The sequence below is a fragment of the Pan troglodytes genome, chromosome 2, assembly GCF_028858775.2.
Source record: "Pan troglodytes isolate AG18354 chromosome 2, NHGRI_mPanTro3-v2.0_pri, whole genome shotgun sequence".
Lineage (NCBI taxonomy): Eukaryota > Metazoa > Chordata > Mammalia > Primates > Hominidae > Pan > Pan troglodytes.
In genome coordinates, this window is record NC_086015.1 from 186,877,583 (window position 1) to 186,995,857 (window position 118,275).

Below are 118,275 nucleotides of genomic sequence, written 5' to 3' on the forward strand. Positions count from 1 at the left end.
GCCAAGATCACACCACTGCACTCCAGCCTCGGCAACAGAGCGAGACTCTGTCTCAAAAAAAAAAAAAAAAAAAAAGTCTTCGAGTGGATGCCTCAAACTTAAAATGTCCTAAAGGGAATTCTTGATTCTCCCACCCCCAACATTCAAATCTGTTCTTCCTTCAGTCTCCCTCCTTTCAGGAAATGACACCATCAGCCACTGCTGGAAACGTATGAGCCAACCCCAGTTCTCCCTCCAGGCCCACCTCCAGTGGCTGTGCAGGTGAGTGCTGCCTAAGGGAGCCTGGCTAGCCAGGAGCCTAAAACCAGCCTCTAAACACTTGCCAAGCTCCAGAGCAGAGCTGAGTCTGCCTGGAGGAAGGGGCAGTTTATCTAAGAGGCCATTTTGACTTAGCAGAGGCCAGTCCCCTTCCCTTCTCTCCCCAGTCTCCTCCCAGTTCATCGTCATCAAGTCTTCTGGTATTTTCTCCATAGTTCTTGTATCTATCTCCTTCCCACCATCTCCACTGCCAGGGTAAGCCATCCTCATTTTTTTTTTTTTGAGATGGAGTTTCCCTTTTATTGCCCAGACTGGAGTGCAATGGCATGATCTTGGCTCACTGCAACCTCTGCCTCCTGGGCTCAAGCGATTCTCCTGTCTCAGCCTCCCGAGTAACTGGGATTACAAGCCACCACGACCAGCTAATTTTTTTGTATTTTTAGTAGAAACGGGATTTCACCATATTGGTCAAGCTGGTCTTGAATTCTTGACCTCAGGTGATCTGCCCATCTCCGTCTCCCAAAGTGCTGGGATTACAGGTGTGAGCCACCATGACCAGTGCCACCCTCAATTTTTGCTTGGATGACTGAAATTGCTTTCCAACTGTCTCACTGCTTCTATGTTCACACACCTCTTCAGTCATTCCCCACCTACTCATTGGGGCAAATGATTTTTTTTTTTTTTTTTTTTGAGACAGAGTCTCACTCTGTCACCTAGGCTGGAGAGCAGTGGCATGATCTTGGCTCACTGCAACCTCCACCTGCCAGGTTCAAGCCTCCGGAGTAGCTGGGATTACAGACATGTGTCACCACGCCCAGCTAATTTTTGTATTTTTTTTTTAGTACAGATGGGGTTTCACCATGTTGGCCAGGCTGGTTTCGAACTCCCGACCTCAGGTGATCCACCCGCCTCGGCCTCCCAAAATGCTGGGATTACAGGCGTGAGCCACCGCGCCCGGCTACAAGTGATGTTTTTAAAAGGGCAAATAGGCCGGGTGCGGTGTCTCACGCCTGTAATCCCAGCACTTTGGGAGGCTGAGGTGCGCAGATTACAAGATGAGGAGATCGAGACCATTCTGGCTAACGCGGTGAAACCCCGTCTCTACTAAAAATACAGAAAATTAGCCGGGCATGGTGGCACGCGCCTGTAGTCCCAGCTACTCGGGAGGGCGAGGCAGGAGAATCACTTAAACCCAGGAGGCGGAGGTTGCAGTGAGCCAAGATCATACCACTGCACTCCAGCCTGGGCGATAGAGCGAGACTCAGTCTCAAAAGAAAAAAAAAGTTTCATTTTGGTGAATATTTGGGTAAACAGTTCAAAGTTGCAGTCTTATCAGAACTTTACCCTTCTCCCCCTTGACTTCCCAAGGTGGCCTACAGGATACAGGGGAAGCCCCAAGGCAGTGGTGGGAGGGGAGATCTGTGTGCAGGATTGCGAGCTATAGCCTGGGTTCTCACTGGCCTCTGCTGCTATGTCTCTGGTGACTTCTGGTCTCCACTGCCTTGCAGGCATCAGCTGCTGAGGTGGTTGGCTGGCAAGCTCATGACCTGTTGCTTTAGCAACTTCAGAGTTTGATATCTCATCTTTCATCCCCACTGCTCCATCCCCGCTCCTCTCACCAGCTGACTTAGGGGTGCTTCAGCTCCACTGGTATCTTCAGTACTGCCTATCCTTGGGGTCTTAGCTACATTCTGTAGCCATTCCCTGGCCATCAGCCCACCACAAGGCCTCTGCTTTAGGAAACCTGCCCCCTGGCACAGTGCCTATTGGTCTGTCCATGGCTCTTAACCATGCTACTTTCTGCACGCCAGGCAGGGAGCAACAAGAGAAGTCTGGAATTCTGACATACCTAAATGTGCAAGCTGCAGCGCTCCAGCAGCACTATTGCAGACTCCTCCCAACGCCATGGCCTGCTCCCAAGCCCTACTGTGTGAGCCTTCTCACAGACTTGGACAGCCTTCCAAGCTACACCAAGGGAAGTCAACTTCTAGCTTTCTTGGCACTTATCTGGGTATTTCTATGCTTTCCACCTCACTGTTAAACCCTAAGAGTAGGGGAACACCAACACACTCATCCTGACCTCTGACCTCACCCCTTCTCCATGAAATTTATGTTTATCTCCCCAGTTCTTATTATCTCTTGAGTCTTAGCTTAAGATTCAACGAAGCCTTTCTTAGTTTTTTTTTTTTTTTTGAGATGGAGTCTCACTTTTGTTGCCCATGCTGGAGTGCAATGGCTCACTGCAACCTCCATCTCCCAAGTTCAAGCGATTCTCCTGCCTCAGCTTCCCATGTAGTTAGGATTACAGGCATGCCCAACTACACCTGGCTAATTTTTGTATTTTTAGTGGAGATGGGGTTTCACCATGTTGGCCAGGTTGGTCTTGAACTCCTGACCTCAGGTGATCCGCCCGCCTCAGCCTCCCAAAGTGCTGGGATTACAGGCGTGAGCCACCGTGCCCAGCCAGGAGGATCTCTCGAGCCCGGAAGTGTGAGACTAGCTGTGGTGACAGTGAGACCTGTCTAAAAAAACTAAAATTAGGCTGGGGGTGGTGGTTCACGCCTGTAATCCCAGCACTTTGGGAGGCTGAGGCGGGCGGATCACCTGAGGTCAGGAGTTTGAGAGCAGCCTGGCCAACATGGTGAAACCCTGTCTCTACTAAAAATACAAAAATGAGTCAGGCGTGGTGGTGCACGCCTTGTAATCCCAGCTACTTGGGAGGCTGAGGCAGGAGAATCGCTTGAACCCGGGAGGCGGAGGCTGCAGTGAGCCAAGATCATGCCACTGCACTCCAGCCTGGCAACAGAGGGAGACTCTGTCTCAAAAAAAAAACACAAAAAACAAAACACCATTTACATTTATTATGCGTTGATAAAAACATTAAATACATTAAAAATTTGGTAACATGTATGTAAAGTATAAAAAAAAAAAGTGAACTTCCTAAACCCACCACTCAGCTCCAGTAGTAAATCGTTATACAGTGAGAAGGGATTGAAGGGGAACAGAAGATCCCCGAAGACCAGTTGGGAGGCTATTCATAGTCTTGGGCAGAGAGATTACAGGGTCTTGGGTAGGGTGGTAGAGTTACAACGGAAGAGAATGTTGGCCTCAAGAGATATTTAGATGGAAAACTGGACTTGGATTGTCACTAGCTAGTGTGACTGAGATAAGTCTCAAGCCTTCCCTGCCTCAGTTTCTTCATCTGTAAAATGGGCTAGCAATAACTATTGTTATTTTGTATACCCAGCACTTAGCACATGGGTTGGCACAAAGATGGCACACACAAACATCATAGTTACTATTGTGATTAATAGGGAAGCTCATACATGCCGGCAGAATGAATATTCTGTCAAACTTGGGGTTGAAATTCGCCATCTTCTGGGGCAGGAAAGTGATGGACGACTGTGCCTTTGCAAGAATCGACGCCCACACTGCCCAGGAAGTGCCCTCGCGGGCCGGGGTCGCCGCCCGGACCAGCCCCGCCCCGCCCCGCCCCGCCCCGCCCTCATCCCTGGGAGCTCCGCCCCGAGGCCGCGCGCGCCACCGCGCGCGCCCCGACGCGCCCAGCTGCTGACGTGCGGGGCGGAACGGGCCGGGCGGGCTCCACCGCCCCGTGTGCTTCCGCGGGTTGCGGGGGTTGCTGGGGCCTCGTGGCGGGGCAGCTCCGCGGGGCTTCGCCCGCTCTCTCACCTCGCCGTGCTCTCTCGCGGCGGCCGGCGGGGCCTGCGCTGCAGCCGGAGACCCGGAGAAAGGGTGAGTGTTGGCGGGCGCAGGAAGGGACCGGCCGGGAGCGCGCCCCGCTCTCCGGGGCATTGTTTGGGCGGGGGCGGCGCGGGCACGTGCGCGCCCCTCCCCCATCGGCAGGGAGCGCGGCAGCGGGACCCGGTGAGGCCCCGGGGCCGAGGGGAGGGCAGGGAGGATCCCAGGTGCGGGCCGGGGAGCCGCAGAAGCGGGAGCCTGGAATTGGAACGTGAGTTGGGGGCTTCCTCTTCAGCGGGGCGCTGCGCTGAGGGGATACGGGACCCCGAGCCACAGCGGCCGGAGCTTTTAGGATGTTAAGCTCTTGGCCTTGGAGGCAAGATTTGGCCCCAGCACCAGAAAGTCGTGGGTTTACCGAAAGGATCCTGGAATGCCCCTCCAACCTGTCGACATCCCCACCGGGCCTCCCTGGGATGGAGGGGAGGTGTCAGAGAGGCTTTGGGGGTCCAGGGATGGGGCCGGGGCCAACGCGCCGGAGCTGCGGGCAGTGCGGGGCGGAGTGGAAGCCTCGGAAAGTGAGGACTCCTGCAGGAAAGGCTGGCTTGAAGGGCTGTGGCCAGACTGCAGAAGACAATGAGGTTTTCTCCATCATGAATGTGATTATGTTAAGAAATAGAAACCAGAGGAAGAGAAATGCCATCAGCAATCTTACAGGCCTGACACATCATTTTTTTTTAGTTTGATGTTGGCTAGTATTTTTATCTAAGCATTCAGCAGTTACAGAGTTGACCCACGTTTTCCATTCCCTTTTCTCGCTCACATGTAAAAAATGCGGTATAATATTATATAGAATTCAGCAATATCATTTCCCCTTTCTTAATGATTAGAGGGTATTCAGCGTAGAAAAATTTAAAAATACAAGCAAAGCCAGAGAAAAATGCCCGCAGTTTTACGATCTAGAGATACTACCCTTGGATGTATATTCCTGTTTGTGTATACTCTTTAAAAGATAGGGCAGATGATGCCCTGATAAGGAGTTTAGTTTTTCCCGGGAAGCCTTTGAAGGTTTTGAGAAGGCGAGTAGCATGATCCGACTGCTGTGTAGAGGAAGAGGGCTGGGGAGGAACCTACGAGGTCAGTTACTGTGCTCTTTGCAGTAGCTTGGACTAGGCCCGTGGCAGGGAGATGGGGAATTATAAACAGATTTTTAAATGTTTTAAGGTAGAATGAACAAGACTTGGATTGGTGAGGGAATGGTGGGAATCTTTGCTGTTTTGATTTTTGTTTTGAGCAACTGAGTAGGTGGTGGTGCTGTTTACTGAGATGAAGAATGGAAGAGAGAAATTTGAGGTGGGAAAAACGAATTCTATTTTAGATGTATTAAATTTTAGATGCATGTTAGTTATGAAGTCGGTGTGTTGAGGCAGTTGGATGTAGAGGGCTGGAACTCAAGGAGGAGAGAGGCTAGAGCTAGAGATAAAAATCTGGGAGTGGCTGGGCGCGGTGCTCACACCTGAAATCCCAGCACTTTGGGAGACCGAGGCGAGTCGCTTGAGCCCAGATATTCTAGACCAGCCTTGGCTACAAGGCAGGAAGGACCCCGTCTCTTAAAAAAAAAAAAAAAATTGGGAGTGATCTGTACGTAGATGATATTCAAAGGTATGGTGCTGTGTGAGATCACTGAGGGGAAAGAGTGTAGAGAAGTGAAAAGGGCTCAGACACTCAAATACCTCTAGGTCTGGTAGAGGAAGAAGGTTGAGGAAAGGACGCAGGAAACAGCAAGTGAGGTAGGAGAAAAAGCTCCTACCAAAATGGCATGTATCATGGCAGCCAAAAGAGGTGTTTCTGGAAGATGTTGAATTGGTCCTTTTATCAGGGCTTCTGAGATGTTCATTAAGATTGTCAATTGGATTTGGCAACACGGTGGTTATTGGTTTTGGTCATTGGTCTTCCTGTCCATAGTTCTGGAAGTGGGAGGTGGGAACCAGATTAGAATAGTTTAATGGGGTGTGAGGAAATGAAACTAATGAGTGCAAATTAGAAAAAAAGTGCCCCATTTCCATCTGCCCCAAAACTAAACTTAATCGATGAAAAATGGTGTCTTGTGTTTTTTTCATTTATTGATTACTAGTATGTTTGAACATTTTTTTCCCATTTATTGGCTGTTTGTGAATTTCTTTTCCTGTTCTCTGTCATCTTTTGTTATTTCCTAATTGATTGTCAAAAGTTCTTTAGATATTAAAAATAGGTAGCTTGACATACAGCATGCAGAGTTCTCCCCACATGTTTCTCAGTTTCAAATGCTTCATGTTCATTCAGCGGATGCATGATAGTTTACTGTGGGTTTTTTTTATTATAAAATCCATAGGAAGAGGAGAATTAACATTTAGGTTGTAAATCTCTGAGTGTAGCCCACATACGATGTACATTACCCTGTATTTTCTTAGGATAGATTCTCAGAAATAGTTGGTCCTGTCCTCTTCTCATCAACTACGGATTTTTATTTGAATGTTCATTGCCACGTTCTTGGATTGTTCCCTATCTCCCTGCCTTTGGTCCTGCTCTGCTTTCAGTCTGTTTTCTGTCGTGATACCCAGTAGATGGTGGGAGTTGATGCAGTTTTCTCACAGAAAGCAAGACTTGTGAAGCAGATTTTTTCTTTTTCTTTTCTTTTCTTTTTCTTTTTCTTTTTTTTTTTTGAGACAGAATCACAGTCTGTTGCCCAGGCCTGTAATCCCAGCTACTCGGGAGGCTGAGGCAGGGGAATTGCTTGAACCCGGGAGGTGGAGGTTGCAGTGAGCGGAGATCGCGCCACTGCACTCCAGCCTGGGCGACAGAGGGAGACTTCGTCTCAAAAAAAAAAAAAAAAAAAAAAGGGCAGATACAAAAAGCCACGTGCTGTATGATTCTATTTATACGAAATGTCCAGAAACAGGCAAGTTTATCCACAGAAAAAGTAGTTGCCAGGGGGATGAAGGGAGAGGAGAATTGAGAGTGACAATTAAGAGGTAAGTGGTTGCTTTTTGGAGTGATGAAAACATTATGGAATTAGATAGTGGTGATTGTTGTGCAGCTTTGTGAATATACTGAAATCCACTGAATTGCACTCTTTTAACTGGTGTGTGTATATATATACGTGTGTGTGTGTGTATATATATATATATATATATATAAATTTTTTTTTTTTTTTTTTTTTTTTTTTTGAGAAGGAGTCTCGCTCTGTCGCCCAGGCTGGAGTGCAGTGGCGCGATCTCAGCTCTCTGCAAGCTCTGCCTCCCGGGTTCACGCCTTTTCCTGCCTCGGCCTCCTGGGTAGCTGGGACTACAGGCACCCACCACCACGCCTGGCTAATTTTTTTTGCTTTGTATTTTTATTAGAGACGGGGTTTCACCATGTTAGCCAGGATGATCTCGATCTCCTGACGTCGTGATCTGCCTGCCTTGGCCTCCCAGTGCTGGGATTACAGGCTTGAGCCACCGCGCCCGGCCGGTCAATATATATATTTTTTGAGACAGGGTCTGTCTCTGTCGCCCAGGCTGGAGTGCGGTGATGCAGCCGTAGGTCATTGCAGCCTTGAACTCCTGGGCTCAAGCGAGCCTCCCACCTCAGCCTACCAAATAGCTGGGACTGCAGGTACACACCACCATGCCCAGCTAATTTTTTTCTTTTTCTTTTTCAGTAGAGACAAGGTCTCCCTATGTTGTCCAGGCCAGTCTTAAACTCCTGGGTTCAAGCAATCTTCCTGCTTTGGCCTCCCAAAGTGCTGGGATTACAGGCACATGAGCCACCGTGCCTGGCCTAAAACAGTACCTTTTAAGTTAAGTGAATTATATTTCAATTAAAAAAGTATATCCACACTCTCAAATAAATTAAAACTTAAAAACAAAATACATAACAATCGCCAGTAGAAGCACTGCAGGTAAAGTTCAAGCCCCTCCCCACTGCATTCTCCTCACCCTCAGCTTTCATTACAGCCACTTAACAGGTTCCCCCACAGCTCACTCCTCAGACAAGCAGGATAAACAGCCCTTGCCTAGAACTAGTTCTACCTCTCCATGTCTGCAGTCATCAAAGTTCACATGCCTGAACATCTCACAGTTACTTTCCAATGGGCTCATATTTCACCTCTACCTTCTCCGCTTACCGAAATGCTCTTCATCCTTCAAGAATCAAATTCCGACTCATCCATGAAGTGAACTCCAGCCTTCGAAAGCTTTTTTTCCCCCTAACTACTACAGAACAGATGATATGGAAACAATCTGCATCAGGCCAGCCGCGGTGGCTCATACCTGTAGTCCCAGCACTTTGGGAGGCCAAGGCGGGTGGATCATTTGAGGTCAAGCATTCGAGACCAGCCTGGCCAACATGGAGAAACCCCGTCTCTACTAAAAATACAAAAATGAGCCGGGTGTGGTGGTGCGTGCCTGTAACTCCAGCTACTTGGGAGGCTGAGGCTGGAGAATCACTTGAACACGGGAGGCAGAGGTTGCAGTGAGCCAAGTTCGTGCCATTGCACTCCAGCCTGGGCGACATAGTGAGACACTGTCTCAAAAAATTAAAAAAATTACCTTAAAAATCTCAAACCCCTTAAACATCCCACATGCCTCATTCTTCCAGAAAAAGTAAGTTGAACCGGTGGGGTAAAGGAATGGTAAAAGTGGCCGGTCGCTGTGGCTCACGCCTATAATCTCAGCACTTTGGGAGGCTGAGGCGGGTGGATCACCTGAGGTCAGGAGTTCGAGACCAGACTGACCAATATGGTGAAACCCCGTCTCTACTAAAAATACAAAAAAATTAGTCAGACGTGGTGGCGTGCGCCTGTAGTCCCAGCTACTCGGAAGCTGAGACAGGAGAATTTCTTGAACCCGGGAGGCGGAGGTTGCAGTGAGCCAAGATTGCGCCACTGCACTCCATCCTGGGCGACAGCAAGACTCTCTCTCTCAAAAAAAAAAAAAAAAAAGGGGGAATGGTAAAAGTTACCTAAAGTCAGCTCTCCAGGTGCATTAATGGAGCAAAGCAGTGGCATGGATAATTTAGAGGAGCCGTTTTATCCTACAGTCTTCTGTGTGCTAGTTTGCAAGGTTGTAGACAGCGTACTGGCCAGAATGGATTCTGGGGGCTGACCATATTAGCAAATTGTGTAGTCTTAAAGCCGTTTTATTTATACGAGAGTTGGTGTTTTTGACCTGGAAATATATAAGACTGAAATAATGAGACAGTGTTTTTGAGCTCAGCTGTCTTTTGCTCAGCTCTTTACATGTTATTAGAAATGTCCCACATCACGTCAGTCCTAATGACCAGATCTCTCAGCTTCTCGCCATTCAGGTCCAGTATAAAATTTTGATTATTTTTACTTTAAAGACCTGTTTTTGTTTTGGATGCCAGATGAGTTAAAGAAAAAGTGATACGTTAGCCAGCAAATGGGAACATATTCAAAAGGTTTTGTGTGTCAGACCTGACTTAGAATAATTGGGATAGCATTTTTTTGTCGGTACTAACTCTGGTGAAAATCATAACAGAATCTTCTGTCTCCTAGAGTTCCCTTGGTCTGAGTCTGTCCTTTAATAGAGGTTGGTGCAAAAGTAGTTGTGGTTTTTACTTTTGCACCAACCTAATAGATAACTTCTCGTTCCTTCTGTTACAAAATGAGCATAATTTTGGAAAGACGATCAGGTGTATTTTATTTTTTCAGTTCTTTGTATCAAAGGGAGGTGACAGTGTTATGAGTAATGTTTAAATAGGTGGAGAAATTTTAATTGACATTGAAATATAGATTTTGATTTTTTTGGTAGGGCTTCTGCATGCCTAATGATTTTCTCAGTATAATATTAAAATGGATATATATCCTTAGAGTGTACATTGAACAGTCTTTGGGAAGAGTGGATGGTGTTGGGGTGAAGCTGCTGCCGTATTTAGTTTTCAAAATAGAATTCAGGAAATGGATCATATGTATTTGGATTACTGAAAGTCAGTTTCATTAAAATGTTCCTAAAGGGGCCAGGCGTAGTGGCTCACGCTTGTAATCCCAGCACTTTGGGAGGCTGAGGCAGGCGGATCACCTGAGGTCAGGAGTTCAAGACCAGCCTGGCCAACATGGCAAAACCCTCTCTCTACTAAAAAAATAAAATAAAATAAAATAAAATAAAATAAAAAATAGCCAGATGTGGTGGTGGGTGCCTGCAGTCCCAGCTACTTAGGAGGCTGAGGCAGGAGAATCACTCCAACCTGGGAGGCAGAGGTTGCAGTGAGCCGATATTGCGCCACTGCAATCCAGCTTGGGCAACAGAGTGAGACTCCATCTCAAAAAAAAAAAAAAACTTCCTAAAGCTTCAACAGTAGACTTGTGTAGTACAAATCCCCTTCATTCTAGATCGCCCCACTTTGGTTTTAGGATTTAGCCTTTGTTCGTTCTGCTTGTTTCTTTTTCTGTTGCTGGCAATAAAACTTTCCAGTTATGATGCATTATGCTTTTAATACCCTGCTGGATTGGATTTGTATGTGTATTTGCAGTGAAAGCTTGTTTGCCATTTTCCTCTGATGGTGACTCTTGACCACATTTCCGTAGGTTTGGAGATACTGTGTTCTCGTTGTTAGTTTTTAAATAGTCTGTTACTTTAGTTTTAATTTCTTCTTTGAGTCATGAGTTATTAGAAGAGTGTCTTATTTTCCATATCATGATGAGCTAATATTAATTTTTATTAAGATCAGAATGTGGCTGTAATATTTCTACATTTTGCAGTAATTGAGACTTTCTTCATATCTTATTGTATGATTTACATTTTATGAACTTTTTTTTTTTGAGACAGAGTCTCACTCTGTTGCCCAGGCTGGAGTGCAGTGGCGTGATTTCGGCTCACTGCAACCTCCACTTCCTGGGTTCAGCAGTTCTCCTGCCTCAGCCTCCCAAGTAGCTGGGAGTACAGGTATCCACAACTATGCCCAGCTAATTTTTGTATTTTTTAGTAGAGACGGGGTTTTACCACGTTGGCCAGGCTAGTTTCAAACTCCTGTCCTCAAGTGATCCACCCACCTTGGACTCCCAAAATGCTGGGATTACAGGCATGAGCCACTGCGTCCGACCTTAATGAACTTTTATAGATATTTTTAAGAGATTTTTTTCTGTTGGGTTCAGAGTTGTGTGTATTTGTTAAAACTGGCTTGTTAATTACCAGATATATATCTATATCATCTTTTTTGTTTGTTGTGTTTGTTTTGTTTGAGACGGGGTCTGGCTCTGTCACCCAGGCTGGAGGTGCAACGGCGCGATCTCAGCTTAACTGCAGGCTCCATCTCCTGGGCTCAAGCAATCCTCCTACCTCAGCTGCCCAAGTAGCTGGGAGTACAGGTGCTCGCCGCTACTCCTAACTAATTTTTGTATTGTTTGTAGAGACAGGGTTTCACTGTGTTGCCCAGGCTGGTCTTGAACTCCTGAGCTCAAGCGAGTCACCTGCCTCAACTTCCCAAACTGCTGGGATTACAAGCTTGAGCCACCACGCCCGGCCTATCATCTGTATTTTTATAAATTGTCTTAATCTTTTAAATTTTATATAGAGATGTGTGATTTCTTAAACTTTCCTTTTTCTGTTTGTGTGTATGTATTTTGATACTATATTGTTGGATGTATAGTTTAAGATGTATTTTTGTGATTGTGCCTTTAATAACATCATCTTTATCATGTTATTTTTTTGCCTTGAATTCTGTAATTAATATTGCCTTGCTTACTGTCTTTTTGTTTGCATGTGTCTGTGTATAATAACTTTGTACATTCTTTTAAACATTTAGCTAAAGAGCCTTTAAAGATGTAGCAATATCAACAAATAGATTAATGATGAAAACTAATGTAAGGTAGTAGTTATGTTCCCTGTGGTCATTTATATTTTGGCAGATATTTTAGTTAATCCTTCATTTACGGCTGGGCGCAGTGGCTCACCCCTGTAATCCCAGCACTTTGGGAGGCCGGGGCAGGCAGATCACGAGTTGAGGAGATCGAGACCATCCTGGCTAACATGGTGGAACTCCATCTTTACTAAAAATACAAAAAAATTAGCCGGGCATGGTGGCGGGCGCCTGTAGTCCCAGCTACTCGGGAGGCTGAGGCAGGAGAATGGCCTGACCCGGGAGGCGGAGCTTGTAGTGAGCCAAGATCGCACCACTGCACTCCATCCTGGGTGACAGAGCAAGACTGTTTCAAAAAAAAAAAAAAAAAAAAAAATCCTTCATTTATTTTTCCAGATAGTAATATTGAGCACTTCCAGGAACTTTGGAGGGAGAAGGTAGGGAGAGCTGTGTTGGATGGGGCACGGTCAAGGAAGGCCCCTGATAAGGGGGAGATTTCAGCTGGAATCTGATTAAGCTAACCTAAGAAAAGAGCATTCCAGGTAGAAGGAACCATGATTCCAAAAGCTCAAAGGAAAATTGGGAGTATATTTGAGGGATAGAAAACCAACCTGTCTGGATCTTAAAGATTAAGGATGGAGAGGGAGACAGGGTGCAGTTCACATCTCTTAGGTCATGTTAAGGAATGGAAATTTGTTCTAAATGTTATGAAAAGCTATTTGAAGGATTCAAGCAGGGGATGACATGATCAGAAAAATATTCTTATTGTCCTTTTCTAAAGTGAGGTATAGTTTACAGACAGTGAAATACAGATTTTGCGTGTACAGTTGGGTGTTTTTGCAATTGGATATACATACCCATCTAACCTACCCTCTTATTAAGATTAGTGGAGCACTGTGGGAGGCCAAGACGGGCAGATCACCTGAGATTGGGAGTTCGAGACCAGCATGACCAACATGGAGAAACCCCGTCTCTACTAAAAATACAAAATTAGCCTGGCGCGGTGGCGCATACTTGTAATCCCAGCTACCCAGGAGGCTGAGGCAGGAGAATCACTTGAACCCGGGAGGCGGAGGTTGCCGCGAGCTGAGATTGTGCCATTGCACTCCAGCCTGGACAACAAGAGCGAAACTCTGTCTCAAAAAAAAAAAAGTTAGGTGGAGCATTGGTAATCCAAAAATCTGAATCTTAAACGCTCCAAAATCTGAAACTTCTTAAGCACCAACATGATGCCACAGTGGAAAATTTCACACCTGACCTTGTGACTGGTCAGTTAAAACGTAGTCAAAACTTTGTGTTATGTTTTGAATTATTTAAAATGTTGTATAAAATTACCTTCAGGCTCTGTGTGTAAGATATTTATGAAGCGTAAATGAATTTCATGTTTAGATTTGGGTTCCTTCCCAAAGATATCTTACTATGTATATGCAAATATTCCAAAATCCAAAACAGTATGAAATCTGAAACAGTTCTGGTCCCAGGCATCTTGGGTAAGGAATACTCAACCTGAATAAAATATTTCTAAGAAAAAGCCTTCATTCCTCTTCCCAGTCAGTCCCTAACACCAGCACCTCCAACTATGATTCTCATTTCTTTCACTATAGATTAATTTGTCTCTTCTAGAACTTAAGTGGGATAATTTAGCTTGTACTCTTGTGTTTGCCTTCTTTGGCTTGCCATAATGATTTTGAGGTTCATTTCTGTTGTTGCCTGCATCAAGAGTTCATTGAGTATACCACGATTTGTTCGTCCATTCTTCTGGTTTGGACTTTTGAGACATTTTTGAAATATCATTGGCTAATGGAAAATGGATTGTAGAGTCTTATTCAGATATTTAATAAAGGAACACTGGTGGTCTTGTTTACAAAAGAGAATATATTTTCTTTTAAGACTGTAGAAAGGACAGGGCCGGGAACTATAAAATCATTATCAGCATCTTAGGAATGCCTGTCTGTATGGAAGCAGATAGAAAATGATTGTACTATTCCCCTTCCCCACCTATTTTTTTTTTTTTTTTTTTTTTTTTTTTTGAGACGAAGTCTCTGTCACCCAGGCTGGAGTGCAGTGGCGCAATCTCGGATCACTGCACCTTCTGCCTCCCGGGTTCAAGCAATTCTCCTGCCCTGAGTAGCTGGGATTACAGCGCATGCCACCATGCCCAGCTAATTTTTTGTATTTTTGGTAGAGACGGGGTTTCACTGTGTTGATCAGGCCGGTCTGGAACTCCTGACCTCGTGATCCACCCGCCTCGGCCTCCCAAAGTGCTGAGATTATAGGCGTGAGCAGCCAGCATGCCCGGCGTCCCCCTCCCCAACTTTAAACCAGATGGGAAGTCTTGAGTGAGAGCCCCAAGTTCAGTGGTTCTGATATTCAAATGATGTGAGGCGCATAGAATTATTGAGATGATACCTCATATGATATATGGCAAATCTTTCAAGTGTCTAATTTATCAGATTTTACTCCTTTCTCCTCAAGAATTGGCCACTTTTTTTTTTTTTTTTTTTGATACTGAGTCTTGCTCTGTCACCAGGCTGGAGTGCAGTGGCACGATCTCGGCTCGCTGCAACCTCTGCCTCCTGGGTTCAAGAAGTTCTCCTGACTCAGCCTCCCGAGCAGCTGGGACTACAGGCACTCGCCACCACATCCAGCTAATTTTTGTATTTTTAGTAGAGATGGGGTTTCACCATGTTGTTGGCCACATCTTATATGACGTGTTTGCAAAACACAATGGTAGAGTTCTAGGACTGGCTTCTGGGGTTCTACATCTTCCCTGACTCGAGAGCTAAGACCTCGAATTTCCCGTGACTGTACATTACATCATCTTTATGGTTTTTATTATACAATTTTCTTTTCAAAATTATTTTTCTCTTGGGTTTTATTTTAAAGTATAGAACATTAAATGTTTTGTTTGGGGCCAGGGGTGGTGGCTTACAAATCTCAGCACTTTGGAAGGCCAAGGCCAGAGGATCTCTTGAGGCCAGGAGTTCAAGACCACTCTGGGCAACATAGTGAGACCCCCGTCTCTTCAAAAAATAAAAAGATTAGCAGGTATGGGCACACACCTGTAGTCCCAGCTACTCGGGAGGCTGAGGCAGGAGGATCACTTGAGCCCAGGATTCCAAGGTTGCAGTGAGCTATGCTTGTGCCACTGTACTCCAGTCTGGATGGCAGAGTAAGACTCTGTCTCTAAAAAAATTTTTTTTGGCCAGGCGCGGTGGCTCACACTTGTAATCCCAGCACTTTGGGAGGCCAAGGTGGGCGGATCACAAGGTCAGAGATTCGAGACCAGCCTGGCCAACATAGTGAAATCCCGTCTCTTCTAAAAATAAAAAAATGAGCTGAGAGTGGTGGCACACACCAGTAATCCCAGCTACTCAGACAGTTGAGGCAGGAGAATAGCTTGAACCCAGGAGGCAGAGGTTGCAGTGAGCCAAGATCGTGCCATTGCAGTCCAGCCTGGGCGACAAAAGTGAGACTCTGTCTCAAAAAAAAAAGTTTGATTTTCTTTTTGGTTTCTAACCTTTGTCAAAAACTCAGACTTGGTTATGTTATTTGAATGGATATGGTATGTTTTAATTGATGGCATTTACTTCTATAAAGCTTTGTTTTCTTGTGTTACTTATGGAAAAAATCATTTATTTTCTATATTTAAATTGAAAGCATTTATTCTTTTTTTGAGATAAAGTTTCTGTCACCCAGGCTGGTGTGCAGTGGCGTGATCTCGGCTCACTGCAACCTCTGCCTCCTCACAGGTTCAGGAGATTCTCGTGCCTCAGCCTCCCGAGTAGCTGGGACTATAGGCATGCACTACCATGGCCGGCTAATTTTTGTGTTTTTAGTAGAGATGGGGTTTCACCATGTTGGCCAGGTGGGTTTCAAGCTCCTAACCTCAAGTGATCCACCTGCCTTGGCCTCCCAAAGTGCTGAGATTACAGGCCTGAGCCTCTGCATCTTGCCCACATTTACTTTTTATAATGAGGCTGTTTTAATGAGATAATTTTTTTTTTTTTTTTTTTTGAGACAGAGTCTTGCTCTGTCGCCCAGGCTGGAGTGCAGTGGCGTGATCTCGGCTCACTGCAAGCTCCACCTTCCGGGTTCATACCATTCTCCTGCCTTAGCCTCCGGAGTAGCTAGGACTACAGGTGCCCGCCACCACACCCGGCTAATTTTTTGTATTTTTTTTAGTAGAGACGGGGTTTCCCCATGTTAGCCAGGATGGTCTTCATCTCCTGACCTTGTGATCCGCCCACCTCGGCCTCCCACAGTGCTGGGATTACAGGCGTGAGCCACCACGCCCGGCCCGAGATAAAAAGTTTAAATTGGAGAAATGGATGACAGTAGTCTTATTTTAGTTGCAGCATTACATTTATTTCCGTATTCAGTTTTTGTCTCAGAGTATAGAGAAAATTCTTTCTCACAGTCAAATTGTATATGGTAACAGATTTTTTTCCTAACAGTTCCTAGTACCATCTCAGTATTTTCAATTTCAACTGATTCAGAAGCTATAGAGGATTAGCTGGACATTTTGTTGCAAAGTTGAATTGACCATATCTAACAACTGCTCATGTTTCCTTTTCATAAAATCTACAAGTCAGACAAGAAGAGTCCAGAAGGTAATATTATCATTGGTCATTTGTTACACATTCTGTTCACTTATTTATTATATCATCATGAGAGCATGCCTCAGCAGATGTGCCTAGTCTTAGCTAGCTAGCAGTTACTTGCATGTGACATGTGCACATTACACATTATTATTCTTGTGAGACAGAAGCAGACCTGGATTATTTTTAAATGCCCAGTATAGAGCTTAATCCTCTTAAATGTGTTTATAAGAAGCTCAAATATATGCCCACATGCAACAAGAAAAGCTTTATTCTAAAGGCTGCGTAAAAAATGAATTATCTTGGCAGCACAAATGAACTCATTGTTGGTTTCTTCCTTTCTGCCCACCCCCTCCCCAAATTCCTCTCTTTTCTCTTCCTAGTCTTCCAGTTTTACACCAAAAGTCAAAGAGAGGGTTTTTTTTTTAAGTCCCTTAAGTGAGGATAAAATAAAAATAACTTTTCTTCAAGGATCCCCAGCCATTTTAGTGGGAGCCACCGTTATTCTTGAGATTACTTGGGAGGTAGGATAAGAATATACAGATTATGAAGTCTGTAGAATGGATAAGTGAGGATGATGCTGGAGAGGGACTCATCTTTGTAGATAATCTCCTATGACTCTTGGCAAACTGTGGAAGACAGGTGCCTGATGAGGAAGTAGTATGGTACAAGGACAAGTTTAGGTATCTGCTGGGCTATATCCACCTCTGATTCTAGGTTTATGTATAATTAGGTGTTTTTAGATTCCTATCTGCATTAAGGAAGAATAAGTTTATTTTTTTTAAGGTTGTCTTTTTTATGTAACAGCCCAAGATTTTCTGAGGCTGTCTAAAATTAATTGCAGACCAAATGGAGAAGGCTGAAGAAACAAGACCTTACTTTTACTTTTTAAAAGCTTTAAACAGCCGGGCGCAGTGGCTCATGCCTGTAATCCCAGCACTTTGGGAGGCCAAGGTGGGCGGATCACGAGGTCAGGAGATTGAGACCATCCTGGCTAACACGGTAAAACCCCGTCTCCACAAAAATACAAAAAAAAAAATCAGCCGGTCGTGGTGGAGGGTACCTGTAGTCCCAGCTACTCGGGAGGCTGAGGCAGGAGAATGGCGTGAACCCAGGAGGTGGAGCTTGTAGTGAGCTGAGATCGCGCCACTGCACTCCAGCCTGGGAGACAGCGAGACTCTGTCTCAAAAAAAAAAAAAAAGCTTTAAACATAAAACATAATAGTTGGGTTCTGGGCCTGTCCAAAAATAGTCATTTATATTCTGAATTGTAGCAGGTAACGGATGAATATGAACAAACATTAAATGGCTTGATTCATGATGTTTATAAATTCTGGGGGTTTTAGAATATTTTTAAGATTAGTGATATAACAGCAGATAACAGCTGTAGGAAAAGTGTTCTCTCAGATGTGGGACTTCCATATGTAACATTACATAATGAGCCACTCTCCTAGCTGAGTCAAGTGAGTCTGTTTCTGAGATGGGTGAAAGAACTGGACTAAGAGTTGAGGGACTTTTAAATAGTGTGGTTTTTTTTTTCTTTGTTTTTTGAGATGGAGTCTTGCTTTGTCACCCAGGCTGGAGTGCAATGGCATGATCTCGGCTCACTGCAGCCTCCACTTCCCGGGTTCAAGCGATTCTCCTGCCTCATCCTCCTGAGTAGCTGGGATTACAGGCTCACGTGACCACGTCTGGCTAATTTTTGTATTTTTAGTAGAGATGGATTTTCACCATGTTGGCTAGGCTGGTCTCAAACTCCTGACCTCATGATCCGCCTTCCTTGCCCTCCCAAAGTGCTGGGATTACAGGCATGAGCCACTGCACCCGGCCTAAATTGTTATTTTTGTTTTAACTTTGAGTGAATACAAAATGAGTATTTTTAGTTAGCATTTTATGTTATTTTATTTTATTTTATTTTATTTTATTTTATTTTATTTTTTGAGACAGAGTCTCACCCTGTCTCCCAGGCTGGAGTGCAGTGGTACAATCTCGGCTCACTGCAACCTGCCTTCTGGGTTCAAGCGATTCTCATGCCTCAGCGTCCCGAGTAGCTGGGATTACTGGCATGAGCCACCATGCCCAGCTAATTTTTTTGTATTTTTAGTAGAGACGAGGTTTCACCATGTTGGCCAGCCTGGTCTTGAACTCCTGACCTCAGGTGATCCACCTGCCTGAGCCTCCTAGAGTGCTGGGATTACAGGCGTGAGTTACCGCAGCCAGCCTAATTTTATTTTAAAACATGTTGTTACCTCAGTAATTCTGCCTCTGGCTAGGGAATCTTCCTTAGTGGTAGAACAGAGATTTGGAAATCAGAGAGCTATTCTGGTCTCTTTCATAGATTAACACTGTAAGGGATAATCTAACCACCCTGGACCTGTTTCCTTATCTTAATCAATAGATCCAGGCTGTGAAGAAAGGGAGCCACTAGCCCCAAGTAGTTATTGAGCCTTAGGATTGTGGCTAATACTAATACAAATTTTTTTTTTTTTCGAGAGAGAGTTTCGCTCTTGTTGCCCAGGCCGGAGTGCAGTGGTGTGATCTTGGCTCGCTGCAACCTCTGCCTCCTGGGTTCAAGTGATTCTCCTGCCTTAGCCTCACAAGTAGCTGGGATTACAGGAGCCCGCCACCATGCCCAGCTAATTTTTGTATTTTTAGTGGAGACGGGGTTTCACCATGTTGGCCAGGGTGGTCTGGAACCCCTGACCTCTAATGATCGGCCTGCCTCAGCCTCCTAATGTGCTGGGATTACAGGCGTGAGCCACCTTGCCTGTACATGGCCTGTACAGGCCGCTAATACAAATTAAGATGTCCTGTAAGTGTAAAATACACACCAGATTTTAAAAACTTGGTAAAAATATAACGTAAAATCTAATTGCTGATTTATTTATATCAATTACATTGTTGGGGTGATAATATTTTAGATATATTGGTTAGGTAAAATATATTGTTAAAATTGGTTTCACCCATTTCACTTCCCTTTTTCAAACGTGGCTGTGGCTGGGCATGGTGGCTCACACCTGTAAACCCAGAACTTTGGGAGGCCAAGGCAGGTGGATCATGAGGTCAGGAGTTTGAGACTAGCCTGGCCAACAAGGTGAAACCTTGTCTATACAGAAATTACAGAAATGAGCTGGGTGTGGTGGTGCATGCCTGTAATCTTAGCTACTCAGGAGGCTGAGGCAGGAGAATTGCTTGAACCTGGGAGGCGGAGGCTGCAGTGAGCCGAGATTGCACCACTGCACTCCAGCCTGGGCAATAGAGTGAGACTCCGTCTCAATCAATCAATCAATCAATCAATCAATAAGAAACCTGGCAGCTAGAAAATTTAAATTCTGTATGTGGCTCATGTTATGTTTTTATTGGACAACACTGGTCTGGATGATATTTCTGAAACTGACTCATGAAATATGTATCATTGCTTAATGAAGCACTTTGGAAGAGGAGCACTGTCCAATAAACTCGTGCAGTGATGTGAATGTTTCGTATCTACACTGAACAATGTAGTTGCTACTAGCCACGGTGACTCTCGAGCACTAATTTTTTTGAGACGGAGTATTGCTCTGTCGCCCACACTGGCGTGCGGTGGCATGATCTCGGCTCACTGCAACCGCTGCCTCCCGGGTTCAAGCAATTCTTCTGCCTCAGCTCCTGAGTAGCTGGGACTGCAGGTGCCCACCATTATGCCCGGCTAATTTTTGTAGTTTTAGTAGAGATGGGGTTTCACCATACTGGCCAGGCTGGTCTCGAACTCCTGACCTCGTGATCCATCCACCTTTTATTCCCAAAGTGCTGGGATTACAGGCATGAGCGACCACACCTGGCCCATAATTTTAAATTTTTTTAAATTTTAATTTAAACAGCCACATAAGGCTAGTGGTTAATGTACTGGGACAGTGAAGGTCTAGAGGATTTATGGGATTTTTTTTTTTTTTTTTTTGAGATGGAGTCTCGCTCTGTTTCCCAGGCTGGAGTGCAGTGGCGCGATCTCAGCTCACTGCAAGCTCTGCCTCCCGGGTTCACGCCATTTTCCTGCCTCAGCCTCCCGAGTAGCTGGGACTACAGGTGCCTGCCACCACGCCCGTCTTTTTTTTTGTATTTTTAGTAGAGACGGGTTTTCACCGTGTTATCCAGGATGGTCTCGATCTCCTGACCTCGTGATCCGCCCACCTCGGCCTCCCAAAGTGCTGGGATTACAGGCGTGAGCCACCGTGCCCGGCCGGGATTTTTTTTTTAATGGGATTGTTTTATTCAAAGACTTGTGTATGCGGGACTTGTTTACCGTATTGCAGACTTGTTAATTAGTTTAATATAAGTCTATAGATTTGTGTTTATTGTAATAATGATCAGTAATAGTGATACCTGCTAAGTACCAGAGAAAGGATCTGTATAATCAATTATTTATTGAGCCTTTAACTATGTTGCTTATATTTTCTAATATGCTGAATGCTTAGTGAATTCTAAGACACTGTGTGGGCTAACCATGTTTTCATCAAAGTCTGGTTCCTTTTCTTTCCTTATGAGGGCTCTTCCGTGAAAGCCAGGCTCCTTTTGAAAAGTCTGAACAATGTGCTACTTTGTTCAAGGATTTTTCTCTTGAAAGGGAAACCCATGCTTGTTAACAGATGATTATGATTTTTTTTTTTTTTTGGTGGAAACTTTTAAACTTAGGCTTTTGGCCTTAAAAGAAATATGTATATGTGTGTATATACACATACCCACAGACTTGCAAGTACCAGTATTATGTAATATTTATTTATTTATTTTGTTTGTACACATACATTTGTAAGTACTGGTATGCAGTGTTACTACAACCCAACTATTTAACTTAATAATTAAAAATTATTAATTTATCATTGCTTCACAGTGAAGAACTGAATGTCATCATGTCTGGAATCAAGCGAACCATCAAAGAAACCGACCCTGATTACGAGGATGTATCTGTGGCCCTTCCAAATAAGCGGCATAAAGCAATTGAGAATTCAGGTAGAAATCCTGCCTTAGGAAATTATTTCTTTATTGACATATGCCTCCGCTAGAAAACTTACAGAAACTAGAATGAAATGAATTTCCATTGTTATGTATAATTTGAAGGGGTTCGTGAGAGAGATTAGCTAAGGGATCTGTTTAATAGTAATACACCATGTGTGCTGTAAAAAGTGGAAGAAGATCTGGCAGGAACATGATCAAGCAGACAGTGAAAGCGAGACAAACTGTGAGTTTTAGCGATCACTGTATGTTAGGTGTAATCATAAAGTCTATGATATGTATAAAGGTGTGCTATAATCGTGAGATGGTCATAGGTGGTACATGGATTAAGGTTTTTAATTTTAATAGGTAACATTTTAATGTATATAGAAAAAAGAATGATCTCATCAAACTTGTAGTTTCATAGCTACAAGGATAAAGCTAAAATTATTTTTAAATGCTTGTGTTAATTAAATGTGTCATATGGTTCTCAGATGTGGTAGGTATCTTGAAGGCATATGAATGGTAGAAGATTAGGAAACATCGATCTAGTTCAACCCCTGTACTTAGCTAATAGTAGATAAATTAAGGTTCAGAGACATCAGGTTACTTACCTAACATCATATAAGTAGTTGAAGAGCAAATCATCAACTGGGTGTCTGTTGTTCCTCAGAATGTCTTAAGCAAGCTTAAAAAAATTGCTAACTTTACTTTTTTTTTTATTTATTTATTTTTTGAGACAGAGTCTTGCTCTGTCCCCCAGGCTGGAGTGCAGTGGCGTGATCTCGGCTCACTGCAAGCTCTGCTTCCCCGGTTCGCGCCATTCTCCTGCCTCAGCCTCCCGAGTAGCTGGGACTACAGGCACCCGCCACCACGCCTGGTTAATGTTTTGTATTTTTAGTAGAGACGGGGTTTCACCGTGTTAGCCAGGATGGTCTCCATCTCCTGACCTCCTGATCCACCCGCCTCGGCCTCCCAAAGTGCTGGGATTACAGGCGTGAGCCACCGCGCCCGGCAACACTAAATTTACATTATTAAAACAAATTATTACTGAACTTCATTAATGTTTATTTAAATAATCTACCTAAGTTAATACTTTTAACAGGGTAAAGAAGGCGTCAGTCATAGCTTAGATGTTGCAGTTCCACATAGGATCCGTAGAGTGGAAGTGGTGAAGAAAATTCCTATTTCTGTAAGAGCAGTGAAGTCCTACATATCCCCAGAAGATCTGTATAGAAGGAAAATTGTTAAATCCAATCCCAAATAGTGAAAACATTTTGCTGCAACTTTCCCTCCTCATTCAGCTGTAATTTTAGAGGAAATACCGTTTCCTTTCAATAACAAGCCAAATAAATGTTAGAGTGTTATGTAACTTAATTCATTGCCCAAGAGCTTCACATGGCATAACTTTTTAAAATAAAAACAAGAACAGGGAAAAGTGATTGTTTTAATAACACTGTAACTCAGTTTAAATTGAATGTAAGTTCCAAAATACCCCCATTCAAGCAGGGGCAGTTTTTTGTCTGTTACTGAGTGACAATCTGCTATTCTTTTTCTTTGTGTCCATGCTCTACCTAATGCTAACCTTTCTCCCCCCACCAGAATTTTTCTCAAAGTAGATTTGGTGGGATGCTTCTCTTTGCATATGTTATTTTGTTTTGTTTGTGTCTTTTTTTTTTTCGCTCTGTCACCCAGGCTGGAGTGCGGTGGCACGATCTCGGCTCACTGCCACCTCTGCCTCCCAAGTTCAAGCGATTCTCCTGCCTCAGCCTCCCAAGTAGCTGGGATTACAGGTGCCCCCCACTATGCCCAGCTAATTTTTGTATTTTTGGTAGAGACGGGGTTTCACCATGTTGTCCAGGCTGGTCTCAAACTCCTGACCTCAGGTAATCCACCTGTCTGGGCCTCCTAGAGTGCTGGGATTACGGGTGCGAGCCACCATGCCTGGCCCCCAGTGTTGTATTTTATAGCTATTTCCCTCCCCGCAGGATCCAGTCCAGGACATACAGGGCATTTAGCTGTCATATCTCTTTAGTCTCTCTCAGTCTCCTCAACCCTTTCCTTGTCTTTCTTTCTTGTCTTTAATATTTAAATAGAATAGGCCAATAATTTTATAGAATGTCTTTCAGTTTGAGTTTGTCTAATCTTTCCTTGTGAGTAGATTCAGCATTTTTGACAAGAATACCATAGAATGGTGTCTTTAGGGCATGATACTAGAAAGTACACGAGATCACTTTACGCCAATATTAGTGATTTCAGTTTTTCATCACTTGGTTAAGGTGATGTCCACTAGGTTTCTCCACTTTAGAGTTACTATTTCTTGGATTTCTTTTGTTGCTTGCTGACTTAAATAAAGACAGTCACTGATTAATTAGGCCTTGGATGTATTTTATGTTCTTTGTACAGCTCGAGATGCTGCTGTGCAGAAGATTGAGACTATTATCAAAGAACAGTTTGCTCTTGAAATGAAGAATAAGGAACATGAAATTGAAGTCATTGACCAGGTATAATGATGATAAATTGAAATAAACACCAAAGCTATTGAAAAAAATGTATACATGATTGAAAAATAATCTATTGAGATGGAGTCACAGTTTGCTTTATCCTCCTTTTTTTTTTTTAAATAGCTTTCTTGTTTTGGGGAGAGAAAAATGCTATTTTTTAAATAATGCAATTGCAGAAAGGATTGAAGAAATATTACCTGGAATTCCATTCAAAAAGATAATCTTCTGATAGCACAGCAGGGTGACTTCAGTCAACAATAACTTATTGTACATTTAAAAATAATTAAAAGAGTAAAATTGGATTGTTTGTAACATAGAGAAAGGATAAATGCTTGAGGTAATGAGTATCCCATTTACCCGGATGTGATTATTATGCATTGTATGCCTCTATCAGAATATCTTACGTGTCCCATAAACGTGTGCACTGTGTACCCACAACAGTTAAAAAGTGTTTTTAAAAAAGATAATCCCTCTTTGCTCTTGTGTTCAGTGTCTTTGTGGATTTTTCTCAGTGAATATACACATAAATGTACATATTCATTGCAACACTTTTGTCTTTCTCTTAAATCTTTGCGAATCTGATGGGTGGAAAAGGTCACTTTTATTTGTTTTTCTTTTGATTGTTAGAGAAGTTGAGCTTTTTTTTCACTCATTCATGTTTCTTATTTTGTGAATTGTTTGTACATCTCTTTTATAATTGCCATTTTTTAAAGTAATGAGTTAACATTTGTTTTTAGCGACTGATTGAAGCAAGGAGGATGATGGATAAACTGCGTGCCTGCATTGTAGCAAACTACTATGCTTCTGCAGGTCTTCTAAAAGTTTCTGAGGTAAGCATTCCTCATACCCAGTCATTTTCCAGCCACTCATATTTGTTGTCTGAGGGGAAGTTATGTCAATATGGAATCCCTGCATCTGAAACATTTCTTTCTGTTTGTTTTTTGTTTTTTTTTTTGAGACGGAGTCTCGCTGTGTCACCCAGGCTGGAGTGCAGTGGCACTTGCTCACTGCAACCTCTGCCTCCCAAGTTCAGGCGATTCTCCTGCCTCAGCCTCCTGAGTAGCTGGGATTACAGGCGTGTGCCACCATGCCCAGCTCATTTTTGTATTTTTAGTAGAGACAAGGTTTCACCATTTTGACCAGTCTGTTCTTGAACTCCTGACCTCAGGTGATCCACCCACCTTGGCCTCCCCAAGTGCTGGGATTACAAGCATGAGCCACCGTGCCTGGCCTGAAATACTTCTTACATTGACCTTCAGAATCCAAGAAGCCTAGCCTACTTCCTGGGAATATACATAGACTATACATAGACTTATCAGTCATTGTGTTCAACCATAGTCCTTCAGTTGTGACTTTCCGCATTGTCAATAATCCTAAGTAATATTTTTTCCTTTTTTTTTTTGTTTGTTTTTTTGAGACAGAGTTTCGCTCTTGTTGCCCAGGCTAGAGTGCAGTGGCCTCCCGGGTTCAAGTGATTCTTCTGCCTCAGCCTCCCAAGTAGCTGGGATTACAGGCATGCGCCAACATGCCTGGCTAATTTTTTTGTACTTTACTAGAGATGGGGTTTCTCCATGTTGGTCAGGCCGGTCTTGAACTCCCAACTTCATGTGATCTGCCTGCCTTGGCCTCCCAAAGTGCTGGGATTACAGGCGTGAGCCACCGGGCCCAGCCTTTCATTTTTACGTAACTCTTTTCCTCCTAATTGTTAGCATTATGCTAGGCTTTGCAGATACAAAGATGATTGAGACCTCATTGAACTGGCCCTAGTGCCTCACTTGATTGTGGCCTACTTTGGAGTAATTTATAAATTGATTGAGTTTTCTTTGACCTTTTAGTCTAGTGAATGGCAATTTTTAGTTTCAGATTTACCCTGTTTAATGAGCCCTGAGTTCTACTTTTTGTTTTCTTTCTTTTTTTTTTTAAAAGAGACATGGTATGTGGCCAGGCTGGAGTGCAGTGGCTATTCACAAGCACGATCATAGCTTCACTTATAGCCTCCAACTCCACATAGCCTCCACCTTCACATAGCCTCCAACTCCTGGGCTCAAGCAGTCTTCCTGCCTCAGCCTCCTGAGTAGCTAGGACTGCAGCTTTGTTTCTCTAGTTTTTTAAGATTTAAAATGGTCCTCCTACCTTTTTCCCTCCATGATCCTGACTTTTCGGAGAAACCAGGCCATTTATGAATATCTCAGATTTTGGATTTATGTTTTCCTTGGATTACTTTTTCATCCTATTTTCTTGTAAACTGGAAGTTAAGTCTAAAGGCTTGGTTATTATATATATTATATATAGATTTGGGTTAAATATTTCTGGCAAGAATACTTCGTAGTGATGCTGTGTACTTGATATTCTAGCATATCAGCAGGCACCTAGTTCCAGGTTGTCCTGCTGGTGATACTAAGTTTGACCACTTGGTTAATGTGATCACCACTAGATTATTCCAATTATAAAGGAATGTTTTTTCCCAATTTAGTTTTTGACATGTAAATGAAAAATATCTGCTCTTTTATCCTAGTAATCTGTCTAAATTCAGGCATAGGGGTTAGGATTGACCTGAAATAGGAGTATTTCTTCCTATTTGATATTTTGATAATTTCAGCATAACTTTCGTTTTTTTCTCTTTTTACTTTCTTTTTCCTAAGTGTTTTCAGCTGGAGTTAGTCTCAGCTGAATCACCTCTGGAGGAGTGCTGGCTCACTGGGAACCAGGGAAGGGCTGGAGGGTAACAGTAAATGGTGCTTGTCATGTTTAGGCCTTCATGTTACCCTTGGTGCTCTAGGGACACCTGGTATTGGTGCTGCTCCTGATGCTGTCTTATAGAAACTAGAGCATTATTTGAGTTGAATTTTAAACGGTAGACAGGTGCTTCTTTTAGTGTGGCACAGTTTCCCAGATGCATGTTAGAATCGTATTCATTTTCCTAGGGCTACCATAACAAATTACCTACCATAAGCTTCGTGATGTAAAAGGACGGGTTTATTATCTCACTATTATGAAGTCTAGAAGTCCAAAATCAAGGTGTCAACAGGGCAGCGCTCCCTCCTAAGGCTCCGGGGAAGAATCTTTCCTTGCCTCTTCCTAGCTTCTTGAGGTTGCTGCCAATCCTTAGTATTTCCCGGCTGTAATTTCTGCCTGTGATGATGTGGCTGTTTTCCCTCTGTGTGTGTCTTCTCTGTGTGTCTGTGTCCAAGTTTCCCTCTTCTTATAAGTGAGGAGGACTTCATTGACTTCACCTTAACTTGATTACATGAGCAATGATTCTGTCTTTGAATTGTTAGCAGTTCTGATCTGTGCTATTTGATAGTCTGGAAATATGCTGATTTTATCCTCTTATGTTTTGATTAGGATTTATTCAGGGATATTTAGGTATGCTTTTGTCTCGTGATCAACCATTTAATTATTTTTAGTTTTCAGTGGCAAAACATTTATAGCTCTGAAAAACCTTTATTTTTGAAATTCAAGAACTTTGTTGCTTTGAAACACTAGCTTCTACCTCCTTTTTTCTCTCTAGAACCATTAGTTTAATAACACAGTTTTTAAAAGCTAGGCTTCCTAGGAACATAACTACAGTGTTATCACATAATAACAGAATACACTGTATTTTGTATGCAAGTAACTAAGACACAGAAAAATTCCATAGATGTCTATACTGAACTGAAGGCAAACTTCATACAATCAGTATTAGTCATTCAAAAATATTCTCTATTACATTTTACTCTTATGTGCGGACCATTTTATATATACAGCTTTTTATTTGTATTTTTATATTTCTTTCAGGGATATTTTATTTAGAGCAGTTGATATGTTTGTGTAAAGCAATATGAGACTTTTAAAGTCATTTTATTTTCTGTGTTAACATATATTATTTCTCATTTACCTCCGGAAGACCCTACATCTCTAGCTGTTAGTGTTAGAAACTTTACATAATTATTCATCATTCTAGTTTTTGTTTGGTTGGTTCAGGCTGTGCTAAGGGGTTGGGATATCATTTTATGGATGTGGGGAGATTTTGAAAGATTTTAAGCATGATCCTGTAATAGATAAGGTTTTGGAGAGATCAGATTTTTGCCTGCTTTTGATGGATTTGATTAAAAATTTATTTGCTTGCTTTCATTTTTTGTAGGGATCAAAGACATGTGATACAATGGTTTTTAATCATCCTGCTATCAAGAAATTTTTGGAATCACCATCTAGGTCATCATCTCCTGCCAATCAGAGAGCAGAAACACCATCAGCCAATCATTCAGAAAGTGATTCTTTATCTCAGCACAATGACTTCTTATCTGACAAAGATAATAACAGCAATATGGATATAGAGGAAAGACTCTCAAACAACATGGAGCAGAAACCAAGCCGAAATACTGGAAGGGTATGTAGATGGGTGGATGTGGGAGGGAGCCACAGGAGAAGGGAACTAGTATTTACTAAAGTATGCGCTTGTTATCTCACTGAACTGTCACAGGAATCTTAGGAAATAGGTTTGTTTTCCTTTTATAATGGGGAAACCAAATCTTTTTTTTTTTTTTTTTTTTTTTTTTTTTTTGAGACAGAGTTTTGCTCTGTTGCCCAGGCTGGAGTGCAGTGGCAGGATCATGGCTCACTGCAACCTCCGCCTCCCGGGTTCACGCCATTCTCCTGCTTCAGCCTCCTGAGTAGCTGAGACCACAGGCGTGTGCCACCACGCCCGGCTAATTTTTTTGTATTTTTAGTAGAGACGAGATTTCACCGTGTTAGCCAGGATGGTCTCGATCTCCTGACCTCGTGATCTTCCCGCCTCGGCCTCCCAAAGTGCTGGGATTATAGGCGTGAGCCACTGCGCCCAGCGGGAAACCAAATCTTGATGTGGTTTTACTTGCCCAAAAGTGTCAGAACTGCGAATTAAACCTAAGTGTTTCTTTTTTTTTTCTGAGACGGAGTCTCGCTTTATCACCCAGGCTGGAGTGCAGTGGCGCAATCTCGGCTAATTGCCACCTCTGCCTCCCAGGTTCAAGCTATTTTCCTGTCTCAGTCTCCCAAGTAGCTGGGATTAGAGGCATGTGCTACCACGCCTGGCTAATTTTTTGTATTTTTAGTAGAGACGAGGTTTCACCATGTTGGCCAGACTGGTCTCGAACTCCTGACTTCATGATCCGCCTGCCTCGGCCTCCCAAAGTGCTGGGATTATAGGTGTGAGCCACCGCGCCCAACTTAAACCTGAGTGTTTCTAATTTTACAGCCTGGAGATTCTGTGCACAGCACAGCTCCTGGATGCTGTTTACGTAGGTGTGAAAGAAATCTTCCAGCTCGGCAATTCTGTGATCTTGCTCAAGGTCTTTCCACTCTGTCATGTTTATTCTCTCGAGAGCAGCCGTTCTTCAACGGTTTCCTCTGTGAGACTTTATATTCTAAGATGCTTTAGTACTTTAGTAGATGGAGGAAATTTGACAAATAAACAGAATTGAAAAACATTGCTCTTTGATCCTGCCAGTTTGTAATTTGAGCTCCCATCTCAAGCTACTCTGAACTTCTTGAAAAATATTTGGCTATAGAGTCATTATTGGATTAGAGCAGCGATTTTTCTCAGCCAGGTGTTCTGTGATACAGAAAATTTCCAAGTTACTTTCCACATACTTAGACGTCAAGGGTTTGATTTATTTTTGATAAAAATAAGTTTGTATTTATTTTTCAGATTATAAATTCATATGTGTTCATTTTTTGAAAATTGTTAAATACAGAAAAGTAAAAAAGAATAGAAAAGTTCATTCGTGAGGCTGCCACCCCCAAAATCAGAACTCTTCACTGTTTGGATTTACCTTACCTTTCCAGTATTATTCCTGAGCAAATATTACATGTGTTTTTCTTTTTTTTAGTTAAAAAGAATTTAGGAGGCTGGGCGCGGTGGCTCACGCCTGTAATCCCAGCACTTTGGGAGCCCAAGTGGGGGATCACCAGAGGTCAGGAGTTCGAGACCAGCCTGACTAACATGGTGAAACTCCATTTCTACTAAAAATACAAAAATTACCCGGGCTTAATGGCCGGTACCTGTAATCCCATCTACTCGAGAGGCTGAGGCAGGAGAATCGCTTGAACCCAGGAGGCAGAGGTTGCAATGAGCCAAGATCATGCCATTGCATTCCAGCCTGGTTGACAGAGCGAGATTCTGTCTCAAAAAATAGAATTTAGGGCATAATGGTCATAGAAACTTAACATGTTTTATACAATATGTGGTCATTTCTATATGTAATTATATAGCAAACATTTAGCATTTACTATGTACCAGGCACTTATTTCTCATTGAACAGTTTTGAATATTACAAAAGGTTAAAAAGAGGGTAAATTCCATTGACCCCTTTCTCTCTTTCTATTCCTGTTTCCCAGAAGTAACCACTGTAATAGTTTTCTGTGTATCCTTCCAAATCCTATTTGCATATTCAAAGCAGATGTATATGACTATTAAAAACACACCGGGAGTTACAGTATATAAACTTTGTATAAATTAAGGCAGCATTTATAGTAACTTTTTTAATGCTTTGAGAGGTGCTATGAAGCCAGAAAATTTTGTAATTTTTAAAAAAAACTTAGTTATTCCATTTATACTTTTTACAATTCTGTGGTTTCTGTCCTATTGAAAGTTGTTCAAAATGAGAATGGATGTTGATTATGATTTTTTTCAGGATACTTCTAGTGTTACTGGCTCCCATAAAACAGAACAGCGGAATGCTGATCTCACAGATGAGACTTCACGACTTTTTGTAAAGAAAACAATAGTAGTGGGCAATGTGTCCAAGTGAGTATCCAGTTGAATTTATTTTTATTTGTCCATTTGTGTTAATATTTTGGCATTAATACTCTTATAATGTTACAGTAGGAAGCAGCCTCAGGGATTCTTTTTCCCAAGCCCTTAGTTGTTTAAAAAGTAAACCACAGTCTAGAGACTTTATTAGGGTAATTTTTCTCCTTAGTGAGCAAAGTCAGAATTTGAATCTAGGTCTCCTATTTTTCTTTTCCTTTTTTTGAGACAGAGTTTCGCTCTTGTTGTCCAGACCAGAGTGCAATGGCATGATCTTGGTTCACCGCAACCTCCCCCCTTCCCGAGTTCAAGCGATTCTCCTGCCTTAGCCTACCGAGTAGCTGGGATTGCAGGCATATGCCACCACGCCTGGCTAATTTTGTATTTTTAGTAGAGACGGGGTTTCTCCATGTTGGTCAGGCTGGTCTTGAACTCCCGACCTCAGGTGATCCATCCGCCTTGGCCTCGCAAAGTGCTGGAATTACAGGTGTGAGCCACCGTGCCGGCCTTTTTTTTTTTTTTTTTATCGTTTTATTAGTCTTTTTATACAAATAGCCAGGGGACCTAGGTATCCTATTTTTCATTTGGATATTATTTTCTCTGTACTGCCTCTATACTGTGACATTTTGCCTTGCCTTGCACAATATCCACAAAGGATAAATAAGGGGAAGATGTTTGTTCCAGAATATTGCTAGAGAAGAGGCAGTATAATAACCCCTACCCTTGCTTGTGTAGTTTGTAGAATATGCTAATTGTTAGGTATTTGAAAGCCAGTAGAGAATGGTAAATCCTCAGATACTGCCCTCAGCTCGAATGTTCAAATCTTCATTTTGTCTCTCCATTTACATTCCTGCATTTGCCATTGTATTAGTCTGTTTTCACACTGCTAATAAAGACATACTTGAGACTGGGTAATTTATAAAGGAAAGAGGTTTGATTGACTCACAGTGCCACATGGCTAGGGAGGCCTCACAATCCTGGCGGAAGGCAAGGGAGAAGCAAAGCCATGTCTTAAGTGGAGGCAGGCAAGAGAGCTTGTGTAGGAGAACTACCCCTTATAAAACCGTCAGATCTTGTGAGACTGATTTATTATCACGAGAACAGCATGGGAAAGACTCACCCCCATGATTCAGTTACCTCCCACTGGGTCCCTTCCAGGACGTGTGGGAATTCTGCAAGCTACAATTGAAGATGAGATTTGGGTGGGGACACAGCCAAACCATATCGGCCATTTACTTGTGATTGGCACGTCCAAAGCTGAAACCAGATTCTTCTCCCTGGAAAACCTATTTCCTGTTCTTTTGTTTTGTTTTGAAATGGGAGGATGTAAGTGTGATGGGTTCCTTTGACTTTTTGTTCTTCTTCAAAATCTTACTTCAGGTCTTTTTCTGGGACTCTTAAGGCAAACCAGAGAGGTTTGTATCTAACAAGTCATTGGGACATGAGAATAAAGTAGATAAGTCTTTTCGGTCACCCATTTATGTTAATACTTGGGCGTAATACTCTTATTATCCTGGTGTTACAGTAGGAGGAGGCCTCAGGGAGTGTTTTTTCAAGCTCTTTGTTGCTTCAAAAGTGAACCAAGGTCCAGAGATTGGAGTCTCTGCATTAGTGTGTCTGTCAGTCTTTCCCTGAGAATAAAATAGGGCTTGGTAAAAATTTCTAAGACATGAGCTCTTACACAAATATATTTCACCAATTGTGTCAATGTGTGTAAGTTTGGAAGAACTTTTGACTACTCTGAACCAGTTCTGTCTTTAGGGGCCTTAGCGAATTCCTAAAACTGTTGATTTGCTTGCCCAAACTGAGATGTTTTTAGTTCATAACAAAAGGTTGCTGAGCAGATCTTAAAGGCAGAATTCCTCCAAGCTCCAGAGCCATGTACTTGAACAGTATGATCTCAGGCTGTCTTGGAGCAGCTTCATCATTTTTGCCAAGTGTCTAGGGGTAGATTAGGGCGTTATAAATCCTCTAAAAACATAAAAATGTTAAGTAAATATTTGGCCCAGATGTAAATAGATGGAAGGGATTAAATTAATTTGATGGAGGAAAATCGATTGGCTAGGATTCTAACTGGTAACGTTTTAAACTAATTTTCTCATGAAGTTTTATTTGCTGATCCCCTCCCTCATTAGGCATATTCCCTCTATGCTCTCTCTGTGATTTTTATCATATTATATGGCCATTTTCTATTTTCGTATATTTTTCTCAAATCAGACTGGAATCTCTTTAGGGTAGAAACTATGTCTTGTCTGGTTTTGTTTTGTTTTGTTTTTCCAAGACGGAGTTTTACTCTTGTTGCCCGGGTTGGAGTGCAATGGCGCGATCTCAGCTCACTGTACCCTCCACCTCCAGGGTTCAAGTGATTCTCCTGCCTCAGCCTCCCAAGTAGTTGGGATTACAGGCATGCACTGCCACACCTGGATAATTTTGTATTCTTAGTAGAGATGGGGTTTCACTGTGTTGATCAGGCTAGTCTTGAACTCATGAATTTGGGTGATCTACCTGCCTTGGCCTCCAAAAGTGCTGAGATTACAGGCATGAGCCACCACGCCTGGCCTTGTCTGGCTTTGTACCTTAACAGTATATATTTAGTAAGTATTTGATTGATGAATACATTGATATACGTATGAAAGGAAAAAATAAACATAACATACACAAACCTGGCGAAATTAATTTTAAAAATTACTCAAAAAAAGAGAAGGCACAAATAATATTAGAAATACAAAAGAAGACGTAACTACAGATGCTGTACTATTAAAGAGATAAGAAACTATTAACTTCTTTATGCCAATACATTTAAAAATTTAGATGAAATGATTGTTTAGCCCCAATTTTCTTGTGGCCTAGTGGGTCTGCCTGAACTTCCAGGCCTGGTTTTTTCTGGGCTGACCTGTCTTGTAAAGTTGTCATCTCTCCCCAAATCGATCTGTAGGTATTCCTGTTAAAATCCCAACAGGGTTCATGACTTTCATAGGCTGGAAGAGTAAAGGGCCAAGATTGGTCAAGAACACTCCTCAAGAGCTAGGCTGGGCAACTTGGCCCCCCCATATCACTAAGGATTAGCACTAGGCATAGATGAGCATATAGAAGGCCTGACTATATTTTCTACATGAATCTAAGAAGGGGGCCTCATACTGAAATAAAGACAGGGCCCATAAAGGGGAGCGCTAAAGATGCTAATTTTACCATGATCAGGGTTTAAGGGAAATGGCACGTTTTGGCTTTCAGAGGGCAGGAAACTAGGTGCAGTCTTCTTGGCAACCATGAAAGTCACCAGAAAGGCGCAGAGCTCTAGCACCCTGAAACCTGAATGAAATCAACCCGAAGGCTAGAGGTTCCCTAACCTAAGAATAAAAATATGCCAGTTTATTTCCACCTTATGTCTTTATCTGACAGGAAAAACAAGTTTGCCTTTTTTTTTTTTAATTGCACACCGAATAAGTAGAACAACACAAACTTTTAACAGAATGTCCCTTAAACCAAATTCATGTTTTATTTATTTTATTATTTTATTTTAGTTCATTAATTTTATTTTAATTTTTTGAGATAGGGTCTTGCTTTGTCACCTAGACTGAAGTACAGTGATGTGATTGTAGCTCACTTCAGCTTCGAACTCCTGGGCTCAGGCAGTCCTCCCACCTCATCAGCCTCCCAGCAAGCTGGGACTACAGGTGTGGGCCACCATGTCCAGCTGAGTTTAAAATTTTAGGTGGGATGATTGTAGTTGTAGTTTACTCTTTGAGATTACTGTCTCACTAAGCAGGCATTGTCTTCTTCTATCCAATTGTTAACACACTATATTAGCTGATTTTGCTCCCCTCTGGAAATAGCTAAACATGGTGATGGGGTCTTGCTATGTTGCCCAGGCTGATCTCTAACTCCTGACCTCAAGCAGTCCTCCCGTTTCAGCCTCCTGAAGTGCTGGCATTACAGTGTGAGCCAGCCACTGCATCCAGCCCCAACTATGTTTTAGAAAGAAAGAAAAACAAAATGATTAACTTACAAAGACTCATTTTGCTTGTTTAGGTGATGTAGTTGTTAAATATTGCAGGAATTTTAACCTTGTTTTTAAATTTAAGTAGGACTTAATTATTTAGTTAGGTTTTTGAAGGACGAAAAGAATTCAGGTTTCTTTTTTCTTCTTCCCTAGGTATATACCTCCGGATAAGAGGGAAGAAAATGACCAGTCAACTCATAAGTGGATGGTATATGTCCGAGGGTCCCGTAGAGAACCCAGCATTAATCATTTTGTCAAGAAGGTTTGGTTCTTCCTTCATCCCAGCTATAAACCAAATGACCTTGTGGAAGTTAGGTAAGCACGCTTGAGGTATTTAACCTAAATTGAAATGCAGACTTATTTTTGAAGTGGAAGAAAAGTGATTTAACTTCAAAACATTTCCTGGAAATGCAATAGTAATTGAGAATTGGTTCTTAGTCAAAATGTAGTTGGAGGCCGGGTGGGGTGGCTCACGCCTATAATCCAAGCACTTTGGTAGGCCAAGGCAGGCGGATCATGAGGTCAGGAGATTGAGACCATCCTGGCTAACACGGTGAAACCCGGTCTCCACTAAAAATACAAAAAATTAGCTGGGCGTGGTGGCGGGCGCCTGTAGTCCCAGCCACTAGGGAGGCTGAGGCAGGAGAATGGCGTGAACCCGGGAGGCGGAGCTTGCAGTGAGCTGAGATTGCGCCACTGCACTCCAGCCTGGGCGACAGAGCGAGACTCTGTCTCAAAAAAAAAAAAAAGGTAGTTGTAGTTCACTCTCTCAGATTACTGTCTCGCTGAGCAGGCATTGTCTTCTATCCAATTGTTACCACACTAATTATATTAACTGGTTTTGCTCCCCTCTGGAAACAGCTAAACTTGTTTATATAGATACAGATGCATATGAAAATGTTACTACTTTTTATGAATATCAGAATGTAACAGAATTAAATATAGTATTCTAACATGGTAGACTAATTAATGTTGAAAGTTTCCCATGATCTCACTCTCTTAGAAGTAACTCCCAATCATATTTCTTCTGTGCATATTTGAATATAGTTGTTTCTTGTGATTATTTCACCAAGATGGAATGATTATATATATTGTTGTGAAATTTGCTTGTACCATTTAGGTGTGTTCTTTACATTTTTTTTTTTTGAGACGGAGTTTCACTCTTGTCACACAGGCTAGAGTGCAGTGGTGCGCTCTTGGCTCACTGCAACCTCTGCTTCAGGTTCAACCTCTGCTTCAGGTTCAAGCGATTCTTCTGCCTCAGCCTCCCGAGTAGCTGGGATTACAGGTGCCCGCCACCACACCCAGCTAATTTTTTTGTGTTTTTAGTAGAGACGGGCTTTCACCATGTTGGCCAGGCTGGTCTCGAACTCCTGACCTCAGGTGATCTGCCCGCCTTGGCCACCCAAAGTGCTGGGATTACAGGTGTGAGTCACCATGCCCGGCCTTATTCTTTACATCTTTATATGATGTTACACACATATATATTAATTGTGTGGTTTTTTGTTTGTTTATTTTATTTTATTTTTTTTTTTGGAGACACAACCTGTCGTCCATGCTGGAGTGCAGTGGCACGATCTTGGCTCACTGCAACCTCCACCCCCCGGGTTCAAGCAGTTCTCATGCTTCAGCCTCCCAAGTAGCTGTGATTACAGGTCCACGCCACCATGCCCAGCTAATTTTTGTATATTTTGTAGAGACGGGGTTTTGCCATGTTGGCCAGGCTGGTCTTGAACTCCTGAGCTCAAGCCCCCTGCCCGCCTTGGCCTCCCAAAGTGCTGAGATTATAGGCATGAGCCACCATGTCCGGCCCATATTGATTGTATAAATGCACTGTGGAAGTGGTTGTTGGTTATTATCAGTGAAATCTCTATTCTCTGCTCTGTTCAGAGCCTTTCTTCACCCCCGACTCTTAAACAAAACATGGCTGCCTCCTGAGAACTCTGCTTCTTCTTTAACCCTTTCAAGCGATGGTGGCTGTTTTTTTTGCTGCCACACACCACTGGGCCTGGGGGTAGGGTGGATGTCTTCCTTGATCACATTTATGGCTTCCAGACCACCTTTCCCTGCCAAGGGTGACTGGGGAAATTAGTAGATAATTGCAACAGAGGACAAGCAGCAGCCTCAAAGGAGTTGAGGGTTTTTGGAAAAGGGGGAAAGGTTTCAGCACCTGGTTGACTGATTTTCTCTCTACCATAACTCTTGCTGTCATTCTTAACATCCATATAGACAATTCATCCAAAACCCTGGTCTCTTGGTTCTTTGATTTCTTCACTTTGATGCTTAGGTTATTGTAGTGATATATCATAGACTGTAAGCTGAGTAAGGAGAGAATATACGTATATAAGAGCAGTGATGGCTGGTGAAAAGTTTTGTGGGCAAGAAAAAGAAGTCTCCATGAAGTCAAAGAATAGTTGGATTGGGGTGAAACTGGAAAGATAAGGGTTGGTGGTCAGAAAGTGGAATAGGCTGGGCGCGGTGGCTCAGGCCTGTAATTCCAGAACTTTGGGAGGCTGAGGCGGGTGGATCACGAGGTCAGGAGATCGAGACCATCCTGGGCAACATGGTGAAACCCATCTCTACTAAAAATACAAAAATTAGCTGGGCGTGGTGGCTCATGCCTGTAATCCTAGCTACTCAGGAGGCTGAGGCAGGAGAATGGCTTGAACCAGGGAGTCAAAGGTTGCAGTGAGCCAAAATCGTGCCACTGCACTCCAGCCTGTAGGCAGAGTGAGACTCTGTCTCAAAAAAAAAAAAAAAAAAAAAAAAAAAAAGCGGAATATTTGGAAATAAGATTTTTGTAGGTAGGTACAGTATGTTTTTCTTCTTATGTATTATATTTTTATTGATGATAGAAATCTAATATACCCAAAAGGATGGGATTAAAAACTAATTACATAAAATACTTAAAAATGCAACACAAGTGCCTGTTTTATTTCTCTGTTCTCATACCATAAATGAGAATTTGTAAAACACATTATTTCTTTTAAATTGCAAAGACTATCCCTGCAGTAATTTATGAGATTTATTTGCTAAGAAGTCTTTACTAATCTGCGGGCAGAGGTGTGGCAAGTCACTTATCAAGATGTATTATAACAGTGAGAAAATCCAAAGAAAGGATTGTGCTGCAGCTCCTTATCCAGTTTCTCTTTCATCCTGGACACCTGGAGTGTTTTCTGTTAATAGTAAATGAACTTTGTTTCATTACGTGTATGAGGTTTGACATCATCGAAATAGCCTGTGTCTTGTTTTCAGCCTGATCTGTGCCACTCTGACAGTGTTGCAAAGATTGTCTGCTGTGCCACGCCTGAGCAGTTAGCTGTTCACAGCCTGGCGGCACATACCTTTACCACATACTTTTCCCATAGCAAACCAAACTTTATTAACAACAATGTTAGGATTTGTAAATAGTATTTTAAAAGAGATTATTGCTTACGTGCTTCTGGTTTTTAAAATTCCTGGAGAAATCATATGCTGTGATCAACCATAGCGCTGTTTTTTTTTTTTAATAGCAGGAAATGTATATAAGTCTATTACTGCATTTACTCATTTACATGTATGTCTCACCAGATTTAGAACTTCTCGATGTTTAGGACCTTATCTTGTCTTAATATCCCCAGGGTCAGCTGGGCACGGTGGCTCAAGCCTGTAATCCCAGCACTTTGGGAGACTGAGGCAGGTGGATCACGAGGTCAGGAGTTCGAGACCAGCCTTGCCAACATGGTGAAACCTTGTCTCTACTAAAAATACAAAAAAAAATTAGCCATGCCCGGTGGCGTGTGCCTGTAGTCCCAGCTACTCGAGAGGCTGAGGCAGGAGAGTTGCTTGAACCCGGGAGGCACAGGTTGCAGTGAGCCAAGATCATGCCACTGCACTCCAGCCTAGGTGACAGAGCAAGACTCTGTCTCAAAATAAATAAATAAAAAATAAATAAATAAATAAATATCCCTAGGGTCTATCATAGTTCCTAGCATGTAGTAAATGCTCATTTTGTGTTTTTTAAAATTTTATTTTTTATTTTTATTTTTATGTTTTTTGAGACAGAGTCTCGCTCTGCTGCCCAGGCTGGAGTGCAGTGGCGCAGTCTTGGCTCACTGCAAGCTCCGCCTCCCGGGTTCACGCCATTCTCCTGCCTCAGCCTCCTGAGTAACTGGGACTACAGGCGCCCGCCACCACTCCCGGCTAACGTTTTTGTATTTTTAGTAGAGATGGGGTTTCACTTATTAGCCACGATGGTCTCGATCTCCTGACCTCATGATCTGCCCACCTCGGCCTCCCAAAGTGCTGGGATTACAGGCGTGAGCCACTGCACCCGGCCAATTTTGTTTATTTTTTTAGAGACAAGAGTCTTGCTCTGGCACCCGGGTGGGAGAACAGTGCCATGATTATAGCTCACTGCAGCCTCGAACTCCTGGGCTCAAACTATCCTCCCACTTTAGCCTCCTGGGTAGCTAGGACTATAGGTGTGTGCCACCTATGTCCAGCTAATTTTTTTACCCAGGCTGGTCTCGAACTCCTGGCCTCAAGCAGTCCTCCCGCCTTGGCTTCCTAAAGTGCTGGGATTACAGGCGTGAGCCTTGTACCCAGCCTCATTTCATGTTTGATACTGAGTGAATTATTGAATTCATGAAATGGGCCATTCCATTTGGAGGTGGCTGGTTTTGTTTGGAAGTTTTTAATTATATTGAGCAGAGATCTCACTTCCTCTAACTTCTAAACAGTAAGCTTTTCATATGCTTTATGTACCACTCAGAATCATCATAATCCCTTTTCCTTGTACAGTTGTTTAGATACTTGAAAACTGTTATTGGGTCTCATCCATATTTGTTTCAGTTGTCACTTGTGTGACTTTGTTTTATGTTCCTTTGCCATTCAGGTTATATTCTTTGGTATACTCCAGTTTATCTATATTCCTTTTAAAATAACCTTTTTAGAACTGAACCTAAAACTCCAGATGTGGTATAACCAATATAAAGTAGGTGAGGACTATTAACAAAAGTCCTAGGTTTAATTATAACTCTTAGTTCTTTGCAGGACTCTTAAGATATTTGTTGTGTTAGGTATCTAAAGTAATTTAACGAATAAGGGAGGATTTTTGCAGCTGCCTTCAAACTTGGGGTTAATCTTATTTCTGGATCAAAGCACAAACGTTTTTCTTACACACCCTGAATCTCTTCATCACAGCACATTACCTGACAAAGAGGTGGGTGGATTCTGCTCTTGTTGAAGCACTTTTTTCCACGTTTGTTCAGTTGTCAGGACGACCCTTAGCCAACTTCCTAAAAGCCGTGATTGTAAACTTTGCTTTTTTTTTTTTTAGGTACAAGATAGTGACTATAGGTACAAGATAGTGACTAGATATGTGCTAGGCTCAGGGCTTGATAGAGGGATTGTGAAGATGAGCACGGGGCCTTGGCTTTGGGAAACCCCCTGGAGTCTTCCTGCCCTTGGTGTGTGTGAAACTGGAGCGGGCCAGCTCCCCAGAGGAATCCTAGTGAGCCTCTTCCAAACCTTCGTATCTGTTTTATTTCACTCAAATGTAGAACTCTCTAGAGCAGCACTGTCCAATAGAAACATACTGTGAGCCACATCTGTAATTTGAAATTTTCGAGTAGCCACATTAGAGAAGTAAGTACCCAGAAGAAGTGATTTGACATTCTATGCCCTGCACAGTCGGACAGTGCCCAGTCATATTACTGTGCGTAATGGGGAGAGTCGTCTGGGAAGTGAGGTCTGTCACCTTGGGGACATGGACTAGCACACAGTGGCTAAAGCATGGCCCTGGAGCCTATTGCTTGAGTTTGAATTCTGGTTCCATTGCTTATTTGCTGTGTGACCTTGGCAAGTTAGTTATTCAGCCTCACTGTGTCTCAGAGGGGCTATTTCATTGAGTGGTTATAAGGATTAGGTAAGTTAATAGTTCTAAAGGGCTTAGAACACTGATTGGGTCATAGCAAACAGTGAAACGTAGGAATGCAGTGTTTGCTGCTACTGCTGTTGTGAGGAACAGAGATTTTCATTCCGAAAAGACTTGAGGGAATGCTTTGGTTCTTTTAAAGGGCTTTCATGTGGAGGAAGAATTTACTCCTTGTGATTCCAAATGGCATCTCTAGAATTAACATGCAGGAGGTAGAAGAAGTCATTTTGTAATAGAGCTGTTCAGAAACGTAACACAGGGTCTCATGAAGTGGTGAGTTCAGGGTCACTCGGAGTGATGCTAAAAGAATGATTGGCCATATGAATAAATTAGTCGAGCAGGGAGCTGTACTCCATTCTGTGTTTCTAATAAAGCCATTTTTGTTTAATCCCCATAGTCTTACGGTTTTTCCCTCTTGGTGTCAATGGTTTATTTCACCTTCTATGAGGAATCTAGAAGTATTGAAGTTTGTTCGGGGGAGGCAGTCCTTTATTGTGTGAAGTAACGTCTTTTGAAGTATACCATTTCCATAAATAATGTTGTTGTAGGTCTTAGATTCTTTTTTTGCTTCTAAAAATATGGTTATGGAGGAATTTCCTGTTAAAAACCATTGTTCATTTTTCCTGACTTTGTGCTGTTTGTCTGTCTTCTCTGGCAGCAGTCTTTCCTGTCTATTCACTAAAGGTTAGGCCATGTACATAAATTGAGAAACATACCTAATTTATCATAGTCATTGTGAGAGAAGTTCAGCATTCAGTGTGATTGAGGCATATTGCAAATGAGTTTAGACTTACCATTTAGCTTTACTGGAATTTAAATGACCAAACTTCACATCAGTAGAATTTCCATTAATTGACTCAAGTCCACCATGCCTCTAGGCTACACTGTATCTCTGGCTGTGGGTCCCGTTTCAGACTGTCTCAAGTCCACCTTCTCCTTTGACCCCAAGCGTGAATCTATACCAACGTCACAGCTGCTTCTCTTAGCTCCTTTGCAGCAGATTTCTTCCATCCAGGGCACTCTAGTTTTCTTTGCTTTCTTTTCTCTTTGGTTTATAAGGTATTTATTAATTTCTCTGCTTTCTAGGCTCCCCTCATATCTCAGGGATTTTTCCTGTCCTGGGCTCCGTTGTTAGCTGCTGGCTCTGTGCTCGTTAATTCACATCTGTTACACTCTTCTCAGGTTGTGTTCTTGAACTCTGCACTCACTCAATTCAATTTTCCAAAAACACTATCTGTTGAGTTTCTTTCTCCTTGTCATTTTCTTTTTTTTTTTTTGAGATGGAGTCTTGTTCTGTCTCAGGCTGGAGTGCAGTGGTGTGATCTCAGCTCACTGCTGCCTCTGTCCCCCGGGTTCAAGCGATTGTCGTGGCCTCTCAAAGTGCTGGGATTACAGGCATGAGCCACCGCACCCAGCCTCCTTGTAATTTTGATATCTTCTCTCATTACTAATTCTAAGCCAGTATTCATAACAAATGTTTTCATTTTAAAAGCATTCTCTCTCTTCCCTATGCACTTAAACCATATTGTTTTGAGTACTTAATGATATATCAATTAAATTTCTAAATTTTTTTATTATGGAAAATTTCAGACATATATGGAAGTAAAGAATATAATGAACCCTCATGTGCCCATCACCAGTTATTAACAATTTGCTCTTTTCCATCAATTCCCGCCCCTCCTTTTTTCTTCCTTCACAAATTACATTGTGCTGAGAATTCTCCAATCCAGTTAGCATGCACACACATTCCTTTCTGCCCACTAAAATCAGTCATAGTCACTATTCAGGGAAGGTCATATTGTGAACATACGATCTTTCTTTAAGTCTTCTTAGCAGAGAGTTTCAAATAAATTGTCTCAAGCATGTTCATGATTCGTTTTGTTTCTGCCTCAGTGGAGGAATAAATACAAGGGTTTAGGGTAGGGAGCATACCTCATGGCCTGTATCTGTCAAATGCCAATTAAAGATCCTCGCTCTCTAGTGACATTCATCAGATCAACCTAGTTCCCTCGTCTGTGAAAATGACATTGGATTATATGGTCTAAGTTTACTCTAGCTGTTAGCATTCAATAATTGAAAGTTTAATAGAGGTTTGAGTTGAATTTTTTCTTTTATAATTTAGCATTTTAGCAAACAAAATTCGGCATGTTGATTTAGTTTTAAGTGAGGAAATCTAAATGATTCTCAGAAGACAGTGAATTTCTGATTTATGCATTATCAGGAAACTTTTTCTGTGTAGGATGAGAGAGTGAACATGGATGAACGTGTTAATATCTGCTTTTCCATAGAGAGCCTCCTTTTCACCTGACCAGAAGAGGCTGGGGTGAGTTTCCCGTCAGAGTTCAAGTTCATTTTAAGGACAGCCAGAACAAGCGGATAGATATCATACATAATCTGAAGGTATTGTAACAAAACATTGCTCCCTAGTTTTGAAGTCTCTTTTTACCAGCTACAATTGATCCTTGAATAGCATGGCGGTTAAGGACCCCCTCGCATTAAAAAATTCACATACAACTTTCAACTCCCCCAAAACTTAACTATTAATAGCCTACTGTTAACTGCAAGCCTTACTAATAATGTAAACAGTCAATTAACACATATTTTGTATCTTATATATATTATGGACTATATTCTTACAATAAAGTAAGCTGGAGAAAAGAACTGTTATTAAGAAAATTATAAGGAATAGAAAATATATTTATTCATTAAATGGAAGTGGATCATCTTAAAGATCTTTATCCTCGCCATCTTCACATTGAGTAGGCTGAGGAAGAGGAGGGATTGGTCTTGCTGCCTCGGGTGGCAGAGGTGGAAGAAAATCCATGTATAAGCAGATCTGTGCAGGTCAAACCCATGTTCAAAGGTCAGCTGTATTCAAAGTGGGAGTGTTAGGTCTTCTGCAAGAAGTGGCTAAGAATAGTGGGGGGAAGAGATACTATTTCTGAGTATGTTTATGCTTACTGCTACAACACTACTTTGTCCTCTGATGCAACCATCAGAGAGAGAGAGACTCAGTTTAGAGGACAATGCATATCCTTTAAAAAGATGAACAAAGTGGTCAGATAATCAGAACACATGAATCTTTCATCAGACCTCACCATCAATGTGTTTCTTGGGGCTAAGTTACTGAAATCTTTTTAAAATCTGTTTACTTTTCTATAAAGTGGGGCAAATAATAATGTTTGTCTGTAAAGACAGAAATGAACGTGTTTTGGAAATGATAAAGTACTATACAAGATTATAATGCTTTTGTATTGTAAGAAATCCTTTAATGATAAATGTAGCCATGTGGTTTATGGTGCAGCCATTGTAAATTATATCTTATGAAGTGTTGTCTTTCCACGGGGAGAACTGCCCTTATAAGAAGTGAAACACAGAGTACAAGCATACTTTGTTTCATTGCACTTTGCTTATTGCTCTCAGTAGATACTTGATTTTTTAAAAAATTGAAGATTTGTGGCAACCCTATGTCAGACAACTCTGTGAGTACCATTTTTCCAACATCATGTGCTCATTTTTGTGTCTCTGTCACATTTTGGTAATTCCTGAAATATTTCAAGCTTTTTTTTTATTAAATCTGTTTTGATGATCCTGTGATCAGTGGTCTTTGATGTTACTATTATTTTGGGGCACGACAAACCATGCTTATAGGAGGATGAAAGTAATTGATCAGTGTTGTGTTGGATTCTGACTGTTTCAGCAACCAGTCATTCCCCCATCTCATTCCCTCTTTTGGGGCCTTCCTATCCTCTGAGAACAACAATATTGAAATTAGGCCAATTAATAACCTTATAATAGTTTCCAAGGGTTGAAGTAGAAGGAAGAGTCACACATCTCTCACTTTAAATTAAAAGCTAGAAAGGATTAAGCTTAGTGAAAAAAGCATGTTGAAAGCCAAGATAGGCTAAAAGCGAGGCCTCTGTGCCAAACAGCCAAGTTGTAAATGCAAAGGAAAAGTTCTTAAAGGAAATTAAAAGTGCTACTCCAGTGAACACACAAATGATAAGAAAGCAAAACAGCCTTCTTGCTGATTTGGAGAAAGTCTCAGTGATAAGATCATACCAGCCATAACATTCCCTTAAGCCAAATGCTATTCTAGGGCAAGGCCCTAGCTCTTCAATTCTGTCAAGACTGAGAGGGGTGAGGAAGCTTCAGAGGAAAAGTTTGAAGCTAGCAGATGTTGGTTCGTGAGGTTTAAGGAAAGATGCCGTTTCCATAACATACAATTGCAAGGTGAAGCAGCAAGTGCTGATGGAGAAGCTGCAGCAAGTTATCCAGAAGATCCAGCTAAGATCATTGATGAAGGTGGCTACACCAAACAACATATTTTCACTGTAGGTGAAACAGGCTTCTGTTGGAAGAAGATGCCATCTAGGACTTTCTCATAGCTAGAGAGGAGAAGTCAATGCCTGGCTTCAGAGCATAGGATTGACTTCTTGTTAGGGGCTGGTGACTTTATTTATTTTTATTTTTATTTTTTGAGATAGAGTCTTGGTCTGTGACCCACGCTGAAGTATAGTGGCGTGATCTCGGCTCACTGCAACCTTTGTGTCCTGGGTTCAAGCAATCCTCCCACCTCAGCCTCCCAAGTAGCTAGGATTACAGACGCCTGCCACCACGCGCGGATAATTTTTGTATTTTTAGTAGAAATAGGGTTTCACCGTGTGTTGTCCTGGCTAGTCTCAAACTCCTGAACTCAAGTGATCCACCCGCCTCAGCCTCCCAAAGTGCTGGGATTACAGGCATGAGCCACTGTGCTTGGCCACAGCTGGTAACTTTAAATTGAAACCAGCGCTTATTTACCATCCAGTAAATCCTAGGGCCCTTAATAATGATGCTAAATCTACTCTGCCTGTGCTTTATAAATGGAACAAAAAAGCCTGGGTGACAACACATCTGTTTATAGCATGGTTTACTGAAAATTTTAAGCCCACTGTTGAGACCAACTGCTCAGAGAAAGGGATTCCTTTCAAAATATTATTGCTCATTGATAATTCATCTGGTCACTTAAGAGCTCTGATGGAGGCCAGGCATGGTGGTTATGCCTGTAATCCCAGCACTTTGGGAGGCCGAGGCGAGTGAATCACTTGAGGCCAGGGGTTCGAGACCAGCCTGGCCAACGTGGCAAAACCCCGTCTCTACTAAAAATACAAAAAGCAGCTGGGCGTGGTGGGTCACACCTGTAGTCCCAGCTACTAGGGAGGCTGAGGCAGGAGAATCGCTTGAACCCAGGAGGCGAAGTTTGCAGTGAGCCGAGATCGTGCCACTGCACTCCAGCCTGGTGACAGAGCGAGACTCCATCTCAAAAAAAAAAAAAAATAGCTTTGATGGAGATGTATAAGGAGATTAATGTTGTATTCATGCCTGCTAACACAATATCCATTCTGCATCCATGAGATCAAGGAGTAATTTCAACATTCAAGTCTTACTGTTTTAAGAAATATATTTTGTGGCCAGGCACAGTGGCTCATGCCTGTAATCCCAGCCCTTTGGGAGGCCAAGGAGGAAGGATTGTGTGAGCCCAGGAGTTTGAGACCAACCTGGGCAACATAATAAGACCTCATCTCTACAGAAAAAAAAAAAAAAAAAAAAATTAGCTGGACATGGTGGTGCTTGCCTGTAGACCCAGCTACTTGGGAGGCTGAGGTAGGAGAATCAGCTTCATGGTCCCAGGAGGTTGAGGCTGCTGTGAGCCACGATCAAGCCACTGCCCTCCAGCTTGGGTGAGAGAGCAAGCCCCATGTCAAAAAATAAAAAATAAAAAAAAGGAAAAAAAATATATTTTGTAAGGCTATGGATGCCATAAATAGTGATTTCTCAGATGGATTTGGTCAAAGTAAATTGAAAACCTTCTGGAAAGGACTAACCATTCTAGATGCCATTGAGAACATTTGTGATTCATGAGAGGAGGTCAAAGTAGCAACATTAACAGGAGTTTGGAAGAAGTTGATTCCAACCTTCGTGGGTGACTTAAGTTCAAGACTTCAGCGGAGGAATTAGCTGCAGGTATGGTGAAAATAGCAGGAGTACAAGAATTAGAAGTAGAGCCTGACAATGTGACTGAATTGCTGCAGTTTTATGATTAAACCTTAATGCATGAGGATTTGCTTCTTACGGATAAGGAAAGTAAGTGGCTTCTTGAGATGGCATCCACTCCTGGTGATGATGCTGTGAACACTGTTGAAATTGACAACAAAGGATTTAGAATATTACATAAACTTACTTAATAAAGCAGCTACAGGGTTTGAGAAGATTGACTCCAATTTTGAAAGAACTTCTCTTGTGGATAAAACACTGTCAAACAGCATTGCATGCTACAGAGAAATCTTTCATAAAAGGAAGTCAGTCGAGGCAGCAGAATTCATTGTTGTCTTGTTTTAAGAAATTGCCGTAGCCACCCAAACCTTCAACAAACAGCCATCAGCATCAAGGCAAGACCCTCCACCAACAAAGAGATTACAGTTCACTCAAGGCTCAAGGTGATCATTAGCACTTTTAAGCAAGAAAGTATTTTTAAATTAAGTTATGTATATTATTTTGTTAAACATAATGCTGTTACATACTTAATAGATGACAGCATAGTATAAACATAATTTTTATAAGCACTGGGAAACAGATTCATTGTGACTTGCTTTATTGCAGTATTCACTTTATTGCAGTAGTCTAGAATTGAATCTGCAGTTATCTCTGAGGTATGTTTGTATAAAACTGTATGTACATGAAGTCAACCACGATCTTTGAAAGGTAGAAAAAAAAAAAAACAAAAGAAATATACCAAAAAGTTGGAGCAACTGAAATAATGACATTGTGAACTATTTCTCATGCCCTGTTTTTGGTTGGTTTTCTCAAATATTTTTGCAATTTTATATAAATAAACGTTTATTTTTTATTTTTTTTGAGACAGAGTCTCACTGTTGCCCAGGCTAGAGTGCGGTGGCGTGATCACGGCTCACTGCATCCTTGACCTCCCCCGGCTCAGGTGATCCTCTTATCTCAGCCTCCCAGGTAGCTGGACCACAAGCGCATGCCACTACACTCAGTTAATTTTTTTATTTTTTGTAGAGATGGAGTTTTTTTTCCACTGTGTTGCCCAGGCTGGTCTCAAACTCCTGAACTAAAACAATCTACCCTCCTTAGCCTCCCAAAGTGCTGGCATTAGAGGCATGAACCACCTTGCCCGGCCCATATTTAATTTTTATAATGGAAAGACCATTTCTTAGTGTTCCCTTAGACCCTTTTTATAGTATTATAGTTTAGTGTACATTTTCTCTACATGTGACATAATCCTGATACTGTACATCTCCAAAGCACCCTTACTTTGTGGTTTATCACATTGTTCCCACTAATGGCTTCCAAAACTGGGCTAACTGAAGCTGAGTATATCTGTAGAATTCCTTTTTCATTCCCTTTCTTCTACAAATGGACCTCTTTCAAGCTTAAGGCATGCTGAAATTTCTCTTCCATTGGTGATAGGTGGGACTGCTTAACCTGCGGCTTAAGTTATTTTCCAAAGATTAGCGTAAGACTAGGTTGCCTTATGACCTCAGAGAAGCACTGGAACCAAATAAAAGGGCACATAGCCACTTTATTAAGGGGCAGAGTACTGTCCTGTTACTTAGAGGAAAGTCTTTTAGTTGTGCCTTTTTTTTTTTTTTTTTTTTGAGACAGAATCTCGGTCTGTTGCCCAGGCTGGAGGGCAGTGGTGCAATCTCGGCTCACTGCAACCTCCGCCTCCCAGGTTCAAGCGATTCTTCTGCCTCACCCTCCCAATTAGCTGAGATTACAGGTGCCCGCCACCACGCACGGCTAATTTTTTTTTGTATTTTTAGTAGAGACGGGGTTTCATCATGTTGGCTAGGCTGGTCTCAAACTCCTGACCTCAGGTGATCCACTCACCTCGGCCTCCCAAAGTGCTGGGATTACAGGCATGAGCCACTGCGCCTGGCCAGTTTTACTTTCTTTTAATCTTATTTTTAACACAGCACATACTACCTTATGTTGCACTGGGCTCAGACCTAGTCTCTAAACAAAAGGAATTCTTTACATACTTTTCACATCTTATATTGTACCTATCACTTAGAGCTTTTGGTGGAAGATTATTGGAGACAGTGTTTTAAAATGACAATAAAATGTTTCTTACCAGTTTTCTGGAAAACATCATTTTATTGTTTTGCTGTGTATTGGCCTTGAGACCCTAAACACCTGTGTTGTAGCCTTGTGATCCTTATTTGCACTGTAGTATTATTTTTCCTGTCATTTTTTAGTTAACTCTTGGAGCCATCTTTGATTCTTCCCTCTTCTAAATATTTGTTTAGTTGCAGACCATTATTCTTTCTTCATAATCTCTTTTACATTCCGTCCTCCGCCCTTCCCACTATTCTTTTTGTTTTTTGTTTTTTGTTTTGAGGCAGAATCTCACTCTGTCACCCAGGTTGGAGTGCAGTGGCGCAATTTCGGCTCACTGCAACCTCTACCTTCTGGGTTTAAGCGATTCTGCTGCCTCAGTCTCCCAAATAGCTGGGACTACAGGTGCACGCCACCATGCCCAGCTAATTTTTGTGTTCTTAGTAAGAGAGGGTTTCACCATGTTGGTCAGGCTGGTCTCAAACTCCTGGCCTCCAGTGATCCATCTGCCTTGGCCTCCCAAAGTGCTGGGATGGCATGAGCCACCGCGCCCTGGCCCCTGCCCACTATTCCTAGGCTGCTATTCTGCTGTCTCCTGATAGGCTTTTAAAAATCCATCTCCTTTCTTCATAGGGCATCCTACACAACGGTATCTGATCAGTCTGCTTAAAACCGCAGAACCTTTCTGCTATCCCTTTCAGAAAACTTGATTGAATTCCTGTTAAAGTGCGAACACCCCCGCCTGCTCTCAGGGCTCATTTTGACTCGATTTACTTCCCCTAGATTGTCTCGCACAAGTCCCCTGATGAACATTCTGCTCTAGCCATGGCAGTCTATTCATGTCATAGAGATGCCTTGGGCCGTCTTTCCTTGGGTCTTTTTTAATGCTCTTCTCCTCCTCAGATGCTTGTCTGAATTCTTTGCATTCTTCAAGTTCTTATGTAGCTTTTCCTGGCTGTTAAAGCCTGAAGTGATCTTTGTATTTTGTACAGTAAATAATGATGTATATTTGATTCTGTAAATATACATTAAATATTAAATACTCTAAATATTAGAGTTACATAAAATTTAAAGTTCCTAGAATGTGTGAAATTACTATATCCTGCATTTCTGACAGGTAGTCATTTACTCTCTCCTTACCCATCACCCTAGAGCACAGCACTTCCCAAGCCAACACATTGATCCATTTAGTAAAACCTTGACCCTGTTTGTCCTTTTGTCCTAGTGTTTCTTTTTTCTGTTTTGTTTGTTTGTTTGTTTGTTTTGAGACAGGATCTCGCTTTGTCACCCATGCTGAAGTGCGGTGATGCAAACATGGTTCACTGCAGTCTCAACTTCCTGGATTCAAGCAATCCTCCCGCATCATCCTCCTGAGTAGTTGGGACCACAGGCATGCGCCACCATGCCTGGCTAATTGTTTAATTATTTTTGTAGAGTTGAGGTCTCGCCATGTTGCCCAGGCTGGTTTTTTTGTTTGTTCGTTTGTTTGTTTTTTGTAGATAGGATCTCCCTTTTTCACCCAGGCTGGTGTGCAGTGGGGCGATCATGGCTCACTGCAACCTCAACCTTCTGGGCTCAAGAGATCCTCCTGCGTCAGCCTCCTGAGTAGCTGAGACTACGGGAACATGCCACCACACCTGGCTAATTTTTGTATTTTTTGTAGAGACAGGATTTCACCATGTTGTCCAGGCTGGTATTAAACTCCTGGACTCAAGCAGTCAGCCTGCCTTAGTCTCCTAAAGTTCTGGGACTACAGAAGTGAGCCACCAAGCCCGGCCTCAGGCTGTTGATTTTTGAAATAATACAGAATAAGGCTTAGTTTTATAAGAACGCTAAAAATGTTTAATGATAGCCTTCATGTCTCCTGAAATCATTTCTACTCCAGGCAAAACCTGTTCCTGTTACATTTCTTGTATGCTTTGTTTTCCAGTTCCTCTTCTTGTTTTGATACTAGTTCTGTCCTATCCAATGTCCCTCTTGAAATTTGGTCCCAACAATGAAAGATACACCCGTGCGGATTACAGAGAGACTATTATTTCTATGCTCTGGAGACTGTGAAAATGGATGTAACCTAAAATTGCCTTTTTTTTTTTTTTAGCAGTCATACTGTTAGCTAAGGTTTAAATATTAAAACTCCAGATTTCTTCCATGGAACCACTATTAATCCACCCTGTATTGCTTTTTATCTTGTGAACACTAACTCTTATAACTGACTGAGTTGTCCTCTCTGTGTTGGCTGCTAAGAAACTCAGCCAGATGTGACACCTACCTCTCATAAGCCTTTAAAACCTTGTATTTACTAACCTACCCTGGCTTCATTTTTTCCCTCTCTTTTTTTTTCTACCCAATTTAATACTTTTCCCTGTTAATCTTATTGTATGTTTATATTGTTATCACAAGTTCTTTTTTTAGTGGTGGAATATAAATTTACAAATAAGAACTTAACCTTTTTCTGTGTAATTGTAAACTCGTTTATATTATTAACATTCCCTCAGTTTGTATTCCTCTCTCAAAAAACAAATCATGATGCCAGTATATTTGAAGTCATTAGCATAGCCTCTACTGCCTATGTTTTCATTCTTTTTTTTAAGTGCTTAGTAAATATACTCTGAGTATATAATTGTGTCCAAGAATGTATGCATTTAAAATACGTATAGCCTGTCATTTAAAATATCTGTACACAGTCTTTGCAAACCTCATCTATGTGGCTGCATGATATTTCAGAGATTGATGGTCCATGGTTTACTTACACATTCCTTTATTCTGGATTTTTATGTTGTTTTTAGTTTGGTTATAGATAATGCTGCAGTAAACATCTTTTTGTGTAAAACTTCTTCCATTTTTACATTGTCCTTAGAATAGGTTTTTTAAAATGTATAATTTATATTAAAAATATAGTAACTATATGTCTGAGGTTTTTATTGATTTTACTCAACTTTTTATTGAAGTGATGAATTTATATTTTACATTATGAAAAAGTAGATCCTATGGTATGAAGACTTGCAAAACAGCTGTAGATAAAGATTGTATCCTATGATAATATGTAAGTAAGTGCAGTGAAATTTAACACTCTCCCTTTTGTCTTTCCATAGCTGGATAGAACTTATACTGGCTTGCAGACTCTTGGAGCAGAGACGGTAGGTTTTTTTCCTACAGTATTATCTGGGAATGAGTAGGATGAAAATTGATCTTCATTTTTTGTTTGTTTGTTTGTTTTGAGACGGGGTCTTCGCTCTGTCACCCAGGCTGGAGTGCAGTGGCATGATCTCGGCTCACTGCAACCTCTTCCTCCCAGGATCAAGTGATTCTCCTACCTCAGCCTCCCGAGTAGCTGGGATTACAGGCACGCACCACCATGCCTGGCGAATTTTTATATTTTTAGTAGAGACAGGGTTTCACAGGTGTGTGCCACTGCACCTGGCCGATCTTCATTTTTAATTAGGGAAAAGATTAGTGTTAGTTTTTTTTTTTTAAGTTTGCCTTTCTGTGTTAGTCCATTCTCACACTATTATAAATAACTACCGAAGACTGGGTAATCTATGAAGAGGTTTAATAGACTCACAGTTCCACAGGCTTACCAGGAAACTTGTGGCTCCTCTCCCCTTGTCTCCCCTCCTTCCTCTTCCCTTCCTCCTCCCTTCCTCCTCCCTTCCCTTTCCCCTTCCCCTTCCCCCCTCCCCTTCCCCTCCTTTTTTTTTTTTTTTGAGAGGGAGTGACGCTCTGTTGCCCAGGCTGGAGTGCAATGGAGCAATCTTGGCTCACTGCAACCTCGGCTCACTGCAACCTCCTCCTGGGTTCAAGCGATTCTCCTGCCTCAGCCTCCCAAGTAGCTGTGACCACAGGCACGTGCCACCACACCCAGCTAATTTTTGTATTCATAGTAGAGATGGGGTTTCACCATGTTGGTCAGGCTGCTCTCGAACTGCTGACTGCTCTCGAACTGCCTGACCTCAGGTGATCCACCCGCCTTGGCCTCCCAAAGTGCTGGGATTACAGGCGTGAGCCACCACACCAGGCTTTCTCCTTTTCTCTTCTCTTTTCTTCTTTTTCTCTTCTCTTTTTCTTAATTGAGACAGGGTCTTACTCTGTCAGCCAGGCTGGAGTACAGTAACATCATGGCTCACTGCAACCTTGAATTCCTAGACTCCAGCCATTCTCCCACCTCAGCCTCCCAAGTAGCTAGGACTGTACACCTGCACTAGCAAGCCCAGCTAATTTTTACATTTTTTATAGAGACAGTGTCTTACTATGTTCACAGGCTGGTCTCGAATTCTTGGCTTCAAGCAGTCCTCCCGCCTCAGCATCCAAAAGCACTGGGATTACAGGCATGAGTCACTGCGCCCAGCCTTGGTTCATATATATATGTGTGTGTGTGTGTGTGTATATATCTATATATATATATTTTATTTTTCTTGAGACAGAGTCTCACTCTGTCGCCCAGGCTGGAGTGCGGTGGTGTGATCTCCGCTCACTGCAAGCTCCGCCTCCCGGGTTCACGCCATTCTCCTGCTTCAGCCTCCCAAGTAGCTGGGACCACCGGCGCCCGGCACCACGCCCGGCTAATTTTTTGTATTTTTGGTAGAGATGGGGTTTCACCGAGTTAGACCAGGATGGTCTCGATATCCTGACCTTGTGATCCACCCACCTCGGCCTCCCAAAGTGCTGGGATTACAGGCGTGAGCCACGGCGCCCGGCCGGTTCATATATTTTTTTAAAATTGTGCTTAAAAAACACGTAACACAAAATTTACCGTCTTACCGATTTTTCAGTGTACGGTCTAGTGGCATTAAGTATATTCACATTATTGTGCAGCCATGACCTTAGTCCATCTTTAGAACTGTTTTCATCTTGCAGAGCTGAAACTCTGTACCCATTAAAAATGACCACCCACTCCTCCCGCCCCCCAGCACTGGCAACTGCTGCTCTACTTTCTGTCTGTGTGAATTTGACTACTCTAGGGTACCTCATATAAGTGGAATCATACCATATGTGTCTCTTTGGGATTGCCTTATTTCGCTTTGCATAATGTCCTCAGATTTCATCCATGTTGTAACGTATGTCAGAATTTCCTTCCTTTGTAAAAAAATTTATTTTTATTTATTTATTTTTGAGAAAGGGTCTTGCTCTCTCTCACCCAGCCTGGAGTGCAATCACGGCTCACTGCAGCTTTGAACTCCTGGGCTTGTAATCTGTCCTTAGCCTGTCAGGTAGCTGGGACTGCGGGCGTGTGCCACCATGACCAGCTAATTTATTTACTTACTCGTTTATTTATTTATTTATTTTTTGAGACGGAGTCTCGCTCTGTTGCCCAGGTTGGAGTGCAGTGGCTCGATCTTGGCTCACTGCAAGCTCCACCTCCCGGGTTCACGCCATTCTCCTGCCTCAGCCTCCTGAGTGGCTGGGACTACAGGCACCTGCCACCACGCCCGGCTAATTTTTTTTTTTTGTATTTTTAGTAGAGACGGGGTTTCACTGTTAGCCAGGATGGTCTTGATCTCCTGACCTCATGATCTGTCTGCCTCGGCCTCCCAAAGTGCTGGGATTATAGGCATGAGCCACCGCGCCCGGCCTACTTGTTTATTTTTTGTAGAGACAGGGTCTCACTATGTTGTCCAGGCTTGTCTTCAACTCCTGGGCTCAAGCTATCCGCCTGTCTTGGCCTCCCAAAGTGTTGGGATTATAGGCATGAGCCATTGTGCCCCGCCCCTCTTCCTGTTTTAGGCTGAATAATACTGCATTGTATGTATATACCACATTTTGTTTATCCGTTCACCTGCTGATGGACACTTGCGTTGCTTCCAGCTTTTGGCTGTTGTTAATAGTGCTGCTATGAACGTAGGTGTATAGGTATCTATTCAAATCCTTGCTTTCAGTTCTTTTGGGTATATATCCAGAAATGGAATTGGCTGGATCCTATGGTAATTCTGTTTTTAGAGGAACCACTGCTATATTTTTTCGTGGTAGCCGCACCATTTTACATTCCCACCAACAGTGCACACGTATTCCAGTTTATCCACGTCTTCACCAGCATTTGTTAATTTTTTTTGTATTTTAATTTATAGTAGTTATTCTGTTGTTTGTGATGTGATATCTTGTGGTTTTGATCTGTGTTTCTCTAATCATTAGTGATGTTGAGGATCCATTCATGTGTTTGGTGACCATGTGTTTATCTTCTTTGGAGAAATGTCTATTCAAAGACGTTCAGAAAATGTCTTTGCCAATTTTTAAATTAGGTGGTTTGGTTTTTGTTGTTGCTGAGTCACAGGAGTTATTCATATATTCTGGATAGTAACCCCTTACCAGATAGATGATTTGCAAATATTTACTTCCATTCCGTGATATATTTTTGCCTTTTCACTCTGTTGATTGTGTCCTTCGATGCACAGAAGTTTTTAAGTTTGATGTCCCATTTGTCTATTTTTTATTTTGTTGCCTATGCTTTTGGTGTCGTGTCCAAGAAACCATTACCAAATTCAGTGTCATGAAGCTTTTCCCTTATATTTTCTTCTAGGAGTTTTATTGTTTTAGCTTTTATGTTTCGTTCTTTGATCCTGAGTTAATTTTGGTATATAGTGTAAGGTAAGGGTCCAATTGCATTCTTTGGTATATGGATATCCAGTTTCCCTAGCACCATTTGCTGAAAATACTGTCTTTTCCCCCACTGAATGGTCTTGGGACCCTTGTCAAAGATCATTTGACCATATATGTGAGGATTTATTCTGTTCCATTGGTCTGTATGTCTGTCTTTATGCCAGCAGCATACTGTTTTGATTACTATAGCTTTGTAATAAATTTTGAAATCAGGAGTCTGAGACCTCCAACTTTGTTCTTCACCTTCGCTCCCTTTTTTTGTATTCATCATATAATATCAGCAATAGCCATTTAATCAGAGTTCACTAATTAAATCTTACTCTGTCTAGAGAAATCTGCTGTATTATGTCAGAAGGTACTTATTGAGCACTGGTCCAGGTGCTGGGAATACAGAAATGAACACAGTAGCTTCTTCCTTCAGAGTCAAATTCTTAGTGGCATTGAAAATGGGGAGGGTAGACAGTAAACACAAAAGCAAATAAAATTACTTCAGTTACAAATAAGTGCTGTGAAGATAAGAGTAGCTGGGGGATAAGGAAGTAGCTTATTCTTGGGTGGTTAGGCATGCTCTCTCTGAGAAGGTGATACTTCATTGAGACCTGCTGGTGAGAAAGGCAGCCATGCAAAGATTTGGAGGAATACTGTTGTAAGGAGTAGCAACAGCAAAATCAAGAGGCCCCAATTTTGTGAATCATTTCACTGAGATTTGTATGTTAAACCAGATTAGATTTTCACTGAGGTATGTGTCTGTTAAGCCAGATTAGATTACCTTCTAGAATAATTCCTTTAGTTCTTCAGATTGAAATTGTCTTTGAAGTGTGATTAGAAGTTATCTCTCACATCCCTGAGATTACATTCTTGGACGGGACTTGAGCTTTCTGTGACATTGATGATGGACTCATGAGCCTGATTGTTGCCCAATTGTCTAGGTAGTGGATGTTGAACTCCATCGCCATTCTCTCGGAGAAGACTGTATCTATCCTCAGTCCTCGGAGTCTGACATCTCTGATGCCCCTCCATCTTTGCCTTTGACCATTCCAGCCCCAGTGAAAGCTTCTTCACCAATAAAGCAGTCACATGAGCCAGTACCCGATACCTCTGTGGAGAAAGGTAATACAGCAGTTTTCCTTGCATAACGTTGTTCTGAGGCATTCCTTTCCCATTTGCTGCTTTCAGAGACCTATAGTATATGGAAAATAACTTTGGTATAAGTAGACATGCTGCCTCTACTACACAGTTCTGTTATGAAAGCCAAATTTCCACTCTTGTCAAAAATATTTTTCCGGCTGGGCACTGTGGTTCACACCTGTAATCCCAGCACTTTGGGAGGCCAAGGCGGGTGGATCATGAGGTCAGGAGATTAAGACCATCCTGACTAACACGGTGAAACCCCATCTCTACTAAAAATACAAAAATTTAGCTGGGTGTGATGGTGGGTGCCTGTAGTCCCAGCTACTCGGGAGGCTGAGGCAGGAGAATGGCTTGAACCCGGGAGGTGGAGCTTGCAGTGAGCTGAGATGGCACCACTGCACTCCAGCCTGGACAACAGAGCGAGACTCCATCTCAAAAAAAAAAAAAAAAAATTTCCATGAAGTTTTACTGACATTTTATAAAATGTAAAAGTCGCTAAAAAATATTAGATTTTTAAATTTATTTTTATTTTATTTTATTTTGAGATGGAGTCTTGCTCTGTTGCCCAGACTGGAGTGCAGTGGCGTGATCTCGCCTCACTGCAACCTCCACCTCCTGGGTTCAAGCAATTCTCCTGCCTCAGCCTCCCTAGGAGCTAGGATTACAGGCGTCCACCACCGCTCTCGGCTAATTTTTGTATTTTTAGTAGAGATGGGTTTTCACCATGTTGGCCAGGCTGGTCTCGAACTCATGACCTCAGACGATCCACCCACCTTGGCCTCCCAAAGTGTTGGGATTACAGGCATGACCCACCACGCCTGGCCTAAAACAGATTTTTATCACTTGATAATTCCTTATAATGTATTACAGGAAGACTTTCTGGTTCAGCTTCTGATTGTGCGAGCAAGAAACTTGAATATTAAATACCTGATTTTACTTAAAAAAAGATTCATCACCAACAATGTATTTTGACCATGCCATTTTTAAATTTAACAAATATATGTGTATAAATACATATTTAAATGTTCCCATATATAAGCATAAAAGATATAAAATTGATCTTAAATGTTTTATTTCTAAGCCTATATTTTAATGTGGTTAGTATTACAGTTCTTTTATAAAATCTCAACTTTATTCCTCTTTAGATTTCAATTGCATCTTTTTTATGGGCATTTAATAAGATACAAGAGGGGCCGGGCACGGTGGCCCATGCCTGTAATTCCCAGCCTTTTGGGAGGCTGAAACCATCGGATCACCTGAGGTCAGGAGTTCAAGACCAGCCTGGCCAACATGGCGAAACCCCGTCTCTACTAAAAATACAAAAATTAGCCAGGGATGGTGGTGCATACCTGTAATCCCAGCTATTCCGGAGGCTGAGGCACAAGAATCGCTTGAACCCGGGAGGTGGAGGTAGCAGTGAGCTGAGATCACACCACTGCACTCTAGCCTGGGTGACGAGTGAAACGATGTCTCAAAAATAAGTAAATAAATAAGAGAGGAGGATATCATTAGATTTAGTGAATGCTTTCTAAGATTTTTTCTTCTCTAAACAGTTTTTCAGTTTATATATTAAAAAATGGAGGAACATAAGAACTTTTGTTCTTTTTATGTTATATATGGTTTATAGTTAATAATGTTTTCAAGTTTTTTTAAAAAAGCACTTTAAACATTATTCTAAGCATATATATTTTTCACCAAAAATATGAAGGGCTGATTGATTGTATTTATTTTGCTACCAGTACATGGTTTAAAATGGGTGTTGAAATAATGCATTTTTATTCTTTTTCCACAATGGTAAGGTTTTATTTCAAAGCGATTGATGACTTGCCATTTGCCTGTTTCATCTCAAGCAGGATTCCCAGCTAGCACTGAAGCTGAACGACACACTCCGTTTTATGCTTTGCCATCTTCATTGGAAAGAACACCCACCAAAATGACTACAGCCCAGAAAGTTACCTTTTGTTCCCATGGCAATTCAGCTTTCCAGCCAATAGCATCAAGCTGTAAAATTGTTCCACAAAGTCAGGTTCCTAATCCTGAGTCACCTGGAAAATCCTTCCAGCCCATCACCATGAGCTGCAAGATTGTGTCAGGTATGCAGATGTTTTGAAGACAGTGTATATGGAGTTGACTGGTTGTTAAAATTGTTGGAACAACAAAACAAAATACTTGGCTTTTTTTCTCTTAAGTTCTTCTAAGCAGTGTTTGTTTAACAAAAGGAAATTTATCACTGTTGATTGGCAAAGCTGTCACAAGGCAAAAACAAAGCTCATTCATACGGAAATGAATGGAGGAGATAAATGAAACTCAAATGGTCAAATTTTTGTCTGCTAGAATCAGCACAGGTAAAATGTTTGCTAGGATATATGGCTGAAACTAAGGTGTAGGAATCGTGTTTGGGGATTATATACATGGAAACCACAGTGACTAGTAATAGAAAAAATTTAGAGGCCTTTGGCATGGAGTTAAATTTTAAGGGTTAGAGTTGGTTGGGAATTGAAATGCTTTATTCTGTCTGTAACCACACTAGAAAATTATTCATTCCTATTGTCAGTAGGTAGTTCTGAGTTGTCTTGTTCACTAAGATTGGATTATCTTTTGCCTTGTGACAGTTTCATTTTATGTTAAGTAAAATTTAGTAGGAATATATACTTTATGGTTTTGACTGTTCCACCTTAGAACAAAACATGTTTGTTAAAAGGCAATTGGAAATACCCAGGAAGTATGAGGACTTCTGTATAATACTTAAATGAAGGGGGGAAAAAAGAATGTTTGGTGTTATAAGTAGACAGCTAAGCAGAAATAGGATCCAAATCTTTGATGAGAGATAAGTAGCTTCTAATTGGTAGGCAGTTTTTTTTTTTTTTGAGATGGAGTTTTACTCTTGTCACCCAGGCTGGAGTGCAGTGGCGCGATCTCAGCTCACTGCAGCCTCCACCTCTCTCAGGTTCAAGTGATTCCCCTGGCTCAGCCTCCCAAGTAGCTGGGACTACAGGCACGTGCCACCACTCCCAGCTAATTTTGTATTTTTAGTAGAGACGGAGTTTCACCATATTGGCCAGGCTGGTCTTGAACTCCTGACCTCGGGTGATCCACCTACCTCAGCCTCCCAAAGTGCTCCGGTTACAGGCGTGAGCCACCGTCCCCTGCCATTGGTAGGCAATTTTACCTACCAGGTAGAAAAATTTTGGAACTTGCTACTTCAGAGGTGGAATAGGCTGAACATATAAATTGATTTGAAGTTTAAAGAAATTCATGGATGACAAGTTTGATCAATAAAATACAGTAGAGGATGTTTAACTGTCAGTAACTTTTGAGAGTATTTTGCGGGAACATGAATCTTTCTGGGTTATGGCTGTGATATAGTATTGACAGAGACTTTTGCTCTGGGTAGGTGAATTTCATATTTTCCTATTCAAAACAAGACACCAGGTTCTTAAATCCAGCTGTTTACTTACTGATTTTCTTCCTTTTTTTTTTTTTTTTTTTTTTGAGACAGAGTTTTGCTCTTGTTGCCCAGGCTGGAGTGCAATGGCGCCATCTCGGCTCACTCCGCCACCCGGGTTCAAGCGATTCTCCCGCCTCAGCCTCTCGAGGAGCTGGGATTACAGGCATGCACCACCACACCCAGCTAATTTTGTATTTTTAGTAGAGACAGGGTTTCTCCATGTTAGTCAGGCTGGTCTCGAACTCACAACCTCAGGTGATCTGCCTGCCTCGGCCTCCCAAAGTGCTGGGATTACAGGCACGAGCCACTGCACCCGGTGTCTCATGCCCGGTCTCTAATTTTAGTGTCTTCGAGTATAACCAGTACTATAAAAGCCTGCCTATGGTGTTAAAAGATTTATCATATCAAGATTCAGCAGTTACAAAAAAAGGTTCAGCAGTTTCGCACTGCTGTGTAAAGTACTGCTTTCTGAACTATAACGTGCATACCAGGAGATCTTGTTGAAGTGAGATTTATGTTTAGTAGGTCAAGGATGGGACCATAAAATCTGTTTCTTACAATTTCCTCGATGATACTGATGCTGTTGATCCAAGGATAAGGATGCAGAGCATGAAACATACATCCTCTGCCTCCCCTGTACCTCTGTTGCTGCTCAGTACCGGGAGCACGCAGTTTCCATTTTATTTTCCCAATTTGTTACCTTTGTCCTGGTGGCACTGACCTTCTTCCTTGTCCTCGACATCTTCTTACGTGAGTTGAATATGTGTATTTTGTTTGTATTCTCTCTTTTTAATTAATAAGGTTCCCCAATATCAACTCCAAGCCCATCACCATTGCCTCGAACCCCGACTTCCACTCCAGTCCACGTGAAGCAAGGCACTGCCGGCTCTGTTATTAATAATCCTTATGTTATCATGGACAAGCAGCCGGGGCAGGTGATTGGAGCCACCACTCCCAGTACAGGTGTGTATTAGATCCATATTTGTACCATCTAAAGGGTTTGATCTTTTATTAAAAATGTAATCCTGCCATGACTTGGTAGCCATGTAATTGGAGAATGAAATCTCCCGTAAACGAGAAGCGAGAATACGTAAAAGGAAAGCCAATACTCTTTCTCTGAGGGGAGATTTACTCTGTAAAAGTTGCATTTTTTAGAATTTACTTGAGTTTTCTTTTAATTTCTAAAAATTCAAAATAAGCCATAATGAATGTTCTTAAGAGAATAGTTGATTTTGTTTTCATTTGGAAGACTTACTCTTTGGGGGACTGTAAGCAATGTGGTTACTACCTCTTCCAAAGAAGCTTTTGCTAACCTTGTGGGCCACATACCGTTCTCCCCAGTCAAATAAAAATGATATTATTTTCTTCAAGGAAGACCCATTCTGCTTGTGGGAGGGGAAATTGAAACCTGCAGTTTTAAAGAGAACTCTAATAGGAAAAAGTCATCCTTGGGTTCACCGTGTTCCTCACTGTAATCCCATGCAACTATATCATGCTTTTTAGGTTTTTTTGAAATGCTTTCTCTAACATTATTTTATTTATTCCCTTCAGTTAACCTGTATTTATTGTTAATTAATTAATTTATTAATTTATTGAGACAGAGTCTTGCTCTTTTCACCCAAGCTGGAGTGCAGTGGCGTGATCTCGGCTCACTGCAACCTCCACCTCCCGGGTTTAAGCAATTCTCCTGCCTCAGCCTCCCATGTAGCTGGAATTACAGGCGTGCATGACCACGCCCAGCTAATTTTTGTATTTTTAGTAGAGATGGGGTTTCACCATGTTGGCCAGGCTGGTTTCAAACTCCAATCCACCTGCCTCAGCCTCCCAAAGTGCTGGATTTACAGGCGTGAGCCACCACGCCTGGCCCCATTCAACCTGTATTTAAACACACGCTCCTAACTATAAACTTCCCTGAAGTTTTCACTTCTAATTAAGAGAAATAGAAGATAAATGAAATAAAAGGGATGATTATAAGATAATGAGACTGATTTTTTTGTTGTTGTTTGTTTGACCTATTGGATTTAACACATGAATGTATGTTGGGCTTTTCCAAGCAGTTTTTTTTTTTTTTTTTGGAAAGGCTAAATTTTAATAGTGATTGTAATTGTGGAATGCCCTTAAAAATTACTGTGTTCAAGGCTTACCCAGTACCTTTCGAACATACTTAAGGATGCCAAATAGGTGTTATTTCATGACATTTTGTTTTAGGAATCAGCTAGAAGTCTTTGGAGGCAAGTTTGGTAAATGGAGTAAATGATTAAATACTATTTGGGGTCTTGACTTGTTGACTATAGGTAATATATGACTAAATTTTTTTCAGACTCTAAAGGCAGTTGTACAGATGGAGTATAAAATGTTTAATCTTGGCCAGGCGTGGTGGCTCATGCCCATAATCCCAGCACTTTGGGAGGCCAAGGTGGGCGGATCACCTGAGGTCAGGAGTTCGAGAGCAGCCTGGCTAACATGGCGAAACCCATCTCCACTAAAAATAGAAAAATTAGCCAGGTGTGGTAGCGCGTGCCTGTAGTCCCAGCTACTGGGGAGGCTGAGGTGGGAGAATCACTTGAACCCAGTAGGTGGAGGTTGCAGTGAGCCGAGATCAGTCAACTGCACTCCACCCCGGGTGACAGAGCAAGACTCCATCTCAGGAAAAAAAAAATAATAATAATAATGTTGGCAGCATTTTGGAATAGGCATAACTTTCTGGTGAAACTACTTTGAAGGAGCTAGCAGAATGCATATATTCTGGCACATTTGTTAAACAGTATCATTATGTTGTAGTGTCTATTATTGTATGAGGAGTAGAACATACAAGTAGAATACGTTATAGTGTCTTTTATTGTATAAGGAGTAGAATATACGAGAATATGCTACTGTTTATTGTACAAGGAGTAGTCTAAAACAAGTGACTTTACTACTTATTCTTCTGCATGTCCTTACCAGCTTCTTACCTTCTTCAGGTTGAGCATGAGATCAGCTTCACAGGGATGGGTCCTTAAGGGTTTTTTTCCATACTAGTTTCAGCCTTAACAATGAGTTTTCAACCCTTAAACATGAAAAATAAATAGTGCGAAAGAGGGGAGGATGGTAGAAATGCTTTAAAATTACCTTTTGTAAATTTTACTTTGTTTATGTTTTACTTTTAATTGTGCCTTGCTTATCAGGAAGTCCTACAAACAAGATCTCCACGGCTTCTCAGGTCTCCCAAGGAACAGGTTCCCCTGTTCCTAAAATTCATGGAAGTAGTTTTGTAACATCTACTGTCAAGGTAACATTCTTACTGCGTTATTACACTTTGCTAGCTTCTTTTTCTTTTCATTTTTAAAAAATAATTTTTCAAATGGAGATGGGGTCTCCCCGTATTAACCAGGCTGTATTGAACTCCTGGCCTCAAGAGATCTGCCACCTCACCTGCCAGGGTACTGCGGTTACAGGCATGAGCTGCACCCCGCCACTTTGCCGGTTTCTGAACATCGTATGTTCAGCCTCAGCAAGAATGTGTCAGTTGATGACGCAAATTTCATAAAATGGAATCTTCAAGCTGTTAAGTGTCTAGACTTTACTACCCCCAGACTTTACTAACTTACTTGGATCTACTCCAGACTTTACTACCTTACTTGGATCTTTTCATAGTGTCACAAATGCTTCACAACACTTGTGTGAAATAGTCACCCAGTATCAATTTAAAAACTTACTGTGATAAGATTATTTATTTACTTATTTGAAAAGTTTGTTAAAAATACTTGCTTATAAAAATATTCATCTGACCTCTTCCCTTTTGGACACCTCTCTCTCTCGCAACAGAGAGCTGCTGTCCTCTCCCCTTTCTTTTGCTTATTAAACTTTCTGCTCCTTAACCCATAAAAAAAATAAAAATTTAAAAATATAAAAACATTCATCTGACAGCACGTTCCTATCTTTTCTATGTTTGCATCACCAAGAAGTAAATATACAAATGGCTCCCACCTTACAGTGGTCCAACTTAACGATTTTTCGACTTTACCGTGATGCAAAAGCAATATGCATTTAGCGAGCCCTCAGCTTACGCTGGGGTTATATTCAGATAAACCCACCATACGGTGAAAGTGTGGGAAGTCAAAAATGCACTTTTGGCCTATGATGTTTTCCCCTTATGATGGGTTTATCCAGACGTAACCCCATCCTAAGTCGGGGAGCATCAGTGTTTCCTTTTCCATGTGTTAACCGTTTAGTTATCTGAAAATAATGCTTACCTCCACAGAGTCTCTCCCCTGCTCCCCTTTTTCTGGGTAAGCAGTCCTTTAAAATTTACAACTCCAAATATGATCTGACCTGTTCCAGTCAAATGACTGGTGCCTGACACAGCATTTCTTTTATTTAGACACTAATGATGATATTGAATGACTTCCTGGTCCAAGGCAAGGCTGTTCTCTAAGTTCTGTGCAGTGTGTTGGCACTGTTATATGAATGTCTGAATTATAGTAATCTTGAAAGTCTTAACTCTGCTAGTTTAATTTTTATTGTTTGTTGGTGATCATTTTACTTTACAGCCAAGAAGTGTTCTTCGTTTCCAAATTTTGACAGATTACCTCTGAGATTTGCATTTTGTGTTTGAGAATTAAAGAGTAACTACAGAAGTTTTTTTTTTTTTTTTTTTTTTTTTTTTTGAGACAGAGTTTCGCTCTCGTTGCCAAGGCTGGAGTGCAGTGGCGCAATCTTGGCTCACTGCAACCTCCTGCCTCCTGAGTTCAAGCGATTCTGCGGTCTCAGTCTCCTGAGTAGCTGGGGTTACAGGCATGCGCCCCACGCCCAGATAATTTTGTATTTTTAGTAGAGACGGGGTTTCTCCACGTTGGTCAGGCTGGTCTCAAACTCCTGATCTCAGGTAATCTGCCCGCCTCAGCCTCCCAAAGTGCTGGGATTACAGGCGTGAGCCGCTGCGCCTGGCCAGAACTACAGAAGTTTTGAATGTTGACTTTCGTTGTCTTTGCCTGTGCCAAATTATTCAAGTTTTTTGTTTGTTTGCTTGTTTTTTAAGTTTTTATTGAAAATTTTTCCTTTGTATTCTGGGTGTTCATTGAGTAAATTTTGCAAATCAGTTGTGAGTACTATTAAAAGAGAGTATATACTGAAACATTGCAGCTGCCTGTTTCTTTCATTTATTTATTTAGTGCCTAGGCTCCAGGGATATAAAATTAAATACAGTCCCTGTCCTTTAGTGGTTTACCAACTATCGGGGAAGACCAATAAAGTCAGCCAAATGTTAGGGGTAGTAAGTTAGAAGTCTTTCCAGCGTACAGCAGGACACAGATGAGTAGATTCTTGCCAAGTTACAGCTTTTCTTTGCATTTCTTTTCTAAAACAATATTCAAATGCAGGTGTAGAGGCTTGGAAGACCCCAAGGAATTTTAGGTTTTTTTCTTTCTTTCTTTTTTTTTTACGGAGTTTTGCTCTTGTCACCCAGGCTGGAGTGCAGTGGCGTGATCTCAGCTCACCGCAACCTCTGCCTCCCTGGTTCAAGTGATTCTACTGCCTCAGCCTCCCAAGTAGCTGGGATTACAGGCACCCGCCACCACACCCGGCTAATTTTGTATATTTAGTAGAGACAGGGTTTCTCCATGTTGGTCAGGCTGGTCTTGATCTCCCGACCTCAGGCGATCCACCCACCTCTGCCTCCCAAAGTGCTGGGAGTACAGGCGTGAGCTACCGCACCCAGCCAGTCTTTTTATTTCTTTATATTGCTAGAGAATGTCACAGGTTTGTATTAAATATAAGTGACTAGATATCTGAAATCACCCATTTCTCCTGATTGTAAAATATGTATTTTTACACACACAGCAGGAGGATTCTTTGTTTGCATCTATGCCACCTCTTTGCCCAATTGGGAGTCACCCTAAGGTTCAAAGCCCCAAACCTATAACAGGAGGACTTGGAGCTTTCACAAAAGTGAGTATGTATTAGGGCATTGTCCCACAAGTCATAATACTTTTTGTGGCATGTTGGAGTTCATTGCCACTACCCCTACAACATGTTACTTTTTAGTGGGTCTCAACTCCTCATTCTGAGATGTGCTTCCATGTATTTGATGATGTCCTCAGGGCAGCCCTTGGAGTCCAGCAAGATGGGGATTCATGGAGCACATTGTGTTTGTTTCTCTCTTCTGTCATTTGCCACAGTCTCTTAAACAAGTGACTGTGTTATTACAGGAGCACAGGATCAAGTTCAGATCCTACTTTTGGTCCCTTTAATAGCTGGTATGGACTGTATTTAAGCAGTATGTGTATTTACCCTTCTGGTGGAGTCATTCTTTACGTATCGAGTTTCATCAATTCATTAATCCCTGCAAACGGAAAAGAGTCAGATATTAGCAGCTTTATAAAATGGGATGTTTATGGATGTTTATTCAGTGTCATTATGTTTGTTGCAAGGTGATCATCAAACAGGAACCTGGTGAAGCCCCTCACGTGCCCGCAACAGGAGCTGCCAGCCAGTCACCACTCCCACAGTATGTGACTGTGAAAGGGGGTCACATGATAGCTGTGTCCCCTCAAAAACAGGTCATAACTACTGGAGAAGGGATTGCCCAGTCAGCAAAGGTTCAGCCCTCCAAGGTTTGTGTTGGGTGGAGATGGGAAGGTTCACATGTAAATGATGTTGTTTGCCTAAATAATTGCCAAGTGCTGAAAAGATTCAGGGTGACAGGGTTGCTGATCCCATAAGAACCTGTGGGTGAAAGCCCAGTTGGAAAAACAAGTCTGTTGGTGTGAAACTCTTCTACTCCTGTAGTAATCATTGGCAAGAGCCGCGTTATGTATTGCAAAGGATCCCGGAATGGGCCAAGAGGCAGGGGAACACTGCTGTCTCTGGCGGTGGAGGCAGAGCTGACTCATGGGCACAGCTTTCTACTTGATTCATCTCTAAAAGGGATCCGCTGTTGACTTGTTTATTTCTGGTAGGAGAATGCTGTAGTTTATACCTCTGATGTTCGGGCTGTTACCTATTTAATGATTCTTAGCTTTCTGTAGAGTTCGTTTTTTTTTTTTTAAATAATTTGGAGGTACGGGAGAATTAATGTATTGAGAGAATTTTAAAATAGCACATAGAGGCCGGGCATGGTGGCTCACGCCTGTGATCCCAGCACTTTAGGAGGCTGAGGCGGGCGGATTACCTGAAGTCAGGAGTTCGAGACCAGCCTGACCAACATGGAGAAACCCCATCTCTACTAAAAATACAATATTAGCGGGGTGTGGTGGCACATGCCTGTAATCCCAGCTACTCAGGAGACTGAGGCAGGAGAATCGCTTGAACCTGGGAGGCAGAGGTTGTGGTGAGCTGAGATCGCGGCACTGCACTCCAGCCTGGGTGACAGATAGAGACTCTGTCTCAAAAAAATAAAAATTAAAAAATTAAAAAAAAAATAGCACATAGAGCCACGTTTTCCTGAATCAATTGGAAATGTAGCCATGCATCACCTGATGATGGTACATTCTGAGACGTGTCATTAGGTGATTTTGTTGTGTGAACATCACAGTGTACTTAAATCCAGATAGAATAGCTAACTACACACTTAGGCTGTATGGTGTGGCCTATTGCTCCTAGGCTATAAACCTGTTCCGCATGTTACTATTGAATACTATAGGAAGTTGTAATAGAACAATAAGTATTTGTGGATCTCAACATATCTAAATATAGAAAAGATACTGTAAAAATACAGTGTTATAATCTTATGGGACCACTGTTAATATATGCAGTCTGTCATTGACTAAAACATCGTTAATGTGGTAGATGACTATGGTATCAATATTGAGTGCCTCTGTGTATGCCATGCTTGTATTTATGCATTTTCTATAATCCACACACAACCCTGGAGGGTGGGGATTTTCATCCCTGTTTTACAAATGAGGAAACTGTGGCTCAGAGGTTAAACAGTTTCCTTGGGAGCATTACAGCTAATAAATGACAAAGTGTTTCAAGTCAGGCCTGCTAACTCCAAGCTCCCCATTTCAGTACTAATGAAAAGTGGTTGTCTCTAACCTCGGTATGCTTTCAGAACATCGGGGTTAAATTACCTCAACTTTTGGCAGGTATACTCTAAAGCTATTAAGTATATTATATGGGCTGGGCGTGGTGGCTCACACCTGTGAGCCACCTAACACTTTGGGAGTCCAAGGCGGACAGATCACTTGAGGTCAGGAGTTTGAGACCAGCCTGTCCGACGTGGTGAAACCCCATCTCTGCTAGAAATACAAAAACCGAGTGTGGTGGGTGGCATGCACCTGTAATCCCAGCTACTTGGGAGGCTGAGGCAGGAGAATCACTTGAACCCAGGAGGTTGCAGTGAGCCAAGACTGTGCCACTGCATTTCAGCCTGGGTGACAGAGGGAGACTGTCTCAAAAACAAAAAAACAAAAAACAATGGCTGGGCACGGTGGCTCACGCCCGTAATCCCAGCACTTTGAGAGGCTGAGGCGTGCGTTATCACCTGAGGTCAGATGTTGAAGACCAGCCTGGTCAACTTGGTGAAACTGTCTCTACCAAAAATACAAGAATTAGCTGGACATGGTGTCGGGCTCCTGTAATCTCAACTACTCAGGAGGCTGAGGCAGGAGAATGGCTTGAACACAGGAGGTGGAAGTTGCAGTGAGCTGAGATCGCACCATTGCACTCCAGCCTGGGCAACGAGTGAAACTCTGTCTCAAAAAAAAAAAAAAAAGATATCATATAGATGTTTTTCAGCTTGAAACCCATCCTACCTATCTAAGGAGAATGAATTGTTTTAAGAATAGCCCAAAATCGAAAAAGATTTTAGATATCAGATAGAGATTAGGATCAAGTTAAAAATTCATAGGGCTGGTCGCAGTGGCTCACGCCTATAATTCCAGCACTTTGGGAGGTCAAGGCGGGTGGATCGCCTGAGGTCAGGAGTTCGAGACCGGGCCAACATAGTGAAACCCCGTCTATACTAAAAATACAAAAAATTATTTGGGCGTGGTGGCGGGCGCCTGTAATCCCAGCTACTCGGGAGGCTGAGGCAGGAGAAACGCTTGACCCCGGCAGGCAGAGGTTGCAGTGAGACGAGATCTTGCCATTGCACTCCAGCCTGGGCAACAAGAGCAAAACTCCATCTCAAAAAAAAAAAAAAAGAAAATTCGTGGTGTTGTTGGTGGTTCTAAAATCTGTTAAGTTTATTAACTACTTTCTCAGACTTAGCTGGTTATAAGAATCATCTGCTGATAGCTACCTAGGCCACCATCTCAAACTTACTGCATCGGATTCTTCTTGAGATCCCTGGGAATTTGGATTTTTAATAAGTGTCTCTGCTGATTCATCTACTTAGGCAGCAAATTTAGGAATCATGGTGCTACAGCATCTCATTTGACTTTGAGGCATTTGTAGCCAGAATGACTAAGACAGGCATCCCCAACTGCTTCCTAGTGCTCCCACTGTGGTTCTGGCTTCAGGGGTAAGAATTCTGCCAAAATCCCTTAGTAAATCAGTTATTGTCATCTGAACTTCCTACTCAGGCTTGTCCTATATGTACCTCAAAATCTGTTTTGCTTCACAAAATAGGGATATGTGGTTTTACCGATTTCTGCTTTGAATCAACTTAGCATTGCTGTTTATGTTAGAAGCTCTTGGATAAGTTCGTTTCCGTTTTTTGCCGCTTTGCATATTGCCAACCCACTCCTCCAGTGATGCTGAACAACTGTACTGACTTGTCACATGGCCACCTACTTAATGGTAAATGTAAGGTTGGAGGAGATAGGTGGGTCTGTGCCACAATGCCCTAAATATGGTTTAAGGGCATCTGAAAAGAAAAACCACAGCGAAGTGTGAAGGAACTGCAGAGAAGCAGTAGTGCGTGAGATGATACCACTGTTTACCCAGGAAATGGAATCCATGATTAGCAGTTGAGATAAGGAGCTGTCTGCGAGTACAGACTGTTCCTGGTTATTGCTGAAGTGCATTCCTAGAAACTATGCCAGAGAACAGGCTGGGTGTGTGGTTCATGCCTGTAATTCCAGCACTTCAGGAGGCCGAGGTGGGCAGATCACCTGAGGTCAGGAGTTCGAGACCAGCCTGGCCAACATGGTGAAACCCTGTCTCTACTAAAAATACAAAAATTAGCCAGACATGGTGGTGTGCACCTGTAATCCCAGCTACTTGGGAGGCTGAGGCAGGAGAATTGTTTGAACCTGGGAGGTCAAGGTTGCAGTGAACTGAGATGACGCCACTGTACTCCAGCCTGGGAGATAGAGCAAGACTCTGTCTAAAAAAAAAAAAAAGATATGCCAGGAAACAGGAGGGTGGCAAAAAATGGCACTGTTTTACCCTCCATACAACTTTGGGACAACAGAAACACAGCTGATCTTTTTCCTCAAAGTGGGAAGAGGTGCTGCCTTTGACATGAAAAGGGACAACTGAGGAATAAGTAGTTCCATATGGGAAGGAAGCAGTGTGTTAAAGTAGAAGGAGCATGAGCTTTGCAGTTAGAGCTTGTTGCAAATCTCAGATCTCAGCCACTCATTACTGGTGTAACCTGTGCAGGTTCTGAGCCCTGGTCTTTCAGGGTTGTAGAAGAATTAGAGATTGTATATGAAGGACCTACCTAGCACAGAGCAGGTGCTCAGTAAATAGTAACTAATGTGAGTATCAGGCGTATCCATGCCTAAGTACCATTGTAATGGTTATCAGTGAGCATTTAACTTGTAAACAGCCATATTTTTTAATATCTGGAGGGAAAATCTCAGATACAGACTCTTCCCCTTCAGTTTGCTAAAGTAAATTCTGACTTGCCACAGGTATGTGTAGGAAACAGGGAGGGCAGAAATAGAAACATTTAATCAAAGCATGAATCGAAGTTAAGTGTATAACAAATACAAAACAATGGGCGTCTGCTTTCTCAAGCTAGCAGGAAATTAGCAACAGAGAGAGAATTATTGAATGGGAAGAGAATGAGGAAAGTCAGTAGGTGAGTTCAGGCTCTAGGCCGAAATACGTTGTTTTTTGGTGGTTGTTGCTGTTGTGGGTTTTTTTGTTTTGTTTTGTTTTATGATCATAACTCACTGTAGTCTCAGCCTCCCTGGGCTCCAGCAATCCCACCTCAGTCTCCCAGGACTACAGGTGATACCACCACACCCAATTAGGTTTTTTGTTTTGTTTTGTTTTGTTTTCTGTATTTTGTAGAGACTGGTTTTCACTATGTTGCCCAGGCTGGTCTTGAACTCCTGGGCTCAAGCAGTCTGCCTGCCTCAGCCTCCCAAAGTGTTGGGGTTATAAGCATGAGCCACTGTGCCTGGCCAAAGTATGTTGTTTTAAAAAAATAACAAACTAATTTTGGGTAATACAGTCTTATTTAAGAGGCCTTACACCTTCTTAGTGGTGTCCATAATCAGCTGCAGAGTTTTTCCCAACAGAATGCAGATTTCCTCATTCTCCTGTTTTCCAGAAGGAAGGTAGGGAGGTAGTGACAGTCATCTCCCAGGCGGTGTGCACAAGGTGGGTAAGCTCTGCTGGTAAAGACTGCCCTCCAGTGGCTGACTTGGGATACCAGGTTTTTGTTTCTGTTTTGAGACAGCGTCTAGCTCCGTTGCCCAGGCTGGAGTGCAGTGGTGCAGTCTTGACTCACTGCAACCTCTGTCTCCTGGGCTCAAGCTATACTCCTACTTCAGCCTTAGCTGGGATCGCAGGCCCACACCACCACGCCCAGCTAATTTTTTTTTTTTTTGAGCTGGAGTCTCGCACTGTTGCCCAGGCTGGAGAGCAGTGGCGCCATCTCGGCTCACTGCAACCTCCGCCTCTTGGGTTCAAGTGATTCTCTTGACTCAGCCTCCCAAGTAGCTGGGATTACAGGCACCCACCACCATGCCTAGCTAATTTTTTTGTATTTTTAGTAGAGACAGGGTTTCACTATGTTGGCCACACTGGTCTCAAACTTCTGACATTGTGATCCGCCCGCCTCGGCCTCCTGAAGTGCTAGGATTACAGGTGTGAGCCATTATGCCCGGCCATTTTTTTTATTTTTTAATAGAGACGGGGTTTTACCATGTTCATCACCACGCTGGTCTCAAACTCCTGACCTCTAATGATCCGCCCACCTCGGCCTCCCAAAGTGCTGGGATTACAGGCATGAGCCACCACGCCCGGCAGGATACCAGGTTTTACTGGGTTCTTGGAGAAATTACGTGTCATATCCTGAAAACTCTGAAGCACTTGGCACAAGAAAGGAAAAGCAAGTCAGGTGCATGTAATGTGGGGAAAGAAATTGAAGTAGGTCTAAAAATGTGTGTATTGTTTTCCCTAAGTTATTTGCTTTCTTTGTTTAGGAACATAAAAGTAGATTCTGTGTAATTTAACTTGTGAAATAGGTTATTAAGTTTGATACGTTTGGGAGGTTTGAAGACTGCTATCTTAGTTAAGAGAAAAGTTCAACTACTGCAACAGAGAAATCTGAACACCAGAACTTTAAGTAAGTTTATTTCTCATACAGTCATCGAGAATCTAGATTCCTGGCTTTCCTTTTTTTGCTCTGCCATTCTCAAAATTTGGCTTTCAGCTTGTGGACTAAGAAAACACTTCATCTCATACCTCCACGTTCACGCTTCTTGCCAAGAGGAAGGGAGCAGGGGGAGGGAGAGCTGAGGGCAGACAGAGCCCGAAAGTCGCGCTCACTTCTGCACACATCCCGTTAGCCAGAAAGCAAATGGCCACGCCTAGGTCCGGGAGGGCTGGGAAATAGAGTTGTGATTCCATGTGGCCATTGCCCCAGCTGAAAACTGGGGGCTCTGTTACTATGAGAGGAGAAGGAAATAATAGATATTGGGGTTCAACTAGCAGTTTCTGCCACACCCCCAAAAAGTTTTGCTACATTAAGAAGGGTTTTTTTTTTTCTTTCATAAATATACAGAAAAGTTCTTGATCAGCAAGAAGGGTTTCCGTATTTCCACATCACTGGGAGGATGACCCTGCCCTGCTCTGTGGCTACAGAAACTCTACAGGTCCCCTGCAGAATGAAGTTCATGCAGTTAGAACACAGATGAAGGCCGGGTGCCTGTAATCCCAGCACTTTGGGAGGCCGAGACAGGTAGATCGCCTGAGGTCGGGAGTTCAAGATCAGCCCGACCAGCATGGAGAAACCCCGTCTCTACTAAAAATACAAAATTAGCCAGGTGTGATGGCGTGTGCCCGTAATCCCAGCTACTCAGGAGGCAAAGGCAGGAGAATTGCTTGAACCCGGGAGGCGGAGGTTGCGGTGAGCTGAGATCGTGCCACTGCACTCCAGCCTGGGCAACAAGAGCAAAACTCCGTCTCAAAAAACAACAACAAAACAGAGATGTAGATGTGGGTAATAAGGGGTATTTCAACCAAACCAGGAGAGCCGGGGGTGATTTCTTGTCTTCATTCTAGGTTAACTTGCTTTTTAAAATTGGTTCTTTTATTCTTTTGTTTCTTCTTTTCTTCTCTCCTTAAACATACAGAAAAGTAGGGAGAAGAGTGTGATGAATCCCACATGCCTATTACCCAGTTTTAACAATTACCAGCATTTTACTCATCTTAATTTATCTCCCTGGAATATTTTAAAGTAGCAGGCGGATCCCCATGTTGTATAATTCACTCAAGATTAATTTCTGTTTCACCTGCTGAATCCAGAGGTTAAGATCAAGGTCTCTGCCTTGCCCGAATGCGGAAGACAGCCACAAATGTCTGTCCTTTGGCTGTCCTTTGCTGGTCTCCACATCCCCTTGTGGATTATTATTCTTCAGTTGAAGTGTTGTGATGAGCAGCAACAGCTGTCATGTTAGCTAGGCATCCTATATACTTTTTCTCATTTTGCTTCATGATTTGGAGGGTAAATGTTACCCATATTTTATAGATGAGGGGGTTGATGGTAAAACTCAAGAGGGGTTAAATAACTTACTTAGCTACTAACTAAAAATAACTAACCTGGGAAACCAGATCTGTCTGCTTACCGAAACCTACACTGTTTCCTCTTTGTGACGCTATAGTTTATAATATTTGATTAAGGGACTGTTTTCATTTTATTTATTTATTGTTTAGACAGAGTCTTGCTCTGTCGCCAGGCTAGAGTGCAGTGGCACGATCTCAGCTCACTGCAACCTCCGACTCCCAGGTTCAAGCGATTCTGCTGCCTCAGCCTCCTGAGTAGCTGGGGCGCCCACCACCACGCCCAGCTCATTCCTTGTAATTTTAGTAGAGATGAGGTTTCACCATGTTGGCCAGGACAGTCTCAATCTCTTGACCTCGTGATCCGCCCGCCTCAGCCTCCTAAAGTGCTGGGATTACAGGCGTGAGCCACCATGCCCAGCCAAGGGACTGTTTTCTTTATATCAGCTATATTATCCAACTACATGGTAAATGTATTTTACTGTACTCACAGTCTTTGAACAGAAACCGTGTATGGTATAGTAATATTTTAATTTAAAACTTCTGGCCGGGTGCGGTGGCTCACACCTGTAATCCCAGCACTTTGGGAGGCCGAGGCGGGCGGATCACGAGGTCAGGAGATCGAGACCGTCCTGGCTAACACGGTGAAACCCCGTTTCTACTAAAAATACCAAAAATTAGCTGGGCGTGGTGGTGGGCGCCTGTAGTCCCAGCTACTCGGGAGACTGAGGCAGGAGAATGGCGTGAACCCATGAGGCAGAGGTTGCAGTGAGCCGAGATTGCACCACTTCCTGGGTGACAGAGCGAGACTCCGTCTCAAAAAAAAACAAAAAACAAAAAAACAAAAATTTCCTACTTATCAGTTGCATATGCTTTATCATTTCATTCTACCTTCTAAATAATCTTATTTTAAAATTTAGAAATACTCTAAAATGCCAGTAACATATGTAGAGAATTAAGTAATCAATACCCCCATATCCTCCACCCCAAATTTACTTATTCATGTTTACTTCAGATCTTTTTTCTCCAAACAAAACATTTCTGGTAAAGTTGAAGTCCACTTTGTTCTTCCCAGAGGCAGCAAGCACTGTCATGGCTTTGATGTGTAGCCTTCCACTCCATGCGCTTATTACATGAATACATAGTCATAGGAAACGTGATGTTGTTTGTGTTTTGAAGGTTTACGTAAAAGATATTCCTACTTACATTTTTCTGCAACTCCCTTTTCGCTTTCTTATTTTTCCAGTCTGTTTACACTAATATATCACTAATATATATAATTCTAGTTCATTTATTTTTAGTATGACCTTTCGTTGTCTGTTTTATGTCACAGTTTGTCCATTCCTCTATCTGTAGACGTTAAGAATGTTGTTGCATGCTGCAGACATTAAGGTTGCTAACAGTTTTTGGTAAAAATAATGCTATGTTGGGCATTGTTGTATATGTTCCCTTGAACGCATGTCTGTTTCTCTAGGATATATTCCTAAAAACAACTCCTACTATACGGGGGTATGTGAATTTTCAGTTTTAGCAGATAGGCCAGTGCCTCTCTGGAATGGCTGTCCAAATTTATCTTCCTACCAACAGTGAGCACAAATTCCTATTTTCCCCACAGCCTCTAGTAACTTCTTGGTTTTAAACTTTTTTTCCCCCAATCTGATGGGTGAACAGCACTTCCTATTTTGTCTTTTTTGCCTTAAGAAGGTAGATCATTTGCATTTCTTCCAACCTTGTGGAAGTCTGTTCATCTAGTTTCTGGTGAGAAGTTCTTTTTATGAAATAAGGTGCTGGGAGTGGAAAACACTGCTCCAGTTTGCCATTCATTCAGTGTTTCCTTTAATTTAACATCCTACTGTTGACTTTGTTTTAAAAACACTCCTGAGTATTTTCTTAAAAGAATTCATTTTACTTTTAGAACTAGATACTTCTAATTTTCATTATTTGGGTACTGGGGTCTTTTTTTTTTTTTAATACAGTTAAATATTATTCTTGCTTTTTTCTTTTCTTTTCTTTTCTTAGGGTCTTGCTCTGTCACCCAGGCTGGAGGGCAGTGGGGTGATCACGGCTCAGTGCAGCCTTGAACTCCTAGGCTCAAGGGATCCTCCCCTGCCTCAGCCTCCTGAATAGCCGGGACTACAGATGTGTGCCACTGTACTGGCTAATTTTTTTTTTTCTTCTTCTTTTTTTTAAAACAGAGTCTCACTCTGTCACCCAGGCTGGAGTGCAGTGGCATGATCTTGGCTCACTGCAACCTCCACATCCTAGGATCAGGGGATTCTCCCACCTCAGCCTCCAGAGTAGCTGGGACTACAGGTGTGTGCCACCATGCCCAGCTAATTTTTGTATTTTTAGTAGAGACTGGATTTCACCATGTTGGCCAGGCTGGTCTCAAACTCCTGACCACAAATGATCCTCCTGCCTTGGCCTCCCAAAGTGCTGGGATTACAGGCGTGAGCCACCACGCCCGGCCAAACTTTTTTCTTTATACTTCTGAATTTCCCAAATTTTCTATTAAAGTAAATTATAAAAAGTAGCTGAGGCAAGACAACAATTGTTAAGCTTCTATTATTCTAATACCCAAGTGTAAGAAATACGGTTGCCGTTCACACCTGTGTAGGTAGCTTTCCTAGATGACTGAATTAGGCTGCATGTATTATGTGCAGGCCTTTGTTTTGCTCTCTGCCAAAACGGTGACTGCTGTTCTAAGAGCTCTCGAAGCACCGTTGGACTCTGCTCTGTTTTGAACAGGTTGTCGGGGTACCGGTTGGGTCTGCTTTACCTTCGACAGTGAAGCAGGCTGTGGCGATCAGTGGTGGCCAGATCCTGGTAGCCAAGGCCAGCTCTTCTGTCTCCAAAGCAGTTGGGCCAAAGCAAGTTGTGACCCAAGGAGTTGCCAAAGCAATTGTGAGTGGAGGTGGAGGAACCATTGTTGCTCAGCCAGTGCAGACCTTAACCAAGGCCCAGGTTACTGCCGCTGGTCCTCAGAAGAGTGGATCCCAGGGTTCAGGTAAAACGGATCATCACTGGGAGCCCTTTCAGCAGAAGCTCTGTCCAAAATTTCCTTTGCTAGTGATTTGATTTGCTATTTGATCTTGTCTAGAAAGCCTAGTTAGGTTGATGCTGTAAGAAGTGTATTGAAATGTTTGTTCTTTTTTATGGGACATTTCACATAAAGGTCTGTGAGTATTTAGCTTTAAGTTTACACACACACACACACACACACACACACACGAACAAATCATTTCTCAGTACTGTGGGGGATTGGTTCCAGGACCCCCTGCTGCAGACAGCAAAATCCACAGATGCTAATCCACAGTCCCCTGTGTAAAATGCTGTACTGTTTACGTATAACCTATGTACATCCTCTGATGTACTTTATATCATCTCTAGGTTATCTTAATACCTAATAACAATGTAAATAACAATGTAATAACAATGTATATGCTATGTAAATAGTGTTACACTGTGTTGTTTAAGGAATAATGACAAGAAAAAAGTCTGTACATGTTCAGTACAGATGTACTCATCCTTTTGTCTCCCAAATATATGGATATTTTTTATCTGAGGTAGGTTACATCCATGGATGTGAAATCCACAGATACAGAGGGCCAATGGTACTTGTCAGTTAGGAGCACACATTTGCCCTAACTTTGACTTTAAACAAATGGGGGAAAATATGTAATCCTCCATAGATAGGGTGATTATTTCATTAATCGTCCAAACCACAGTACTTTGGAGAGTAAAAAGAGTCATTATTAATAATTATAGTGGGACAGGTGTAACCTAGAACTGTTCTAGGCAGAACCAGGACATACGATCATCCTATTATATACAGATATAAAGAGCCTCTGGCAGGCTCTTCTGGTCTATAAATTATTTTTTAATTAGCAAGATATTTAAGAATATCAGTTTTTAAAGCGTTGTGCATCTGGGAAACAAACTTTGAATTTATTGCTTGTTAGTGTTCTAAAATAAGAATTTATTGCCTTGTATTTTAATTTTAGAGTGTTGCCCTTAGTTTCAATTTATCTTACAATTTTTTCTCCTTTACCATTTTAGTAATGGCAACGTTGCAGCTACCAGCCACTAATTTGGCCAACTTGGCAAATTTGCCTCCTGGCACTAAACTCTACCTGACTACAAACAGCAAGAACCCTTCAGGAAAAGGAAAACTGCTGCTGATCCCTCAAGGAGCCATCCTGCGAGCTACGAACAATGCTAGTTAGTGAAACCATTGGGTTGAATCATTTGGTTTTTGGTTCTCTGTGTGTGTTCATATTGTCCATCTGAGGGCAGTTCTTACCTGTTTCAGGAAGCATTTCTGTAACTCTGTTGGGTGGTGTAATGGTAGCATTTGCCCAGATGGATTTAACACATATGATAATTTAACTAGAAGTGGGTTTGCTCCTCAGTGTTTGCAATCAGAGATGAATCACTCTGGAGAGAGATGGCTAGTGAGGCTGTTGGGAGAAAGCTGTCTACATGAACCATGAATGAAGTGGTGTCTGAAAATTATCTGGTGATACCTGAGGGAAGATCCATCTACTTATAGAAGCTGGAAGTCTGTTTTTGGGGATAGGTTGGCATAGGATTGGAATCGAGTGTGTCTGTTTGACTTCATTTAGATCAGGGGTCCCCAACCCCTGGGCCGCACAGCAGAAGTTGGGCGTGGACGAAGAAGCATTACTGCCTGAGCTCCGCCTCCCGTCAGATCAGCAGCGGCATTAGATTCTCACAGGAGCGCGAACCCTGTTGAGAACTGTGCATGCGAGGGATTTAGGTTGTGTGCTCCTTATGAGAATCTAATGCCTGATGATCTGAGGTGGAACAATTTCATCCCCAAACCACCCCCCGCCTCCTGTCCCAATTCATGGAAAAGTTGTCTTCCATGAAGCTGGTCCCTGGTGCCACAAAGCTTGGGGACAGCTGGTTTGGATGTATTCCTTACTTCTGCTAGGTTTGGAGATGGAAAGAGAAATACAGACTCTACCTAGGTGTGTAAGTCTTAAAGCCCCATGGAAATGAGGCAGTTTATCTGCAGTTAAAGAAACTTTTGCTTTGACATATAGAGAAAAACCGTTTGGGCAGTGTTGAAAAGGATAGGATAAAAGGAAGTTATTTCCCTCTGAATCAGAAGTAGAAGGGTACAGCATTCAGGGTCATTGGAAGTTAACTGCCCTTGCCAAAATGCAGTGTGTCAGCTCATCGTCCTTGCGTTCATTGACCATGATGGCTCAGTTCCACTCTCACTTGGTATTTTTTCCTCATACCTAAGCAGTGGTATGTCCAAAAGTTAAATGTGTAAGAAAAGGACAATGTAAATATTTCAGAAGTCATCCAGGGAGCTACTTAGATTCTTGTGATATCCTTGGTGCAAAAATAAACCATTGGGAAGGAAGCTATTCCAATAATCACTGGAATGAAGGTGGAGAAGGAAATTGGAAGTTAGTATTTGTTGAGTGAATATTCATAGTCCAGGTAGTTCAAATGCATTATCTCACCAAAAGAGAAGTAAAAAGACTTCAAGGCTTTGAAGTGGGATTTGAAAGGCAAAGAAGAATGGGGTCCTGGAGTCATTGTAAATGAAGGAAAGCCTTCATTTTTCCTGAGACAGGGAGACAACATCGAGCACTGTAAAGTTACACTAAATTCCAGCAATTCCCTGACATTGAATCAGATGCCCAAAAGTTGGGAAGCACCTAGCTGAGCACATTTAAGTGTTGATTAAAATACTTGGCTAGAGGCTGGGTGCAGTGGCTCACACCTGCAATCCCAGCACTTTGGAGGGCCAAGGTGGGCGGATCACGAGGTCAGGAGATCGAGACCATCCTGTCCAACATGGTGAAACCCCCTCTCTACTAAAAATACAAAATTAGCTGGGCATGGTGGCACACGCCTGTAGTCCCAGCTACTTGGGAGGCTGAGGCAGGAGAATCGCTGGAACCCGGGAGACAGAGGTTGCAGTGAGCCAAGATCTTGCCATTGCACTCCAGCCTGGCGACAGAGTGAGATTGTCTCAAAAAAATACTTGGCTAGAAAATGTCAGTAGCAAGCCTTCTCTTGATCTCCCATGACCACGTCAAAGTATCTTCATTGTACTCAGAGCCGAAATACAGTCAGTTGTCATGCAGTTGAAAGGAAATAGATTTTGATCTAAAATCTAGGAAGTTCTCCTCACTCTTGTCACAGGGTAGGTAGATTACAGAAAAGATGGAGGAAAATGGGAAAGAAGAAGGAATGGCACTAAAAGGGGAACATCTCTCTGGGCTCATTTGTTTTTTATGTTAAAGCTTTGCTTGATACTTTTTATGATGTTGCTGTCATTCATTGTATTTTTAGATCTCCAGTCTGGCTCAGCTGCCAGTGGTGGGAGTGGTGCCGGAGGAGGAGGAGGTGGAGGCAGTGGCAGCGGTGGAGGCGGCAGCACAGGAGGAGGAACAGCAGGAGGAGGAACTCAAAGTACTGCTGGCCCTGGAGGGATATCTCAGCACCTGACTTACACATCTTACATCCTCAAGCAAACTCCCCAGGTCTGGTTCTCTGTAACTGATATTTTAAATCATTTAGCTATTGGATAACTATGCTTAATTATAATTGATTTACCTTTACAGCTCTGGGATCAGGGTTCAATACTAACACCTTAACCGTGTTATCTATATCTATATCTTGGCTGGGTGTGGTAACTCATGCCTGTAATCCTAGCACTTTGGGAGGCCAAGGTGGGTGGATCGCTTGAGCCCAGGAGTTCGAGACCAACCTGGGCAACATGGCAAAACCCCGTCTCTACTAAAAATACCAAAATTAGCTGGGCGTGGTGGTGCACGTCTACAGTCCCAGCTACTCCGAAGGTTGAGGTGGGAGGATTGCTTGAACCTGGGAGGTTGAGGCTGCAGTGAGCTGAGGTCGCACCACTGCACTCCACCCTGGCTGGGTGACAGAGTGAGACCCTTTCTCAAAAAAAAAAACTATATGTTTTTATCTTTTTTGCTTGCTTTGAGAGAAGAGGAAGTAGAGATTGAGAAAGATTTTAGTAACTTATCCAGGATCTTCCTGCCAAGCCAATGGTAGAATTTGGGTTTAAGCCAGGCACGGTGGCTCACGCCTGTAATCCCAGCATTTTGGGAGGCCAAGGCGGGCAGATCACCTGAGGTCAGGAGTTCAAGACCAGCCTGGTCCATGGTGAAACCCTGTCTCTATTAAAAATACAAAAATCAGTCGGGTGTGGTAGTGCATGCCTGTAATCCCAGCTACTTGGAAGGCTGAGGCAGGAGAATCACTTGAACCCGGGAGGCAGAGGTTGCAGTGAGCCAAGATCACTCCATGGTACTCCAGCCTGGGGGAAAAGAGTGAGACTTTGTCTCAAAAAAAAAAAAAAAGGAAAAGAATTTGGGTTTAAACCCAGATCTTCCTGCCTGAAAGATTTCTACTATGCTAATTGCCTCCGAAATCCATGAGGTAATAAACAGTATTAATGTACAGTTGAAAAGTTGCTCATAGAAGGGAGTGATCAAAGAGATGGTATCAAGTTGTAATATTTAGAGTTAAGTTAGATTTGATTAGGAACAGGTTTCCTCCTCCTCTCCTCTTGTCACTGAAGTCTTGGCTCTTTTTGAAGGAAAGTAATAGAATTTTGGTTCCAGATGTTCTTATTGAGAAAGATGATATCAGTCTGAATGATTAAATCCAGCTTTGAGGACTAAATTGCAAAACATGAGTTTTCAACAGGCTGCTCTGTAACTACGGTGCAGTTTGAGAAGTGGGGATAACTAATGGAAGTAACACTTAGAGCACAACTATTCTTTTGAATTATTTTGCCTACATTGCAGAATTAAAGGGGAGAGCGTTGTAGCTTGTAACATGGAACGTTACATGTGATTTAAGGGATCAGAACAGCCCATCTGAATTTAACAAATTACCAATTCTTTATATTTTTTTCTAACTTAGGGCACATTTTTAGTTGGCCAGCCATCACCCCAGACTTCTGGAAAACAACTCACCACTGGGTCAGTGGTCCAAGGAACACTGGGAGTCAGCACATCTTCTGCACAAGGACAACAAACGCTAAAAGTCATCTCTGGACAGAAAACCACATTGTTTACACAGGTAAATACGCCCATGCACACACCCCAAATATGGGGTGATTATGGCATTTATTTACATATTTACATGTAGTTTCTCTCTTTTCACAAAGAAATTAAGGTTACATAAGAAAATGAACAATAAGGCCAGGAGTGGTCGCTCACGTCTGTAATCCCAGCACTTTGGGAAGCCAAGGTGGGTGGATTGCCTGAGGTCAGGAGTTGGAGACCAGCCTGGCCAACATGGCCAACATAGTGAAACCCCGTCTCTACTAAAAATACAAAAGTTAGCCAGGTGCAGTGGTGCGTGCCTATAGTCCCAGCTACTCGGGAGGCTAAGGCAGGTCATTTGGACCCGGGAGGCGGAGGTTGCGGTGAGCCGAGATCGTGCCATTGCACTCCATCCTGGGCGACAGAGCAAGATTCTGTCTCAAAAAAAAAAAAGAAAAAAAAAAGAAAAAATGAACAATAAAAAATATAGAAAAACAAAAATGAATCTTGAGGTTTGGGAAAATACAAGTAGAATGAGAAAATTAAGGCCCCAGGTGTTATTCTCATATGCAAACACTTAAGATATCTTGCACAGTTAAAAAAATCAAGATATAAATGTGATAGCAAAGACAAAATGAGAAGCATGGTCAGTTTTAAAGTCACACTATTTGTGAGAAAAAAAAAAAACGCATATTTCTTTAGAAGAAACAAAGCTTTCTTGACACTTTGTTGTAAAATTTCTCCAGAGGGGCTTCACGTAGAAGATCCAGAATGGGCCAGTTTCAGCTATAGTATCCAGACAGTGAGTGAGTAGCTGGGATTACAGGCATGCACCACCATGCCCAGCTAATTTTGTGTTTTTAGTAGAGATGGGGTTTCTCCATGTTGGTCAGGCTGGTCTCCAGCTCGTGACCTCAAGTGATCTGCCCGCCTCGGCCTCCGAAAGTGCTGGGATTACAGGCGTGAGCCACCGCGCCTGGCCTTGTTTAGAGTTTTTGCAAGTGATACTGGTCAGTAGTTTTCTTAGTAATTTCTGTCTGGTTTGGTATCAGGGTAATACTGGCCTCATAAAATGAAGTGGAAGCTTTTCCTTTCTTTTCTCTTTATTGGAAGAGTTTATATAGAATTGGTACTGTTTCTTAACTGTTTAATTGAATATACCTGTAAAAGCCATATTAGCCTGGAGTTTTCCTAATTGAGAAGGTTTTTATACTACTGTTTTAAACTACAGTTTCAGTTTATTTACTAGATATGGGACTGTTCAGGTTGTTTATTTCTTTTCTTTTTATATATATTTTTTGAGACAGAGTCTTTATCTGTTGCCCAGGTTCCTGGGTTCAAGCAGTTCGCCTGCCTCATCCTCCCGAGTAGCTGCGATTACAGGAGTCCACCACCATGTCCAGCTAATTTTTGTATTTTTAATAGAGATGGGGTTTCACCATGTTGGTCAGGCTGGTCTCGAACTCCTGACCTCGTGGTCTGCCCGCCTCGGCCTCCGAAAGTTCTGGGATTACAGGCACAAGTCACCACGCCCAGCCCGTTTTCATTCTTGCTTTTGGTAATTATGTGTCCTCTTTTTATTGATCAGTCTAGCTAGAGGTTTATCAGTTGTATTGATCTTTTCAAATTACCAGCATTTGGTGTCCTCTTTTGTTCTCTTTTGTCGAATGTCCTTACCCATGTTAAACAGATACAAGGCCCTGCAGTTTACTGTAGGCAGTTCTTTTAAATCTTCCTCAGATTTCACACCTGCTTGTGTTGCAGCAGTGCACAGGTGAGACAGTTCCTGTTGCCCCTCCCTCCTTGCAGGGACTGGCTATCTTTAATCTTCAGGTTACTTGGCTACTTTGAGATTTCAGCCCTCCAATATGTTTCAAAAAAATAAGATTTTGTAGTGTATTCAGCCTTTTCTTGTTAGGGTAGGAGCAACCGTGCTTTATAGCCCTCTGTTTCCTATGTGGAAGCAAAAGTCCCTGACCAACGGATTGTAACTTGACAGAGAAAACTTTATTTTTATTTATTTATTTTTTATATATTTTTTTGAGACAGAGCCTTGCTCTGTCACCAGGCTGGAGTGCAGTGGCACGATCTCGGCTCACTGCAGCCTCTGCCTCCTGGGTTCAAGCAATTCTCCTGCCTCAGCCTCCCGAGTAGCTGGGATTACAGGTGCCCGCCACCATGTCCAGCTAATTTTTGTATTTTTACTAGAGACGGGGTTTCACCACGTTGGTCAGGATGGTCTCGATCTCTTGACCTCGTGATCTGCCCGCCTTGGCCTCCCAATGTACTGAGATTACAGGCGTGAGCCACCACACCCGGCCTTTACTTTTTTTTTTTTTTAATTTTTTATCTTTCTGACTCAAGATCTAACAGAGAAAACTTTAAATTGCTGTGGTTTCAGATTGCATAATACAACTAAACTTGAAGAAACTTCCACTTGTTGAGCTTTAGTGTAGCATCAGAAAAGAGTAACAACAGTATTTGAAAGAGCTGTTAAAATACTCTTCCCTTTTCCAACTACATATGTGGATATATCTCACACCAACACAGCAAGCACCACAGGAAGGAGGAAGCGGGGGCGCAGGGCATGGAGAACACTGGAAACAATAGAACTGGCTGCTCTTGCCGCAGTACCCAACACATCACCCTTCTGGTTGCCTCAAGCTTCTGCTGTCTCCAGGTGTGGAGCTTATCTAGCGTTTTTCCACACTTCTGTGGCAGGTTCTCCTGGCGTGTCCCACGTAAGGCTTTTATCACTTGGCGAGGCTTTCTTCTGCAGCCTTTTGTCTGTTTTTCATAGTTGCTTGTCCACTATTGGGCTCCTCAACTAGTTTTTGAACACAACCACTAGAATGCATTTATTTATTTATGCCTTTTCTGGTTTTTTTGGATTTGGTGCTGAGAGGAGTATTGCTGTCCACAATGAAGATAAAATGGCACAAATGTTTATGCAGTGAACTCTGTGGCAGCAAAATACATAAAGTGCAAAGACTATTAGGAATATGAGGAGATTTGATAAAACTGCAGTCACAGAGAAGAATTTTAACATGTCTCTCAGCATTTAGCTAATCAAGTGGATAAATCTTTATTATAAAGGATTTGTATTGGAATAACAGTACTAACAGGCTTAATTCTGTATCATTGAGACACAGAATACATATTTTGCTTGTATATCTATGGAACATTAACAAATTGATTATATACTTGGCCACAAAGAGAATCTCTTAGCATATTTCAAAAGTAGCATCCAATGTGCTTCATTCTGTTACTCAATAAAAAAGTCAAATCAATAACAACCAAAAAACTTGACAGTTAAAATACTCTTCTAAATTCTTGGGTTGAAAAAATCCAAATAAATTACGGATGATTTAGCTGTTAATACAAATGACAATTTTATTAGGGTTCTCCAGAGAAACAGAACAAATATTATATATATAGATATTAAGAGGAAATTTATTATGAGAATTGGCTCCTGTGATTATGGAGACCAAGGAGTCCCACGACATGCTGTTAGCAGGCTGGAGATCAGGAAAGCTAGTGGTGTGATTCAGTCTGACTACAAAGGCCTGCGAACTGGTGGGCATGGGAGTGAGGGGCACACTGGCATTAAGTCCTGGAGTCTGAAGGCCTGAGAACCAGGAGCTCTGATGTCTAAGGGTAGGAGAAGATTGATGTCTCAGCTTAAGAAGAGAGAGAGAATTCGCCCATTGTCCGCCTTTTTGTTCTATTCAGGTCCTTGACAGATTGGATGATGTCTGCCCACGTTGGCGAGGGCGGATCTTCTTTACTCTGTCTGCTGATTCAAATGCTGATCTCTTGCAGAAATATTTTACCAGGTATCTGGGCATCCCTAAGCCCACTCAAGTTGACATAAAATTAACCATCACAACAGTACTTGATATTAAAACCTATGGAAACAACCCAAACCAGGCTCAAGAAAATTCAAAGCTTTAAATGCTTTTTCCTTTTAGCCCCACATCCTTAAAGATATAATAAAATAATGCATAGATCATAAGCGTAGATCTCCAGCCTGGCGACAGAACAAGACTCCGTCTCAAAAAAAAAGAAACTACCTGGGCCATGGTGGCACATGCCTGTGGTCCCAGCCATTCAGGAGGCTGAGGTGGGAGGATGGCTTGAGCCTTTGAAGTTGAGGCTACAGTGAGCCATGATGGTGCCACTGCTCTTCAGCCTGGGCGATAGAGCAACACCCTGTCTTAAAAAAACAAAAAAATTTTTTTTTCTATCACCATTTTTCTGTTTCTTTCACCATAGATTAGCTTTTGTCTTTCTTGAACTTCATGTCAGTGGAATTATATAGTATGTAGTCTTTTATGTCTGGCTTCTGTTATTCAACGTAATGTTTCCAAGATTTATCTATATGTGTGTTAATCGTTTATTCTTTTTTATTCTTGAGTTAATTTTTTAATTTTTTAATTTTTTTGAGACAGAGTTTCACTCTTGTTGCCCAGGGTGGAGTGCAGTGGTGCGATCTCGGCTCACTGCAACCTCCGCTTCCCAGGTTCAAGCATTTCTCCTGCCTCAGCCTCCCGAGTAGCTGGGATTACAGGCGCCTGCCACCATGCCCAGCTAATTTTTGTATTTTTTGTAGAGACACGGTTTCACCATGTGGGCCAGGCTGGTCTTGAACTCCTGACCTCAGGTGATCCGCCTGCCTCGGCTTCCCAAAGTGCTGGGATTTCAGGCGTGAGCCACCGCACCCAGCCAGAGTTATTCTATTTTTGTTCCATGATTCCACTTTCCTGTTGATGGACATTTGGATTATTTCCAGGTTTTTTTGTTTGTTTGTTTGTTTTTGCTGTCATGGATAAAACTGCCATAAATATTCTTACACAGATATTTTTCTGCAGAACAGCCTGATCATAGGGTACATATATGTTTATAAGAAACTGACAAATGGTTTAGTAAAATGGTTGTACTGTTTGACTATCCCAGAGTAATATGAGGAAGTCTGATTTGCTCTACATCCTCACCAACACGGAGGATTGTCATTCTTTTTAATTTTAGCCATTGTTGTGAGTGCAAAGTCATATCTCATTGTGGTCTTTATTTGCATAAAGCTCCAATGCAAATTATGGCATGGCTATTACTTGTGGAATCTAGTCATAACTTTTTCAGATAGTGCTAGCTGTGTGACCCTGGTAAATTAATCTCTTCATCTCTAAGACAGGACTAAAACCTACCCTATACAGTTAGTGAAAATAATGACTTACGATGACATAAGATATGTACAAGTGCTTTCTGTTCTTCCTGGCACATAGTAAGATCTCAGAAACTGATAAATGGTGTCTGCTTGTGGAGTGCATTAATTTGGGACACTGAGCAGTCACTTAGACCAGATTTCAGCAAACTACAGCCAAGGCTTCCTGTTTGTGTTGTTGCTGTTGTTTTTTATAATTTCAACTTTTATTTTAGATTCAGGGGGTACATGTGCAGGTTTGTTACATGGGTATATTGCATGATGCTGAGGCTAGGGTCATGATTGATCTTGTCACCCAGGGAGTGAGCATCATACCCAATAGTTAGTTTTTTAACCCTTCCCTCCCTGCCCCATGTCATAGTCCTCAGTGTCTATTGTGGCCATCTTTGTGTCCATTTACCCAACGATTAGCTCCCACTTGTAAGTGAGAACATGTAGCCTTTGGTTTTCTGTCCTGCATTCATTCACTTAGGATAATGGCCTCCAGCTGCATCTGTGTTGCTTCAAAAGAAATGATTTCTTACCTTTTCATGGCTGTGTGGTATTTGATGGTGTATCCAGGTACTGCTGAAGGGTACCTAGGTTGATTCCATGTCTTTGCTATTGTGAATAGTGCAGTGATGGCCATAGGGGTGCATGTGTCTTTTTAGTAGAATGATTTATTTTCTTTTGGATATATACACATGGATTGCTGAGTCAGATGGTAGTTCCGTTTTAAGTTTTTTGTTTTGTTTTTGAGACAGGATCTCACAGTCACCCAGGCTGGAGTGCAGCGCCCTCGACCTCCTGGGCTCAAGCAGTTCTCCCATCCCAACCTCCCAAGTAGTTAGGACTACAGTCCTGTGACACTATGGCCAGCTAACTTTTTATTTTTGTAGTGACAGGGTCAAGGTTGCCCAGGCTGGTCTTGAACTCCTGGGCTGAAGTGGCCTCCCAAAGTGCTGGGATCACAGGCATGAGCCACTGCACCCAACCTTTGTTTTCTGTTCTTTGAGAAATCTCCAAACTGCCTTCCACGGTGGCTGACCTAACTTACATTCCCACCCACAGTGTGTGGGGCTTTCCTTTTCTCCACAGCCTATCTGGCGTGAGATGATATTGTGGTTTTGATTTGCATTTCTCTGGTGATTAGTGATATGGAGCATTTTTTCATGTTTGTTGGCTACTTGTATATCTTCTTTTGGAGAAATATCTGTTCATGTCTTTTGCCCACTTTTTAATGAGGTTTATTTATAATGAGGTTTATTTATTTGCTTGTTAAATTAGGTTCCTTATAGATTCTGGATATTAGACCTTTGTCGGATGTATGGTTTATGAATCTTTTCTCCCATTCTGTAGGTTGTCTCTACTCTGTTGATAGTTTCTTTTGCTGTGCAGAAGCTTTTTAGTTTAATTAGGTCCCACTTGGTTTTCCTTTTTGTTGCAATTGTTGTTGATGCTTCCTGTTTTTTGTAAGTAACATTTTATTGGAACACCGCCACACTCATTTCACGCTGTAATCATAGAGCCGAGGAGTTGCAACAGAGGTCCTATGGCCTGAAAGCCAAAATTGCATACTCTTGCCATTAAAAAAAAAAAAAAAAGCCGGGTGTGGTGGGTCACGCCTGTAATTCCAGCACTTTGGGAGGCTGAGACGGGCAGATCACCTGAGGTCAGGAGTTTGAGACGGGCCTGGCCAACATGGAGAAACCTTGTCTCTACTAAAAGTACAAAATTAGCCAGGCATGGTGGCGCATACCGTAATCGCAGCTACTCGGGAGGCTGAGGCAGGAGAATCGCTTGAACCCAGGAGGCAGAGGTTGCAGTGAGCCAAGATCGCACCACTGCACTCCAGCCTGAGCAAAAGAGCAAAACTCTGTCTCAAAAAAAAAAGTTTGTTGAGCCTTTATTTAGACTACTGAGACTGTCATTTATAATTTGTATCCAGCCTGGGCAACATAATGGTGACCCTGTCTCTGAAAAACATTTTCTGGTTTTAAATTAACCAGGTGTTTGGCCGGGTGCGGTGGCTTCACGCCCGTAATCCTAGCATTTTGGGAGGCTGAGGTGGGCAGATCACGAGGTCACGAGAGATCGAGACCATCCTGGCCAACATGGTGAAACCCCATCTCTACGAAAAATACAAAAATTAGTTGGGCGTGGTGGCACGTGCCTGTAATCCTAGCTACTCGGGAGGCTGAGGCAGGAGAATCGCTTGAACCCAGGAGGCGGAGGTTGCAGTAAGCCAAGATTGCGCCACTGCACTCCAGCGTGGGCGACAGAGCGAGACTCTGTCTCAAAAAAAAAAAAAAAAAAAAATCAACCAGGTGTGGCACATGCCTGTAATCCCAGCTACTCGAAAGGCTGGGGCAGGAGGATCACTTGAGCCCAGGAGTTCGAGGCTGCAGTGAGCTATGATTGTGCCATTACACTCCAGCCTAGGTGACAGAGCAAGACCCTGTCTCTAAAAAATAAAATAAAATAAAAAATATGTAATTTGTAAATGGTTCTCCAGTACTAAAATGCTAAGCCCATATCTAATTTAGAAGACCATTAACCTTACCCATTTAAATCTGGCCCTGTCTAGGGTTGATTTTCATGTTTAAAGATTATACGTACATTTAAGAGCATGTTGTAATCAAGTATTTTGAAAACAAGTGACCTGTTACCTTTAAAGATACTGCTGCCAAATAGTAACTTGCAAATGCATTTATTTACTTGTTCTATATTGGGGTAAAGGGATATTTATAGGTGAAAGGTCATAAAATTTGGAGCTTGTTAGAAAGGTGTGTAAACACCTCATGTAGGTTGGATTGGTAAGACTTTCTTGGATATTCTCCAAGTCATGGGGCGTATCTCAGCTGTCAATAAGGAATGAGTTATGTCTATTATCCAAGGCAACATGATTATTTCTGCCCATTTTGTTTCTGCAGGCAGCCCATGGAGGACAGGCATCTCTAATGAAAATATCCGATAGCACCTTGAAGACTGTGCCAGCCACCTCACAGCTCTCGAAGCCTGGAACCACAATGCTGAGAGTAGCAGGAGGGGTTATCACAACTGCCACTTCCCCAGCTGTGGCCCTCTCAGCAAATGGTCCTGCACAACAGGTGAGAAATAGCATGTCAGTAGAGAATCCTAATGAGACATGAAAGTGGTGTAGATACAAGGAAGATGTCCAGCAGGCACACCAGTGGACCTTTTAAAAATACTCAACTATTGCTTTTTTTTTTTTTAAAGAAATATTCACATACCGTAAAAGTCCCCATTTTGTAGTATATAGTTCAGTAGTGCTTGTCATTCACATGGTTGTGCAACTGTGATTACCATCATCTAATCCCAGAACATTTTATCATCCCAGAAAGAAGCCCAGTACCCATCAGCAGTCACTCCCATTCCATCCTTCTGTTCTAGGCGACCGCTGACCTGCTTTCTTTGGATTTGCCTATTTTAGACATTTCATATAAAGGGAGTCATATAACATGCCCTTTTGGGTCTGCTTCTGATGCTTAGCATTACTGTGCAGAGTTCATCTACGTTGTGACTTGCATCAATACTCCTTTTCATGGCTGGATAATACTCAGTTTGATGGATATACCATATTTTGTTTATCCATTCATCAGTTTGGGCACTTGGATTATTTTCTACTTTTTGACTGTTGTGAATAATGCTGCAGTGAATATTTGTGTACAGGTTTTTGTATAAACACGTTTTTATTTCTCTTGGCTGTATACCTAGTGATGGAATTGCTGGATTATAAGGTAACTTTTTTGTTGTTTTTTGAGATGGAGTCTTGCTGTGTCACCAGGCTGGAGTGCAGTGATGAGATCTCGGCTCACTGGAACCTCCATCTCCCGGGTTCAAGCGATTCCCCTGCCTCAGCCTCCCAAGTAGCTGGGACTACAGGCACGCACCACCACGTCTGGCTAATTTTTTGTATTTTAGTAGAGATGGGGTTTCACCATGTTGGCCAGAATGGTCTCAATCTCCTGACCTCGTGATCCACCTGCCTCATCTCCCAAAGTGCTGGGATTACAGGCGTGAGCCACTGCGCCTGGCCTATGATAACTCTTTTTAACATTGTGAGGAACTGCTAAACTGTTTTCCCAAGTGGCTACATCATTTTAGATTCTCACCAGCGATATACAAGGGTTCCAGTTTTTCCACAAACTCACCCAAACTTGTTCTTGTCCTTTTTTTTTTAATTATAGCTATTGTAGTGGGTGTAAACTAGTATCTCATTGTGGTTTTGATTTGCGATTCCCTGTTGATATTGAGCATCTTTTCACGTATTTATTGGCTATTTGTATATCTTTTATCCATTTACATCCTTTGCCCATTTTTTAGTTGGTTGTCTTTTAATCGTTGAAGCGTAGGAGTACTTTATATATTCTAGATATGTCTCTTACCAGATTTGCAAAAATTTTCTTGCACTCTGAGCTGTCTTTTCACTTTCTTGATAGTATTGAACCACAAAAGTTTTAAATTTTGATTTTCATTCCTTTTTAAATTTTTTAAATTAGGCTGGGCGCAGTGGCTCATGCCTGTAATCCCAGCACTTTGGGAGGCCGAGAAGGGCGGATCACGAGGTCAGGAGATCAAACCATCCTGGCTAACAAGGTGAAACCCCCGTCTCTACTAAAAATACAAAAAAAAAAATTAGCCGGGCATGGTGACGGGCACCTGTAGTCCCAGCTACTCAGGAGGCTGAGGCAGGAGAATGGCATGAACCCAGGAGGCAGAGCTTGCAGTGAGCCGAGATTGCACCACTCCACTCCAGCCTGGACAGCAGAGCGAGATTCCATCTCAAAAATATATATATAAATAAATTATTATGGGTACATAATCAATGTGGATATTCACAGGGTACATGTGATGTTTTGATGCAGGCATACAATGCGTAATAATCGCATCAGGGTAATTGGGGTATCTGTCACCCTAAGCATTTATCTTTTTTTTAAACCAATTGTATTCTTTGTGACTGTAAAATATATAAGAAATTATTGTGAATTTTGGCCACCCTGTTGTGCTATCAAATACTAGATCTTACTCATCCCTTCTAACTATATTTTTGTACCCATTAACCATCCCCACTCCCTCCCTCCCTGCTGCTGGCCTTCCCACCTTCTGGTAACCACCATTCTTCTCTCTGTCTTCATGGGTTCAGTTGTTTTAATTGTTAGCTCCCACATGAGTGAGAACGTGTGAAATGTGTCTTTCTGTGCCTGGCTTATTTCACTTAACATAATGTCCTCCAGTTCTATCCATGTTGCAAATGACAGGATTTCATTCTTTCTTATAACGGAATAATATTGTATTGTGTATATGTACCACATTTTCTTTATCGTTCACCTGGTGATAGACACTTAGGTTGATTCCAAATCTTGGCTATTGTGAATAGTGCCGTAATAAACATGGAAGTGCAGACGTCTCCTCGTATACTCATTTCCTTTGTTTTGGGTATATACCTAGCAGTGGGATGTGGATCATATGGTAGTTCTATTTTCAGTTTTTTGAGGACCCTCTGTACTGTTCTCTATCGTGATTGTACTAACTTACATTCCCACCAGCAGTGTACGAGGGTTCCCTCTTCACATCCTCGCCAGCCTTTTGGATGAGAGTCATTTTAACTGGGTGGGATGCTTTCTCATTGTAGTTTTGATTTGTGTTTCTCCGACAATTAATGATGTTGAGCATTTTTTTATATGCCCCTTGGGCCATTTATGTGTCTTCTTTTGAGAAATGTGTGTTGAGATCTTTTGCCCATTTTCAAATGAGATTGTTTGGCTTTTTTCTATAGAGTTGTTTGAGCTTCTATATTCTGATTATTAATCCCTTGTCAGATGTGTATGTAGTTTGCCAGTATTTCCTCCCATTCTGTGGGCTGTCTCTTTGTTGATTGTTTTCTTTGCTGTGCAGAAGCTTTTTAACTTGATGTGATCCCATTTATACATTTTTGTTTTGGTTGCCTGTGCTTTTGAGGTACTACTCAGGAAATCTTTGCCCAAACCGATGTCCTGGAGAGTTTCCCTAATGTTTTCTTGTAGTAGTTTCGTAGTTTGATGTCTTAGATTTAACTCTTTAATCCATTTTGATTGCATGGTGAGAGCTAGGGGTCTACTTTCATTCTTCTACATAAAGATATCCAGTTTTCCCAGCACAAGTCTTTAATAAAGTCCCAACTTACCTATTTTTCTTTCATTGCTTTTTCTTTTGATGTCACATCTGAGAAACCATTGCCTAATCCAAAGCCACAAAATTCAAGCCTTTGTTTTCTTCTAAGTTTTATACATTTAGCTCTTACATTTAGGTTTCAGATTCATTCGAGTTAATTTTTTTTTTTTTTTTTTTTTTTTTTGAGACAGAGTCTTGCTCTGTCACCCAGGCTGGAGTGCAGTGGCGCGATCTCGGCTCACTGCAACCTCCACCTCCCGGATTCAAGTGATTCTCCTGCCTCGGCCTCCTGAGTAGCTGAGATTACAGGCACCCACCACCACGCCCAGCTAATTTTTTTTTTTTTTTTGTATTAGTAGAGATGGGGTTTCACCATGTTAGCCAGGAGGGTCTTGCTCTCCTGACCTCGTGATCCACCCGCTTTGGCCTCCCAAAGTGCTGGGATTACAGGCATGAGCCACTGCACCTGGCCGCTCTAGTTAATTTTTGTACGTGGTGTGAGGTAGACACCAAACTTTATTCTTTTTTATGTAAATATCCAGTTGGCCTAGAAACATTTGTTGAAAAACCATCTCTCAATCGTCTTGGAAGCCCACAGACTTGAATGATGTGGCTTGACTTCTCAAGCTTCATCTCCTGCAGCTGCTGCTTCCCCGGGCCTCTTCACAGGTGACACCACTCTGCTTTGCAGCTTCTTGAACATACAATGTTCTTTCATGCCTCACCAACTTTCTACATACTCTCCTCTGCCAGGAAACACTGTCATCTCTCCCTTTCTCTGTCTTAAATCTGGAAGATTCCTCTAAAGTGCCTAATGTTTTACCTGAAGCTTTTTCCTGTACCCTCCTGTTTCTGTTCCTAGGCAGAAGCAGTGCCTTTCTTCTTGGTTGTGTTGGTGACATTTGCCTGTGCTTGCCGTAGCATCATCATACTTAGGTGACTGTTTCCTTGGTCGCTTTTCTCTCAGAGCCTTAGCACTTAACCATTATGCCGGCCATGTAGTAGATGTTTGTTCAATGAAGTGACAGAGTTTAAATCATTGTCATGTGTTCTTAATAAAGCTCATTTTTAGTCCATGTGTATATTCTGAGAATATGTCCTCCTAGTTTTTTGGTGATGAAGTTGCCTTTTATAAAGGGATATAATAGGTGGTGAATTTTAAAAATATGATGACCCCCATGATACTTCCTTGTTTTAAATTTTTTTAATTTTCTTGGTCCATGAAATGTAAAGGTATAGTAACCACTGAACTAGAGAAGTAATCTTTTTTAAATGGTATGGCATTTACTAAGTAGTCACTAACACCTAATAGATGATATTTAGTGTGTGTGCTGTGTGGCCGTCACCGCCGTCAGTCATCACTCTGCTTTCTTCCTGAACTGTGTTGTTTCGGACCCCATGGGTGAGCAGTCTGAGGGAATGGCTCCCGTGTCTTCATCTACGGTCAGTTCTGTAACGAAAACTTCTGGGCAGCAGCAAGTGTGTGTGAGCCAGGCCACCGTGGGAACCTGCAAGGCTGCCACCCCCACCGTCGTCAGCGCCACGTCCCTCGTGCCCACACCAAACCCCATCTCTGGGAAAGCCACAGTATCCGGTGAGTTGCATTGTGATATTATTTCTCTCTCTTTTCTCTCATTGGGCTAGAATATTTTTGGAGGATCTTTTTTGTTTGTTTGTTTGAGATAGCGTCTCACTCTGTCGCCCAAGCTAGAGTGCAATATCACAATCTCGACTCACTGCAACCTCTGCCTTCCAGGCTCAAGCCATCCTCCCACCTCAGCCTCTTGAGTATCTGGGACCACAGACACATGTCACCACACCCAGCTAATTTTTTGTGTTTTTGGTAGAGATGGGGTTTCACCACGTTGCCCAGGCTGGTGTTGAACTCCTCAGGTCAAGCAGTCCACCCACCTCAGCCTCCCAAAGTGCTGGGATTACAGGCATGAGCCACTGTGCCCAGCTATTTTTTTGGAGGGTCTTAAGCAATATTTTGTATGGTAAATTGTTAAAAGTAATTAACCCAGCAGCATTTTCTGAACAGTTGCTTTTTAGATGAATTATTTTTGTTTAAAATCTACATATCAGATTTTGTCTGAGACTTTAAATTATCATTTGAAAGTTACTATTTGAATTTTTGAATGATATAATAAACCCTTAGCCACGCAGAACCCTACTGGGTATTTTAGCTTTTTTTATAACGTAATTTTGTGGAGAGCCAAGAGTTTGCTTTCCTTAAAGTACTAATTTCTTTTTTCCTATAATCAGTGTCGAATAGAATTCACTATAAAATGTATACCTTTCTTTGCTTTCATAAAGTATATAAAATATATCTTAGCCTTGTTGACTCCAAGTCATAATTTTTAACATTAGTTATTATCTTGGCTAGTGTTAGAGTGATAGGCTGGAGATCCAGTAAGAGCTATGGTGTCTTTGTGCCTGCACTAGAGGGCCTCAGAAAAGTGTACCTTTTGTTTCTGAGTAACAGAGAGCACACATCCTGAGACCACATTGCCTTAGTTGAAGTGATTTGCTTCAGTTTCTCAGCTGTAAATGAGATTGATAATAATACCTACTTCATAAGGTTGAGAGGTTTAAATGAGTTTGTAATATATCAGTGCTTAGAATACTGTCTGGTGTGTAGTGGCCATTATATAAACAATTGCCACTGCCATTATCATGTGTGATCATTTTTGTTGTCAGTCCATAATCCTTTATCTGCAATTCTAAAATCCCAAAAGCTGTGAAAACTGAAGATTTTATTTTTTTAAATTTTACTTTAGGTTCTAGGATACATGTGTAGAACGTCCAGGTTCGTTACCTAAGTATACATGTGCCGTGGTGGTTTGCTGTACCTGTCAACCCATCATCTAGGTTTTAAGCCCCACATGCATTAGGTATTTGTCCTAATGCTCTCCCTCCCCTTGCCCCGCACCCCCCAAACAGGCCACGGTGTGTGATGTTCCCCTCCCTGTGTCCATGTGTTCTCATTGTTCAGTTCCCACTTATGAGTAAGAACATGCGGTGTTTGGTTTTCTGTTCCTGTGTCCGTTTGCTGATGAGAATGATGGCTTCCAGCTTCATCCATGTCCCTGCAAAGGACATGAACTCATTCTTTTTTATGGCTGCAAGATTATATTGTATTGTACTGTATTATTATTATTATTTTTTTGATGGAGTCTTGCTCTGTCGCCCACGCTGGAGTGCAGTGGCATGATCTCGGCTCACTGCAACCTCTGCTTCCTGGATTCAAGCGATTCTCCTGCCTCAGCTTCCCGAGTAGCTGGGATTACAGGCACCCGCCATCATGCCTGGCTAATTTTTGTAGAGACAGGTTTTTACCATGTTGGCCAGGCTGGTCTTGAACTCCTGACCTCAGGTGATCCGCCTACCTTGGCCTCCCAAAGTGCTGGGATTACAGGCATGAGCCACCCTGCCCAGCCAGATATTTTATTTTTTATAACTAATTTTAGGGCACAATTTGACCTCCATTGACAGCCTGTTTGTATTACTTAATGTGAATATTTGTGTGTTTTGCCATAGAATATTGATGTGTTTGATTACATGATACTGTCTCAGCTGCCAGGAAGCTAATATAATATATGGCTTTGCTTCTCAAACTTGAAAGATCAGTTTTGTTTTTGTTTTTCTATAATCTGGTATAGACAGATACTTCTGTAAAATATAATAAAAATGTCACAGCACTATCGAACTGTTAAAGTTTCTAAATACTGTATTATCTTGTTGCAGATTGATACCAGCCAGCATACGGCTGGCACTGGTCTACCGGAAAAACTGAATATCACCGAGATACACACACACACTCACGCATGCAGACAACACCCCTTACTGCCTTTGGATAAGAGGCTGTGGATGTTGTTGTTGTCATTACTATGATTACTTCATTCATATGTAGCTCCACACCAAGCCCCTTCTGTCTTGTTTGGATAGAGAACAAAAAATTAAGGCTGATTATATTTTTCTCTTGATTTCTACCTCCCTATTAAAATTGACCAACTTCTAGTATAGGGAGTACTTGTTCTCTACTGTTTTATTTGAGGCCCTGTGTTGGATACTGGAGTAGAAATTGTAGAAATAAAAGGAATTATTATAATAATGAATACCCTTCCCTTGTCTCTTTTCTGATCATGTTTTTGGCATGCAATAGATGAAGTCTCCCTGCGTAAGTTCTGGTTTCCTAAGATGCTGCTGATGGAACTTTCTGTATCACATTTTCTTTCTTTCTTTTTTTTTTTTTTTTTTGAGATGGAATTTTGTTCTTGTCGCCCAGTCTGGAGTGCAGTGGAACAATCTTGGCTCACTGCGACCTCTGCCTCCCGAGTTCCAGCGATTCTCCTGCCTCAGCCTCTTGAGTAGCTGGGATTACAGGCATGTGCCACCACGTCCCACTAATTTTTGTATTTTTAGTAGAGATGGGGTTTCACCATGTTGACCAGGCTGGTCTCAAACTCCCAACCTCAGGTGATCCGCCTGCCTCGGACTCCCAAAGTGCTAGGATTACAGGCGTGAGCCACCGTACCCAGCCCACATTTTCATAAAAGGATCAAACTATTTCCTACTTAAAACCAGCAGTTTTTCAATTAAGTTTTTTGTGTGCATCGTAAACTGCATTAAACTTAAGGTCTCATTGGGACAGAAGCTGCGTGAGCAACGGAGAGAGCATAAGGAGATTCCGTCAGAGCACACAGGGCCTGTGTGGGGTGTTGGAACTTTGACTCTGGGGGTTTTAAGCTAAGGTGGAATATGATCTGCCTTACCTTTTAACAGGGTCATTGGTGCAGTATTGACAGTAATTTCTGGGGCACAAGGTGGAAGCAGGGAATGGACCAGGAAGTAGACACTAAGAAAGAAAATTTGATGCTGTATCAGGGAACTCTGGCCAGACAAGGATTTTTCCCAGAAGTGAAGGGCATGAACTGCTACTTTCAAAAGGCACAGTGTAAAGAAATGGAAAATTTCAGAAATTACATTATCATTGAGCTTCTCAGTGGCAGTGCTAGAAGCTAGCATACTGCTGCTTTTCAAAATGCAAGAACATTACTTTCAGTCTAGAATTCTCTAGTCAAGGAGATCATTACAGAGTGAGGGTAGAACTATTTCTGACAAAGTTTGAAATGTATTTCCTGTGTACCCTCTCCAAAGACATTCCTAAAATATGGGATGGGGTTATGTCCCGGTCAGCTGTTGTAAGGTGAAAATATTCTAAGTGTTAAAAATGCGTGACCGGCTGAGGGCTGTGGCTCGCTGCCACTGCCCAGCATCACGAGAGAGGTAGTTTCTACTGAGTGCCTGTTGCTTTCATACCATGCCAAAGTCAAAAACTCCAAAGTCAACCATTGTAAGGGAACATCTGTATAGGGAAGAAAGGGTATATAAGTGCCGTAAAGGGGGCACTTTTTAAGGCATTTATACCCTTTTCTGGGCCCCATCTAGGGCTAGATTTGACTTTGACTCTGGGGGAAGCCACTGAAGACCCCATCTAGGGACCGGGTGCAGTGGCTCATGACTGTAATTCCAGCAGTTTGGGAGGCCAACGCAGGCAGATTGCTTGAGCTTGGGAGTTTGAGACAAGCCTGGGCAATGTGACAAGACCCCATTTCTTAAAAAAAAAAAAAAAAATTAGCTGGGCATGGTAGTTGTGCCTGTAGTCCCAGCTACTTGGGAGGCTGAGATGGGAGGATTACTTGACCCTGGGAGGTCGAGGTTGCAGTGAGCCATGATTGCTCGCATCACTGCACTCCAGCCTGGGTGAAAGAGCAGGACGCTGTCTCAAAAAAAAAAAAGGAAAAAGAAAAAAAGAAAAAACCATCTACCCTAATAGTAAATCAGTAGGTAAAATTAAAAATTGATGAATCAAGGCCTACAACATATACATTCCTTTTAAAATTATTTTTATTTCATTTTTAGAGCAGAGTCTTGTTCTGTTACCCAGGCTGGAGTGCAGGGGCGTGATTATAACTCATTGTAGCCTTTGAACTCCTGGGCTCAGGCTGTCCTCCCGCCTCAGCCTCCCTAATGGCTGGTACTACAGGGGCATGCCACCACACGGGACTAATTTTTTTTTTTTTTTTTTAAGAGACGGGGTCTTGCTTTGTTGCCAAGGCTGGTCTCAAACTCCTGGCCTCAACCAGTCCTCCCTTCTTGGCCTCCCAAAGTGCTGGGGTTACAGGTGTAAGCTGCTGCACCTGGCCCTACACATTCTTTTACATATACTGAGATAAACATTAATAAAAAGAACCGACAGGGATTAAAGTGGCTACCAGTAGGGAACTAGATGAAAATAGGGAGGTGGAATGGGGTTGGCTATATTTAGTTATAAGCCTTTTAGTACTTTCTAACTTGTCAGCTGATGAGCATGCATAAAAATACGGGAACTTCAGATCATTGTTAAACTCCTCAAGATCCTGTCTCTGGAAGTATTACTACCTGATGATTTAACACTCTTCTATTCCAAAGAAAGATTTTGTTTATTTAAGGCCTTGCTCTAGAAAGTATTTAAGATTATTCCTTTCCTTAGCTCAGACCAGCTGCTTTCTGGTGCCTTAAAGTATCTTTAGCTCCTGATGCTGGTTTTTTTTTTTTTTTGAGACGGAGTTCCACTCTCGTTGCCCAGGCTGGAGTGCAATGGCGTGATCTCGGCCTACTGAAACCTCCGCCTCCCGAGTTCAAGTGATTTTCCTGCCTCAGCCTCCCAAGTAGCTTGAATTACAGGCACCTGCCACCATGCCCGGCTATTTTTTTTTTTTTTTTTTTTTTTTTTTGTATTTTTAGTAGAGACAGGGTTTCGCCATGTTGGCCAGGCTGGTCTCGAACTCCTGACCTCAGGTGATCCACCTGCCTCAGCCTCCCAAAGTGCTGGGATTACAGGCGTGAGCCACCGCACCCGACCACTGTTTTTAAGTATTTCTTAAAATCTGTTTGTATTGTTTGTGCCTTGTATGCTCCTTCACACTAAAGGCCCTTTTTGATTTTTTAAATGGCCCTCCGAATGCCTAGAACAGTTTTACGTGGAAATGGGAATATAGAAATCACCTTTAAGACAAAATGAGAGAAGGTGATCCTTTCTAAAACGATAGAGAACATCTGATGTTTGAAAAACAAGGGCTGCTGCACAGAGCTAGGAAACGATGAGGTGTGTAGACAGATGGACATACTAGATATGTAGGGACAGTGGGAAGGAGATGCGCATACATTGGCACCAGATTAAAATGGACCCTGAATGCTTGAAGCTAATTTTGGAAATACGTTTTAGGCAGTCAGGAGCCAGCATAGGTTTTTAAGTAGGAGAATTACAATGTTTCACATCAAAACACGGAATTTTATATCCAGAGCTATGTAAAAATCCAAAATTTTGTACACAGAAGAGCTATGTGCAAAATAAATAAATTGTCATAGAAAACAAACATGGAAGAGTACTATCTGAAAACATTAGTATTGATTTTCTCTGCGGTAGGACTTTGGGTGACTTTTTATCCTTTTTACTAGCAAAAATGTGTTACTTCATGGTTGTGGGACGAGGATACTTAATCATTATGGGCAGGCACAGTGGTGCACATCTATAATCCCAGTGCTGGCCAGGCGCGGTAGCTCACGCCTGTAATCCCAGCACTTTGGGAGGCCTAGGTGAGTGGATCACTTGAGGTTAGGAGTTCGAGACCAGCCTGGCCAACATGGCGAAACACTGTCTCTACTAAAAATACAAAAATTAGCTGGGCATGGTGGCATGCGCCTGTAATCCCAGCTACTTGGGAGGCCTAGGCAGGAGAATCACTTGAACCTGGGAGATGGAGGTTGCAGTGAGCTGAGATGGAGCCATTGCACTCCAGCCTGGGTGACAGAGCAAGATCCAACTCCGAAAAAAAAAAAAAACCCAGTGCTTTGGGAGGCCATGGTGGGAGGATCGCTCGAGGCCAGGAGTTTCAAGACCAGCCTGGGCAACAAAGCAAGACCCCCATCTCTACAAAAACAAATTAAAAATTAGCTGTGTGTCATGGTATGCCTGTAGTCCCAGCCACTCTGGAAGCTGAGACAGGAGGATCACTTGAGCCCAGGAGTTCAAGGTTACAGTGAGCTATGATCCGTACCACTGCACTTTTCAACCTGGGCGACAGCCTGTCTCTAACACAATAAATTAAATAAATAAATAAATAAATAAATAGGGGCCGGGCACGGTGGCTCATGTCTGTAATCCCAGCACTTTGGGAGGCCGAGGCAAGAATATCGCTTGAACCTGGGAGTCAGAGGTTGCAGTAAGCCGAGATCGCGTCAGCCTGGGCGACAGAGCGAGACTCCATCTCAAAAAGTAAATAAACAATTATTGTCATGCCGATGTTTTATTGTGAAATCCACAGCATCTGTTGTCTCCTGCTGCTTGCTCTTTGTTTACTGGAAGGTTAAATGTCCTGGGAACTTCCTCCATGACAAAATATGGGTAGCACAGAGGATAAGAGACTTTCCCGAAGCACCTGACCTTCAACTTGGCTTTATCTTCCAATTTGTTCTAGGACTGTTAAAGATTCACTCCAGTCAGTCCAATCCCCAGCAGGCCGTCCTGACGATTCCCAGCCAGCTCAAACCACTCAGCGTAAACACATCTGGAGGTGTGCAGACGATCCTGATGCCTGTGAATAAAGGTGAGTTCCTTGCCCACGGGTCGTCTGTGCTGTGGCTGCCTCCACATCTCCCCGCATTTACCAGGTGGTGACTGCTCTGCCTGTGTACAGCCACCCTTCAGCTGTCATGGTATTTCCCAGCGCCTTGAACGCTAGGGCACCAACGCCAGGACCCAAAACCCAAATGTTCGTTGGCTTCTAAATAGCTGCCCCTATCTAAAGTTGAGTTGAGGGGGAACATTTTAAGTGTTTATAAGAATTTACATTAATTGGATTGTTGTTTTCCTTTCCTTTTCTTTTGAGACAGAGTTTTGCTCTGTCGCCAGAGCTGGAGTGCAGTGGCAAGATCTCGGCTCACTGCAACCTCCACCTCCTGGGTTCAAGCGATTCGCATGCCTCAGCCTCCCGAGTAGCTGGGACTACAGGCGCGTGCCACCACACCTGGCTAATTTTCGTATTTTTAGTAAAGACGGGGTTTCACCATGTTGCCCAGGCTGGTCTTGAACTCCTGACCTCAAGTGATCCACCCGCCTCAGCCCCCCAAAGTGCTGGGATTACAGTTGTGAGCCACTGCGCCTGGCCTGGATTGTTATTTTCTTAGTTTAGTGACAGGCTCCCGTTTCTACAGTTTCTACATCCCGTTTCTACATCTCAGTTACCCTCATACCTAATAATCGCCCACTATTAAAAAGGGACTTTGCAATTCCTGTTGTCCTCAAGTTGCCTTTGTGCTGTTAGTCTAACGTGGGGTTGTCACCTGGAAGTAGATCACCCTCATTAAAAATAATTTTTGTATTTGTTATATCCCTCCCTCCTTTTTTCCCTTTAGTGGTTCAGTCATTTTCTACCAGCAAGCCACCTGCCATTCTGCCTGTAGCTGCCCCAACTCCAGTTGTCCCCAGCTCTGCTCCAGCAGCTGTTGCAAAAGGTACGTAGGATCTCACAGAGTTCTTGTCCAGAAGTTTTGTTACTTTTTTATTTTCGTTCACGTTCTCTCCTGATGTCCAGAAGTTTTATGCGGGACATTACCATAATCTGAATCTTTTGAATTTTCAGCATTTGTGAATCAGTCACTTGGCAAATATGTCCTAAATGCTCATATGGTAGACTTAACATTGAGGGAAACACAGAGATGTATAAAGGATCATTTCTGCCCTTCAGTAATTTATAATTAGGTTGAAAACAATTGCTGTAGACAGCAAGCAATCATTGATAAAAACAAGACATTTGGCCAGGGAAATGATTGCTGAAATATTGCAGCTTGGGATGTCTGATCAGGGTTGACAGGGGGGTGTGGAGAAGGGCAAGACTTTGTACTGAGTATGGATTATAACCTGGACTTTAAAAGAGTAGAGGTTTTTTAGCTGTGGGGAGTCAAGGGGTAGGCCAGATTAAGGGCACAGGAGAGACAAAGACTCAGCTTCCCCTTTGGGGAAGTGGCTAGCCAGTTAGAGGGACTCATTTGGGGAGTATACTCATGGTAAAGGAGGTTTAGGTAGGGGCCAGACTTTGGCGAGCTGGCAGTGGGAGACATGCCTGCCCACAAGAGTAGATCAGGATAGCAGGGTGGATTAGAGCAACACGTGTGACATTGATAACACCAGTGTCCAAGCATAGGGGATCTGATTTTTGCTTTCTGCCTTGTGTCTCAGAACACTAAGATAATGCTGAAAGTTGATAAACTAGCTGGAGAGATGATATTGAAACGGTCCCAGTATTAGAACGTAGAACAAACCAGCATTGTACTTTAGAGTAGCATTGTGTTTTTTTTTGTTGTTTTGAGATGGAGTCTCACTCTGTCGCCCAGGCTGGAGTGCAGTGGCACAGTCTCGGCTCACTGCAACCTCTGCCTCCCGGGTTCACGCCATTCTCCTGCCTCAGCCTCCTGAGTAGCTGGGACTACAGGCGCCCGCCACCACGCCCGGCTAATTTTTTGTATTTTTAGTAGAGATGGGGTTTCACCATGTTAGCCAGGATGGTCTCGATCTCCTGACCTCGTGATCCGCCCACCTCGGCCTCCCAAAGGGCTGGGATTACAGGCGTGAGCCACCGCGCCCGGCTCAGAGCAGCATTGTTAAATCACATGTGTGGGGAGGGGAGTGAGGAATCTTCCATAGCAGTGTGGGTGGCCCTTTAAGAAATATCTAAGGAGCCACTTTATTGCCGCCGCCCTGTCATGAGGCTGGAGTTGTCCTGAGGCCCAGGCTAACAGTTCTTCCCTTGTCTGATGACCCTGGGATGATAGGAGCCATCTCAGTCCCCTGGCTGTGTCCCCACAACAGCTGGAGTGGCAGTTTCCTTACTGAGCTTCACTGTAAGAGCTTTGTTTGTGCCTGCACGTGTCCTTCCACCACTGACCCCTAACAGCTGCCTCTTTGTTGCTCTTCCCTTGTAGTGAAGACTGAACCAGAAACACCTGGACCGAGCTGCCTCTCTCAGGAGGGTCAGACAGCAGTGAAAACAGAAGAAAGTTCTGAGCTGGGAAACTATGTCATTAAGTAATTCTTCCAATCTTTCCTAAAGGAATTCCGCTTCGGGTGTTTGTCACGCCTGTGACAGCTGAGTATGTGCAGAGTTGTGTGTGTGTAGCTCTAAGCCCTTGACGGGAGGAACTGTCTGTCCCTGTGCAGTGGACAAGTGTTACCACTTGATGCACAGCTGAGGGTCATCATTTTATACAGTGATGTGACTGGAGGTGGCACTTGATTTGTAGCCTTAGAAGCCTCAGGTGGGATTAGACCTCCCTTCAGTTGAAGTTGCCAACATGGGCTTTCTCTGCTGAGCCCGTAGGCACAAAATTTCTCCTGTTGCCATCACTCAGGTGTGTACACGCTTTGTGACTGGGTGTCCACACACCTGCCTCATCTTAGCTGCCTCTTCATGGGCTATATACACTCTTTGCTTCTTCTGAAAATGCTTCCTGAGGTTTCCTAATTTCTAAATCAGGAAGCCACTTCTGACCAGCTACTTTTAAGTATCTCAGACTGCTGGGGACAATAGAAACTTAGCCACTCTAACATGGTAGATGGAGGCGTGAACTGTAATAACCCTAAGATGGTATACAGAATTTTTCTCCCCTAGTAGCAGTCACATTGCAAAAAGATTATATTGCTATTGAATTTTAAGGTGTAGATTAAATGTCTGTAATATGTGCATAATCTTCCATTCCTGGGATCTTAGTCTTGACATTGTCTTTTTAAGCATAGAACACCCCTCCTTTACAAAGAAGGTAATCTGTGGAAGGAAAGACATGCTAATATGATGGTTTTACATTATAATTCCCTCAGAACGGAATATATCCATTAAGTACATGGCATATATGTGGCTATAGAAACTGCTACATGTATTTAATTTATTGCCTTTTTTTTTACCCCTCTCAGGATAGACCATTTAGAAACTATCCAGCAACTCCTAACTGCAGTAGTAAAGAAGATTCCATTGATCACTGCAAAAAGTAAGACAATTACACTGAATACAGGGGTGCATTTTTGAAAGCTGTGAACTTAAGGTATTGAGTCGACTGAAATCACTTGGGATTGTAAATTAATATTGATATGGCGGTTACCTTATAAGGTTTCAGCTAGAGATACAGCCCATTTGCAAGGGTTTTAGAATTCACATCCAGTTAGTTTTTTATTCTTTTTACAGTGTTGATCTGTAGAAGGAATGTTTTACATTTTTCATATGTAAATCATAGATTGTTTTGTATGCAGTTAAAACTCTGCATTAGCATTTGGTGTTTATGAGTGAGGAAAGCATTTAGCGTTTGCCTGCAGTGTACCAGGTCCTGTGCAGGCTGGGTGCGTTCACTGTCTCATATAATCCCAGCCTCCTGTGTGATAGCTGGTGTCACCTCCACTTACAGATGAGGAAACTGAGGATAAGCAGGGTTGAATAACTTGCTCGAGATCACAGAGCCACGGGTGGTGAAACAGGATACAAACCTGGTTCTGTTTGACTCTAAGACCATTCATCTTTCCTCTGAAACTCAGTATTGCACAGTATAGAAATGCAGTTTTTAAGACCTCCCAAAGTGACGTGCTGCGTCACTGCCCATCGTTAGCTAGATTGAGTAAATTGCTGCTTAGCCCCAGTTGTTTTGACAGAATCAGTAGCCCTTGCTGAGGGGCCAGCAGCCTACGGACACAGGAGCATGCTCATGGGCAAGACCACCGTGCACACTCAGAGGGAAGCCACAAGGCAACCTCCACGCCACTCAGATTTGTAGGGCTCTGAACACATACACCATGTACAGACCACCTACTTATTTTTTCCAACTGTAATAGCAAAGCAGTAATCTCTTTCTGTAAGGTAAAGTTTGGGGGATCATTTTGATGTCTCTCAGAGTAAACTTTTGGTGACAGTTTCCCAGCCTAACATAAGAAATTCAAACAAAAAAATCTCTCTCATATATATATGTGTGTGTGTGTGTATACATGTATATATATATACACACGTATATATATACATGTGTATATATATACACGTATATATACACACATATATATACGTGTGTATATATACACGTATATATACACACATATATATATACATGTGTGTATATATACACGTATATATACACACACACATATTTTTCTCTCTCCTTAAAAATACAGAATGTAAGAGCTGGAAGGTAGTTCAGAAACCATCTTCCCAGCTTTCTCAGTTTATAGATGAGAAAACCGAGCTGGGCTTGGTGGCTCACGCCTGTAATCCCAGCACTTTGGGAGGTTGAGGCGGGCGGATCACCTGAGGTCAGGACTTTGAGACCTGCCTGGTCAACATGGTGAAACCCCATCTCTACTAAAAATACAAAAATTAGCAAGGCATGGTGGTGCCTGCCTGTAGTCCCAGCTCCTCGGGAGGCTGAGGCAGGAGAATCGCTTGAACCTGGGAGGCAGAGGTTGCAGTGAGCTGAGATCACACCACCACACTCCAGCCTGGGCGACAAAGTGAGACACCATCTACCACAACCACCTTGTGAGTTAATGGCAGGTCCAGGGCTCCTAGTGGAGCACCAGTTCCACAGACTTTAATAGCCTATGGCAGTGATTACCTTCTCTACCAAAGAAGCAAAGTTCCCAGGAAGGTGTGTTGCTTTGAGTACACACAACAAGACGCCTTCTCTTCTGAGGAGACGCCCTCCTGTGTTAGGCTGCATCTGAGCTTGCCCAGTAAGGAACATACATGCGATAAAGAGGTCTGAAGAAGTGACTGGCTTGCCTCCAGCAAATGACATGTGGTTGGAATCGTAAGAGCTTTATTCAGGCTTTGCTGGGTGTGTGCATTCTAGGTGAAGATGCCAGCTGCTTTTCTGCAAAGTCTGTGGAGCAGTACTATGGCTGGAACATTGGAAAAAGGAGAGCCGCTGAGGTAACCCACGTCTGCCTGTTCACTCTGGCTGCCTCCAGAAACCTTGTCTTATGGAACAGGGATAAGATTGCAGCATATTTGGTTGAAATATTTGATGGCAGAATATTTTCCTCAGTTAAAAAAAATCTCATTTTTCAAAGACCTGTATCCAGCTGACTTTCAAGCGTGCCTTCTTTTTCTGCACTGGCAGAAACATCCCTCACAGTTTCTAAATTTTTTTCTGAGTTTCAGAGTTTTAAATGAACTCGAGTATTGAGTCCTTACAGTGGGAAGGTGCTGTGGTGAGTTTAGGGAAAGCTGGGGTAGGAGGGGAGTGGGAGAGCGCAGGTGGAGACCAGGTGAAGATCCTTAAAGGCCAAACCTAGGAGTTGCTGTTTTTTTGTATTAGCATTAGGGAAGTTCGACTTTTTTTTTTTAATGGGGAGTAACACAACCAGGTTTTTTTCTTTAAAAAAAAAAAATTCTAACAGGTTAGGTTAGGATGGTGATTTATGGTTGCATGATACGTAGTTGTGTTAAGTGGAAGGATTTGATTATGGTTCCAAAAGAAAATTTTTTTTTTAAGTGGCAAAGAGCAATGACAATGCGAAAAGTCTTACAAGAAATCCTGGAGAAGAATCCGAGATTTCACCACCTGACTCCCCTCAAAACCAAGCACATCGCTCACTGGTGCCGCTGTCATGGCTACACCCCACCGGACCCTGAGAGCCTGAGGAATGACGGGGACTCCATCGAGGACGTGCTGACCCAGATCGACAGCGAGCCCGGTAAGCCTTCAGTGGCACTGCCCAGAGCGCCTGGCAGCCTGGGGGCATTTGCTGAGGTAGAGAGAGGTGAGGACTTGGAAGAGTTGCTGTAGAGAACGAGAGCCTTTCCTACCTCCTGCCGTGTCCTTCGTGGGACCGTGCAGTCCCCATGTTGCTGTTTGTAGCCAGATATCTCAAGTGTTGTGCCCCAGCCACACATGTTCCGGCCTGTGCCATGCAGCGGGCACACACTGTCCACTCAGGAGTCCCTGCTCGGCATCATTTCTTCTTTGAAGACTCCTAATCCATCTCCTTTCCTGCAGATTGAAGCGGCTTTCACATCTTTTGTGACCTTAGGGACACCCCCCATGCCCCAGACAAGTTTGTGCTACTTCTGTGAAAATGAGGCCCGTGTCTCATCTGTTACTTTATCTCCAAACCCAGCTCGGAGGACGCCACCCAGTGTGGGAGGCACTTGTAAAAACTAGTAATGTTGCAGGTGAAATGAATTGTTTCACGATAAAAAAACAGACCACTGGGCCAGGCGCCGTGGCTCACGCCTGTAATCCCAGCACTTTGGGAGGCCGGGGCGGGTGGATCACGAGGTCAGGAGTTCAAGACCATCCTGGCTAACACACTGAAACCCCATCTCTACTAAAAAAACAAAAAAATTAGCCGGGCGTGGTGGCCGCGCGCCTGTGGTCCCAGCTACTCTGGAGGCTGAGGCAGGAGAATTGCTTGAACCAGGGAGGCAGAGCTTGCAGTGAGCCGAGATCGCACCACTGCACTCCAGCCTGGGCAACAGAGCAAGACTCCGTCTCAAAAAAAAAAACACACACACACACAAAAACAGACCACTGCTGCAGGGCCATGGGGTGTAGGAGCAAGGGATTAAAGGTATATAGGCAGAAGAAGCATTTTGAGTTTCACCTCAAAGAATAAGAAGGGTTGGGCCGGGCATAGTGGCTCATGCCTGTAATCCCAGCACTTTGGGAGTCAAGGCAGGAGGATCACTTGAGCCCCTAGGAGTTTGAGACCAGCCAGGGCAACATAGCAGGACCTTGTCGCTACAAAAAATACAAAAATTACCCGGGTGTGGTAGCTCGCCTGTAGTCCCAGCTACTTGGGTTACTAAGGTGAGAGGGATCACTTGAGCCCGGGAGGTCGAGGCTGCAGTAAGCCATGAGCACACCACTGCACTCCAGCCTGGGCAACAGAGCCAGGCCCCGTCTCAATAAAATAAAAAGAAAGGTTGTTCTCTGCCCCCAGCCCCATTTATATAGAAAAACAGAAGCTCCACCCCCTGTCCAAGGAAACCTGGAGCACAGAAGTGGGGTTCCTTTAAGACTTAGGGCCGGGCTCAGTGGCCTACCACTTTGGGAGGCTGAGGCAGGAGGATTGTTTGAGCCCAAGAGTTCAAGACCAGCCTGGACAACACGGTGAAACCTTGCCTCTACAAAAAATGCAAAAATTAGCCGGGCATGGTGGTGCATGCCTGTAGTCCCACCTATTCGGGAAGCTGAGGAGGGAGGATTGCTTGAGCCCAAGAAGTTGAGGCTGCAGCGAGCTGTAATCATGCCACTCCTCTCCAGCTTGGATGACAGCGCAAAACCCTGTCCAAAAAAAAAAAGGGGGCAAGTCCCAGTTTTGCCATTAAGCTTCTTGAGAGCCTAATGCAGGATGGCCTCTCCTTTCTCTCGTCTCCTGCAGCGCTTAATATCAACAGCATGAGGGCTTGTCTGACTTCGCTGTGTAAGCTACTCGGAGAGCAGAGACCGTATTGATGATCCCCGGGCTTCACTGACACTGTGTGGAAAGCACAGTACTTGCACATACTAGGCTTCCTTTTAATCTGACTGATTCCAAACGGCCCCTAACCTACAATGGTTTGACCTGTGATTTGATGTTGTGACTTTACAATGGTCTGAAAGCTGTAGGCATCAGCACATGCCTTGACTTATGATGGCCTTGTCCAGATAAGGCCATCGTAAGTTGAAAATATCCTAAGTCAAAAATGATATTTTCAACTTATGATGGGTTTTTCAGGATATAGCCCCAGCCATCATAACTTGAGGAGCAGCTGGAGCTTGTTAGAGCCCAGTCAGTAAAACAAAAGGCCAGGAGCTGGGTGCCCTTAAATCTTGTACCTGGTGTGGACCTCACACACTCATCCAGAAAGTGGAAGGGCACTAGTGCCCTAGATCTGGCCTTAAGGTCCTCACACTCCTGATTAGGCTTTGTATAAATCACCTTATTAGAGACTGGACCCATAATATACATTGAAATGTTAACAGTCCTGCTCTCTGAGCAGTGAGAATAGGGGTGATTCTTTTTATTTTCTTCACTCTGCATTTCTAAATTTTCCAGATTTGAGATGAGGAAAAATCAGGTCAGTCCTTAATACTCAGAGGGAGGGGGATGGCCTGGTTTTTGGTGGCAGAAGTGAGAATTCCTATTCTTTCATCTTAGATGGCAGTTACCTTACATAGATCACACACAAGATGCCTGTGTTTTTTATGCCTTTCTCCCTCGTGAATTACTAGTTCTCATCATTATAGATCCATAGAATGTTAGAACTGGAAAGAAGGTCAGCTCCCCTGATGCTTATCCCCCTTCCTCAGACCATGGGTCTCTTGGAGACAGAAAGTCCTCTTCTGTGGGCCCCACAGCTGTTGTAACACTGCTTGCCTTTCATTTAGAGTGCCCGTCATCATTCTCCTCTGCTGACAACCTCTGCCGCAAACTGGAGGACCTGCAACAGTTCCAGAAAAGGGAACCCGAGAATGAGGAGGAGGTGGACATCCTCAGCCTCTCCGAGCCAGTGAAGATAAACATCAAGAAGGAGCAGGAAGAGAAACAAGAGGAAGTCAAGTTCTACCTGCCACCAACCCCAGGGTCTGAATTTATTGGGGATGTCACACAGAAGGTAGGGGCTGTGGTGTTAATAGTTCATGCGGCAGACCAGCTCAGAGCTAGATGTTCAGACGCTCAGCCTCACAGACCCAGACCCAGACCCAGACTCTTCTGGTGCCGTAAATGCTTGACTTCCTTCTGCCTGGTTGACCCAGGTGTGCTCTCAGGGCTCCCACCTTCCCGCATCAGAGCTCTTGGGCAGAAATGCTAATTACATGTGAAAAGGTTGCTTGTTGAACGCAGACTTGAAGCAAAGCTGGCTAGATAGAAATGGTTGATTACTCTTCATCTCGTTTTTCTCATCTGCCTCAGTAGAAGCACCTTTCCCTCATGAGGCACGTCGTACTCTGAGTTGCACGTCAGCGCGTAATCCTCCCCTGATGTGTTGATAGCTCCTGAGTGCCCCGCCTGTGGTGCAGATGGCGTGCACCTGCCTTACTATACAGGAGAGAGGTATTTATCCACCCTGCTGGAGCCTAACAGCTCTTCAGCATCTGCCAGTTGCTCAGGGCCCGAGGTGAAAGACAGTGTGCTTTCATTGGATGCCATGAAGAATGGGCAAGATGCAGTTTCCAAGTGCAAACAGGACGTTGGAGTCTGATTCCAGACCTTTCAAAGTGTTGATCGCTTATGAGAACCCAGGCAGATCCCAACCATGTTCTCCCACGAAGGAGATTTGAGAGATTTTAATAGGATTATAGTCATATTTTAAATATCAGCCAGAAATGTGGAAAAACAAGATAACATTCTTCTAGATGTTATATTCCGTGTTCCTTTTCCCGTGAATTTTGCCCAGCATGTTTGCAGAGTCCTCCTTCCAGCCAGGCATCGCTTTGCATGTCAGGGAGGTATGCTTGTTTGGAGAGAGGCTGTTTCTAAAGCAGCGATACGAACAAACGGCTTTCTTCTGCTTTTCCAGATTGGGATCACCCTGCAGCCCGTGGCACTCCACAGGAACGTGTATGCGTCCGTGGTGGAGGACATGATCCTGAAGGTGGGTGCCTGCAGGGGCCGCCAGCCAGGAAGGATGGTTGCATCCCAGGCGGATTGGAGTAAGGGGCAAGCACAGAAAAGGAACAAAGATAACAGGCTTTAAAATGTCTCGTCTTATTTGGGCTTAAGTTCTCTCTTTTTGTTTTTTTGTTTTTTTTCCTTCTGATTTTTAAATGGACCAAGTTATGTTTCCTCTGAGTCATGTGGTTTCAGGTGCCTCCTAAGACGTATTCTGGGGGTGGTGGTCAGTGTGCTCGTTGCTTTAGGAGGTGGCAGAGACAAAGCCTATGGTTTTCTGTACACATCACAACAGCAAACAGCCCCAGCTGTCCTGACCCTGGCAAGGGGACGAAAATGCCGCAGCCTCCTTCCCCAGCCTGATCCTAGCTCAGCAGTTCCTTTCCTCATGGATCCTCTCCAAGAATAGGGATACCTCCGTAACAACTGCTTTCCTTAAATACAATGTCTAGGGCTGGGCGCGGTGGCTCATGCCTGTAATCTCAGCACTTTGGGAGGCCGAGGCGGGCGGATCATTTGCAATCAGGAGTTGGAGACCAGCCTGGCCAACATGGTGAAACCCCATCTCTACTAAAAATAAAAAATTAGCTGGGCTTGGTGGCGCTCACCTAGTAATCCCAGCTACTTGGGAGGCTGAGGCAGGAGAATCACTTGAACCCGGGAGGCGGAGGTTGCACTGAGCCAAGATCGTGCCACTGCACTCCAGCCTGGGCGACAGAGTGAGACTCCATCTCAAAATAAATAAATAAATAGAATAATGTCTGATTAATGAAAATCACTCCAATTCATAATTTCTCAGAATCATGGCCTTTATCATTATGGTCTATTATTGAGACCTTTAATTTTTTCTTAAGGACTTTTTAATCCCTAGTTGCAATTGTTTCAAACATTTGGGGTAAGGGATGGGGTTAAATGTGTCCCTTCTTGCCAGCAAGCAGATGGCCATTTGAAGAATAACAGCATCTTCCATTGTAGGCTACAGAACAGCTGGTGAATGATATCCTGAGACAGGCTTTGGCAGTTGGATACCAGACAGCTTCTCACAACAGGTATTACTATCTCTGCAGTCTGTGGTGTGAGGCTTACACTTCTTTCCTAACAGTTGAATTGCCCATGAAGGTGTTTTATACTTATATCAATCCAGTAGGAGATGGAGTGAGTGCTTAGGACACTCTTAGAGCCAGATGAGCTCAAGGGTCTGCTTTGTCATTTTTAGAGAACCTCATGGTTGTGAAAGCTCACTCAGCTTTGCTTAGAGGTTTATATCCTCCTCATTACTTCACAGACACCTAGGACTCTGTTTTATTACAGGGCTGAATAAATACTAGCTTTGCAATTAAAGATAACAGTGTCCATTACATGTCAGACATGAGGGCCAAGCGTTGCATGTATTACCTAATTTGTTTTTCATTGCAGAACTATTATTCTCTTTTTAAAAATCAGGAAACCGGGCTTTGAAAGGTAATCTTACCCAGCTTACCCAGCAAATACACTGTAGACCTGGACTTCCGACTCAGGTCTCATTGGCTCTGAGGCCCCTGGGCTCGCCACTGCTCTTTGCTGACTCGTTGTCTTTGATTAAGACACTGAGTTTCAGTCTGTTCCTAGGCCCTGAAAGGATGGTAGATAGGCCACATCTGCTTTTCTTTCAGAGGAAACAAATATTATTTTATTGCATTATGCTAAAGGCTGTCACAGATTTATAAAATTGTAGCAAAGTGCCTGAGGACATGAAGGGCCTAAATCAGAGGAATAGTAGATGAAACTTCACAGGAATATATCAGACAACATAGTCGTCTTTAGAGAAAAGGAAGGGGAACCAAGAGTTCCGGTCCTGCTGCCCACTGTCCTGCTTGGACCCACAAGTGAGCCAGGGCCTCCTGTGGCCCCTGCTTACCTCTGTGCTCCCTGTTCTGGAGGGGTAGAGTGACTTAGGTGCTTTTGATGGAACGATTAACATCACGCCTGGCCTGGCGTGGCTCCGTCTCCCGTCTTTCCAGGAGATGGGAAATAAGGTCCCAGAGTTTTGTGGTGCTTTGACTCAGCTTTCGGTCTGCTGAGACTCACTCACAAATGTGTCATTCCATTCTGCCATCCGCTTTGTTTTCTTTCTCTTTTCTCAGTATCTTTTTTCCTAATCATTCAACCAACTTGTTGACATCCTTCTCATGCCTATGACAGGAAGGCAGTCCTCACCCCAGAGTGGCCCTAAGCTATGTCTGTGGCTCAGGAGCCCTCTCCACGGGGCCTCTGCCTGGGATGGTCCCTGTGGTGAGTTAAGTGAATAAATGATGAGATATACGTGAGAGAATTTCACCTGGTAACACCCTTTGTGTTTTGGACCAGGATTCCCAAAGAAATTACAGTGAGTAATATTCACCAGGCCATTTGCAACATTCCTTTTCTGGACTTCCTCACAAACAAACACATGGGAATATTGAATGAGGACCAGTGAGCGGAGTGAGGTGCCCTGGAGAAGCAGGCTTTGAAGGCGCAGCGAAGCTGTAACTGAGGACCCTGCTGCTCGGGAAGGAGGTGGTTTCCAGTGTGACTCGGCATGTCATGGCTACCCAACCTTTGCCGCTGCCTGTTCCCGCGTGTCACCAGCACGCTCCACTCCAGTTGAAATCCTCCTAGGACAGGAGTTTGTTTCCTGAGTGTGGAGTGAGGCTGTCAGTGGATCCGTGCTTTGTCGGCCAGCGTTTCTGCAGTCTTTGTAAAGGCCCCACGAGAGCGGGCCAGACCGTGTGCCTCAGGCCCTTCTCCCTGGGTGTGCTTAAGGGGGCTCCTTGGGCCCGCCTCCCCAGGAGGTAGAAAATGAGTGGCAAGCTAGAGATTTCACCCATTTTGTGGGCTGGAGTTACCAGTAGCTCCAGCAGTTACCCTGAAGAGAGATTGGGCTTCAGCCTTCAGCAGGTGGTTCTCTCCCATGCCTGGCCTTGGTGTGGAGGGGCTGTACTCTGAGCCCAAGTGAGTCAGCTATAGGAAGAGGCCATATCTAGAGCCAAGAACCATGAAGGCCTGAGAGACGGCAGACTGAGCAGAATTCCTTTTTTGAGCACGAGAGCATTACTAGAACCATTGTCAAAGCAGTGGCAAGGGACGGAGAGGTCCCAACAGGAGTCAGGAAGAGGTTTGATTATAACCAAGAAAACTCACTATGCTAGGAATAGACAGTGTGCACCAGTCCCAGACACTTGGCAGAAGTGTAGCAGCGTTACACGTGTGCGAAGCAGATCGCAGGTTCCACGCCATCTGCATGGCCTGCAGGAGCTTCTGCTGCTGACCCCATGCTAAGTGGCCAGTGGGGAGCAGCGCCCGGCAGGCTCTTCTGGGGTCGTCTGTCCTATCTGTGGATTGTGTATACTCTTCTCTGTTAAGGAGTTTTTCCCAAGAAGAAAAGTATTTAAAAGAAATACCAGTGAGTGCCTTAAAGTTGGAGAAGTAACTGCCCATGCCCAGAAATAAGGATGCCAGTGCCCAGAAGCAGTGAGATTAGGCTGTGTCCACAAGCAGAGGCCCCCTCGATGGGAGGGAGAAGCAGAAGACCCCTCGATGGGAGGGAGTGGCAGGCAGGAGAAGGTGGCGCTGCCAGGTGCCCAGGTCTATTGGAGGCGCCCCATCTCAGACTTCCTAACACAGCCTGTGTGGAAGGCAGAACAAAGAATGCATGCCCAGTCAGAAATCTGTTCTATTCTGCTCCAAGAAAATCGGAAACCTGTGAGTCAGAGTCAGAGAAACTTACCCAAGCAACGTAATTCCTGTTTTCGTGGGTCCTGTAGATGTTTGAGTCAGGAAGGTAAGGCGGGGAGTGACTGAATAAACTCTGCCTTTTAAATTGAGCATCTGGGCCGGGCATGGTGGCTCACGCCTGTAATCCCAGCACTCTGGGAGGTCGAGGTGGGTGGGTCACCTGAGGTTGGGAGTTCGAGACCAGCCCGACCAACATGGTGAAACCCCGTCTCTACTAAAAATACAGAAAATTAGCTGGGCATGGTGGTGTGTGCCTGTAATTCCAGCTACTCGGGAGGCTGAGGCAGGAGAATCACTTGAACCCAGGAGGTGGAGGTTGCAGTGAGCCAAGATCATACCACTGCACTCCAGCCCTGGTGACAGAGGAGACCCCGTCTCAAAAATTGATTGATTAATTCAGCATCTGAGGGCTGCAAGTACAGAAGGAATCTATTCTCAGCAGGGCATAGGGCACGCACTGGCTTAACAGTTTAGTATATAAGGCTCGAATAGTCTATACGTGAACTGCTATAAGCAAGGTCGATAGGGAAGTGGATAGATTGCTTCAGCAAAGTGAACTGTGAGATCTCCAGGACAGAGGGAGACCTGATCCAAATGAGAACAGATTCATTATTGCAGGTATCACAGCCTAAAGAAATTATCTTTTTGCAAAAGAAATATTAAATGATTTAGCAGTCTCCACGTGTGTTAATGTTTCAAACGTGTATCATAATGTGTATAATTGTGTAACAAAATTGTCTACAATAAATCTTTTGGTATTTGTGGTGGGTGTTTCTGAGTTTGAAGCATGGTACTCAGGCAGGGTTCTCCCTGCACTGGGATGAGGTGATGGTGTAGATTCTTATTGATATGTTTAAATTAATTCCTCTACTTCTTGCCAAAAAAAAAATGTTGCAACCGTATAAGATAAAGGATTACAGTTACATAAAAGTCTAAAAAAAATTTGGAAATGGACGTAATTATTCCTGACAGCTTGGGGCAGAAGAAAACTGCATAAATGAGCTCAGAGCTTCCTTAAAGCCAAGGCAGAGAGAGAATCAGCTCCTTGTGTCTAACAAAGAAACATACCAGGTTATCTGGCAGGGTAAAATTGGACTGTGTTGAGGACTGAAAGAAGTCACTCCTGTGACACGGTCCTTATGCTGTGACCATCTGCTAGCATATGGCTCAGAAATAGTGAAAAATCCAGAAACGTAAGAGCTGAAAGATTTTGAAAGCTTTGGTTCTTCAAAGGCATTATGATACAGTCCAAGTATGTAACTTTCTGGGGACCAGACTTTGCTGAGAGTCATAATGGAGAGTCAAAGAGTCTGATGGCTGAGAGGGGTGTGCCTAGGCTTGCCTTCATAAATGTTCATTGTCTCAGCCAAGGTTTTGGCAGGAGCGAGAGCAGGCTCAGATCAGTGTCACAGGCAGTACCTTACGTGACTTGGACTCCAGGTTATTGATTGAAGGAGTCCTGTGTGAACGGGGCCAACAGAACTGGCTTTGGGGCTTCATCATCTTGACCCTGTTCAAAGGGGAGTTTCTTCCATTTGTCTGGGGTGGGCTGCAGGGCCTAGCTTTTCTCAAAAGCTGCTTTTGGGAACGTGGCCTGAGTCCTGGAGTTCTGTACCATGGAGCACAGAGAGGCGAGACCTTGTTCTAAATGCCTGCAAACCCCCTCGACTTGCGGAAGGATCTTTAGGACTTTCCACCTGCAGAGCGTCATAGTGCAGCCCGTGGCTGCTTGAGGCAGCTCCCGCAGTGGCAGCTTGGGTTGTGAAATAATTAAAAAGTTAACATTTTCTTTTGTCTGGAATTTGCTAACAGGTTGAACTGCTTTTTATTTATTTAGAGACAGAGTCTGGGCCGGGCACGGTGGCTCATGCCTGTAATCCCAGCACTTTGGGAGGCCGAGGCAGGCAGATCACAAAGTCAGGAGATCGAGACCATCGTGGCCAACATAGTGAAACCCCGTCTGTACTAAAAATATAAAAATTAGCCAGGCGTGGTAGCAGGTGCCTGTAATCCTAGCTACTCAGGAGGCTGAGGCAGGAGAATCGCTTGAACCTGGGAGGCGGAGGTTGCAGTGAGCCGAGATCGTGCCACTGCACTTCATCCAGCCTGGGTGACAAGAACAAGACTCCATCGTCTCAAAAAAAAAAAAAAAAGAGTCTGCTCTCTCGCCCAGGCTGGAGTGCAGTGGCACGATCTCAGCTCACTGCAACCTCCGCCTCCTGGGTTCAAGCGAGCACGTCTGGCTAATTTTTGTATTTTTAGTAGAGATAGGGTTTCACCATGTTGACCAGGCTGGTCTCAAACTCCTGACCTCAAGTGATCCACCTGCCTTGGCCTTCCAAAGTGCTGGGATTACAGGCATGAGCCACCATGCCTGGCTTGCTTTTTATTTTTAAAAACTTTTTCTTTACAGAATTATTATAAAAATGTTTATAGAAACTTTAGCAAGCATAAAAAATGTGTTTGAAAAACTACTCATAATTCCTCCTCTGAAAGATAATCACTGCTAACATCTCTCAGTGCCTTTCTTTCAGTCTTATATGCATATTATGTATGTGTGTGAGAGATAGCTATGAGTTGGGACCACATGGTTGAGACTTGTCTGTCTCAGTTGCTTCTTGGGTCACTTGCTGAACATGTTAGGCCTGATTATTTAGACCTAAGTGAGTGGGAAGGAGTT

At 42.9% G+C, this 118,275-nt stretch overlaps 1 protein-coding gene across 10 annotated transcripts; it reads left to right on the forward strand.

Annotated features, from left to right (window-relative positions):
- Nucleotides 1-3,762: 3,762 nt before the first annotated feature.
- YEATS2 (YEATS domain containing 2) lies at nt 3,763-116,359 on the forward strand. 10 transcript variants are annotated; one of them, XM_001135033.8, is made up of 31 exons: nt 3,763-4,011; nt 21,258-21,376; nt 23,765-23,862; nt 24,600-24,692; nt 27,986-28,231; nt 30,516-30,628; nt 34,785-34,946; nt 42,837-42,948; nt 51,765-51,809; nt 56,193-56,373; nt 58,248-58,487; nt 60,644-60,805; nt 63,007-63,110; nt 65,660-65,767; nt 66,250-66,432; nt 76,475-76,733; nt 77,786-77,947; nt 80,066-80,256; nt 81,671-81,829; nt 89,929-90,105; nt 94,580-94,763; nt 101,692-101,820; nt 102,629-102,727; nt 104,195-104,297; nt 105,180-105,253; nt 107,093-107,172; nt 107,738-107,939; nt 110,618-110,844; nt 111,751-111,825; nt 112,818-112,891; nt 114,189-116,359. In XM_001135033.8, exons 2-31 carry the CDS (start codon nt 21,277-21,279, stop codon nt 114,295-114,297), a joined length of 4,251 nt encoding a protein of 1,416 aa, XP_001135033.7. In that variant the 5' UTR covers nt 3,763-4,011; nt 21,258-21,276; the 3' UTR covers nt 114,298-116,359. The 10 variants fall into 10 exon arrangements, 7 of the variants coding, with proteins under 7 accessions (XP_001135033.7, XP_024211606.2, XP_009445210.4 ...); XM_009446935.5 differs by having other exon boundaries at nt 3,766-4,011; nt 58,245-58,487; XM_054682395.2 differs by lacking the exon at nt 3,763-4,011 and adding an exon at nt 4,110-4,228.
- Nucleotides 116,360-118,275: the final 1,916 nt, after the last annotated feature.

Coding starts and splice junctions, on each gene's coding strand:
- YEATS2 (XM_009446935.5), top strand. CDS start 21,277: ATGTCTGGAATCAAGCGAACCATCAAAGAAACCGACCCTGATTACGAG. Junction 58,488..60,643: donor GAGCTGCAAGATTGTGTCAG/GTATGCAGATGT, acceptor TTAATTAATAAG/GTTCCCCAATATCAACTCCA. Junction 94,764..101,691: donor TGGGAAAGCCACAGTATCCG/GTGAGTTGCATT, acceptor AATTTGTTCTAG/GACTGTTAAAGATTCACTCC.